At 43.7% G+C, this 144,179-nt stretch overlaps 2 protein-coding genes across 6 annotated transcripts in view; one reads left to right on the top strand and one right to left on the bottom strand.

Annotated features, from left to right (window-relative positions):
• CD37 (CD37 molecule) overlaps positions 1-21,614 on the top strand; it is a 139,590-nt gene extending 117,976 nt beyond the window's left edge. For all 3 annotated transcript variants that reach the window (XM_073656377.1, XM_073656375.1, XM_073656376.1), the window contains one exon: positions 20,368-21,614. In XM_073656377.1, the coding sequence (XP_073512478.1) occupies positions 20,368-20,445 (78 nt within the window). In that variant the 3' untranslated portion in view covers positions 20,446-21,614. The remainder of the gene's footprint in view (positions 1-20,367) is intronic.
• Positions 21,615-32,284: 10,670 nt separating this feature from the next.
• EPS8L1 (EPS8 signaling adaptor L1) lies at positions 32,285-107,710 on the bottom strand. 3 transcript variants are annotated; one of them, XM_073656373.1, is made up of 22 exons: positions 107,538-107,710; positions 82,269-82,315; positions 80,626-80,666; positions 58,776-58,834; positions 53,753-53,914; positions 51,903-52,052; positions 51,732-51,814; positions 50,665-50,881; positions 50,136-50,235; positions 49,996-50,045; positions 46,876-47,002; positions 45,926-46,014; positions 45,764-45,838; positions 45,237-45,385; positions 42,962-43,097; positions 39,783-39,832; positions 38,696-38,792; positions 38,328-38,474; positions 37,168-37,276; positions 35,955-36,135; positions 35,575-35,707; positions 32,285-33,215 (listed from the first exon to the last, which is right to left on the bottom strand). In XM_073656373.1, the coding sequence occupies exons 2-22, from the start codon at positions 82,283-82,285 to the stop codon at positions 33,129-33,131; spliced, it is 2,259 nt and encodes a 752-aa protein (XP_073512474.1). In that variant the 5' UTR covers positions 82,286-82,315; positions 107,538-107,710; the 3' UTR covers positions 32,285-33,128. The 3 variants fall into 3 exon arrangements, with proteins under 3 accessions (XP_073512474.1, XP_073512473.1, XP_073512475.1); XM_073656372.1 differs by having other exon boundaries at positions 37,168-37,279; positions 107,538-107,709; XM_073656374.1 differs by lacking the exons at positions 80,626-80,666; positions 82,269-82,315; positions 107,538-107,710 and adding an exon at positions 64,482-64,617 and having other exon boundaries at positions 37,168-37,279.
• Positions 107,711-144,179: the final 36,469 nt, after the last annotated feature.

Genomic DNA, 144,179 nt, shown 5'->3' with positions numbered 1-144,179 from the left:
ACCTAATATATGAGGCTGCACTTCTCTTACCTAATACACGAGGCTGCACTTCTCTTACCTAATATACGAGGCTGCACTTCTCTTACCTAATACACGAGGCTGCACTTCTCTTACCTAATATATGAGGCTGCACTTCTCATACCTAATACACGAGGCTGCACTTCTCTTACCTAATACACGAGGCTGCACTTCTCTTACCTAATATACGAGGCTGCACTTCTCTTACCTAATATACGAGGCTGCACTTCTCTTACCTAATACAAGAGGCTGCACTTCTCTTACCTAATACACGAGGCTGCACTTCTCTTACCTAATACAAGAGGCTGCACTTCTCTTACCTAATACACGAGGCTGCACTTCTCTTACCTAATACACGAGGCTGCACTTCTCTTACCTAATATACGAGGCTGCACTTCTCTTACCTAAGACACGAGGCTGCACTTCTCTTACCTAATATACGAGGCTGCACTTCTCTTACCTAAGACACGAGGCTGCACTTCTCTTACCTAATACACGAGGCTGCACTTCTCTTACCTAATATACGAGGCTGCACTTCTCTTACCTAATATACGAGGCTGCACTTCTCTTACCTAATACACGAGGCTGCACTTCTCTTACCTAATATACGAGGCCTCACTTCTCTTACCTAATATACGAGGCTGCACTTCTCTTACCTAATATACGAGGCCTCACTTCTCTTACCTAATATACGAGGCCTCACTTCTCTTACCTAATATATGAGGCTGCACTTCTCTTACCTAATATACGAGGCTGCACTTCTCTTACCTAATACAAGAGGCTGCACTTCTCTTACCTAATACACGAGGCTGCACTTCTCTTACCTAATATACGAGGGTGCACTTCTCTTACCTAATACACGAGGCTGCACTTCTCTTACCTAATATACGAGGCTGCACTTCTCTTACCTAATACACGAGGCTACACTTCTCTTACCTAATATACGAGGCTGCACTTCTCTTACCTAATATATGAGGCTGCACTTCTCTTACCTAATACACGAGGCTGCACTTCTCTTACCTAATACAAGAGGCTGCACTTCTCTTACCTAATATACGAGGCTGCACTTCTCTTACCTAATACACGAGGCTGCACTTCTCTTACCTAATATATGAGGCTGCACTTCTCTTACCTAATACACGAGGCTGCACTTCTCTTACCTAATACAAGAGGCTGCACTTCTCTTACCTAATATACGAGGCTGCACTTCTCTTACCTAATATACGAGGCTGCACTTCTCTTACCTAATATATGAGGCTGCACTTCTCTTACCTAATACACGAGGCTGCACTTCTCTTACCTAATACAAGAGGCTGCACTTCTCTTACCTAATACACGAGGCAGCACTTCTCTTACCTAATACACGAGGCTGCACTTCTCTTACCTAATATACGAGGCTGCACTTCTCTTACCTAATATACGAGGCTGCACTTCTCTTACCTAATACACGAGGCTGCACTTCTCTTACCTAATATACGAGGCTGCACTTCTCTTACCTAATACACGAGGCTGCACTTATCTTACCTAATACACGAGGCTGCACTTCTCTTACCTAATATACGAGGCTGCACTTCTCTTACCTAATACACGAGGCTGCACTTCTCTTACCTAATATACGAGGCTGCACTTCTCTTACCTAGTACACGAGGCTGCACTTATCTTACCTAATACACGAGGCTGCACTTCTCTTACCTAATATACGAGGCTGCACTTCTCTTACCTAATACACGAGGCTGCACTTCTCTTACCTAATATACGAGGCTCCACTTCTCTTACCTAATATACGAGGCTGCACTTCTCTTACCTAATATACGAGGCTGCACTTCTCTTACCTAATACACGAGGCTGCACTTCTCTTACCTAATATACGAGGCTGCACTTCTCTTACCTAATACACGAGGCTGCACTTATCTTACCTAATACACGAGGCTGCACTTCTCTTACCTAATATACGAGGCTGCACTTCTCTTACCTAATATACGAGGCTGCACTTCTCTTACCTAATATACGAGGCTGCACTTCTCTTACCTAATACACGAGGCTCCACTTCTCTTACCTAATATACGAGGCTGCACTTCTCTTACCTAATACACGAGGCTGCACTTCTCTTACCTAATATACGAGGCTGCACTTCTCTTACCTAATACACGAGGCTGCACTTCTCTTACCTAATACACGAGGCTGCACTTCTCTTACCTAATATACGAGGCTGCACTTCTCTTACCTAATACACGAGGCTGCACTTCTCTTACCTAATATATGAGGCTGCACTTCTCTTACCTAATACATGAGGCTGCACTTCTCTTACCTAATACACGAGGCTGCACTTCTCTTACCTAATATACGAGGCTGCACTTCTCTTACCTAATACACGAGGCTGCACTTCTCTTACCTAATATACGAGGCTGCACTTCTCTTACCTAATATACGAGGCTGCACTTCTCTTACCTAATATACGAGGCTGCACTTCTCTTACCTAATATACGAGGCTGCACTTCTCTTACCTAATACACAAGGCTGCACTTATCTTACCTAATACACGAGGCTGCACTTCTCTTACCTAATATACGAGGCTGCACTTCTCTTACCTAATACACGAGGCTGCACTTCTCTTACCTAATACACGAGGCTGCACTTCTCTTACCTAATACACGAGGCTGCACTTCTCTTACCTAATATACGAGGCCTCACTTCTCTTACCTAATATACGAGGCCTCACTTCTCTTACCTAATATATGAGGCTGCACTTCTCTTACCTAATATACGAGGCTGCACTTCTCTTACCTAATACAAGAGGCTGCACTTCTCTTACCTAATACACGAGGCTGCACTTCTCTTACCTAATATACGAGGGTGCACTTCTCTTACCTAATACACGAGGCTGCACTTCTCTTACCTAATATACGAGGCTGCACTTCTCTTACCTAATACACGAGGCTACACTTCTCTTACCTAATATACGAGGCTGCACTTCTCTTACCTAATACACGAGGCTGCACTTCTCTTACCTAATATACGAGGCTGCACTTCTCTTACCTAATATACGAGGCTGCACTTCTCTTACCTAATACACGAGGCTGCACTTCTCTTACCTAATATACGAGGCTGCACTTCTCTTACCTAATACACGAGGCTGCACTTATCTTACCTAATACACGAGGCTGCACTTCTCTTACCTAATATACGAGGCTGCACTTCTCTTACCTAATACACGAGGCTGCACTTCTCTTACCTAATATACGAGGCTGCACTTCTCTTACCTAATACACGAGGCTGCACTTATCTTACCTAATACACGAGGCTGCACTTCTCTTACCTAATATACGAGGCTGCACTTCTCTTACCTAATACACGAGGCTGCACTTCTCTTACCTAATATACGAGGCTCCACTTCTCTTACCTAATATACGAGGCTGCACTTCTCTTACCTAATATACGAGGCTGCACTTCTCTTACCTAATACACGAGGCTGCACTTCTCTTACCTAATATACGAGGCTGCACTTCTCTTACCTAATACACGAGGCTGCACTTATCTTACCTAATACACGAGGCTGCACTTCTCTTACCTAATATACGAGGCTGCACTTCTCTTACCTAATATACGAGGCTGCACTTCTCTTACCTAATATACGAGGCTGCACTTCTCTTACCTAATACACGAGGCTCCACTTCTCTTACCTAATATACGAGGCTGCACTTCTCTTACCTAATACACGAGGCTGCACTTCTCTTACCTAATATACGAGGCTGCACTTCTCTTACCTAATACACGAGGCTGCACTTCTCTTACCTAATACACGAGGCTGCACTTCTCTTACCTAATACACGAGGCTGCACTTCTCTTACCTAATATATGAGGCTGCACTTCTCTTACCTAATACATGAGGCTGCACTTCTCTTACCTAATACACGAGGCTGCACTTCTCTTACCTAATATACGAGGCTGCACTTCTCTTACCTAATACACGAGGCTGCACTTCTCTTACCTAATATACGAGGCTGCACTTCTCTTACCTAATATACGAGGCTGCACTTCTCTTACCTAATATACGAGGCTGCACTTCTCTTACCTAATATACGAGGCTGCACTTCTCTTACCTAATACACAAGGCTGCACTTATCTTACCTAATACACGAGGCTGCACTTCTCTTACCTAATATACGAGGCTGCACTTCTCTTACCTAATATACGAGGCTGCACTTCTCTTACCTAATACACGAGGCTGCACTTCTCTTGCCTAATACACGAGGCTGCACTTCTCTTACCTAATACACGAGGCTGCACTTCTCTTACCTAATACACGAGGCTGCACTTTTCTTACCTAATACACGAGGCTGCACTTCTCTTACCTAATATACGAGACTGCCCTTCTCTTACCTAATACACGAGGCTGCACTTCTCTTACCTAATACACGAGGCTGCACTTCTCTTACCTAATACACGAGGCTGCACTTTTCTTACCTAATATACGAGGCTGCACTTCTCTTACCTAATATACGAGGCTGCACTTCTCTTACCTAATATACGAGGCTGCACTTCTCTTACCTAATATACGAGGCTGCACTTCTCTTACCTAATATACGAGGCTGCACTTCTCTTACCTAATACACAAGGCTGCACTTATCTTACCTAATACACGAGGCTGCACTTCTCTTACCTAATATACGAGGCTGCACTTCTCTTACCTAATATACGAGGCTGCACTTCTCTTACCTAATACACGAGGCTGCACTTCTCTTACCTAATACACGAGGCTGCACTTCTCTTACCTAATACACGAGGCTGCACTTCTCTTACCTAATACACGAGGCTGCACTTTTCTTACCTAATACACGAGGCTGCACTTCTCTTACCTAATATACGAGACTGCCCTTCTCTTACCTAATACACGAGGCTGCACTTCTCTTACCTAATACACGAGGCTGCACTTCTCTTACCTAATACACGAGGCTGCACTTTTCTTACCTAATATACGAGGCTGCACTTCTCTTACCTAATATACGAGGCTGCACTTTTCTTACCTAATATACGAGGCTGCACTTCTCTTACCTAATATACGAGGCTGCACTTCTCTTACCTAATACACGAGGCTGCACTTCTCTTACCTAATATACGAGGCTGCACTTCTCTTACCTAATACACGAGGCTGCACTTCTCTTACCTAATACACGAGGCTGCACTTCTCTTACCTAATACACGAGGCTGCACTTCTCTTACCTAATACACGAGGCTGCACTTCTCTTACCTAATACACGAGACTGCACTTCTCTTACCTAATATACGAGGCTGCACTTCTCTTACCTAAGACACGAGGCTGCACTTCTCTTACCTAATATACGAGGCTGCACTTCTCTTACCTAATATACGAGGCTGCACTTCTCTTACCTAATACACGAGGCTGCACTTCTCTTACCTAATATACGAGGCCTCACTTCTCTTACCTAATATACGAGGCCTCACTTCTCTTACCTAATATACGAGGCCTCACTTCTCTTACCTAATATGCGAGGCTGCACTTCTCTTACCTAATATATGAGGCCTCACCTCTCTTACCTAATATATGAGGCTGCACTTCTCTTACCTAATATACGAGGCTGCACTTCTCTTACCTAATACAAGAGGCTGCACTTCTCTTACCTAATACACGAGGCTACACTTCTCTTACCTAATACACGAGGCTGCACTTCTCTTACCTAATATACGAGGCTGCACTTCTCTTACCTAATACACGAGGCTACACTTCTCTTACCTAATATACGAGGCTGCACTTCTCTTACCTAATACACGAGGCTGCACTTCTCTTACCTAATATACGAGGCTGCACTTCTCTTACCTAATATACGAGGCTGCACTTCTCTTACCTAATACACGAGGCTACACTTCTCTTACCTAATATACGAGGCTGCACTTCTCTTACCTAATACACGAGGCTGCACTTCTCTTACCTAATATACGAGGCTGCACTTCTCTTACCTAATACACGAGGCTGCACTTCTCTTACCTAATATACGAGGCTGCACTTCTCTTACCTAATACACGAGGCTACACTTCTCTTACCTAATACATGAGGCTGCACTTCTCTTACCTAATATACGAGGCTGCACTTCTCTTACCTTATACACGAGGCTGCACTTCTCTTACCTAATATACGAGGCTGCACTTCTCTTACCTAATATACGAGGCTGCACTTCTCTTACCTAATATACGAGGCTGCACTTCTCTTACCTAATATACGAGGCTGCACTTCTCTTACCTAATATACGAGGCTGCACTTCTCTTACTTAATACACGAGGCTGCACTTCTCTTACCTAATACACGAGGCTGCACTTCTCTTACCTAATACACGAGGCTGCACTTCTCTTACCTAATACACGAGGCTGCACTTCTCTTACCTAATATACGAGGCTGCACTTCTCTTACCTAATACACGAGGCTGCACTTCTCTTACCTAATATACGAGGCTGCACTTCTCTTACCTAATATACGAGGCTGCACTTCTCTTACCTAATATACGTGGCTGCACTTCTCTTACCTAATATACGAGGCTCCACTTCTCTTACCTAATATACGAGGCTGCACTTCTCTTACCTAATATACGAGGCTGCACTTCTCTTACCTAATATACGAGGCTGCACTTCTCTTACCTAATACACGAGGCTGCACTTCTCTTACCTAATATACGAGGCTGCACTTCTCTTACCTATTATATGAGGCTGCACTTCTCTTACCTAATATACGAGGCTGCACTTCTCTTACCTAATATACGAGGCTGCACTTCTCTTACCTAATATATGAGGCTGCACTTCTCTTACCTAATACACGAGGCTGCACTTCTCTTACCTAATACACGAGGCTGCACTTCTCTTACCTAATACACGAGGCTGCACTTCTCTTACCTAATACACGAGGCTGCACTTCTCTTACCTAATATACGAGGCTGCACTTCTCTTACCTAATATATGAGGCTGCACTTCTCATACCTAATACACGAGGCTGCACTTCTCTTACCTAATATATGAGGCTGCACTTCTCTTACCTAATACACGAGGCTGCACTTCTCTTACCTAATATACGAGGCTGCACTTCTCTTACCTAATACACGAGGCTGCACTTCTCTTACCTAATACACGAGGCTGCACTTCTCTTACCTAATACACGAGGCTGCACTTCTCTTACCTAATATACGAGGCTGCACTTCTCTTACCTAATACACGAGGCTGCACTTCTCTTACCTAATATACGAGGCTGCACTTCTCTTACCTAATACACGAGGCTGCACTTCTCTTACCTAATATACGAGGCTGCACTTCTCTTACCTAATACACGAGGCTCCACTTCTCTTACCTAATATACGAGGCTGCACTTCTCTTACCTAATATATGAGGCTGCACTTCTCTTACCTAATACACGAGGCTGCACTTCTCTTACCTAATATACGAGGCTGCACTTCTCTTACCTAATACACGAGGCTGCACTTCTCTTACCTAATATATGAGGCTGCACTTCTCATACCTAATACACGAGGCTGCACTTCTCTTACCTAATACACGAGGCTGCACTTCTCTTACCTAATATACGAGGCTGCACTTCTCTTACCTAATACACGAGGCTGCACTTCTCTTACCTAATATACGAGGCTGCACTTCTCTTACCTAATATACGAGGCTGCACTTCTCTTACCTAATATACGAGGCTGCACTTCTCTTACCTAATACACGAGGCTGCACTTCTCTTACCTAATATACGAGGCTGCACTTCTCTTACCTAATATACGAGGCTGCACTTCTCTTACCTAATACACGAGGCTGCACTTCTCTTACCTAATATACGAGGCTGCACTTCTCTTACCTAATACACGAGGCTGCACTTATCTTACCTAATACACGAGGCTGCACTTCTCTTACCTAATATACGAGGCTGCACTTCTCTTACCTAATACACGAGGCTGCACTTCTCTTACCTAATATACGAGGCTCCACTTCTCTTACCTAATATACGAGGCTGCACTTCTCTTACCTAATATACGAGGCTGCACTTCTCTTACCTAATACACGAGGCTGCACTTCTCTTACCTAATATACGAGGCTGCACTTCTCTTACCTAATACACGAGGCTGCACTTATCTTACCTAATACACGAGGCTGCACTTCTCTTACCTAATATACGAGGCTGCACTTCTCTTACCTAATATACGAGGCTGCACTTCTCTTACCTAATATACGAGGCTGCACTTCTCTTACCTAATACACGAGGCTCCACTTCTCTTACCTAATATACGAGGCTGCACTTCTCTTACCTAATACACGAGGCTGCACTTCTCTTACCTAATATACGAGGCTGCACTTCTCTTACCTAATACACGAGGCTGCACTTCTCTTACCTAATACACGAGGCTGCACTTCTCTTACCTAATATACGAGGCTGCACTTCTCTTACCTAATACACGAGGCTGCACTTCTCTTACCTAATATATGAGGCTGCACTTCTCTTACCTAATACATGAGGCTGCACTTCTCTTACCTAATACACGAGGCTGCACTTCTCTTACCTAATATACGAGGCTGCACTTCTCTTACCTAATACACGAGGCTGCACTTCTCTTACCTAATATACGAGGCTGCACTTCTCTTACCTAATATACGAGGCTGCACTTATCTTACCTAATATACGAGGCTGCACTTCTCTTACCTAATATACGAGGCTGCACTTCTCTTACCTAATACACGAGGCTGCACTTCTCTTACCTAATACACGAGGCTGCACTTTTCTTACCTAATACACGAGGCTGCACTTCTCTTACCTAATATACGAGACTGCCCTTCTCTTACCTAATACACGAGGCTGCACTTATCTTACCTAATACACGAGGCTGCACTTCTCTTACCTAATACACGAGGCTGCACTTATCTTACCTAATATACGAGGCCTCACTTCTCTTACCTAATATACGAGGCCTCACTTCTCTTACCTAATATATGAGGCTGCACTTCTCTTACCTAATATACGAGGCTGCACTTCTCTTACCTAATACAAGAGGCTGCACTTCTCTTACCTAATACACGAGGCTGCACTTCTCTTACCTAATATACGAGGGTGCACTTCTCTTACCTAATACACGAGGCTGCACTTCTCTTACCTAATATACGAGGCTGCACTTCTCTTACCTAATACACGAGGCTACACTTCTCTTACCTAATATACGAGGCTGCACTTCTCTTACCTAATACACGAGGCTGCACTTCTCTTACCTAATATACGAGGCTGCACTTCTCTTACCTAATATACGAGGCTGCACTTCTCTTACCTAATACACGAGGCTGCACTTCTCTTACCTAATATACGAGGCTGCACTTCTCTTACCTAATACACGAGGCTGCACTTCTCTTACCTAATATACGAGGCTGCACTTCTCTTACCTAATACACGAGGCTGCACTTATCTTACCTAATACACGAGGCTGCACTTCTCTTACCTAATATACGAGGCTGCACTTCTCTTACCTAATATACGAGGCTGCACTTCTCTTACCTAATATACGAGGCTGCACTTCTCTTACCTAATATACGAGGCTGCACTTCTCTTACCTAATACACGAGGCTCCACTTCTCTTACCTAATATACGAGGCTGCACTTCTCTTACCTAATACACGAGGCTGCACTTCTCTTACCTAATATACGAGGCTGCACTTCTCTTACCTAATACACGAGGCTGCACTTCTCTTACCTAATACACGAGGCTGCACTTCTCTTACCTAATATATGAGGCTGCACTTCTCTTACCTAATACATGAGGCTGCACTTCTCTTACCTAATACACGAGGCTGCACTTCTCTTACCTAATAGACGAGGCTGCACTTCTCTTACCTAATACACGAGGCTGCACTTCTCTTACCTAATATACGAGGCTGCACTTCTCTTACCTAATATACGAGGCTGCACTTCTCTTACCTAATACACAAGGCTGCACTTCTCTTACCTAATACACGAGGCTGCACTTCTCTTACCTAATATACGAGGCTGCACTTCTCTTACCTAATACACGAGGCTGCACTTCTCTTACCTAATACACGAGGCTGCACTTCTCTTACCTAATACACGAGGCTGCACTTTTCTTACCTAATACACGAGGCTGCACTTCTCTTACCTAATATACGAGACTGCCCTTCTCTTACCTAATACACGAGGCTGCACTTCTCTTACCTAATACACGAGGCTGCACTTCTCTTACCTAATACACGAGGCTGCACTTTTCTTACCTAATATACGAGGCTGCACTTCTCTTACCTAATATACGAGGCTGCACTTCTCTTACCTAATATACGAGGCTGCACTTCTCTTACCTAATACAAGAGGCTGCACTTCTCTTACCTAATATACGAGGCTGCACTTCTCTTACTTAATACACGAGGCTGCACTTCTCTTACCTAATACACGAGGCTGCACTTCTCTTACCTAATACACGAGGCTGCACTTTTCTTACCTAATACACGAGGCTGCACTTCTCTTACCTAATATACGAGACTGCCCTTCTCTTACCTAATACACGAGGCTGCACTTCTCTTACCTAATACACGAGGCTGCACTTCTCTTACCTAATACACGAGGCTGCACTTTTCTTACCTAATATACGAGGCTGCACTTCTCTTACCTAATATACGAGGCTGCACTTTTCTTACCTAATATACGAGGCTGCACTTCTCTTACCTAATATACGAGGCTGCACTTCTCTTACCTAATACACGAGGCTGCACTTCTCTTACCTAATACACGAGGCTGCACTTCTCTTACCTAATACACGAGGCTGCACTTCTCTTACCTAATACACGAGGCTGCACTTTTCTTACCTAATATACGAGGCTGCACTTCTCTTACCTAATACACGAGGCTGCACTTCTCTTACCTAATATACGAGGCTGCACTTCTCTTACCTAATATACGAGGCTGCACTTCTCTTACCTAATATACGAGGCCTCACTTCTCTTACCTAATATACGAGGCCTCACTTCTCTTATCTAATATGCGAGGCCCCACTTACTTTCAAATCATTACTACGGAAAACACAAAAATTTTTTTACTAATGGATGAATTTAGAGTAAAAAAAAAATCATAAATATGAGCGTACATTCCCTTTAACGTCAACTTTCCCTGCTGGTAAATGTGGTAAGAACAAAGCTACACACTAACACTGCAACTTTGTTCTTGTGGTCGTCACTAACCACACAATCAGACTGACTTAAGGATAATAAGACATAGTATAATCCTAACCACATGTGTGGTTGGGCTGGTCTCTCCCCCAGATGGTCAGCACTTGGGGCAAGCATGGTAACCCTAGGCTATATCCCCTCTGACATTCTGTACATTACATTGTGGTTTCCAAGTTGAGCGCGGTCTCTTTTCGTAATTCAGACACTGCAGGAGTTTATGTTGTTTTTCTTCCTTTTCTATCCTTCCTCTTGTGTAAGCACACCTGCTCATAATGATTCTCTTCTCTTTCATGGTTGCATAGTCTGCTTTCTGTTCCTCTTTTGTTTCCTTGTGTTGCTGACCCCCTTATCTACTCACTGCATGTTGTGAACCTCATCAGCACATGATGGCAGGTGGGCTGGCTGAAACTTTCCACCTTCCTCTTCTCTGTTCTGTGACCTGATGCCATCATTTTTGGGTAAAACCTGCAAAACAAATGGAAAATATTCAGAGTAACTAGCCCTAGAGTGATAAAGTAAAACATCACACCATAACAAATATATTCTGCACTTTCCAGTATTGGATTAAAGTTAAACTTGGGTGACAGCCACATTAAAGGAACAGTTAACCTAGAAATTAATGATTCTATGAAATATGAAATAGAATTGTCCTCATTGTAAGTTATTCAGCAGCATTTTCTGCACTATCCTGAAACCATCAGTCTTGCAGAAATCCTGCAGTAAACACAGTGGTTAATCTTTACTGATATGTTCTATCCTTGGCTGGTGACTGGCTAAAGCCCTGCCTCCTTAGTCAAGTGGGTGTGGCTTACTAATCTTTTGTGCAAGGAAGCTTCTACTGCAGTCAGTTGTTCTTTATATAATTTTCACTGTTACTTGTAATAGGAGATAACATAGGGTGAAAGAAAAGCCAGAAGTTACAGGAGGAAGTGACATTGTTTTCACATTTTAAATGTTTAGAGTTCCTTAAATTGATGAATTGTTTAATGAGGAATTCCTTAACATACTATTTGAATACTTTCAGCATTGATATTAACACATTTGGAATACAAGGAAGGACATTTGTCTATACTGTCCTTCCCTATCTAGGAAAGGATTGTGTTGCACATGCTGGGCAGCAGATAATGCCAGAGAGACACAGTGAGCAAAAGAATAGCAGAGCCAATGGCAAGTAATTACAGCACTAAAGCCTGCCATACACATTATATGGCTGTGAGCTGAACGATGGTTTGAACAGTAGGCATTTCAGCTTTCTCTCCCATACACAGGAGCACTTGTTTGGCATGTGGTCTCTATGAGAGAGTTGTCACTAGACATGTTGGGTAGTGGCTTATCTCCAGGAGACAATGCGATCATCAGTCTGAAATCAGACATGCCAGATAGAGATTTTCTCTGACAATAAATTGTCTGGGGCTCTCCTATACACTAGACTGTCATTATTGGTGGGTTCATCTGTCATTGATCTAATGACATGGGGGGGGGGCTTTAGCTCAGTGTTGATCATCATTCAGAAAGATGTATAGTACCTGTAATTTACCCGTTGATTTTCTGATGTAACATCTGAACTCCTATGGGAACTGTACTTACAGCAGCATAGGCTTACAGCTGTCCGTTTAGTTCAATAGACCCATGGAGGGTCAGCGTTTACATATGGGCAGGTAAAGAAGGCACATGTACTCCTGTCTGAATAAGGCTTTCTGCTTCTGGTCTTGTGAGATTCAGATCATTTTGCTGTTCAGGATTTCTGAAGTATTGGATGTTGGATTAACCCCATAGTATCATGGACTGGAAACCTGTAGTCAGCTCCCAATGCCATACAAAAAAGCATTTGTCCCCATGGGGGGCTTCTGATATTGTAGGATATGGCAGATTTCTTCCAGGAAACTGTGCCGCGTTCTTCATGGGTTGGGCTTGGTATTGTAGGCGATCCCTCTGAAGCAACCAAGGCTGAGCCATAATACAGACACAGTCTATGGACAAGAGTTGTGCTGTTTCTTCTTCTACTTCTGTGTGTTTGCAGTGATGGTTTTGGTTTGTTTTCCACTATTTTTACATTTGCTTGACAATAAACCTGTACATCACTGAGCTAATATCTGCAGCTTTTTGTGCCCTTGCTCTACAGAGACTTTTATTCGGAGTACTGGCAAGGTAACTAACATGGACAAAAATGACTGATGTGGCTTTTTAACCTTCCTGCATGTAGACTACATTACTTCTCTTAGACCTCACATTGGCTATGTATTTAACCTCTGCATTAACAATGGAAAAAAAACAATGTTTCCATCAGTGACCTCACATTACCCCGAGATTCTGATATTGGTGCTCTGCCACTAAATGATGGGGACTTTTCAGCATATTTGCCAAGTCTCCTGGAAAAAGAAGGGATCTCCCATATTCCCAGAAGATTGGGCAGGTCTCCCTGGCACCACATATAACGCCCGCAATGCAGCATTTTCAGGTAGAAAAGAGGGACATAAATATATGGTGCACTGTGTAGGGTATAATATATCAGATACCAACAATATCTTGCCTATCAAAGCGACACCATTACAATACTACTCTCAGTTTCTTCTGCATCTACAGTACAGACCAAAAGTTTGGACACACCTTCTCATTTAAAGATTTTTTTGTATTTTCATGACTTTGAAAATTGTACATTCACACTGAAGACATCAAAACTATGAATTAACACATGTGGAATTATATACTTAACAAAAAAGTGTGAAACAACTGAAAATATATCTTATATTCTATTATATTCTTCAAAGTAGCCACCTTTTGCTTTGATGACTGCTTTGCACACTCTTGGCATTCTCTTGATGAGCTTCAAGAGGTAGTCACCGGAAATGGTTTTCACTTCACAGGTGTGCCCTGTCAGGTTTAATAAGTGGGATTTCTTGCCTTATAAATGGGGTTGGGACCATCAGTTGTGTTGTGCAGAAGTCAGGTGGATACACAGCTGATAGTCCTACGGAATATACTGTTAGAATTTGTATTATGGCAAGAAAAAAGCAGCTAAGTAAAGAAAAATGAGTGGCCATCATTACTTTAAGAAATGAAGGTCAGTCAGTCCGAAAAATTGGGCAAACTTTGAAAGTGTCCCCAAATGCAGTTGCAAAAACCATCAAGCGCTACAAAGAAACTGGCTCACATGAGGAGCGCCCCAGGAAAGGAAGACCAAGAGTCACCTCTGCTTCTGAGGATAAGTTTATCCAAGTCACCAGCCTCAGAAATCACAGGTTAACAGCAGCTCAGATTAGAGACCAGGTCAATGCCACACAGAGTTCTAGCCGCAGACACATCTCTTCAACAACTGTTAAGAGGAGACTTCGTGCAGCAGGCCTTCATGGTAAAATAGCTGCTAGGAAACCACTGCTAAGGACAGGCAACAAGCAGAAGAGACTTGTTTGGGCTAAAGAACACAAGGAATGGACATTAGACCAGTGGAAATCTGTGCTTTGGTCTGATGAGTCCAAATTTTAGATCTTTGGTTCCAACCACCGTGTCTTTGTGCGACGCAGAAAAGGTGAACGGATGGACTCTACATGCCTGGTTCCCACCGTGAAGCATGGAGGAGGAGGTGCAATGGTGTGGGGGTGCTTTGCTGGTGACACTGTTGGGGATTTATTCAAAATTGAAGGCATGCTGAACCAGCATGGCTACCACAGCATCTTGCAGCGGCATGCTATTCATTTGCGTTTAGTTGGACCATCATTTATTTTTCAACAGGAAAATGATCCCAAACACACCTCAAGGCTGTGTAAGGGCTATTTGACCAAGAAGGAGAGTGATGGGGTGCTACGCCAGATGACCTGGCCTCCACAGTCACCAGACCTGAACCCAATCGAGATGGTTTGGGGTGAGCTGGACCGCAGAGTGAAGGCAAAAGGGCCAACAAGTGCTAAGCATCTCTGGGAACTCCTTCAAGATTGTTGGAAGACCATTTCCGGTGACTACATCTTGAAGCTCATCAAGAGAATGCCAAGAGTGTGCAAAGCAGTCATCAAAGCAAAAGGTGGCTACTTTGAAGAAACTAGAATATAAGACATATTTTCAGTTGTTTCACACTTTTTTGTTAAGTATATAATTCCACATGTGTTAATTCATAGTTTTGATGCATTCAGTGTTAATGTACAATTTTCATAGTCATGAAAATACAGAAAAATATTTAAATGAGAAGGTGTGTCCAAACTTTTGGTCTGTACTGTACATTTGTTTGGCAGCTGATATAATTTAATCACTCCATCTATAATATAACGCTGCAAGCGTCCCTCTGTCTGAAGCCTCGATAGACTGTGCATGCGCAACGCGCAGTCTGGCTCTGGACAGAATCACGCATCCAGCCGTTACAGGTAAGAAGAGTGTATGGCGTTGGAGATCGATCACGGTATGCGTAGACACTGAACGCATACCGCAATCTCCAGCGCCATACTTACATACTTACCTGACCGGGAGGAGCGTTGCTGCGGCGCCTCTCTTCGCCGGAGACCGGGGCAGGAGTGAGGCGTCGGATCGGCGCATGTGCATAGCGCTATCTGGCGCCATTTTACTGAAGACACATTTGCAGTGTGTCTTTAGCAAAATGGCGCCGGAGAGCGTGGTGCTCCGGCGCCGCACTCCTCCCCCGGCCATCGGCAGAACCGGACGCAGCAGCGCTGGAGCACAGGGAAGAAAGGTGAGTATAAGTGTTTATTTTTTTGTATGTGTGTACAGTGTGAAAGGGATGAGGGGGCCACCTATACCAGGATTGGCGGGTGAGGGGTCCACACATACCAGGATTGGGGGGTGAGGGGACCATGCATACCAGGATTGTGGGGTGAGGGGATCATGCATACCAGGATGAGGGGTACCACACATACCAGGATTGGGGGGTGAGGTGACCATGCATACCAGGATTGGGGGGAGAGGGGACCATGCATACCAGGATTGGGGGGTGAGGGGTACCACACATACCAGGATTGCGAGGTGAGGGGACCATGCATACCAGGATTGGGGGGAGAGGGGACCATGCATACCAGGATTGGGGGGTGAGGGGTACCACACATACCAGGATTGCGAGGTGAGGGGACCATGCATACCAGGATTGGGGGGTGACGGGTACTACGCATACCAGGATTAGGGGGTGAGGGGACCATGCATACCAGGATGAGGGGTGCCACACATACCATTATTGGGGGATGAGGGGACCATGCATACCAGGATTGGGGGGTGAGGGGACCATGCATACCAGGATTGAGGGGTGAAGGGTGCCATGCATACCAGAATAGGGATGTGAGGGGTGCCATACATACCAGGATAGGAATGCGGGGTGCCATGCATAGCAGGATAGGAATGCGGGTACCATACATACCAGGATAGGAATGCGGGGTACCATGCATACCAGGATGAGGGGTACCATACATACCAGGATAGGGATGAGGGGTACCATGTATGCCAGGATTGGGGATGAGGGGTACCATATATACCAGGATTGGGGATGAGGGGCCTATGCATACCAGGATAAGGATGAGAAGTGCCATGCATACCAGGATGGGGATGAGGGGTACCATGCATACCAGGATGTGGGTGAGGGGCCCATGCATACCAGGATGAGGGCTACCATACCTACCAGGATAGGGATGAGGGATGGGGTACCACACATACCAGGATTGGGGATGAGGGGTGCCATGCATACCAGGATTGGGGGTGAGGGGTGTCATGCATACCAGGATTGGGGGTGAGGGGTGCCATGCATACCAGGATAGGATGGTGGGGACAGGATGGGGCAGCACAAATACCAGGAGGGGGGCAGGACATACCAGCATGGGAGACCATATACCAATAAAAATGCTCGCCACCCGGGCATAGAACGGGTTCAATAGCTAGTAACATATAAGCTGGAATCATATCAGCAGTTCTTTTAAGCCAAACACAAATGTAGATAGAAAAGAGAGAAATATGTGTGCATTGCGCAGATATGAGAGTAACGGAAAGAACGCTACTTGCCACAGGTGGTGGTCATTCCCATTAAGTCGTGCCACCGACAACAGTGGAAAATATAAATATGTGGGGTGACAATAGGCTGGCATTGTGATGTGGTGCACCCCAAGAGGGGAAATCAATAGAGAACAGGAGAGCAGCAGTAGTTGTTTTTAATTGTATTTAATTATCAAAATGAATTACAGTACAAAAAAGAGAACAACAATATTCAGTCACCCAAATCCAATTACAACCTCCCATTGGAGAGATGGAGAGAGAAAGAAGAAGAAAGAAATGAAAGGGAGGGAGAAAGGAATGAAAGAAAGAAGGAAATGGAAGGAAGAAATGGAAGGAAGGAAAAAAGAAAGGAGGAAGTAAAGAAAGGGAAGGCAAAAAAGGAGGGAAAGAAAGAAAAGAAAAAGGAAAAGAAGGAAGAAAAGTGAATGAAGGAAAGAAGGAAGGAAAGAAAAGGAAGGCAAAAAAGGAAGAAAAGAAAGAGAGAAACAAAAGGAGGGAAGGAAAAAAAGAAAGGAATGAAAGAAGAAAGGAAAGAAAGGGGAGGCAAAAAAGAAAGGAAAGAAAGAAGGAAGGAAAAAGTAAGAAAGAGGAAGAAAAAGAAAGATGGATTGTATGAAGGAAGAAAGAAAGAAAAGATGGATTGTAGGAAGAATAGAAAACATTAGTTGAATTCAAACTCATGTTTACTGGTTGGTTGGTTGGAAGGAAGGAGAGGGAGAAGGAAAGAACGAGGAAAAAAGGAAAGGAATGATTGTAGGAAGAAAGGATGAAGAGCTTTAGCTTCCTGGTTGTAGGGCACAGAGTTTAGTGGTTATTTCTCTGTTGCAGAGGGGCCCAGGCATAGGTGTTACGCAGCTGCAGGGTGATTGGATGGTGGCGTACGGGGCAGTTCCCTTCCAGCGCTGGGTTTTGGGCTCAGTATGAACCTCTCTGGTGTTCGGCTCTACACCCTGTTCCTCCACTCTAATGGCAGTGAGCTCCCCACCCAGCCTGCTCCAGCAGAGTCTTCATCTGAGCCGAGGAGCACTCTGACCTCTGCGGTCTCTGCTTCATCCACATCACTATAGGGCCGTTCCCCTGTAGCCGTTCCCCTGCGGTCATTTCCCTGTGGCCGTTCCCCTTTAGCAATATTCCCACCATGAGGGTTTGCAGCCAATAAGACGACATCACATTCAGACTTTGCTTCAGATCCTAAAAGCTTTCAGCATCTCGGACCCCACCAGGTCAGGACGCTCTCTGGGCTCTCGCCTGGGCTGCGGCCTCCAACTAACTAGAAACTTCTGTATTGTGAGCAGATAAAGTCAGGGAAATTCCCTGTTCTGGTTAACCCTGTCAGTACCACATGTGTATATTGCAATGTCATGAATTAAAGTGAACCATACCCAATAATCACTTACATACTGTATGATCAAAGCCGCCATCCAGAACCGTGCATGCATTACAGCAGAGCACAGTGGTCCATTATCCCCATACTGGGGTCTTCCATTCATGTTACGTCTTCCCCGTGCAGCTTATACCATGATGACGTGATCTAATTGGCAGCTTCTTTCTGTCTGCACAACACCTGAATATACGAGTCCATTGCCCCCAGCAATGTATATAACATGTATCATTTGTTCAATGCATTTTTTCAATATAAATACTAGTATAAGTTAATGTGATACATGGCCCTTTGCCACCATTTGTCCTCATGGGGGCACCTACTCCATCCCTTAAACTTTTGACCCTCTCCCTGTAGCAGAACAGCTGTGATGTGGGGCCCCGGCATTGAACTAGACCCAATGTGCTGCACCAGTTGTAATAGCTGAGATAATTTAATAGACAGACATATTTTTTAGTAATGCTGTACAAAATGTAACAAAAAAAACACCAAATGTCTGAAATGCACCTGTTTTTTCTTTGCAAGAGTTTAAAGGGGTTACCCCTAAGGATAGGCCATCAATATTAAAGTCTCGGACAACCCCTTTAAAATACACAAAAAAAATCTGCTCTCCTCCTTGCATGGTAGCAGCGTGGGAGAAGTAATTTGCATGAACTTCTCTCTGCTAAAATCAGCAGCTGATATCCGATGTACTCGATGTAACCGTCTAAAATATTTGCCGTTTGGATGTTCAAGCAATTATTTTTTTTCGTCATACATGGGGCTTAATTTTTATATAATTTTTATATTCCTGATGTTGGCGTAAAAAGTAAAGAAAAATTGGAAAATATGTGTCTACTTTTCACCGCTAAAAAACGTTTAAAATTGAGTTCCCTTTTCCGTCAAAATTATTTCTATACTATAAACAGTTATTCAGACTGGCAATGACTTTATTTTTAGTTTTGTTTTTTGTTTTTTCTTGCTCTTTTTATTTCACACAGTGGTGTGAAATAAATAAAAAAAAAAAATAAAGTATAATAAAATATATAATATATACGTTAATAAATAAAGTATATCATAATAAATAATAATAAATAATGTATATATAAATAATTACATTAATAATATGTCCTCCATAAGATCTTAAAATATATTTAGGGGTCATTTTAACATTGATTTTATTATTGATTTCCCCTGTAACTTTGGTTGGTATATTAGACCCAGTTGCAGGGGAAATTCAGCCTCCTGACTGCATAGCAAATGCTTCTATGACCCACCAGCTTGTGTTCTCTTCAACCAGCAAACACATGAACATCTGGCTCAGGATGGAGAAGGTAAACAGAGTAATAAATCATGCTTATCTTCTCTGTGAGAAGTCCACCTTCCTGCCCCTGCAGCTGCATGATCTGCATGATCTCCTACAAGCTGCTTACTCTGCACTGACATTTTATAATGTCACTGTAGAGTAAAGTGTGGCCTGCCTAGATGTTTAAAGTCTATTGACAATCCAAATGTAGTTATTTGCTGTGGTTTTTTTTTCAGTTCTTTTCTTACCATTTTACCCCAGTTGTATATTTTTTCTAGTCTTACAGTATGTTATATGGTAAAGAATATGGTGTCATTCAAAATTATAACCTGTCTTGCAGAATAAAACAAGCCCTCATGCGGCTCATATAAAGGAAATAAAAATACATGGCTCTCGGAAAAAGTGCAATAAAGGCAAAAAAATCGATCTGAATTCTAATAAAATGACTGATGCACGGTGACATCTCTAACATGTATATCCTTTCTTATGTATTCCGCAGCTCTTTGTCATGACGTTGTCGATGTGTCTGTGTAGGAATCTGGACCAAAACTACAACAAGCTTGCCCGCTATTCCTAAAAGACTGTTCTGCTTCTTGGCACAGCTCAAGAAAGAGGAGAATGGAAACTGCGCATCCAACCAAAACAAGAAAAAACTGCATGCTCCCAATCATCTTGTTGATGGCACAAGTCCTTTACCTTTTAGTGTCCCTTCCTCCCATTGATTTGCACCATTCATGGCCAATTTGCAAAAAAGATTGGAGCTTCAGGACTTCATTCAAGATGCTACATCATCTCTATGTGGACAGCAGGCTCTGCTCACCGTTCAGTCCCCACCATCCCCATATTTTGGAATATTTAAAACCTTACCAATTGCAGTATTTAGCCCCAGGGGATGAACTGCCAGGCAATCAATCCTCTGTAAGCATTTTTTATGCTGCTACTATTGTCACGTCTTAAAGACAATAGTGACATCTAGAGGTCATTGTGTGTATAACAAAGACTTTTTTTTTTCTCTTCCAATGTTACAAGGATCAAAAATATAGATTCAACCAACATAAAAAAAAAAAAAGTTATTCTAAGGAATAGGTTACTATTGTAAATAGATATACATGTGGTTCACATTGTCATACATGTGTTGTTCTGTTGTGACTTGCGCAGAGGTCGTGATTGTTCTTTATGCCTGTTTTATACAAATATAATTCATCATCCAAATTTTGAATCAGAATTTTTAGAATTTTATAAGCAATTCTCAAATTCCAAATGAGATATAATATACGTCACTTTGTGCTTTACATTCCTATATCAGCCACTTCATTATTTGTCAAGTCAACCCAACAAGTGTGACAGGTGTAAGATATAAAAGTGTACATAAATATTGGGGTGCATTTACTTTTGCTGTTTTTCTTGCACTTGTTTTTGTTTTATTCTTTTCCACAATTTTTGCAAAAGTGGCAGCAAACTGGCACATGTAAATGCACCATAGAGATCTGTATAAGAAGCAATTTCTTAATCTATCGGTAACAAGTCCACGTGCTTTAGACCCAATTCAGAAAATTGTGAAACGTGGTCCAAGTCCAGGCCATGATTTCTTAAATTGTTCCTCTTGCAGTTCTCTAAAAATACTTAGTGAAAATAAATAGTATAACACATAGTAGTAATGGTAGTTTTGGTTAATGTGAACAAATCTAAAATATTCATGATCAACTCTTGTGTACTGCATGTGAATAAAATGAAATGAATCATTTAGCATGTGTTATTTATAGGTAATTTAATGAGCCCCCGTCGTCGTCGTCGTCGTCATCACACTTTTTTAGTCTTTTAAGGCTACATTCCCATGAGTTTTTGGTGAGTTTTTTGCGCTGCGTATTTTCGAAAAAATGTAAGAGATGAGCGAATCTGAACATACAAAGGCATCAAAAATGTCATTGTAATTGTTTTTCAAGATTTTACAGGAAGAAATAAATCTGACTTTTCTTTTTCCTCTAGAATACAGGGACATAGAAATGCACTGGTATATACAGATGTAGCTCTATGTATCAGTACAATCTGTCTGTGATTTAGGAACATATACTGCATATTCAAGTAGGGACTACGGCTTATTTCTTTTACTATTACCTACAATGATGCAGGTTGTGGGTTTATATCCCAGGGAAATCAAATCTAAAGAAAAGAAAAGAATAGTTTATTTAATTCAATTCAAGTATGTGCAGAGCAGAGCGATGCCGGCCATGCCACCCCAAGAAAGAGAAGGAGCTATAAAGCAATGAAAATGGCAAGGGAGAAGATATTACATGGAGTGAGAGGATACAGCCCTGATGTCATGGGACTGTCCCAAACCGGGACAGTCCCGCTGAATCCGGGACAGTCCCGCTGAATCCGGGACGGTTGGGAGTTATGCGTTCCATTCTCAGACCTCAAAACCCAGATGTTAGTAATATATGGTCTGTGCTTGGATTGCAATACCTGGTCCAACTGGCAAGGTTCCTAACATCCTAATTTATTCCTGTAAGGCTAGAGTCACACCAGCATATATTCTCTCATCCGAGAGGCTGATTATGCTACCCAGACTCTGATCAGATTGTGATCTTTGAGTGATGAAATTCTCTCAGATGAGGAGAAGATGAAAAAAAAATGTCTCCATCTTCTCCATTCTAGCAGTCCGTGAAAATCGGACTGCACTCAGATGTCATCAGAGTGCAGTCTGACGGTTTCCATGGACTCATTGACTTGCATGGCCGAGTGTGATCCGAATACCTGATCAAACTCAGACATGCAGAAATTTTTTCCTTAGACCGGCTCGGTCTGTGGAAAAAAAAACAACACACATGTGCATGGTCTCATAAGATAACATTGGTCTGAGTGTAATTTGAGGTTTTGTTGGATCGCACTTGAGCCAAAAATCCAGTCGTGTGCACCTGTGAAAGACAAGTAGTCCAGTATAAAGATTTGTATTCACAGGGTATTGCAAAGGAAGAAACAGATGCGAACAATAGATGAAATTATATAGGAAAATACGTTCTTTTACAGGACATACAAGAAAGGTTAAAAACATGTAAAAAAATGCATAAAATGCATCAAGGGTGAAGTCAAAATAGACAATTAAATACCCAGACGTCCAGCTGAAAAAGAATATATGGATAATTACCATGACCCCAATAATCAATAGGTATTGCACAAAGTTAGAGCCAGAAATATCAGAAATTATACACCCCCCCCCCCACCCCAGGGGTAAATATGTTGGATGAGGTGCTTCTCCAAATGTTTGGTATACTACCCTGGAGGGGTGGGGGTGTAATTTTTGATATTTCTGACCATCTTTGCACAATACCTATTCATTAGCGCAGCTAGAAGTTTGGGTATTTTATTGTCTATTTTAACCTAATTTCTTGTTAGTAAAAGCACCTTTTTTTTCTATGGAATTTCACCTTTTATGCTGTTTTTTTAAGAGTTAAAGATGACAAGATCCTTTAAAATATTACACATAAGTATTCAACAGTATATGACATATACCAGGAAAAAGTCATGTTCTATTCGTTCCCCAATCGTGCACTGAAAGTAACCAGAGTGGTATTTTAGCTTTAGGTTTGCAGTGTAAGATCACCCATCAGATCACTCTATAATGGAACTGCATATACAGGTGCATCTCACTAAATTAGAATATCATCAAAAAGTTAATTTATTTCAGTTCTTCAATACAAAAAGTGAAACTCATATATTATATAGAGTCATTACACACAGAGTAATCTATTTCAAGTGTTTATTTCTGTTAGTGTTGATGATTATGGCTTACAGCCAATGAAAACACAAAAGTCATTATCTCAGTAAATTAGAATACTTTGTGGCGCCCCTGAGGGTTCGGTCGCCACAGGAGTACTGCATCTCTTTAATGAGGTGTGGTACAGTATCTCCCCTTCGAGGTAAGGATGGTGCAGTTGTCAGGACCCCACCTTTGCATCCAACACTACACCTCTCCCACCTGAGGGGGGCTTATATGCACCAGGGTGCTGCCCCAGCCGGGATAAGAGGAGATGGGGGGGAACCAAAACTAAGGGGGAACCTAGTAGTGGGTGAGGGTGGAGGACGCACATTTAGGTTACACCACAAAATTCATATTTAATAAACAGCCATCTTGGGCTTATGGTCTTTGATTGTGATCTTCATCGCTGAACGTGGCTTTCTGTGTGAACCTGCAGCTGATGGGGACACGGTCCTCGTACTCTGGCCTTGAGTCGAGGAGCGGGCAAGAGTTAACAGCTGTCTCTACCCGGTCAAGGTCCTTACCCAAGAAGGCCTGGAGGGGAGCAGGGGAGGCAAGCTCCACAGGCAAAAGGATCCCAGGGGGATGCAGACGTAGCGGTATACGCCACCTGTCCTCACTATTCTGGCCTAGCCAGAGGGAGTCCTGCTGCAAAAGGGGACCGGCCCCCGATACCTGACTCTGTCACTTCAAGTCTTAGTCGGAGAAGCCCGGAGGCTCAGTGGATCCCACCGGGTAACGGACAGAGCAGAGTCGCCACCCGTACCCTTGTTCTGTGCATAGTCCAGAGGGAGACCCGGCCTTAGTACACGTACCACATACGGACAGGAGAGGACCTAGTGGGAAAGTCTAGGAACACTCTGGTGCGGGGTCCTGACCAAAGCACCTGAACTACCCGGAGGTTGTCGGACCCCCGGCCCTGGTGGCCGTAGCGCGCCGTGAGGAGCAGGGAGAAGCCTTGCAGCTGTGCATTCTACCGTGAGTAAAGCTTGGAAGACTACCCCTATGGCCTCCGGTTTCTTATTGCAACGCGGCACCGCACCACATCTCCCACTACAACTCCCATCCTCCTGTTCTCTCTGCCCTGAGGCCCTGCTCCGCCTGTGGGGAGTAGTACCATCTTCTGTTGCCACTACATCCCGCCTCAGAGGACTGAACGCAGCGCTGGTGGAGGATCACCAGAAACCACAGGTGGCGTAGTCAATACAACCACTCGATTAACACCAAACTCCGAAAGCCCATTAAACCTTTTAAATGTGGCGGCCCTGGGCACGGAACGGGTCCAGGCCATGACTGCAACCACCCCCAACATCTGACCCGGCTCCCAGTACCCCCCATCTCCCAGGGTGGGCTGTGAGCGTCACACAACGGCTTGAAAAATGTTTTTAAAATCCGAAATGTTGGCCTCCTGAAATTTATGTTCAGTAAATGCCCTCAATACTTGGTCGGGGTTCCTTCTGCATCAATTACTGCATCAATGTGACGTGGCATGGAGGCGATCAGCCTGTGGCACTGCTGAGGTGTTATGGAAGCCCAGGTGGCTTTGATAGAAAAATGCAAAAAGCAATGGTACTCACCAGCCAAGGTTTTAGAAAATAGCAAAAGGCAATGGTACTCACCAGTCAAGGTTGGCTGGTGAGTACCATTGCCTTTTGCTATTTTCTAAAAAAAATCTGTTTATTGTTCTGGCTATGCTGTCTGTTTTTAATGTTAGAGTAAGGACTCTCAAAACCGTGAGGACCCTTGACGATGGGTTGCGAGCTTACGTATTTTGGCCAAAATATTAACTAATACCTCATATGATATTTTTTGCACTTTTTTTTATCTGCTAGGGCACGGCCAGGCCCAGTAATGGTGACCTTGTGAGTTGGGGCTTCGCAACTCTGCGATGCACGGATAGGGTGCCGGGCATCCCGCCTAGTCGAATAGTAGGGGCGTGTAATAGGATGCTGGCTAGGCACGGTGCCGCGAGTGTGTGAATTGCACCCTACTGCAAGTTTCATCTGTGTGCAGTTTTAGTGCTGGGCAGTCGCCCCTCCAGTGAGAGTGGGTGAGGGCGATTGTTCAGTAGCATTCTGCACCTGTGTTACCTCCTTCTAACAAAAGGGGGCCGGCAGTGTCCTGGTGTGCATTTTTCTTGAAACCTTGGCTGGTGAGTACCATTGCCTTTTGCTATTTTCTAAAAAATTCTGTTTATTGTTCTGGCTATGCTGTCTTTTTTCAGGTTGCTTTGATAGCAGCCTTCAGCTCGTCTGCATTGCTGGGTCTGGGGTCCCTCATCTTCCTCTTGACAATACCCCATAGATTCTCTATAATAGATTCTCTATGGGGTTAAGGTCAGGCGAGTTTGCTGGTCAATCAAACACAGTGATACTGTTGTTTTTACACCAGGTATTGGTACTTTTGGCCGTGTGGACAGGGGCCAAGTCCTGCTGGAGAATGAAATTTCCATCTCCAAAAAGCTTGTCGGCAGAGGGAAGCATGAAGTGCTCTAAAATTTCCTGGTAGATGGCTGCGCTGACTTTGGTCTTTATAAAACGCAGTGGACCTACACCAGCAGATGACATGGCTCCCAAACCATCACTGATTGTGGAAACTTCACACTAGACCTCAAGCAGCTTGGATTGTGGCCTCTCCACTCTTCCTCCAGACTCTGGGACCTTGTGGAGTGTGTCAATGACTGCCTTCTGGACATCTGTCAAGTCAGCAGTCTTCCCTGTGATTGTGGAGCCTACTAAAACAGACTAAGGGACCTTGTTAAATGCTTAGGAAGCCTTTGCAGGTGTTTTTTGTTAATTATTTTAATTTACTGAGATAATGGCTTTTGTGTTTCCATTGGCTGTAAGCCATAATCATCAACATTAACAGAAATAAACACTTGAAACACTCTGTTTGTAATGACTCTATATAATATGAGTTTCACTTTTTGTATTGAAGAACTGACATAAATTAACTTTTTGATGATATTCTAATTTAGTGAGATGCACCTGTAGCTTATTATGTATTTCATGTTTGTTTTTTTTATCACAAGATTTATTAATAAATCATTTTTCAGTTAAATTGCATTGTGAAATTATTACTGTAACTGATTTATATTGAGGGCTTTCATCATTAAGGGGGTTGGCTCACTGTAACAGCTCATTACCGCATGTGTAGGATAGGCTAAACATTCCCATTGCGGGCGATCAGATGATTGGGACCCCCCAATGGTCCTGACAACTGTGCTCTGGAGTTTCCAGCAACTTATGTCCTGTGGATAGGTAATTTGTTAATCTGGTGAGCCAACCCCATGCCCAGAAATTATTTTACTAATAGAGTTGAAAAGTTTATAAACAGTATTGACATTTAAACAATCAGTCACCATCGCTCTGCTAACCCCATAACTGCAGTGTGCAGACCTCCTCTGGTATAACATCAGCACAAACACTGCGCCCCCGCCGGGAGCTTCATGGCCGAGCAGCAGCATGCAGCCTTACATCACCAAGCACAATTCCGAGCGTCGGATGCAGTGGTGTAAAGCCACCACCACTCGACTCTGGAGGAAACATGTTCTGCGCAGTGATGGATCACAGTACTCTCTCTGCGTCTGATTGAGGAGTCTGGGTTTGGTGATTCCAGGAGAACATTACCAGCCTGACTGCATTGTGCTTGCTGTACAATTTGATGGAGGAGGGATGACTATGGACTTGTTTTTCAGGGGTCGGCCTAGTTTCAGTGAAGGTAAATCATAGAGGGGTTTCCACCACTTTGAGATTAATGATCGTGTGCAGCACGCCAATACAGTTAATCCCCACAGTAGAGCAGGGAGACACGATCTAACCGCACTACTGCTCTCTGTTCTGTACAGACTGGTCGCTTTAAGCCTGCGATCTATAGAATGGCTGAGGCGCCGACGCACACGCGGGACCTCTGACATGCTGTGCGTGCGTGGGCACTATGACACTGTGTTGGTCCGTCTGGATCCAGGATTAGGTGAGTATATTAGGTTTTTTATTTTGATTAAAACTTGTGGGGGCATCAAACAATGGGGGACCCTGAAATAGTGAGGGGGCTAATAAATTATAGGGACTACTGTGGGGGCCCTACAGAAGTGAGGGGGGTTATTAAATAGTTTGGGGGCTAATGTAGGGTCCATTATATAGTGTAGGAGCTAATGCAGGGGCCATTATACCCTTTGGGGCAATCACAGTGTAGGGACTACTGAGGGGGACCCTGATACAGTGTGGGGGGCTGTCATACATTGTAGGGACATCTGTGGGGGTTCTCAAAATGTGGGAGCCATTATACAGCATGGAAGCCCATGTGGGGGCCATTATACAGTTTGGGGCTTACTGTGGGGGTCATTATACTGTGCTTCGAGGGAGCAGTGGTGACATTATACTATGTATAGAGGAGCTGTGGGGTATCACATTGTGTATAGGGGAGATGTGGGGACATCATACTCTGTATAAAGGAGCTCTGGGCCCACCATACTGTGTATAGAGGATCTGTGGGGACATCATACTCTGTATAAAGAAGCTCTGGGCCCACCATACTGTGTATAGGGGAACTGAGGGAACATTACAGTCTGTATAAATGAGCTGTGGGTCCACAATACTGTATATAGAAGAGTTGTATATTGGGGGACTCAGTGGACATTATTAAATGATAAGTGGGCACTTAAGAAGCATTATTGTTATAGGGGCCCTCAGTATTGTGGCCGTCAAAGGGGCAAAATGTGGACACTGTTTTCTAGGGCATGAATATTTGCTAGGGGCCAATTTTACCATCTAGAGGGCACAGAGGAGGTATTATTACTATGCAAGGGGCACAGAGGAGGTATTATTACTATGTAAGGGGCACAGAGGAGGCATTATTACTATGTAAGGGGCACAGAGGAGGCATTATTACTATGTAAGGGGCACAGTGGAGGCATTATTATGTGAGGCACTAAGAGGAGCTGTTATTATGCCAATTAGCAGGTACAGTAATAGGGACACATATGGCAGCAGGGACTCAGTATTGGGATATCAGCAGGATAAGGCATTTGTGCAGGTTGGGAATAAATGGGGCCAATGGAGGAAATGTGAGAAGTCAGATGTGTCTTTCTTGTAATCTCTGCAGACTAGTTGTGACTAGAAGAAGTTGTCATGTCGGTCTGGAATGACTCCATCAGAAAGAACATCATCTGTAAGTTATTATATATAACTGTAGTGTAATCACTTGCATGTTCTGCACGACTGATATCTAACACTCTATGATAACCATATGACGGTAATATCAGTGTGCACCATAGGTGTAATCAGGGTTACCGCCGGTTATGGGCCCACTCATATGTTTCGTTCCCCTGAGCTGACCCCCTAGCTACGTCTCTGGATCTACCTCTAGGGCCACAAACTTTCCCTCTTGTTGACATTGCTTGGATATTCTTTATTGGGTATAAACTGTACATTTGTTAATATATTTACATACAGTGGCATGTAAACGTTTGGGCACCCCTGGTCAAAATTATTGTTATTGTGAACAGTTAAGCAAGTAAAAGATGAAATGATCTCTATAAGGCTTAAAGTTAAAGATGACATTTCCTTAGTATTTTAGGCAAAAAAATAGTTATTTTTTCATTTTAAAAATTACAAACAGAAAATGGGCAGATGCAAAAGTTTGGGCATCCTTGGAGATTTGTGTGCTCAGATAGCTTTGACAAAGGTTTCAGACCTTAATTAGCCTGTTAGGGTTATGGCTTGTTCACTATCATCATTAGGAAAGGTCAGGTGATGCAAATGTCCCAGCTTTATAAAACCCAGCCTTCTCTAACCCTGTGCCAAAAAACAGCAGCCGTGGGTTCTTCTAAGTTGCTGCCTAGCACTCTAAAAATGAAAATAGTGGAGGCCAATAAAGCAGTGGAAGGGTATAAGAAGATCGCAAAACATTTCAAGTTGCCCTTTCCTCAGTGGAAAATGTAATTTAAGAAATGGCAGTTACCAGGATCAGTGGAGGTCAAGATAACGTCTTGAAGACCAAGTAAAATTTCAGTGAGAGTTGCTCGTAGGATTGCTATAGAGGCAAATCCGAACCCCCGCTTGACTGCAAAAGACCTTCAGAAAGATTTAGCAGACTCTGGAGTTGTGGTACATTGTTCTACTGTTCAGAGACACCTGCACAAATATGGCCTTCATGGAAGAGTCATCAGAAGGAAACCTCTCCTGCATCCTCACCATAAAATGCAGCGTCAGAAGAATGTAAAAGAAATAAGCCTTATGCATTTTAGAAACAAGTCCTGTGGACCGATGAGGTTAAAATATAAGTCTTTGTCCCCAATGATCGAAAGCATGTATGGAGAAAAAAGGGCACAGAATTTCAGGAAAAGAACATCTCACCAACCATTAAGCATGGGGGTGGATCAATCATGCTTTGTGGTTGTGTTGCAGCCAATGGCACGGGGAACATTTCATGGTAGAGGGAAGAATGGATTGAATGAAATTTCAACAAATTCTTGATGCAAACATAACACCATCTATAAAAAAAACTGAAGTTGAAAAGATGGTTTCTACAAATGGATAATGATCCTAAACAAGTCAAAATCCACAATAGACTACTTCAAAAGGCGCGAGCTGGAGGTTTCACAGTGGCCCTCACAGTCCCCTGATCTGAACATCATTGAAAATCTGTGGCTAGTCCACAATATAGCAGTGAATATGAGACAACCCATGAATCTCACAGAACTGATAGAATTGTCCAAGGTAGAATGGATGAAAACCCCTCAAACAAGAATTGAAAGACTCTTGTCTGGCTACACAAGCTGTGATACTTGCAAAAGGGTGTGCTACAAGGCATTAACCATGCAGGGTGCCCAAAACTTTTGCATCGGCCCATTTAGCAGTACAAAGGGGAAGCTATAGTCCAGCAGGCTCGGAGGCCACTTTAAAGGGGTTGTCCGGTCAAAACTTTGTGACTGCAGATTTATGAATCCCCCCAGCCCACGCACTGTGCGCTGCGGGAGTCGCCGGTTTCAGACCTGGGACCAGAGGGTATGTGTGCGTTTTACATACCCCCGGCCAGTGGGCGCGGCCTCGCTCTCCATACATTTGTATTGAGAGAGGCCACACCCTCTAGTCAGACACGCCCACTGGACAAGTGTATGGAGAGCGAGACCGTGCCCACTGGCCGGGGGTATGTATAACACATACATACCCTCTGGTCCCGGGTCTGAAACCAGAAAATCCCCACAGCACACAGTGCCTGTGCTGGGGGAATTCATAAGTCCGCAGTCACACAGAGTGACTGCAGACTTATCGATTTTGACCGGACAACCCCTTTAAAATTCATCCTGATACAGCAGCTTTCAGGCCGCTGTGCTGGTACTACTACTATTTAGCTGCAAAACTGCAGTATCTGCTCCTGGTCACATAGGACTCTCAAGTCACTAATGTTTTTCACCGGATTCCCCTAGAATTAATCATTACGGATTACACGCGGCAGAGCTGTTGTGTTGTCAGTCAGGTGGCAACTTAAATCAATGGAACTTTTTGGTTTCGAGCACAGTTTGCCTACAGGTAACCAAACATCACACAAAAATGACAGCTAGGAAAAGAGGCAGTGGAAAAATGAAAGATCTCAATGGTGAGTAAAACCGAATTTAATCTCATAACGATACATTTTTTACTTGTAGTTTGCGGTTTTTCTCTTTTTTTAGCACTTTTAATGCAGTAGATTGTTAAATGAATAAGATGTTGCCTTTATCTGTACATATTGATTCAAGTATATACTGTAAGTACTGCTCATATAAGAGGGTGGTGGCCCACCGGAGGATTTCCCTGTTCTCCCGTGGACCAGTCCAAATACTAGTGTTAGAGCAAGGAGGGGGTTAATGTCTTCAGGCCTGCCAAATCTTGTAGGCTGTGGCAGATCTCACCAACTTTTGAGAACGAAGAATTCACGAGAAGTGTGACTAAGTTGGGACACAGGGAGTGTTTTTTACTTATTGTGCAGGTACGAATTTTTCTATTTGCTATTATGTATGAACCGCCTAAAATTTATGTACAGAACATCTATATTCATGAAGAGTATAAAATAAACGAACACTCCGACAAATATTGGAGATTGGTTGAAATCACAAATTGTACACTTCTTATTCTCACCTGAATCTTAAAAACTTCTAAATTGGCGTAAGGGTTGCTCTATCACATTCTTTAAAAAAAAAGGTCTTGTTTTATGTGGCTAAAAAACTAAAGCAGTAAATAAAGAAACAAATATATTATTTTGTACTCCACTTTACGGCCAATATTCATCTTAAAGGGGTATTCCAGACTTGGAGTACAAGTCTGCAGTCATTTTATGTGACTGCAGACTTGTAAATCCTCATAGCGCACAGTTTGCGCATTGTCAAGATTCTCCAGTGTTGGCACTGGGAGTGGGCAGCTGCGTAATTGTAAGTATGCGATTTGCATACTTTCAGTCACATTCCAACTAGACTTGACAAGTGACTTGGGTGAGGCCAGATATGTCTAGTCGGAATGTGGCAGGAAGTGACCGCCTACTCCCGGTGAATCCTGACACGTGCACTGTGCACGCTGTGAGGATTCACAAGTCTGCAGTGACGTAGCGTGACTGCTTACTTGTAGCCCAAGTCTGGACAACCCCTTTAAAGTACTGAGCAGACATTATGATCACGGTGAAAGTATTTTTACAGAAATATATAGCCCTTTAATTTATTCTTATGTATTTAAATAGGTAGACAGACATAATTACATACAAAGGAAAAAAATAAAAAGATTCCAGCAGAATAATAGATAAGATTTCTGACCCATCACTTAAAATACAGTGTACAGTATATATTGGGCGAGTCAAAAGTCCAGAACCACCTGTATATTAGCCCTGCCGGTACAGTCAGAATTGATACGTTGCTTGTAATCAGTCTCAGAGTCCATTTGTACGGTGCAGCTCACATGCTTTCCTCTTATGATACCCGTACAGAAGATTTCTTTGCCACCCATATCTAAAATATAGAATTTCAAAACTTGGCAAAAAAAAAAAAAAATTTAAATAGAGGAATTTTTTTTTTGTTTCCCGGTTCCACAAAACAAGAGGCTAAAAAGATGAGTAACATTAATAAACTGGTAACATTACAAGCTAATGATCCGATCATAAACCCTGGAGGAACGCGACATTCCGGACCAAGACAATAGAAGAGGAATAGAGGGCAGAAGTGGTCACCAACATCTTTCGCTTTATAAAAATTCTTCATTCGCAGAATGTGGAAATAAGGCATAGTGCATTTGCAGAACTTCCCATCCTGTCGTTTATAAGGCATTGACCGCGATATCCCGATACAGTCCAAGATACACTGAGTAATGGCCTTTTTCTTCAGTAGCTCCAAAGAGATTACTTCTCCAGCAGATATGACTGGAGGCGTCTTTGGTACATCCATATATTCCAGTTCATATATTATATATATATATTTATATACTCTTTGGAAGACATTAAATAGCATCTGTTTTAAAGTCCAAGTAGCCCAATAAATCTGCTCAGAGGCTGCCTTTCTCAAGTTCACTGTCCACCTTTTTCTTTTGTCTCTCCATCACGGCCTCCAGCTCCGAAATCTTTTTAGAGTCCTAAGAAATCACAAAATAATCAAACTAGAGTTACTGGAGGTAAAATAAATAAAAAGGAAGACACTTAAAGGGGCAGTCCGGCCCAAGGCTACAATTTTGCATGCAGTCACTATGTGACTGTAGACTTGTGTATCCTCACTGTGTGCTTGTCGTGTGCTGCGAGGATTCCCTGGCGCCAGGAGCAGGCGGTCATGTGATTTGCATACTTCCGGCCACATTCCTACTAGATTTGTTCGACCTCGCTCGATACACTTGCATTGAGAGAGGCCGTTCACATCTAGTTGGCATGTGACTGCAAGTATGTGATTTGCCTAGTTCCAGCCACATTCTGACTAGACTTGTCCAACCTTGCTCAATACACTTGCATTGAGAGAGGCCGTGCACGTCTAGTCGGCATGTGACTGCATGTACGCAAATCACATCCTTGTGACTGCAAGTATGTGATTTGCCTACTTCCGGCCACATTCCGACTAGACTTGTCCAACCTTGCTCAATACACTTGCATTGAGAGAGGCTGTGCACGCCTAGTCGCCATGTGACGGCATGTATGCAAATCACATCCTTGCTTTCACATACCTGCAGCTCCCGCCGACGGCACAAGAGAATCCTCACAGCATGCAGTGTGTGAGATGTGAGGATTCACAAGTCTGCTGTCACAGAGTGACTGCAGACTTGTAGCCTAAGGCCGGACCACCCCTTTTACTTGCAAATAGTACAATACTTTAAAATGAAAACTGAGTTGTTATAAGGCTCCAAAGCTTCCTATGTGTATAGAGCTCCAATGCACTGGGACCCTAGGTTCAGATCCCACCAAGGACAACATCTGCAAGGGGTTTGTATGGGTTTCCTCCCACACTTCAAAGATATAATGGTAGGGAATAAAGATTGTGAGCCTCAATGGGGACAGTGATGATATTTGTAAAGCACTATGAAATATGATGGCGCTATATAAGCACGAAAAATAAATATTTGTCTTAAAGGGCTTGTTGAATGATAAATGGGGGTCCCAAAATCCCGTGTAGTGTCTTGTGCATGCATGACCACGACTTGACTCACTTTTATGGGTCTATATAAGAGCGACAGAGGGCAGGTGTGGCAACCACCCTATTACGTGCTTTAGTAGTACAAATCCATGATCGCCGTTCCAATATGAAGTGATCATAAATGCATACTACCACTTTATTAACATGGGGGTACTGGACCCCAATCTTGTCACTGGTAGGGGTCCTAGCTATTGGATCCCTAGGACCCATACATTTATCAGCTATTAATAGTTTTAAGGTACAAAAATCAGATCTCATCCTTTGCACTGATTAGGGGCAAAACCCTGAAACACCGTGTCTGCAAACTGAGATTCTGGTTTGACTTTTATCCTAAGTCATATGGCAAGTCTTGTTAAAGGGTCAATATTGACTTTTAGGATCGCTGCTTCCAATAGGTGACAAGCGTTCAAGCCCTCTTCCTTTTCCAGAGGAGCATTACATGGCCTTTAAGTCTCCTTACACTGGCATGTCAGGCTAGGTATGTCATTCTCCATAAGGGAGAAACGTTACCCCATGGATCCCAAACAAAAAGAAAATTCATAATCTAGTTACACCTTTCTCCTTTTGATCTCCTCGCTCTCTTTTTCATGATCAAACTACAAACTCGTATAAAGGAGAAATTCCCATAGTAGGAGAATATACAGTATTCTGATATACCAGTGTAGGGTCAGCAGTGTTTGGAAGCTCCCAGTTTGGAGACCACGAGTTTAAATATGTAGAACAATGTATTCATCACAATACAAACTGCATACACTATTACATAGATCTCTTGGACCTGATGAGACTGGTGTCCTTACTTTGAAAATAAATATTAGAATGGGTTGCATAATTCCTGATATTATAATGAACATTTCCCGAGTCCCTCTACAGCTGAACTCAAAAATGACATGTATTTACTTTAAGTACACCAGCCTCATCAGGAGGCAGATTTATTTATCAATGTATGCATTTTGTATAGTTTGAAACACTTTATAAACTTAAGCTATGAATAAATAGGGTACACCCACACTACTGTATATTCTCTCATGCGAGAGAATCTGCTTGATTATGCTAATGACACTCGGATCAAACTCTGACAGAGTTTGATCCAAGTGTTATCTGAGTGTGATCAGATTCTCTTGCATGAGAGAATCATAGCACAAGTGTGAAGATGGAGAACTTAATTTCTCCATCTTCTCCATTGTCTGTGTCCAGTAATCAGACTGCACTCGGATGACATCAGAATCCGATGATTTTCATGCACCCACAGACTTGTATGGGTACGAATGAGCTGAATATCGGAGCTACTTGAAGCATAAAAGTATGTTATTCCATACCTCAAGAAGAGCCTTCTGCACCATGACCTGGCTGTAGACTCTGGCTCCTTCGTCGGGGCTCACAGCTCTAAACTCATCTTTTCTTAGAGAAAACAACTGAGCTCCATTTAACACCCCAAGGGATTTTACAGTCCTGAAAAAAACATTAGAAATGATCATTATTAGCAGAAACATCTTACACTTATTATACTACTGTATTACTTGGACTTGATTTCGAAGGGCGCCACGGACAGGAATCAGATTTTGTCCCTACCTTAAAACTCAAAATTCCCTAAAATGCAGTGAAACGTCTTAGGATCTGCTCAGACTAATAATGGAAAAATAACATGGCGCTGAGAAACAAAAAGGGAGAATTTGGGGTATTATGGGTGTAGACTCACAATGTGTTGAAGCCTTTGGCCTGGAGCCAAGAGGAGACCTCCACGGGGCTGGACTCATCGGTGAGTGGTATGGAGGTATCTGACATCTTGTGGATATTTAGACTCTTCTGTGGGGCTGTTCGGCCATTTGCCAGCCTGAGCAACAATTCTTCATTCATACTGTTTATTCTGTCAAATTTCTCTAAAGAAACAAGAAAATAAATAAATAAAACATAAATAAAATAAAACAAAATAATAAATGAAATAAATAAATATGACAGCGTATGGTAAATTTACAATATTCAAACACAAGTCAATTCACTTATAAAACGTTTACTTGGAGGAGATGATAGTCTATAAGATTAATTAACCATTTTTGAGGACTTTGTCCATAAATGCTCATCCCATAATGGGTAAGTTTTCTCCTTGTGGAGAGTGACATGCAAGGTATGGCATGCCATCATGAGGAGGCTTAAACGCCTTGCATGCTCCTCTGGGAAATTAAATATGCAAATTGTCTCTTCGGAGAGGAAAAGGACTTTAACTCTATAGCGCCACCTATTGGAAGCAGTAATCCTACAAGTCAATATCGACCCTTTAACGAGCCTTGCAATATGACTAAAAGCCAAATCAGAATCTCAATTCACAGACACGGTGTTTCAGGGTATTGCAAGGCTCGTTAAAGGGTCGATATTGACTTGTAGGATTCCTACTTCCTATATGTAGCACTGGAGTTCAAGTCCTCTTCTTCTCTGAAATTTGCATATTTAATTTCCCAGAGGAGCATGCAAGGCGTTTAAGTCTCCTCATACTGGCGTGCCAGACCTGGCATGTCACTCTCCACAAGAAGAATACTTACCCCTTAGAGCCCAGTCTTAGACTCTCACCTAGCCAAGTCAGTTCTCATACTTTGCACTGACGAGAGGCAATATCCCGAAACACAGTGCCTGCAAATTGAGATTCTGATTTGGCTTTTATCCCAAGTCATGTGACAAGGCTCGTTAAAGGGTCGATATTGACTTTTAGGATTGCTACTTTCAATAGGTGACACTAGCGTTCAAGTCCTCGTCCTATCTGAAGAGGCAATTTGCATCCCTTAATGATAATGTATAATTAGAGGCATCAGCACATCTCCCAATAAATGTCCAAACTGTAGAAGTCTGGAAACTCTGGAGAACGTCTTTTGTCTTCTGCTCATATAAAATCTTGCTGAGTGTAAAGATCCAATTTTCACCTTGTGTGGTGATATTCTGTTCTGGATATTGACTGTCTACTGTGTCCCACTGTCCTGGGCTGATGAGACTTGACTTGGATGGCTTTTTGGGAGGTGTTGGTGGTTGAGTCTTCTGGAAGAGGGATTAAAAGGGTTAATTAATAGAACGAGTCTAGAATTTAATGGCATTAAAGGCTGTAGTATCACAATGAGACAGTAACTTAATGGGAACCGGTCATTTTGGAAAACGCTATTTATACAGTAAATGGCGCCACAATCCTGCTCATTAAAGATGCGCTGCAGAGCTGGTTATCAATCAAAGTTCTGTGGCTCCAGGGAAAGCCAGCGACTACAGGGAGGAAAAGTTAATTTTCTCCCAGTTGCCACATTTTCAATAAAGCGGCTAGGCAAATCAACCCTATAACTGCAGGTAAATGGTGTTTTCCAAGGTGACAATTTCCCTTTAAAGGCTATGTACACCTGCTCTCAGAAATTATTTAATTGTGTTTTCTAAATAGTCTTCACTACAATTGTTCTGCAGTTTTGCTGCTGCAGTGGTCTGAAAAAAAATATCCAAATTTGTTATCCTGACTATTCCCTACGCTCTCATCCTCCCCTTCTCTCAGTGTTAGAAATCACAGGATAAAGGGGGTTGTACAAAGATCTGCAGTGGAGAAAGCATCTAAAGGTTTATGGAGAGCAGAAAGAAAACAGTCTATAGACAAGAAGGAAAGCACATGGAGATGAAATAAGTTCTGATCTGGAGCTGTGCTTAGCACCTTGAATACACACAAACCTCACATCCAGCCTACATTACTGGGAGGGAAACTCAAAGCTTACCTCCAGCATGTATTACAAGGAGAGAAACTCCCAAAAGAATAAAATCTGAAACTTGCAAACTGCATATTAGGAAGTCTTAAAATAATGGGGGAATGAAAAATGCAGCCAGAAACTTAGTACTAACTAAAGGTAACCATGAATGTCAAAGATTAAAGGTGTTCATAGCCTTTAAAGGGATATTTAGTTGGTACATAGTTATCTGCAAACAACCATTCCAGTTGTACAGGAAGATATGATAATGACTTCATTCATTCAGTGAACCTCCACCAAGTACATACATATTGCAGTATAAGCAAGTCTTTCTTGGAAATTATGTCTTTAGTTCTCCTAAGTGAGCGTACCTTCACTGGGCTTCCAGGTGGGATTCCATTTTGTTTTGGTTTGTTAAGTTCTGCGGCTGTGACCGGGGAAAGTATATTGTAAGGTACGTAACCAATCTGCCCAAAGCGATTCTGCACCTTCCACCACTTCTTGGAATCATCCAAAACCTAAACGGAATAAATGCATATTAAAGGGACGCCTTTATTAAGCCTCTCCGAGCCCTCACAGTTTCCTTAGTCCCTACTAGCAGGCTTGGACTGGCCCACTGGAGAACAGGAGAATCTTCCGGTGGGCCACCACCCTCTTATATGAGCAGTACTAGGCACAATATACTTGAATCACTATGTACAGACTGGTGGGCATGAGCGGGCATGGACATCGCACATACCTCCAGAACTTCTCCCTGTAACACTGACAACTCGGTGCTGTTTCTGGCAACAAAATCGTACGTGCAGTTCACAGATCTGCTGTCTGTCTCCTTGTGGCTGCAAAAGAAAAATAATTCAATGTATTTTTTTTTCAAAAATGCACCTTTGCCCTTGTGCACCGCACCAATCCTTGGTTCTCTGGGCCTTTATATAAAGTTTAAACGAGCACGTGATATTCTCATCCTTTGTAGTAGACTTGATAAATGGGGCAAATTTACTAATTTTGGACAATGTAATCTTAGACAATCTGAAGATGCACAAAGTATATCACTGCTGCTCAGGTTCTCCTTTTAAGACATGCCCTTTGCTACTAAAACAAAAAAAAGTGCATAAAACCACATGGCTTACTGATTTTCTATTGGGTCTCGATAAGAAATCTTTCATCAGAAAATGACCTATTATTTAAATAAGGCTTTTTTTTATCGTTTGTTTATTTTTTATTTAAAAAAAAAGAAGAGCTTGAATTTTGCAGTTTTCAAATGGCCAATTTTAGCATTTTAATCTTGCAATATTCACACTGGCCACTGGGGCTTTTTTGACTCTTACTTCCTGTCCTTCAGGAAGAGTTTTCAGCAGGTGCCTAATCAGCAGAGGCAGGATCAGAATAACAGGTAACACCTCTATATACAGCTGATAACACAGGATCCACCAATCATAATAGGGGATAACACAGCTCACCTGCTCCCCCTCCCTTCACAATGGCCATTGCCCAAATTAGAGGAGCTCAGAAGGCTTCTATACAAAAGACCAGGTCTGAGCTAGTCTGTTGCTGTCAATGTACATGTACCCAATGGGAGTAGAAGTCTTAAATTACGTCTAGAGGTCGATGTGGAAATAGCTACTTTTTTTTAATACAGATAGTGATAAATTATATATATTATATATATATATATATATATATATATATATATATATATATATATATATATATATTGTTTTTAAATAGTTTTTTTTTATACTAAATGTAAGTCATTTTCTGATGGGAAATTAAATCTATACTAGGAAAGGCTAATAATCCAATGCGAGGAATCATAGGAGATGACGTACCCATTCAAGACTGGAGGTTGTGGTGACTGATGAACTTGAGGAGATGATTGCTAAAGAAAGATAAAAAGGAAATATAAATGAAAACAAAGTGTATGAAAAAGAAGCAACAAAGAAAAATATTTACAAAGAGGTGAAAAATTACATCTTAAATTCAAATGTTTTTTTTTAAAGGGGTTGGCCACAAATTTTATATGGATGTAAAAACTAATCGCAGCCCAGCTCAGTACAGAGCGTAGTCCCTGCTGCCGGGCACTGCAGATCCGATCCGGTTCTCTTCCATTGCCTGTGGTCATGGTCTGTTTGTTTCTCCTCCGGTAGTTGTATTTGCATTGCACAAAAAAGTCACATTGCCTTGTGGCACATCTAGTGCTTCCATTTCCATTGCAAATCTTTAAATGTACGAGTCAAGGCCAAAAATAATGTTACTTAGGACAGACAAAAATCAATGGGGGACATTTACTAAGATTAATCAAAAGAGCGCTGGAGAAAAATGCACCAAATGTATTAAGAGGGGCTGAACTGGGCTGCATGGAGTGTAGACTGCCAAAGGATCATGCATGTTCATATTCCACTTGTGCTACACACATTAGTGGCTCCGTCGGGTCTTTCGTCTGAACTGACAAAAAACAGAATTCAGGCGAAACCCCAGGTGGGACAATTCACTTTAATTATGCTGATGGAGTCACTTTGTGCGCTGTCTCGCTTCCGTTTCGGCAATTTGGTTGTCCTTGGGTTTGCGTTTTGTAATCTGGTCTTAAAACGTTTGGTGCATTTTTGTGACTCACGCTCGCCTTCTGTAAGCCCTACCCTGGGAGATGGGGGACTCGGAGCCGGGTCCTGTGATGTAGATGGGGTGCAGCCGTGGCCCGGACCTGCTCCGTGCCCAGCGCCGTCACACTAAAAAAAGAGATGGTACGGGCTTATCCGGGTTGAGTGGCTGATCTCGACTATGCCACCTGTGGCACCTGGTGAAGGCCACCAGCGCAGCTGCAGTCCGCCGAGGCATGGTGTTATGGCAGCCGTCGTTGTTACTACTCCCCACAGGCGGAGCAGGGCCTCAGGGCAGAGGGACAGGATGGAGGGGGTAGTAGTCTAGGAGGTTTAGTGCTGCGTAGTGCGGTGTAATGCAGAATAAGAGTCCGGAGGCCATAGGGGTTAACTTCCAGGGTTTTTACTCACGATGGAGATGGCAGTAGGAAGGCGTCTCCCTGCTCCTTGCGGACTTCTGCGGTCACCAAAGACGGGGGGGGGGTCCGACAACCTCTGAGTAAGTCCAGTGTTCAATCAGGACCCCGCACCAGAGTGTTCCTAGACTTCAGACCGGGTCCTTTCCTGTCTGTGTGTGTGTAGATAGGCCGGGTCTCCCTCTGAACTTCACTCAGAAAAAGGGTACGGGTGGCAGCTCTGCTCTTTCCGTTACCCGGTGGGATCCTCAGGGCCTACCGGGCTTCCCTGACCAGGACGTGGAGTAGCAAGGTCAGGTGTCGGGGGCCGGTACCCCTCTTGCAGCCGGAATCCCTCTGAATATATAAGGTTGGCGAGGACAGGTGGTGTACACCGCTCCGTCTGCATCCTCCCTGGGATCCATTTGCGGTGGAGCTACACTCCTGAGCTCCGGGCCTTCTTGGTCATGGTCTTTGACTGGGCTGAGACATACATCATCTGCAACCTGCCCCTCGACCCAAGGCCAGGGTACGAGGGCCGTGTCTCCCTCCGCTGCAGGCCCACACAGGATCCACTTTCAGCGTGGGAGATCACAATACAAGAGACCAAGAACCAAAATGGCTTTTTATTAAATATGAAATTTAAAGTGTCACTAAAATGTGAGTCCTCCACCCTCACCCACTAGTTGGTTCCCCTATCTCTTGGTTCCCCTCTCTCCCAACTCCACTAGAGGCAGCAGCTGGTGCATAATAGCCCCCTTGGTGGGAGAAGTGTGGTGTTGGATGTGGAGGTTGGGTCCTGACCATCGCACTGTTCTTACCTCAGAGGAGGAACACTACACTCCATTAGAGAAGTGCAGCATCCCTGTGGTGGTCGAACCCTCAGGGGCGCCACACATTTTTCTCCAGCGCTTTTAATTAAGAGGTGCTGAGTTGGGCTGCATGGAGTGTAGACTGCTGAAGGATCATGCAAAACCATATAGCATTTGTGCCACACACACGTGGGGTTTTCCATCTGAACTCCTGAAAAACAGGATTCGGGCGAAACCCCAGACCAGGCCACTTTAATGAGGCTGAGAGAGTCACTTTTTGCTGTATGCAATGTAGACTGCCAAAGGATCATGCAAGTCCGTATTCACTTGTGCTACACACATTAGTGGCTCTGTTGGGTCTCTCGTCTGAACTCCTGAAAAACAGAATTCAGGCGAAACCCCAGGCAGAGTCATTCACTTTAATGAGGCTGAGAGAGTCACTTTATGTTGTATGCAGTGTAGACTGCCGAAAGATCATGCAAGTCCGTATTCCACTTGTGCTACACACATTAGTGGCTCCATTGGGTCTTTCGTCTGAACTCCTGAAAAACAGAATTCAGGCGAAACCATTCACTTTAATGAGGCTGACCGAGTCCCTTTGTGCATTTTGCTTGTGGTTTACCACGGAGTCAATAAAGTGAATAACCACTATGGAACTTCCGCCCAAATCCTGTTTTTCAGAGCAAGACCTGATTGAGCCACTGACTTGTGACCCAAACGCAAAATGAATATACCCTCAAAGATTCTTAATAAAATCTCATCTAAAAACCTATTCTCCTTGGCATTGGTACCATTTGCCTTCTCCTATTCAGGCAACCATTTTTCCTTGCAGGGACACCCAGGGAAGTAGCTGCTTGGGTTCGTGCGTTACAGATCGGTGTTTAATCAGAAACAGGACTTTCTGGTTTGAGGTTTTGCACCATAGAAACCCTGCCTTGACTTTCTTTGTGTTTTGTACACAGGTCATAAATATAATGCATTGCAAAAAAATGAAAAATAGAACAAGGGTCACGCTGCTTGCACTGACCCAAAGCGCCATTAATTCCCATATGTTGGTGAATGAGGCTGGGCTCCTATACCAGACACAGCCCGCAGACAAGAACAGCGCCTTTTATAGGAAACCAGCCCGTTATCTTATTTTATACAACCCCCTTTAAAAAATGTAAATGGCCAAATGTGTCACAAACACGCACAGGATACTGACCTGCGACCTTAATTCTTCATGGCGATGCTGAAGCTCAACAGGATCCTCCCAGGGCTTTCCATCACTATTATTGGGGACCCATCCACTCTTAAACGTGGGAGTGTATGGCTCGCAAAAGTCCCGTGGGAATTCCAGTCTATATGAGAAAAGATAGAATTATTAGTAACTGTGTAACAATATTTTGTTTATTTGGGGAGGGGGGGGGGATCGTCTGTAAGACAATTGCTTCTCAACACTGGACTATTGTAATAGTATGTGATGATACATTTACAACTTGTATTATGATGCTATATTGTAAACATCGGCAAAAAAAAAAATATTCCCTTAAAGGGAATCTGTCAGCAGGTTTTGCTATGTAATCTGACAGTAGGGACAGAGACCCTGATTCCAGCAATGTATCACTTAGTTTACTGGGTGCAGCAGTTGTGATAGAATCATAGTTTTCTCTGCTACAGAGCTCAGAATGCTGAGCTGTGTATAACCCCGCCCACACCTCTGATTGGCTGCTTTCTGTGTACACTCTGCATTGAAAGGAAGCTGCTAATCAGTGCTGGGGGCGTGGTTGGACTAGGAAGCACCAGACACCTAGTCCTGTAGTGATAATCTCTTGCTTATAAAACACGGATTATGTTGAAACAGCAAAACACAGCCCAGTAAGTGACACATCACTGGAATCAGGGTCTCAGCTCCTATGTGATGCTACTCTCAGATTACATAGCAAAAACCTGAAATACTCAACCTCCCCCCTGACCCTTACAAGTCCGATTCCAGGTCTGCTCTGTGCTTCCTGATCCCGTACTTGACACATTGAATGAAGATTCAGGCATTTCTGGTGTGTTGAGGACGAATCCAGAATGCATAGACCAAGGGGGATTGAGGTAAGGACTGAAGCAGGTTCTATGGGGACCAGGCAGGGCGAGTATCATTACTTTAGGTTTTTTTGGTATGAGGACGTAAAGAGAACCTGCACCAGGTCACAAGTGTCTAGTTTTTGTTATTTTATTCCCCCTGCTCCTAAGTTTGTTTTTTATAATACTCCATATGTTTCCAAAGTTATAAGCCCATTTAGAGCTAATTTTTATGGACTTCTGGCTCCTCTGGGGTGTGTGTTTAGCCTCTCGGCATAATTACCCTGTGAGCCATGCTCTTTTGTAAAACCCATAAAGATTAACCCTAAATGAAAAGGCCCCATATCTCTAACTGTATGGTGTATTACAAAACAAAACACAGAATACTCAGGGGAGCAAAAACTGGAGACTTGACCTGGTGACATGTTCTCTTTAAAAGGTGTCATTTTTATTCCCTGTAACACCCCTTTAAAGCAATTTTAGCTCATTTTGTTCTGTGTATATGTATAATGAGGACGTCCTGTCACTTTCTAAACAAAAATTGTAAAAATAAAAAAAAAGTCGATTGAACAACTGAAGACTGAGCTTGTGAGACCTCCTCTTGTGCGGCTACATCACCTTCTTAGAAATTTAGAGTCTAAACGGGTAACTTTTCTCCTTGTGGAGAGTGACATGCCAAGCCTGGCATATCAGAGTGAGGAGACATATAAGCCATGCATGCTCCTCTGGGAAATTAAATATGCAAATTGTCTCTTCAGAGAGGAAGACGACTAGAACTCTAGAGCCACATATTGCAAGCAGCGATCTAAAAGTCAATATCGACTCTTTAACGAGCCTGGTTTGACTTTTATCCTAAGTCATATGACAAGGCTCGTTAGAGAGTCGATATTGACTTTTAGGATAGCTACTTCCAATAGGTGGCACTAAAGTTCTAGTCCCGTTCCTCTCTGAAGAGGCAAGTTGCATATTTAATTTCCCAGAGGCCTCCTCATGCTGGCATGCCAGACCCGGCATATCACTCCACAAGGAGAAAACTTACCCATTATGGGATGAGGATTTATGGACAAAGTCCTCAGAAATGGCAGTTTTAAAGGTAGCAGTAGCATGTCATGCATGATCAAGGTATACAAAGCTCCCTCTCACACATTTGGGGGACCAGTTCTATAAAGAACAAATCATACTTTGGATTCTAGTAAAAACTTGACTATGTACCGAACACCTTTGCTGATTAAGACCTGAGTGAATACTCTGTTCGAAGTGTAATGGTGCCATATTGGTAGTTATCACACCTATTTACCAGGACCACATTTATTTTTTATTTTATGGTAAAATGTTATTTAATGATCACTAAACATGATCACTTCTCCAATATCCCTTACAAGATAGACCCATGGTCTCTTACTGCAGAACCTGGGATCCCTTCGTACCTTGGTCTGGTCCAGTTTGGTCCTAATGATTTCCATAATTCTAGTTCTTTCTCATCTAAGCACTCCTTCAGCAGACTGACAGCTTCTTTGGTGAGCATTGGACTTTGGATAGAAGCAGCCATTTCTGGACCTCCGGAACTGTCCACCAGCTGATTACAAGAAATGGTACATTTATTTACATCTCATACAACAAGAAGCCCCTTATCAAGTCTGAGCCCTTCTAAAAATAATATTTATCTCCTGAAAAAAAACCCTTTCAACCAATTAGGGTTTGACTCGGGGCTCGACTCGGGGCTCGACTCGGGGCTCGACTCGGGGCTCGACTCGGGGCTCGACTCGGGGCTCGACTCGGGGCTCGACTCGGGGCTCGACTCGGGGCTCGACTCGGGGCTCGACTCGGGGCTCGACTCGGGGCTCGACTCGGGGCAGGTCACCATGGTGGCTGAACCTTAAAGTTCCAAAAACCATCCTTCAGTATAAACAACTTCCTCTATTGGAAGAAAAACGTATAAAAAAAAAAAACTCACGGTCTTCAGTGGTCCAAATAAGAAGTGAACAAGCTCAACCGAACTGGGATTCATAATGTTACTTCTTAGTCTTGCCTATGTAGAGAAGACAGAGGGGGACAAATTATGGACACCATTGTTTGTAGCACTTCTTGATGACTTTTTTTGCTTTTTTTTACGTACCAGTAGACAAAAGCTGTATTTGAATTTCCGTGCAGCTTCTTCATAATCCTCCATTCTTGGGGGTTTGGCTCGGAGAGTCAGCAATCCCTCTGTGCACAAAATATTAGAGAACATGTTGCAAGAGTTTTCTTTTCCAGATACATAAATGTTATATATAAGAATTATAAACCAGTTACACCATTGTATTGTAAAATCCTACACAACTAAGTTCTGTTCTTCGCTTTAAAGGGCTGGCTCCCTTAGGATAATATTATTCCCCAAATTTAAATCTTTTTATCCCTCCTCCCACAGCTCTGATTCCCAGCTGTAAACTATGGTGGAATTTATTGGCAAGAGTTCAATTTCACAACAGCGCCACCACAGGGATAATTAAGCATTACACAGTGCCTGTTGATATATTTAGGCTGCCTGTTTAATACACAAAACTTTCAGATCTTCCAGAGAGAGATGATTTTCATGGTTAAAGGGGTTTTTTGGATTTGGAAAGCCCTGTCCCTCGGTTGCAGTTTTGTTTAAAATAAACCAAATGTGCTTTCCTCACCCTTCCTGGGTCGGGCACTGAGTCGCTGTCGCTGCTCCTAGTATCTGTTATTGTCTGCAATGTTGATGTCTTGTTGATAGTGCTGCAGCCAATCAGTGATTGCAGCAGCTCTGAGCCTCTCATGCGGTCTACTCCTGCAGAGCTCAGTTATTGACTGCAGTGCTCCCCATGTGAGACCAGTGCCCTGGGAGCAGCGGTGGAAACTCAGTGCTGGACCCAGGGAGGGTTAGTAAAGCACTTTTTTTTTTTTTTTTTTAAACAAAACTGCAACCGAGGGACAGGGCTTTCCGAATTCAGAAAACCCTTTTAACCATGAGCTGGAGACCCCCTTTAATACTGCAGAAGAGCTCATGGTATTCTAGCAGCCACATGCGACGTTGCATCTTTTTTCACTAGTGCTAAGTTTTACCTCCAGCTTCTTGTTTCTTGCTCCTTCTAGACTTCTTCCTTTGATTTAGGACTTTAAATGCTTCCGCTGACTTCTGGAGGTTCCCCATAAAGATCTCAATGTCATCAAAGCAGTGATTCAGCAGATCCTGCGCAGCAGACAAAGTTCAGGAATATAGTAGAAAGTTATAATAAAGAAGTGATAATCTATAAACGAGAGTGTAACAACCAAAAACTACAAAATGCAAATGTTACGTATTGTGTGTGCGACTCTGCAAATGATTGAATTTGAATATCTTCTAGCTGCTCCGGACTTCTGCTTTTGTCACATTGTTTGGTCCCAGTCCTTCGCTTAAAGGGAGTGTGTCAAATATATTATTTTTGAATAATTAAAGCCAGGTAGTGAATCCTGTTCTATTTTTCTAATCTGTTATTTTTCAATTTTAGAAGTTGACATTCTATTTTCTGTACATCATTACATTGCCTCAGCTGCTGTTATCAGTTTTCAAAAGATATGTTTTACAGCAGCCCTGATAGTCCATAGATGTCCGCTGACTTCTATGGGAGCATTTTCTAGGCATGCTCTGTGCTTTATACAGGGAGAGGAAGGTGGTGAGCTGTGACCATGACATATGCAAAATGACCCGAGGAAGACACCGCTTCATTGCCTTATGTATTAATATATTTAATATTGCAAATAAGACTCAGCTTGCTCTAAAATCACCTAAATGGGCTACTAACACAGATAATTAATTTTGTCTGTGATTTTAATGAGATGACTGCTTGGAAGTGGTCCACATAGATCGGACCGCAATGCTCGGGCTGGCCGTCGGCTGTACCCACCCAAGCGTGACAGCCTCATTGAAATACATAGAGCTGTCACACTCTGTTTTCGGACTGGCCGTTAGCTCTACCCACCCAAGCGTGACAGCCTCATAGAAATACATAGAGCTGTCACACTCTGTTTTCGGACTGGCCGTTAGCTCTACCCACCCAAGCGTGACAGCCTCATAGAAATACATGAAGCGGTCGTGCTCGGGTCGGGAGAACCGCCGGCCAGTCCGAGCACTCCGGTCCAATTTATACGGCTGACTATGCTGTAAAGAATAGGAAGCACCTGCCTAATATTAAGTTTAGTGACCAAAGTGAAAATTTCAAGATTTCAATTTTTTAAATCAAAGTGATATGAAAAATAAATAATTGTTAAAAATATGTTTAAACATCAAAACTTAATTGAAGCAAGACATTTTTGGATGACGCATTTCCTTTAAGTCAACAGGGTTTCCTAAGCTGAATATTAATGAAATGTGAATCAGACATGAACGGAGGGTCCAACTCTTACACTATTTGAGTGGCAGCTTGTATATGTGCAGATCTTCACCATTGGAAAGTGGGAATTTTGGAAAACTCTCAGTGGGAGCAGTGAAAGGAACAGGCGTAGCGTGGGTTGCTAGTGCTCGGGGCAAGACAAGTATTTTGCAAACCCTAAACCTAGCCCTACGTCTAGCCCTAAACCTAGCCCCAAGTCTAGCCCTAAACCTAGCCCCAAGTCTAGCCCTATGCCTTACCCTAATTGGTTGAAACGTTGCAACTGTATAGACTTCGGTGACTGCCTCTCTGGCTATGCCACTGATTAAAGGGATTGTTGGGTGAAATTATATTGATGGGTCTGATGATGAACAATCCTTAGAATAGATCATCAGTATCAGATTGGTGGGCATCTGACACAGGAAACCCCACCAATCAGCTGTTACAGGCTCTAACAACTAGTTTCAATCTATTGCGGCCACTGACGCGTTTTTTCAGATCAGCTCCTATTCTAGAAAATAACAGCTGATCTGCAGTACTCGGCAGCAGCATCTACACCCCGAATGTGAGCAGTGCAGCTCTGTTCTGTTTACAACGGGATTCCTTTGGAGCTGATAAAAACTGATTGGTGGGGGTGCCGGCCGGGGGTTGAATCCCCTTGATAGGTCACTGTATTATTTGCCTGGATATTCCCTTTAAAAGTTTTACAGTTCTCTTTCTACAAAAGAAAAACTATTTGTGTGCATTTTTCTCCCCATGGAAAATGGGGACCAGGACCCGGTTATATTCAAGATGATTTTCCACCTGCATAAAGGATCAAATTTTAGAAACCACTCCTACAGAACCAGCCTGAATAAAGAGGGGATTGTTGTTACAGTGTATGTAGGGCAGCTCCTAACTATGCTGGGAGCAGAAAAGTGAGATAGCAGGTGATAGAGTAACCAGCAGCACTTTTATTTCATAAATCAATAGCACACATTAAAATAAGCAACTTCGTAATATATCTTATCAGAGATATTAGCTACTTTCTTCTCCTGGACTGATCAACCACTCTGAATTTATGGGTAAAATGTATCTTCAGTGAATAAAGATTTTCCCATTACTGAGATAGGAGATGACAGTTGGTGCTTATAATATTTTATGGAGGGGGAATGAGAACATTCTCCATAGAACTTACCGAGCACCAACTGTCATCTTCTTTCTCAGTAATGGGAAAATCACTGAAGACACATTTTACCTAGGAATTGAGAACTTTGAGAGAGAAAGAAACAGATTTCTCTAATAAGATATATTAAAAAAATTCTTATCACGTGTACTATTGATTTATGAAAAAAAAATAAAAAAAATATTTCTGGGAGAAATGACCCTGTAAGTGCTTCTAATCAATAAACCAACACAATGGAAATATATGTAACATGAGAAAATGGGTTTATGCCTCTTAAAAGGATTAAAGTCTTCATCAATATAACAATGGAAAGTCTAGTATTCTCCGCTGGTGTATATAACCCGGCCACAGACAAGGAGGGCGATCTAGTTCAGGACAGAACACTCCAGATCGGGCCTGGTGGTGACTTGTATCTCAGTCTCTTGGCGTCTTTCATGTTATGTTTGGAGTGGAGACAATATCAAGGACGTCTTGTACTAAACCTGGGTCTGTTAATAGTATAAATACCAGAATACAACAGACAGAAGTCATTCTAAGAGAAAGAAGACTACATATCTGCAAATCAATGAGAGAAAAATCAAGAATTCTCCAGCTCTTGAAACAAACTTGACCACATTATAGATTTATAGTTGCAAAATTGCTTTTCTATTTTGGACTTTTGGTACTCACCACTTCCCGTCCAGCTCTGATAGCCATTGGGTCTTGGGTGTCCCCATCAACTGCAAGAAGATTTGTTATATTAGTTTAATACACAGACCCAATACCAGTATAATTACACTTGATATATGTGTTTAGTGTCCGCTCCTTACCAAATGACTGTCCGCCTGAACTACTCTTCTGTTGCATTTGTGGATTCTGTGGGATTTGCAAGCCCTTTTCTTGTCGTACCACTTGGCTGTAAAGATCATCCTATATAAATATTATTAAAAATAAAATAAACAATAATTAAATATTAAAATAATTTAAAAATAATTAAAAATATATAAAAATAGAATAAAAAAAATAAATATAGCTTAAAATAGGTTGCCCAGGATTTATTTTAAACTTTCCTAATAGCAAGGAATAGCATAAAATAAAAATAAAATGAAACATTAACCACCACTGAATTCCTCTGCAGCACCAGCACTCTGGTGGTCCCTGCTAGTCTTTGTTGACTTTGCTGCAGCGATCACCTGCTGTGCATACTGTACATGTGATTGCTGCAGCAAAGGTAGGGATCACGGAGAGGCAGTGCTGAAACAGAGGGAGGTTCAGTATTGCTTTATTTAATACCCTTACTTGCTTTTGTAAGAAAAAAATTAAATACTTGACAATCTCTTAATTGACAAATCTGGATACCTTGGTGAGACTGCTTGATTGCTGCATCTGTGGGACTGGATTGATAGTGATTTGATGGCTCGGTGAGGAGTTTGGGGATTTTCCGATTCTGCGCTGTGATTCCCGCTGTAGGATCTCTGCTGGGGTGATGTAATGTGTCTGGGGCTGCCATTGTCTCTGAGGCAAGTAGGAGTTGGAGCCAATTAAGCTTTGCTGACTTATCTTCTCTTGGGTGTTCCTTAAAACATGTAAGATGATATACAAGTTATCCAGCTAGCCAGAGACATAGCCACAGGCTTTCATTCACCAAAACTGAAGGTTCTTTTTGATGCCCTAACTTTCTATATACCAGCCAAGGTTAAGCAGCTAGCATCAAAGGCAAATCAATGGAGAAAATGGCTACTCCAGCTTCACGAACAAAGCGTCTTTATTTGTGGGCAAATACAAAGTCCAAGATAGTGGTTAAAAAGTCAGATGAATACATTGTACATAGAAGAGTGAGGATATCATGCGTTTCAAGTGCATTGCACCCTAATCATGGCAATTTTCTATATCCAGGCAAAGACGTCTCCTGTGCACCGAACTACTAGAACATTGACAAGGGTGAGCCGAATTACTGTCCTCCTGTTTCATCAAGGGCAAATGCCTCACTAGATCCCACCCTAGCTGCCCTCTCAATCTAGCCAGTGACCCTCTTATACAGATACACCCCAAGAGGCATGATGTGTGCATCCTTGTAAGATGGTAAGTGGTGATTTACTACTTTAAAATATATTATTGGTGCTCAGGGGAGGTACAGTAATACCCGGCTCCTCCCTTCCTGCCTCTGTTCTCAGATTTTTCAGAAGGAAGATGATGGACACATTTGTGGGAAAGAGGGTGAAGGTTGCAGATTGCTCTCAGGAGTGGTGGAGTTTTTGGAGACCACAACAGTTTGTCCCTGCACGGAAGAGATTTACAGGCCCAAATTATGACCAGTAATGGATGAATACATTATGCACCTCATTATATGACTCAAACAGCTAAGGAAAAGGAGACAGAAACACCCTAAGGTTACATAGATTCAGTACAACCCATTGCTGTAATACCGAAGAGCTGCAGGTCTCTTGGCGTTATCTCCGGTTTTGGAATCAGACACGGCACTATTAATATCTTCACAAATCAACTCCACCTAGAAAAGTAAAAATACATTATCAAGAAATTGACTAACTACACTGTAACCGGTTTATTTCTCACTGTTCTTAATCCAAGCGTCTTACCCCGATGTCATCACACTGAAAGAAGTGAACATCAGCTTTGGGTTGGTATCTCTCCTGGCAAACTAACACCAACAGAGATCGATGCCGGTTTTCCAGGAGAAAAGTATCGCAACGTTGGATGGCTGGGATCATAAAAACTTCCAGCTCCTCCTGTAGACACAAACAAAACATCAACAGAAGTCTCACATTACATATATGTATATTATATAAGAACATATACATTAAATATACACACACACATACAGTACTGTATAAAAGCTTCAGGCAAAAGTCGAAATGTTTTAAAAAAAAATTGAAGTGTCAATAGTTTATTTTTGTCAAGTAGCAAAAGGCAAAGTGAGTGAACAAAAGAGAAATCTAAATAACATCAATATTTAATATAACCCTTTGCCTTCAAACCAGCATCATTTCTTCTAGGTACAATTACTTGCACAAAGTCAGGGATTTTGTAGGATTATAGTCAAGTGTATGACCAATCAATTATACCAGACAGGTGAAAATGATCATAAGTTTTGTTTGTAGGTTGAAACATAATAATTAACAGAAACAGCTGTGTAGACAGGTTAAAACTGGGTGAGGAACAGCCAAACTCTGCAACAATGGTGAGGTTGTGGAAAACGGTTTCATGTCACAAGTCATAGGATTTAGCAAAACTGGAGTTCAGCAACAAGAAACAATGTAGTTGTACTGCATCAGCAAGGTCTCTCCTACGCAAAGATTTCAAAGCAGACTGGGGTGTCAAAATGTTGTTCCTTTGAAGAAGCACCAAGAAATGGGCAATGTTGAGGACTGGAGATGCAGTGCTTGGTCAAGGAAACAATGCAGCAGATGAAAGACACATCATGCTTACTTCCATCAAAATCAGGAGATGTCAAGCAGTGCCCTCAGTTCAGAACTGGCAGCAACCAGTAGAACCCAGCTATACCCATCTACTGTTCAGAGAAATCTGGCCAGAGGTGGTCTTCATGGAAGATTTGTAGTAAAAAAAATAAACTTTCAACATGAAAACAAAGCCAATCAACTGAACTATGCACAAAAACATAGGGGTGCAAAAACTGGCAGCAGGTGCTCTGAACTGTATTGTTGGCTATAACAGAAGTCAGCTTGTTGTCTGAAGAGAGGCCCAATAATGGTGGCTGCAGGCAGCAGTGAAGCATGGTGGAAGGTCCTGCAAGTTTCGGGCTGTATTTCAGCAAATGGAATTGGGTATTTGGTCAGGATTAATGGTGTCCTAAATGCTGAGAAATCCAGGCAGATACTTATTCATCATGTAATACCATCAGGGAGGCATCTAATTGGCTCCAAATTAATTCTGCAGCAGGATAATGACCCCAATCATATAGCCAATGACATTAAGAACTATCTACAGCGTAAAGAAGAACAAGTAATCCTGGAAGTGATGATCTGGCCCCACAGAACCCCGTTCTCACATCATCGGGTCTATCTGGGATCACATGAAGAGACAGAAGGATTTGTGCAAGCGACATCCACAGGAGATCTGTGGTTAGTTCTCCAAGATGTTTGAAATAATCTCCCTTCTGAGATCCTTCAAAAACTTTGTGCAAGTAAATAGAAAAATTGATGCTGTTTTGAAGGTAAAAGGGTGGTCACCAAATATTGATCTGATTTAGATTTCTCCTTTGTTTGTTCATTTTCCATCTTGTTAATTGATAGAAATAAACCACTGAAGACTTCCATTATTTAAGGCATTCTTAATTGTGCAGCATTTGTTCCACACCTGCCTGAGGAGGGGATTTACATGGAGCAGAATGGAGAATATCAGAGGGAAGGGGTGAAGGGTTTGAAGGATCACAAAGTAAAGATCATCTATCACAACCAACAAAATGTACCTTGGACTCCACATCTAGAAGTTTAACACTGGAACTGTTGACTTGCAGCACCATCTCTTGGATCCAGATTCTGCCTTTGGCATCCATCATGTTAAGTTTGCGAATTGCATCTTCCACTGTGTGGACGTCATCTTCTTCATCGATTGTAAAAGTCACCAAATGCTGCAAAACCCCCGAAAAAACAGAAATAGGGAAGGGAATGTAAAAATAACCACTTCATACACTTTTTCAATGGGGAGAGAAGAGTAGCCTACTGCCGGGCACCTTCCATGGAAACAAAAGGATCGAGTGCTGAAATTCAACATGCCTGATCCAAGCCACGTCAGAAAATAAATCAGATGTTTTGGCAATCCATCAAAGTAAGCGAGTTCGGCTAATTTTATTCTAAAGTGTATCAAGGCGAAAAAAGTGCCAGATTGGTAGAAAAGCAATAAAGAAAACTTTTAAAGGCTCCCATACGGAACCTGCTGATATCTGCAGAATCGGCCAACTATCTAATGTGTATGTGGGCCTATCTACTCTCCCCCCAACAGGGGATGTCGGGGGGACAGAGGGATCTGGTTGTTTGGATTTCCAAACACAGATCCTTTTGGTTAGAGAGAAGATAAGAGTCTGCCTTAGATAAGACGTGAGCACTTAGCCGAGCCGAGCGTTCCCGTCTATGGGGGAGTCGGGAGATGTTTTTTTACTTCTTGTATACTACAGTTATATGAAAAAGTTTGGGCACCCCTATTAATCTTAAGCTTATTGTTTTATAAAAATTGGTGTTTTTGCAACAGCTATTTCAGTTTGATATATGTAATAACTGCCTTGAAATGAGGTTTATTGTACTAACAGAAAATGTGCAATCTGCATTCAAACAAATTTGACAGGTGCATAAGTATGGGCACCTCACCAGAAAAGTGACATTAATATTTAGTAGATCCTCCTTTTGCAAAAATAACAGCCTCTAGTCGCTTCCTGTAGCTTTTAATGAGTTCCTGGATCCTGGATGAAGGTATTTTTGACCATTCCTCTTTACAAAACAATTCCAGTTCAGTTAAGTTTGATGGTCGCCGAGCATGGACAGCCCTCTTCAAATAATCCCACAGATATTCAATGATATTCAGGTCTGGGGACTGGGATGGCCATTCCAGAACATTGTAATTGTTCCTCTGCATGAATGCCTGAGTAGATTTGGAGCGGTGTTTTGGATCATTGTCTTGCTGAAAGATCCATCCCCTGCGTAACTTCAACTTTATCACTGATTCTTGAACATTATTGTCAAGAATCTGCTGATGCTGAGTGGAATCAATGCGTCCCTCAACTTTAACAAGATTCCCGGTGCCGGCATTGGCCACACAGCCCCAAAGCATGATGTAACCTCCACCAAATTTTACTGTGGGTAGCAAGTGTTTTTCTTGGAATGCTGTGTTTTTTTGCCGCCATGCATAACGCCTTTTTGTATGACCAAACAACTCAATCTTGGTTTCATCAGTCCACAGGACCTTCTTCCAAAAAGAAATTGTCTTCTCCAAATGTGCTTTTGCATACCTCAGCCGACTCTGTTTGTGGCGTGCTTGCAGAAACGGCTTCTTTCGCATCACTCTCCCATACAGCTTCTCCTTGTGCAAAGTGCGTTGTATAGTTGACCGATGCACAGTGACACCATCTGCAGCAAGTTGATACAGCAGCTCTCTGGAGGTGGTCTGAGGATTGTCCTTGACTGATCTCACCATTCTTCTTCTCTGCCTTTCTGATGTTTTTCTTGGCCTGCCACTTCTGGCCTTAACAAGAACTGTCCATATGTTCTTCCATTTCCTTACTATGTTCCTCACAGTGGAAACTGACAGGTTAAATCTCTGAGACAGCATTTTGTATCCTTCCCCTGAACAACTATGTTGAATAATCTTTGTTTTCAGATCATTTGACAGTTGTTTTGAGAAGCCCATGATGCCACTCTTCAGAGGAGATTCAAACAGGAGAACAACTTGCAAGTGGCCACTTTAAGTAGCTTTTCTCATGATTGCATACACCTGGCTATGAAGTTCAAAGCTCAATGAGGTTACAAAACCAAAAAAGGTGCTTTAGTAAGTCAGTAAAAAGTAGGTAGGAGTATTTAAAACAAGAAAATGATAAGGGTGCCCATACTTATGCACCTGTCAAATTTTGTTTTAATGCAGATTGCACATTTTCTGTTAGTACAATAAACCTCATTTCAAGGCAGAAACATTACTGTGTCAAACAGTTTTTACATATATCAAACTGAAATAGCTGTTGCAAAAACACCAATTTTTATAAAACATTAAGCTTAAGATTAATAGGGGTGCCCAAACTTTTTCATATAACTGTATCTACCAGTGTGATGTGACTTTACACTGCCTTTTTGGCTTTAATTCTCTGCATCATCTACTTTCTATACTGTGTAATATCTTGATAAGCCTGAAACGCGTTGATACACTTTCAATAGAGCTTTGAAAGTGAGAACTAGTGTTGATCGCAAGTGCTCGTTACTTGAGTTTGCGGAGGGTGCTCAGGTATGGCTGGTGCTCGAGTGACATATTCGCTTCCCGCGCCCGTATGTTTCGTGGCTGTTTAGCAGCCACAAAGCATATGTATGTCAGGCAATCTCTGCATGTTGTGGCTGTCTAACCGCCATGAAACATGCGAGTGTGGGGGCTTGAACATGTCACTTGAGAACCGGCGATACTTGGTGCATACTCGACCACCCTTGGCAAACTCGAGTAAGGAGGACTTGCGCTCATCACTAGTGGGAACAATTCTCTCCTGCATCTACAGCAGCACGGCATAATCGAACCTTCACTTTTATCCCCCTACTGATCAATATATATGAGCCAACGGGACTCCGGCAGAAGGTTTTTACAGACAAGACTTACATAGGTTTTGTGTTCTGTAGACCACACCATCAGATGAGCAGGGATTCACTGAACTGCAATACGTGAGAATTTTTGCCTCTACCCCCAGTTCTCATTTTTTTCTGCCTGATCCAAATATGTGGAACTTTTCCGAGTTTAGACAATCTCAACTAAACTCAACATTGACATTGGATGTCAGATGCTTCTATGGCAGCTTTGTATGGACCAGTAAGACGGTAAAATTACAAATCTGGACTAATCACAAATTAAACTTTTGGTTTCATGTCAAGATTTTATTTATAGGCGCAGCAAGGTTCATCCCGACTATTAGATCTAGCCAGATTAGCATAATACGTGTACAATGCACGGCCAGGGATTAGTAGTCAAGCCCTGATGAAGCCATTAGCGGGTGTGCCAGGCATTGCCCACTGACAGACACTCTCGTATCGCTCACTATTGCTGCTGTTTCTATTCTCCATCCAATTACTCATTTTCTTTTCTTCACATCGGAAATGCAAATATATCACTTGGGTGGGGCAAAAGCAAAAAACCTTGGTTAGTTAAAGCCCGGCCTTAAGGCTATTGTTGTCCTTGACGTCAGGCTCCCGTCTCACATATAAATAACTCCCACATCTGACACATGGAGACATCTTCCAAGTGTTTATGTAATGGTGAAAGTTCAGAGCAAACTTATGTAAGCGGAAAATATTATCTAGGCTAAAACAATGGGGGGTGGGCAATGTACGGGATGGGCCGCGGGTGCAGTGTTTTCATGTGGCTGCAGTAAAATCATGCAAGTTATAGTAAAAAGTTTAGAAAGTTTATTTAAAGTTCACTTCTCTTTAGGAGTCCAATTTTGAAAATGTAAGATCTTTAGTGTATGTACAAAGGAAAGCCCCCAAAAAAACGAGTTGTAGTATATTGCTGACCGAATGCAAAAAAAAAAAATTGGGAAACAATTAACGGCTTCCGTAAAGGGGTTGTCTGGTTCCAACTCAGACAGAGCTGATCATTGGAGGTCCAAGCAGTGAGACTCTCTGTGATTAGCTTTTCTTACAAAACAAAACAAAAAATCTAAATCCTCTTTAAGAAAAAAGAAGAAATGGTCACTATGTTAGGGCAGTGCTATAGTGGGTGTAAAGGTAGCAGTCACACCCAGGCACAGTGGCACAGAGTAGGTTGCCAACACTCAGGGCATGGTAAGTATATGGTGCCTCAACCTGTGAACCATTAGCGCTCCCGGAGTTCCTTCATTTCATTAGTCTAATGTTAAACCCCTTATCCCCCAAAGCTCACGAATTGTATCGAGAAAAATATTTGTCTTTTTCTGCTTCTTTTCTAAAACTTTTACAATTAAACACCTTTTAATGTAATAATTTGAGTACCCTAGCCTTATCCTTAACCCCCAACCCTAGCTCTGGCCCCAAGTCTAACCCTAACCCAACTAACTTTAGTCTGAAATTAACCCAAACCTTAAACCAACCTTTAACCCTAGGGTTAGAAAAAAATATTAAAAACAGCTCTTCATAATGAAAGAAGACATTATTAATCCATGTGAACAGCACTTGATTCAATGCAGGCTTTTTTCATTTCATGCTAATCTTCTATCTTCCTGTTACGGCTTATGCAGAGAACAGCCATAGAAATTAGTTTATCATCGGCTGCTGCGCTCTGCAACTGAGATGACAAAGCTCTCTGTCATTTTGGTTGCTGCCTAGGCAGAGCGCAGCAGCCAAAACCAAACTCATCTCACCTGCTGCACTCTTCATAAGCTGCTCCACGGCAAAATTTTGCACCCAATAGGGATAATACCCCCCACCCGCACGCTACGTCATGAGAAGACACCAGTATGAAAAAGGCACATGGGAGGTGGGGCATATAACAATTGAGGAACATGACCAATACAGGGGAATTTATTTTACTTTTAATAAACCTGAATATTAGGCTCATTGCTAATAACTGGTTTCATGTCAGATATTTGTCAGAAGCGACATTCAGCCGACAGACTCTTTAATAACAGAGGAGTCTATGGGTCATTTTACTGTGACATCTCATGCCGAGCGTGGCGAAACAATGAGGCGTATGACTCCGATGACACCACAATAGCGCAGCATAAGGGGGATTGTCATTGTGCACATAGTTCCTCGGTGATTCACTCGCACACTTACATTCACTTGGTATTGTGACACATCTGCCATGATGACATTGGAGTATTTCTTCCTTTGTTCTGTAGACAAAAAGAAAAAAATTAATGAAAAATAATTCTATAAATGTATGATTAAAAAGTGGTTTCACGCACAGCATTCTTTGGAAAAACACTGCTACAATTTTTATGCCAAAAGCAAGAAGTGGATTTAAAAGGAATGGGAAATATGTCTGTTGTGTCTAGTTACTCAGTCTTATGGTTGCAGGGGATGGATTAAACCATAATTACCTATAAATATGCAGCGTTTAGGCTATTTGCAGACAGAGGGTTTTTTGAGTTTCTAGTGGAAACCGCTTTAGAAAACTCTCCTTTTTTGGAGAGTTTTTGGAAGTTTTTTTTCTTTTCCTGATAAGTTTCCCAACTTGGTTTTATAGAGTTTTTGGAAGAGTTTTTCTTTTCATTATATAATTCCTGACTTAGTTTTAAAGAGTCTTTGAAAGTTTTTTTTTCCAGATTAGTTTTTCATTGGCAAGTGCCTAACTTAGAGCGGATTTCATCAGGAGCCACTTTCAACAAATAACATGCACTTTTTTTTTATAGTAGGTTTTTTCAACACCTGAAGTAGGAAAAAAAATTGAACATGTAAACAGCAAAGTGGTTTTACAATAGAACTGACGAGGAAACATCTTTCAAGTGTTTTTGAGTGATTTTTCAGCCTCTTTTTGAGCAGATCCGCTATAAAAAAAACTGCTTAAAAAATTGTGCATATGCCTTTAAAAAAGTTCTGCGCCCCAGATATAACATCATCGTCCTATTTGGGCTCTAAGGAGCTGCAACCATCTTATCCCCAATGATTTGAACAAGTTCCAGCAGCAGTTACATAACTTTTGGCCTGGAGCTCTGGGTAGATCAGATGCTGACCTGGCAAAAAATAATCTAGGATGGGGTTGTATCAAAGAACAACCCTTTAAATAAACACAGATCAGATTTGACACTGCCAAATGAAGTCATACTCTCTTAAAGGGAAGCGGTCATCTTGGAAATGTTGTGTAATCTATGGGCAGATGTTATAGAGCAGGGGAGACTGAACAGATTGATATATAGTTTTCTGGGTAAATATTTGTTAAAACTTTTCCTGCGTTTAGCAGTCAAGGGGGCGGTGATAATCAGCGATTGATTAGGACCGCCCCCTTGACTGTTTAACTCAGAATAAATAAGGATATGTACCTACAGAAGTTTTTAGAAAGTTTTTTGGAGCAGAAACTGAGCGAAACCTCCCTAAGTCCACTTCCATATCTCAAAACTAGGTTTAGGCAAGTTCACACGGAGTCTTTTTCAGTTGAAAGTGGCGCAAAAGTGGTTAAAAAAAATGCAAAACAACATTGTTGTGCACATGATCCATCTTATGTCACTTCTTTCAATCGCTTCAGGGTTTGGAAACAGTTAAAAGAAGTAGAATAAGTGATATACTCATTCTTCAGGTGTCTTCTGTCGGGAAGCTGCCTGCGCGCTGAACTTCACAGTATGAGTGAAAGACACCAATGCAAGAACGATGGCGAAACCGCCTCGGGAAAACAACTGCCGCCGGTTTCCTGAAGCATCTTTGCCTGGGAAAACCTTGGTGGCTGCACCGGCATAGGAGTGACACAAAGTTTTTAGAAAACTGAAGTGGTTAAAAGAGGCTCAAAAGCCTAAACATGTGCACAGCAAGTCATTTTTACATAGAAATAAAATGTTTATTTTGAGTGTTTCCCGGTAGGTTTTTCAGGCGGTTACCACCTGAAGAAGAAGTTGTGTGCACATAACCTTATACTAAATCTTTCCCCACACCTATATATCATTCTGCTCTATAACATTCGGTAGGCGGGTCAGACTGCATGTTCAATGTGACAGGTTCCCTTTAAAGCTTGTTCGGAACAGGTCAGTTTGCATTTCTTGAACGATAGGAGTGAATTCAGCAACGGCGAAACAATAGAAAGATTTGCTTACAAACAAGAGTCTGGAAAAAGTTACAGAAAAGCAAACACTGCATGAAACAGTCAAAGGCATTGTGGCCGGAGAAAGGTCCATGACTATTTTCGTCTTCCTCATCACTTCTTGCAGACAGGAGAACCATTCAACAAGCATTAGATATTTCCAGTAAGCCCACTATCAGTATTTGGTCAGTATTTTTTCTCAGGAGTGGGAGACCAAACCAGGTGAGGAACAATCAGAGAAAAGGTAGAATAGAAACAAGTCACCAATTCTGCATTTATCACCCACTCCTGAGAAAAAATACTGACCGAATACTGACCAAATACTGATAGTGGGGCCATTGCATTATAGTCATTGTTTTCATTCTCTTTCTTTCGTACATCATAATCAGGGCAGTCATCTTTCCGGAGCTTATGTATAAAGCTATTCACAAATATAATTTTCAGCAGCCACATGATAACAATAGTTTGGATATATTCAATGACTTCTATGAGACAGTGTTACGGGCATGCTCAGAGATCTGTGCAGAGGTCATTGTGCAGGGAGGGAGAGGAGGTGAGCTGTCACCATTACTCATTGTGAATAGTGGATCATTTGTTATCTATATTTAGACATGACATTTCATTGTAGTCCTGTCTATGATAATACTGTATACTTACTAACTGTCCCGGATTTCCTTGGATTTCTGGGCTTAAAGCAATAAAGTTTATTAAAACCTTATTGAAAAGTGGATTTTCCAGGGTGGGCTGAGAGTGTTCCCTGGAGGAATGGATGTGGAGTTAAGGCAGGACATAAAACGTCCCCAGAAATTATTGCAACTGTGATGAGTCTGCAGAACGGGAAGTGTCAGTCTATTGTGACGCGCCGAAAAAACTGCAAGATTTTTTTTTCTTAATACAGTAATATTGGAAAAATAAAAAAAAAAGTTGCCAAAAATTCTTAAACAATATGTTTAACATTAAAACTTGACTAAAACCTCTGGCAGGTGATTGACAGCCAAATCACCTCTAGCAGTGCTGGGAAGAGCCATCCTAAGGTGGTACCGGACTATACTTTCACCAGCGCTTAGAGGTGATGAGCTTTAAATATCCAGCTGGAAACATTAAGGAGGGACCTGACTAGTCTGGCGCCAACCCAGGCCACCTTCTCGTAGTGCTACTGCAGGTGATTGACAGGTTAATCATCTCCATAGCAGCACAGGGAAGAGCCGGCCTAAGGTGGTACTGGACTAGTTTTCTCCCAGCGCTTAGAAGTGATATGCTTTAAATATCCAGCTGTGAATATTAGGATCTGACTAGTCCAGTGCCACCCCCAGCTGCAGGTGATTGACAGGTTAATTATCTATATAGTAGCACAGGGAAGCACTGGCCTAAGGTGGTACTGGACTAGTTGTCTCCCAGCGTTTAGAGGTGAGGAGCTTTAAATATCCAGCTGGGAACATTAGAAAGGGACCTGACTAGTCCGGCACCGCCCCTGGCTGCAGGTGATTGACAGGTTAATAATCTCTATAGCAGCACAGGGAAGAGCCAGCCTGAGGCAGTACCGGACTAGTCTCTTCACAGTGCTGCTAGAGATGATTGACAGGTCTCTCCTTATGTATACCTGTCAATCACCTTTAATAGAAAACATTATCCCATATGTCCATGGGCAGGCGTGGTAGTTGGACTTCGCCCTCCCTATTCTGCATCCTACACCACATGCTTCTTGCCTCCCAGGATTTCCCTCCCACCAGCCTAGAAGTCAATACTGGAACAATAGGAGAGTTTTCTAACAATGTAATTAGGGAAAGGAATGTAAGATGGAAGCTCTGACAGCGTTCTGTAAACAGGAGCTCATTGCTGAGGAACACACCTAAATGCACAGAGGGCGAGACAGGTCAGGTCTCAGAAGACGACAGCAAGAACTCATCCTCATGTAGGACCACCAGTCTTACTCATTTTGTCATAGTGGCTGATTTTTCTTAAAACATCCATTACAAAAGTCCAAAATCACTTACAAGGGAAGCCAAAGTGAGCCCAAAATGTCATGAATTCCAATGGTCTCGAATGCAGTTTTGCCACAAACGGTTGAAAACTATGCGAAAAATTAGATTTAGCAAAAAATTGCACCTCCAACGAGACAGTATTCCTATGTAGCTTGGGTTCAGCAATTAGCAGTTTCCATTTTAACGTGAAAAACATTTTTCACATTTTTTTTTATATGGCTTTGCTTTGTGACCCTAACATGTCTAGTAGCCTTTGCTGTACAGTTTATACAGGATCCGTTCTGTGCAAAACAACTGGAAAGGCAGCAGCCCTGCGACAACGCCTTTCAGGGAGAAGGTGTGCTGCATGTCCACAGGTCACCCGCAGGATTGTTTGAGTTTCTATTTCATATGCTGCCAACACCTACAATACTTCACTTTCAAGTGTGCTAGTGACATAGTCTGTTCAACCTCTGAGTGCAGCAGGGATAGGACACTAAGTGATATGGTGGTTTCTATTGTTATGTATATACACATGCTAGGCATACATATTAAAGAGTACTTAAAGGGGTTGTCCACCTCCCAAAAAATTATGTTTAGATCTGTTCATATTCTGATTTTAAAGAACTCCCTTGAGTTCTTGATCTTCAGGAATCAGCCTCGGTCTTGTGTCCACTTCCATCCCCAAGCTGGACACGGGAAAGTGTTTTCTTAGTTGGCATCTGAAGGGGTGCAAATTCATCTCAATATCTAAACCGACTCCATGTCTATGAGAGAAGGGGGCTTAGTTTTTGAAATGTGTACTTAGCCAGCTCCCTTCACACACAGCACCGATGACATTACATTAGATACATCAGATACATTAAATGCTTTCGGAGCTGGAAATGGAGGTGATGAACCTGGACTGGAAGCTGAAAGCCGAAGAATGGGGCACCTTTCAAATTAAAAGTATAGAACCAGTGATATTTGGTCACCTGTAAAATCATGGTACGCTCAAGGTTTCAGTTTTGGGATAAAGTTATGAGAGTGTAGCGGTGATTCTGACAAATGGTCGAAATTCTACAATCATCACAAAATTTTGGAGGCTTGAGGAACAAATTGAGATCCCAGATAAAAGGAGACCCCAAATAAGTGCAACTCAGGGAGATTTGCCATATAGTATATTGCTGGTAGGAGAGTGATGAATACATATACTCTAACGTAGCAGATTGGGGAGACCTGGTGTTTGCATGGTCCACCCAAGTGCACCTGGAGATACCCAGATCTGCTTTTGGCACCAGTGTGAATACCAATCAGAACATATATTGCACTGAACAGGGTCCTGGTTTTGTGGCAGCAATTATTGGACAGTTCTTCCAGGGTTCTGTCCTCAAGTAGCTGCATAGAAACCCCACTTCTCCATCACCTTTCTATTTCCTATCAACAGTGGCGTAACCTGAAGCTCATGAGCCCCAATGCAAAATCTCCAACTATCACAGGTCTTTAATAGTACAGGTCCTCTCATATTGGTCCCCCCAGGCTACTCCTGCACCCACTATAGCTTTGCCTCTGCCTACCTGTATAGGACGTTACCCACTCCTGCAGCTCAGCACGTCTCCAGGTAAGTGGAAGATAACATCCTATGTTATATGCACAGGGTGAGGACTGCAAGTACAAACTGAGATAGAATCCAGCTTTATACCTTTATACAACGTATACTCAGCAGCACGCCCTTGACCAACAGTTATTGCTAAATATACGATTAAATCTATATATAATGCACTAAAAAAAATTATTCATTGGGGCATTTACCTGGGGCAGGTTGAGTATATGGCTGAATCCCACACAAGACTGACTTCTCTTTCCTCCTTGTCTCGGAGCCTTGTCAGGCGGCTGTACAAGAACGACCTGGATGTTGTCTGGCAGAACCAGTTTGTCTTGTGACAGAAGAGGCCCGGGATTTGGCACCCTCCTGATGCATGATTACTCAAGCCCGGAGTAAGTGCACTTCTTGTAGGATGTTTGCAAAAATGTGTTTAGCAGTCTCGAAAGGAAATGTAAACCCCCAACTTATTACACTGCAATGTGGGGGACTAGAGGGCCAGACCCCCACCGCCCCCACTTCATTACATGTCTGGAAAGACAATGAAGGAACTATACCCCAAACAACAGCAATAGATACAACATGGTCTACTGATCGTAACTGCATTCAAGGATGTCACCATAAGGGGGGCAATGATGGTAGTCACACTTTTTGTGGTGCAGGGGTGTCCCTAAGTTACTATGGACCCCAAGGCAAATATTTTACTCATCCACCAGCTTGTTGTTTGGATGCTGGGTCCCTAGCGATACATAAATATCTTTTGACTCCAGTCCCGTTCTTGCTTGTAGAAGAGCTGGCCACGGACTTTTTCCAGCATGCAGCACCATTAGGTCAATATTATTGTTGTGTTTATTAGAGATTTGCTTGTTCGTCAGTTTAAGGTGCACAATTCTCTCCTGGAAAGTGTTCAGCCTCACGAATCAATGTTTCCATTCAGTGACCGCATGCAGAGGAGGATGGACGGGCTGGATTTCACCTATACATAAAGCCTACATTTGCATTCCTGTCCTGCATCTGGTGGGGACATGCATGTCTTTGTTTGTCTCTGAAAGGGGCATCCCTAATACACAACCCTGCAGACAGGCTGGAGACTGGGCTTCTGGAACATTCTTCATTCTTTGAGCTAAAAGCACATGTTTAAGGGGGAGGGTGTGGACACTTCTGCCCACCCAGGGGGCTAATCCCAGGAGAGAAAGAACAATAAGCCACATGTTTATTGAGGAGTTGGTGTAGTGATGTCGAGGGGGGAGAGAATCTTTTGTGGAGGTCCTAGTGCCCAGGTAGCATGGCCTATGGAGATTTAGAGAGGGGTTGCTGGCTGGAGCTTAATACACGTACTACGGTCGTGATATCTATCGTCTGGATGTGAGGCACTATTTTAAAGGACTGCTGTTGCCGGCTGGAGCTTGACAGACGTACTACGGTCGTGATATCTATCGTCTGGATGTGAGGCACTATCTTAAGGCTGGAGCTTGATACATGTTCTATGGTTGTGATAGCTCCTCACATCCAGATGATGGCTATCTTAAGGACTGTTGTTGCCAGCTGTAGTGGGAGACAAGTGCTACGGTCGTGGTATGGAGTATGGACTGTGACTACAGACTATATTGGTGGGAGATACAAGAACTGTGGGCCAACCAAAAGTTGGGAGACTGAGCATCACCTGGTACGGGGGTCCAGGATGGGATCTTGTGGACATGGGACATTGCATTGTGATCATGTACCTGGAATTGCTCTAAGACCATGGATGTAAGGAATAAAAAATAGTTGCATTGTTAACCTGCCTAGGTGATTATTACAACCTCAGATCCTCACAGCTGTCTTAGAAAACATGGAGCCAAATTAAATTGCAAACCATCCTCCACGTATAGTATTTGCTTCAAAATAAAATGGAAAACTTTCCCTAAGCTAGCACAGCCATGGTATACCAGAATCATCGGCATGGTTGGCATCGTACCTGGTTTACACCCGAATTGTGGTCCGCAAGTAAACAACACTCCACCCTGCGTCATGAAGCAACGCCAGCAAGCATCATAAATGAGAATACCCTGCACTATAATTATGGGGATCAGCACAGAATATGTGTGAAGATGCATGGATTTGATGGAGAAGTGTCCTTTTAGGTCTTACATATACTAAAGTCTTTTTACCACTAGGTAAAGATAGAATATAGATATTGTGCCCAGAAATAAATCAGGATGATCTCTGACATGAACTTTATTCAGGAACATGAGCAGCCCTGAAGGAAAAGGGCTGCAGGGATATCATCAGTATGCTGCAATTCCTGGCTTTTTCTGCACGAGAAAGAACAGGAGCCACCATCACTATTAGATATATGAGAGTTACTCTTAGTTTCCTATTATCAGGGGCAATCTCCAGTATCGTATGGATAGATCTATTGATATACCTTCCTTACAAATGACACGGTTAGAATAAAAAAAAAATTCAGATAAATCTAATATTACTGGTGCAATGTATGCATTTTATTTTACTTCTGTATTGCCCGCAAAATGTTTTTTTCTCCAGAATTTCAGGACAGGAGCATCGTAAATTTGCCCATTGTGATTAAAGAGTTTTTACAGGACCAGAAAAAAATATAAAAAGAAAATGTCATTATAAATAAATTCCTAAATACTGTTAAATCAGTAAATCGTACTTGTGTTGTCCAGGTAGGTGATCACTATAGTACATTAAAGTGGCTGCAGTCTTGTTGCACTGACAGAAATCTATCCTCGAATGTTACTAACATAGGAGCCAGTGAGCCCAAGTGGATATTTTGATCTAATACTAGAGATACCAGGAGTGCTGAGGCAAGAAGAGGCTGCTCACACTGCTGTCCATCCTATCTAATCTAATACTGGAGATACCAAGGTTGCTGAGGTAAGAAGAGGCTGCTCACACTGCTGTCCATCCTATCTAATCTAATACTGGAGATACCAAGGGTGCTGAGGTAAGAAGAGGCTGCTCACACTGCTGTCCATCCTATCTATCTAATACTCGAGATACCAGGGGTGCTGAGGCAAGAAGAGGCTGCTCACACTGCTGTCCATCCTATCTAATCTAATACTCGAGATACCAGGGGTGCTGAGGCAAGAAGAGTCTGCTCACACTGCCTTCCATCCTATCTAATCTAATATTGGAGATACCAGGAGTGCTGGGGGTGAGAAGATGCTGCTCACACTGCTGTCCATCCTATCTATCTAATACTCGAGATATCACAGGTGCTGAGGTAAGAAGAGGCTGCTCACACTGCTGTGCACCCTGTCTATCTGAACTAATGCTGGAAATACTAGGAGTGCTGAGCTAAGGTAAGAGGAGACTGCTTACACTGCTGTCCACCCTGCCTATCTGATCTAATACTAGAGATACCAGGAGTGCTGAGGTAAGAAGAGGCGGCACACACTGCTGTCCACCATGTCTGATCTAATACTGGAGACATTTTAATCTGGAAATGATACAAAACTAGATTCAAGGTCATGAAAAAACGTAAATTTGCCCAATTTCTTCTAGCTTTGCATATTTGTCAGTCAGGCAAGACATTTCTGGGAAGATTTATCACGGCGTTTTTTTTATTTGGAAAGTATATGGTATTACTTGAGTTTCCAAAGTTTGTATTCTCAGGTCTCATTTTTTCTGTGCTTTTTGCAGAGCTTGTGTTCATGCACATGGCCATATTATGGCTCAGTGTTAGACCTAGCATGGTGGCCTCTGTGCTGCCATAGAGCTTACATTGCAAACATGCATGTGTGAATGCAACTCTGCCCAATTCACATTGCTGCAAAGGTTTCCTACTTGTTTACTTTATAGGTTTACCCTTCAACAGTGCTGGCAATAACCAGGGCTGGGTGTGTCTAGTGTAATTCAAGCCAATTATCAATTTCATGTGGTTAATTAGTTGATTATAGCTGGAGTGCCTGTAGTGCTCTCTTTACATGTCAGAGGCATATAATAAAAGCTGCATTTGCATTGAAAGATAATTGTAATGGAGTGTTCTCAAAAATGCTCGTTTCAGGATTATTGTGCAGACTGCCGATCACCTGATGAAAGCGCAAAATGCTCGATTATCGGATGAAATTATCTTTTCCTCTGCGCAAAAAAATAATCGTTCTCGGCAGCACGTTGTCCATGGCAGCCTATGTGTACTGACCGAATTATTAGGCTGTGCTCCCACGATGAGTTTTTGGTGAGTTTTTTACTCTGCGTATATTCGTGAAAATTGCAAGTGACATCCATTGCCGCCAGTTGAGCCAATCCATGTAAATGGACCCTTGTGCGCACCAAATATATGAGGCTCAATTCACAACAGCTTTGAAATTTCCAGTTACAACCGTGCCATTAAAGTTGGGATCTAACCTACTTCTACACCCTATAGAATTACACCCCTAAATATCAGCCAAAGCGGCATTATCCTTTTTTTGCCATATATTAAAAATGTCATGCTCTGTGGGGACTGAAAAAGTTGGTGGTTGAGAAAAGTTTCCAACAGTCCAGAAATGGTCAGGACCTTCCAAAATTTTCGGAAAGAATACCGTCATATTTGGTCTGCAAAGTTTTGGGGTCTACAAACATGCTGCTCAAAAATTAGGCACTCCTCTTTTATTTCTGGTGTTCATGAGATAATTCTATGTGCAACCAACCAAGATGTTAGAAACCATGGTGGACACACCAAGGTGGTAGCGGCCCCTTGGATATTGCTCCTTTTCCTCATTCTAGAATCTGAACATGGAAACTATTAGAAAGAAGTTTTAACTACTTGAGGACAAATCAAGGACTCCTATTCACAGGAGATTTTTCTAATTTAATGGTAAGTGCTAAGTAATGATTTACATAAAGGCACATAATCTGCTGCACTTTCCACAACATGTCTGTAAATATTAGAGCTCTTCTAAAGATTAATCCTCGGCCGTTAATGTGTATAACAGCAGTGACCCCGCACGAATGATGAGCTTGACTATTTTCAGCACTTTGCACAGTATTAGGTCCAGCGTCTTCCCGTTACTATGTACAGCCACATTTGTAGGGTTTGGTGCAGCCATATTTATTGGAGACTTGGCAGGACACCATTATTTAGAGAACGTCTTATTTTGTTAGTGTAACACGTTCCAAGTGGAAGAAAACTGAAGACACAAGATATTTATTCGCCAATGTTTGCACAAAGACAAAGCACATTCCGCATCCTACCCGCAGAGGAAGTAACCGTCCTTGTATAGTCACTTAATACATCCTTATAGCGTCAAACCACAGCCATTCCACATGGTCACATATCTGTGGCTGATACGATGAGAGCTGCCATATTTATGTTTTACCAAATAAAGGTGACTTGGTGGCGGTATTTTAAATTTAAATATGCGATTTTTAGGGTTTTGCTAAAGATAATGCACCACAATTCTGCAGCAAATAGTGAAGTATCATATTTATTAAATGGAGGAAAGGAGCGGAAAATGACTGTTCAAACCAAGCACAGGCGCTCGATGCACCCTTAGTGTGGTTGAGCAGTTCAGAGTTCCTTCCAACCAATTTGTTTACAGTATATCTCCTCACCGCTGGCTCTTTGCAAATCTCTGCCCCCCAGATAATGATCAGTAAGTCGGGTGTACACACTGGTGCACTCGCGTAGGGAAAGCCGTGGCCAGTCCGAACATTGCGTTCCGATCTCGGTCCGATTTATATGGCCCTTAGAATGCAGCATCACCTTCAACCACTCCCCCATTCATTCACTAAGTGGCTGCCGACATTTTATGGCATCCCCATAGAGGATGAATGGAGCGGTCAGACATCTGATCTGCCATTCCATTATGTAAAGGGGATAAAAGTTCCCTGTTCTTTTGATCGATGCGGGTCCCAACAGTCGGACCCAAGCCCATAAATAAGCTAGGATAGGTGATAACTGGTACTAACAGAAGAACCCCTTTAACATAATCCACCATCACTGTACATCACAGCTATGGTGGGCACGCAGTAAATGTGCAGGCGCCACCTGTATTTTACAGTCGACGCTCTGCCCTATTGAGGATAATGCCCAACTAATATTTGCATATAGCTGTAGTTTTGGACCCTAGAGTTAATTCTACCTAGATAGACACTAGACAGTTTATACTAAGATATACTTCTGTAGTAAATTCCAAGTTGTGAAGCAGGAGCCCTGAATGCGGCACATGCGACTTACATGGGGCTGCCGGCAGGTAACCTGTTAACTCTGTAGGAATTATGTGACTATTTGAAGAATGAGTCTTGTATTGCGGATGAGGTCATTGTGTGGCCCAGAGCGGCTACTGATGACAGCCTTCCTTTAGCTAATATTTGAGAAACACATGACAATCTAATATGTATTATTTGGAGTAATACAGTGATTGTCGGATAGTAGGTTCCTGGCAACCAGGACTGGTCGGATTATGCAAGTCTTCAACTCCAAGGACTGGATTTAGGGTATTTTCATGTGCCTTTCATAGAGCACCATACCATGACAAATGGAGCACCTATGGTACTTTAAAACAGACCCGCAGGGAATCCAAACATCACGAGCACATTTATCCTCTGACACTACATACTTTATAACTTATGCAGATTTTTGGGGGCATCAGCCATGGGGTTTGTATATTCTCCCAATGTTTGCATGGGTTTCATCCCTGTTTTCTGTTTTCCTACCAGTACAAAGACTTACTGATAGGGATTTTGAGGCCCAATGGGGACAGTGATAAGGTCTGTAAAGTGCTGCTTAAAATGATAGCATAATATAAGTAAGCACAATAAATGTTACAGCACTGTAATAGGTCCGATTTGAATGGGAACGGACCTCTCACCTCAGGTCATCCATTAAAAATAAAAATGAATATTAAATTCTGTCTATCTACAGCCACCACTAGTGGGAGCTCTCTGTCTATGGAATCATGGAGCTTCAGTTGAACTCCAGCTTCACATAGCAGAAACGGTGCTCCTATTCTTTCAAAAACTTGATAAAATTACATTTCCCAGCAGCACTCGCTACTCCTCAGTGATGCAGTCTCCTCTCTATATTGTATGCTCAGGACTAGCCCATTCTCTCTAAGATATCATCAAGCTAAACTAAATGTAGAATTCAACTTATATTTCTATGCGTGCTCTGCTCCTTTGGAGTACCCTGCCTGACCAATTTTTATCTTCTGACTAGTGTTGAGCCACCCCCGTAGTGTTCGGGTTCAGTTCGGTTCGTCGAACACCAGCATGTTCGCCGAACGGTTTGTCGAACACCATTAAAACCAATGGCAGGCAAACAAAAACACATAGAAACACATAGAAAACACCTTCAAAAGGTGTCCAAAAGCTGACAAACTGCTCAGAAGACACAACTAACACATGGAAAAGTTACAAGTACATATAGTCATGCGAAAAGAAAAGAGGTGGAGGAGTAAAAGGAGGGGGAGACACAGATATAGGCATGTCATGCCCTTCTAAAACCAAGAAAGGCTGGAGTAAAAATCTAAAATCAGCCTACCAACACCCAGACGTCGTGACAAGAAAATGAAAAAAAGAAATATCTTTAGGTAGAATGGCGGTTCCATTCAGAACACTTTCCTTATAAGACGTAGTGGTATCCCCGTTGGGAGTCGTGCCAAAAACGGAACCCAATACATTCGGACTAATCCACCATTTGTCATATCCAAGGGGCAGGTCAGTAAACGACAATATCGACGCGGAACCAAGTAAAGTAGTATATACTGTACCTCCTTTGACAAGGCAATCAGGCGGGTCAAGAAGTTGGGAAGGGTCACCCTAATGGCCAAAACAGACATTGAGGGGGCGTTCCGGTTACTTACTACCTGTGCCTCCGAATAGTGTCCACCTATTAGGCTGCTTCTGGGAAGGAGCATACTATATAGATCGCTGTTTGCCCATGGGGTGCTCCAGATCCTGCTCACTATTTGAGGCGTTTAGTTGCTTCTTCGAATGGGTCGTCATGGACGTTTTTAAGGGGGCACATATTATCCATTACCTCGACCACTTCTTATGCTTGGGCCCAAAAGATTCACCACAGTGTGAATACACGCGGTAGTCCACCTGTGAGAAGGAGAGAGCTAGAGGGAGAGCGGACACCACAGAGCCGAGGGGTTAGATGGAGAACGTGTAGTGAGCTTGCAGGCTCTGGCTGTTCTGTGATAATTGAGATAGAGCCTGTGACAGAAATGATAACGCAGGATGGTGTTGCCACCTTGTGGCCAGAGGTTGCACCTGCGCAGGATGTGATGACAGAGAAAAAGACTGAGTCTCCTGTGTCCCTCCCTGGAGAGTCACGTGAGCAAAGTGAAAAAGAAAAAAGCGCGCAGAGAGTCTGAGGTGGTCTGTAAAAAGAACCAGGACGGTGTGCAGGTCCTCGTGTGTGCCGTAGAGGATACTCTCAACGTGGTTTCTGTTATCTGACACCTTATCCTCAGAGTTTTCCCCAGCTTCCGCACTGCTGAAGGATTCAGCTGTTACACTCCCCACTACTGGAGTGTGAACCACATAAGGGAATCCACAAGAGCTACTACCCGGATCAGAGAGACTGTAAGCGGGACCTCTGGCGAGAGGCCGAAGTATTCCTTCCTTTCAGCGAAGTCTGCTGCTCCTGTTTTCTTCGGCTGGGACGCCTTCCTGCAAAGACAGATAGGCCTGCGACGGGGGACACATCCTTCTGGAGTAAAGGACTGGTAACGTGTGAGTAGGGACAGTGAGGGTCAGCTTATAACTACACGTTATTGCTGTGAACATTTACGGTTGTCATTTACTGTGTTCTGCTGTGTTAAAAATGTATACAAGTAAAGATACGGTTATCAAGGTAGAGTCTGTGTGTGGGGATCTTGGTGGGCCAGATCATGGATATCAACGCGCGGCCTTGCCCGCGGTCACTTCAAACGGAAGAAGGAAAGAGGGCGAGGTAGGTAAGGGAGTATGGTGGAAGGTTGACCTGAGCTCCCCCACGTTCCTGCTGGGCGGGGAACAGCCCTGGGAAGAAAAGCCGCTTGCGCATCCATTTGAGGTCACGGGCGCGAGCAGGCAGATGGACTACGCTGGAGTGCGAAGCCGGCACAGCCAGGCCGTTCCTGCCCCTGCGATCTCCGTGTCGCCGGGTTTTTGCCAGAGCCACAGTGGACCCTGACGGCCAGCCCCCCTCTCCCAATACTGGTGCCTGTCCGCTGGTGGGTCGAGACTCCCCGTGGTGGAGGCAGGTCTAAGCTCTGTAATTTAAATTGGCTCTGTAATTTGAATGAGTACACTTTAAATCCTTTTACAAGGATCTATTGGACGGCAAGTCTGGTGCCAGCAGCCGCGGTAATTCCAGCTCCAGTAGCATCCACTAGAGCTGATGCAGTTAAAAAGCTTTTAAAAGGATTGAGCTTGGCGGTCCGCCGCAAGGCGTGCTACCACCAGTCCAACACTTTGCCTTGGGGCGCCTTCCCGATTCTCTTGACTGAGTGTCCCGGGGTCCCGAAGCGTTTCCTTTGAAAAAATTAAGTGCCCAAAGCACAGATGGTGTAGCTTGCTTAACAGCTGGGCTACTCCGCTGACTAGCAGACACTGCTACTAGGCCCAAAGTATTGCCTGGGCTAGATGCAGTTAAAAATTGTTATTAGATACACAGGTGGTGTAGCTTGCTTCAGATGGGCTACTCCGCTGACTACGAGACACTGCTACTAGCCCAAAAGGATTTCCTGGGTTAGATGCAGTAAAAAATTGTTATTAGATACACAGGTGGTGTAGCTTACTTCAGATGGGCTACTCCACTGACTACGAGACACTGCTACTAGCCCAAAATGATTGTCTGGGTTAGATGCAGTAAAAAATTGTTATTAGATACACAGGTGGGCTAGTCCGCTGACTAGCAGACACTGAAGCTTTGGAGCAGACCTCTGATTCCCAGGCTATAGTATGAGTAAACAGCTCTGCAGACTCAACCATCTGTGTTACCCCATACTCAGACGGGCAGCTGGAGACTTGAGAGCTGTGAGGAAGCAAGTGCGATTGGGGTGACACCTCTGAGGACTGGAGTATTTGTGATGTTGAAGTTGAGGTGGAGGAGAGTCCACTTGAAGGAGCACTTGATATCCGTTGAAGCACCTGCTGTTTTTGTGCCTCATCTGGAATTTGTAGCGATATGTGTGTCCGTAAGAAAGGGATCATATCACATTGTCCACGAAAAGAAGTAGACATCTTAGTTTGGCTGGAAGATGGTCTTTTTTCTGCAGATGTTACTGTTGCTTTACCACCTACCCCACGGACACAACCTTTTTTTCCCTTTCCAACACGCCTATTCCCCTTTCCACCAGCAGCAGGCCTTTTGCCACTCATTTTGGTGGTTAACTAATTGGCAACTTTGTAGTTGTTTGCACAAAAAACGATGGATGGAAACCGAGCAGAGCAGAGTGGCCAAACTGTGGTACTAGCCCAAAAGGATTGGCTGGGTTAGATGCATTAAAACAATTTTATTAGATACACAGGCGGTGTAGCTTCCTTCACAGGTGGGCTACTCCGCTGACTACCAGACACTGCTACTAGGCCCTAAAAGATTTCCTGGGTTAGATGCAGTAAAAAATTAGAATTAGATACATAGGCGGTGTAGCTTCCTTCACAGGTGGGCTACTCCGCTAACTACGAGACACTGCTACTATGCCCAAAAGGATTGGCTGGGTTAGATGCAGTAAAAAATTGTTATTAGATACACAGGTGGTGTAGCTTGCTTCAGATGGGCTACTCCACTGACTACCAGACACTGCTACAGGCCCAAAAGGATTGGCTGGCTTAGATGCAGTAAAAAATTGGTATTAGATACACAGGTGGTGTAGCTTGCATCCAAGATAGGCTACTCCAATGACTAACACACACTGCTAGAGGCCCAAAAGGATTGGCTGAGCTACATTTCGCCAAATGCTGTGAAAAACACTTGCACAGCACTGGCACAGACCTGCCTGGCAAAAAGTGCTAGGAACTGCTGTAATCTAGCCCTCAAAAGGGCTGCAATTACAACTAGTCCCTACTCCCTAAACCTATCTCTCTATGTAACTGGAAATTCGCTCGCAATTCACACAGTTATACTGTATAGCGCCCACAGCAGCAGCGGTGCCGTCTAACACTCAGCTGCAGCAGTGAGAAAATGGTGGCGATGGGGAAAATGGCTGGGTCTTATAGGGCAAGGACATGTGACATACACAGCCAATGACACATGCCCTTGCTTGTGTGAAAAAAAAGCACTTCGCTGCGTGTGTGCGCTGCTGATAGGCTGACAGATTGCACCGCCCCATTGTAAATGCGGGAAAGAAAAAAAAAAATGGAGATCGGCATTATTTCTGCAGAGATCCATCCCCTGCCCTCCCCCCGCCCACTCTACACTGAAACTGCATATTAACATTGATTATCAGCATTACTGTGAAAAAATCCAGTTACGCTTTTGGTGCACGAACAGTTATCGAACATAACCTCGAACAGCCGAATTTTTTGCAAATCGTTCGTGTTCGCCGAACGGCTCGAACACCGCCCAAAACAGCTCGAATTTGAGATTGGCGAACAGTTCGAGTCGAACACCGCTCATCTCTACTTCTGACATCTACATCACTATATCTGCAGTGTGCTTTTACATCATTAGCTGGTTCTAGCAGAGCTTAACTCTCCTGCACTCCACAACTGAGCTAGTAATAACTAGGTAGAGCAGAGCTGATCTGTTTGTTGCCTGCTGCTGAAAGATCACTGATGTTAGCCTGTAAATGCTGCATTATTGATGCATATAGCAGGGGATTATCATCTACCATATGCATTACCAGAGAAGCACTTGTAGTTTCACATCACTGAACGGTCAGATGTGGGCAACAAACACAGCTCTGCACTGCCTGATCATTATAGTCTCAATTGTGGAGGAGTACAGGAAAATTGAGCTTTGAGATAAACCAGCTATAAATGATTAAAAACTAAAGTCAGCTATGATGATGTAAGTGGCAGAAGATACAATTGGACAGGCAGGGTACTGAACAGGAAAATTGAGAGCACCAAGGCATAATGTGTATTGTAAAGATAGATTACACTGTCAGTGGAGGAGGCAGAGCAGAGCTGTGCTGGCAGGAAGCAGCTTAGAGAGACACTGCAGTGTGCATGATCAATCAGGAGCACTGGAACTTCAGCAGGACGGCTCCAATAGCAACTGGAGGGTAATACGTGCAAAATGGGGCAGACTTAAAAAGGAGTTATATTGGCACATATGAATAAATATATGTGTACTTTACATTGGGATTTTTGGAAATAACCGTTTAAAAGCCTATTTGTTTTATATTAGCACTTCATCAAAACAGAGCTATCTACATGTATGATCTTTCTTGAGGATGATCCTGGAGAACATTTCACCAACTGAAGTGATGTATTCTAAAGATAAGAATAAATTTCTTGCAAAAAAATGAAGAAATATGAAAGGAATGGAGCAAAACAGGGCGAGGCACACACTTTACAAAAGTATATCCTCTCCTACTTAGGGATAGGCAAACGAAAAATATTTTACATAATAATGCACAGGTTGTATGTAGGAAAATAACAGCACGTTATTAAGGTCAGTATTCCATGGTCTTAGTTATCTAGTTAGTGCATGTCCTCCCGCGACTATGATTTTGTGTTTTTCTGTAGCCTCTTAAAGGGAATCTGTCAGCAGGTTTTTACTATGTAAGCTGAAGACAGCATGCTGAAGGGGTTAAAATACAGATTTTAGTGATGTCTCTCTTATCAAGCTCCATACTGTTGTTTACTTAATGATTGTTTTAGCACTATGAGTTTATCATTGCTGGAGTAGAGCAGCTCATGCCTGGTAGTCTGACTCCTCCCCCTTCTGTGATGAGCAGCTCATTGTATATACAGAGCCTGGTGTGGGTGGGGTTAGCTTTCTCAGCTCTGCTTTATTCTAAATCTTAAAGCTCCGATTGTGTCAGAACGTCTGCACCCAGTAAACCAAGTGATACATTGTTGGATTCCTCTGTCTACATCATGCTTCCCTCTGATGAGGTAGAAAAAAAACCTGCTGACAGATTCCCTTTAATACACCTTTAGGAGTCAGGTCTCGTTTATCTAATACAGAGCTTCAGATTTGGTGTGCAGCCATAGATTGATATTATAAAGTTCGGACCTAAGGGCTAAGTAACATTTGTAGAGGAATTTTTGCAGCAAACCTGGGCAGTTACTAGGTTTGAATCCTTAAAGCTTCAGAGACAGGACTCTTCCCATGAACTTCTAATCATGATTTATAGAGCATATAACGGTGCTACAGTGTATGCAGGCTGTCAATCATGTCCAAGGAGGTGTGATTAAAAGGTTGGATTAGTCCAGGGGAGGAGACACATTCGCGAAACTAGTCCTGCTTCATTTGCATATGCAATTTTGAAGATTAAAAATGGATTATAGTTGCTCAAGACATGATCTGATTCGTGAAATCTTCACACATAGTAGCTGTTGGAAACAGTCCGGGGACCTAACAGCTCCGACATGAAGTTATGCTTGTTTGTAAAGACAACCCATGGTCTTTTGTTCGAGGTGACTTTTCATAGAATAAGGAGCTGTTCTCTCTAGATGTTGTGAGATTGCAGCACCGGTTTACCTGCCTGGTCCTGTTCTTCTTCTGACACGCATTGACCCCAATTCATCAAGAAGTTTTTGCCCGTTTTCTAGCGTAAAAGTTGAAACATTTATTTTGCACCTTTTGGTGTTTTTACGTCATTCCTGGCCAGCCTTGCCTACTTTTTGAGTCTTAGCTAAGATGGAGGCGATTCCTAAAGGGGTTTCGTTGGCGTGAAATATTGTTGAGCTTTCTTTAGGATTCCCGATGCACTCACCAATCTTCTGAATGAAGGAGTCATGAAGGAATCTGAAATGGAACAGCTCCAGACATTGGCCTCGATTCAAGACCTGCGTTTTTCTTGCAGGGAGCTTGTTAGAGTCAACAAGACCTTGGTGAGGGGTGTGTTGGAGCCTCGATTCCTAAAGGGGCTTTTCTTGGAGTGAAATATTGTTGAGCTCTCTTTAGGATTCCTGATCATCTGAATGAAGGACAGCTCAGTACATTTGCCTGACTCCAACATGCCCCCTCATCAAGGCCAGTGAGAAAAACACAGGTCTTGATGACTCCAACACAATCCCCCCATTAAAAGCTGGCGAGAAAACGCAGGTCTTGATAATTCAAAGCCTATTTACGGAGCTGTTCCATTTCAGATGGCTCCGTGACTCCTTCATTCAGATGATTGGCGAGTGTGTCGGCAATCCTAAAGAGAGCTCAACAATATTTCACTCCACAAAAAAAACCTGTAGTATTCAAAGCTCCTGACTCATTAAGAAGCACATGATTAATGAATCAGGAGTGTTTGAAGATCGGCATGCGCCTTGCCATAAATCTTACTCCAGTCACCGACTGGAGTAAGATGTCTGGTGTAAGAAACACCAAATCTTGGCATGAGTTAGATGAGCTGTGGCATCAGACCCCATCCCACCCAACTATATACAGATAACACAGGATCCATCGTTCACAATAGGTGATAGATACAGTTAACCTCCTCCTCCCTCCCTACGTAAAGATGTCTGCACAGGTCACAGAGCATGCTCACAACACTTTCCTATAGATTTCAATGAATATCTCTAGACTATAGCTTCCTTATATCCATTTGGCTGATGTAAAGTGAATCTCAAAATACTGTTCATTGGATATTCTGAGGATTGCAGTTCAGCAGCGCACCGATCCCCTAGCTCCCAGATTCCTGCTTTCCAGCGGTCAGTGCACTTCTAATGATTGACAGATTGACTGAGCCACTAGCCCAAACAGGGCACTTTGCCTCTGCTGCATTGGAGCTGTGCAACGACACTGAAGCTGGCAGGATCTGATCCAGTGATGCAGGTGCACATTTAAGCTCTATAGCAAAGAGCTCACAAGTGTGTGCTGATTGCCTAGGAAACCCGCCACCTATGCAGCAGTGGCCGGTAACCTAGGCAATGAGAGATATAAAATAGACAAATATCCCTCTGTTCTTGAAAACCAGTGTGGTCTTCTTCTCTCCTCTAGTAATACAGGTATACAGTCATGCACGTAGACCTATTGATACAGTAATTATAGACCTGACGGGTGTGACAAGCTCGTTCTCCCAGTTCTAATTATTTCCCAGACCATCATGATAGACCTTGTGTTCGTAATTACATTTGAAGAGACTTGGTAGTCTTGATTTTCTAGTAACTGATCCTTTAGATCAGAAAGGATTTTGTTTTGCCTATGGATATGGTCAAAACCAAATTCCTCCATCAACAATGAAAGGCTAAAGTTAATGCATACATGTCTATCTGGTATTAGGGTTTGTGTCCTTCACACCAGAGCAGAGAACCTGACACGTAGCAGTCCCTGTGCAGGGGAAATATATAGTCTGAGCTTCCCAATGAGTTACGTGCTGACCACCTGGTTGGCTTCAATATAAAGAAGGGTGAAGGCAATGCCTTTAAATGTTACCTTTCTTGCTGGTAGTAAATTTATACATTTATATATATTGTATGTTCTTTCCTAGTAGAATCAGTAGAAAAATAACGGGTTACCGGTAGAGTTGGGCAGAGTGATTCGCGGGACTCTGGACCATCGTCTAGGTCAGTGCTCTGTGACCCCTGGACCAGAGCTCGGCTTTTGGTTAGGTAGGCTGGCGTATCATACAGCAATAATGCCATCATACCAGCCCAGCTAATCAAAAGTTGCGTCAGGGCGTCCCGGAAGGTAAGAGATTTGCGAGCCTCCCGTGGTCAGATACGACTGACCTGGCCGATGGACTTTACTCCCGAGAATCGATTCGTTCATCTCTAGATACCAGCACGTGGTCCATCCATGTGAATTAAATTGTAGTCAACTGGCCCAAAATGTATTAAGAGCTGCCCTATTAAAGAGGTATTCCGCCTAGAAGCCTTGTTTCTAAGTAAGAGAAAGTTATTGCATGGTTTCGGCGATATGGAAGAAAACCAAAAGACTTGTGTAGAACAGATCTCTTCAAATTTTGTCCAGAAAAAAGCTAGATGGATTGCTGCATCAGGCGAGCTGCAGTGTCCCTGCCTCTGCTTGCAACAAGGGAGAGTGCACCGGGCCAGTCGCTCAGCTGTGCTTCAGGTCAGAGCTGTCAATCATCAGGAGCGCACCGTTCCTCAACTAACAGGAAGCCAGGAGGCAGAGGAGCGCTGCGCTCCTGAACTGAATTCTACAACCAGACATCCACGGTCGTGGAAAAATAAATCATATTGTATTCCACTCTGTCCTGCCTGCTCGGTTATCTGATTATTCCATATGGTAAAGGAGGACGGTAGAGAACATTGCAGATACGGGCCTTTGAACAGGATCAGAAGGGATAATATTGGACTTACCGTAAATGGATTTGGCGTTGGGCTTTGACACCCCATTTAGTCTAAAACAGAACACAAAGCAAATGTTAGAATATAATGCTTGGACTTACAACGTACAGAAGTTCTATGGTCCCATGCTGATCAATTCCATTCAGTCGCTTATTCGTCATATCCATTTGTTGGATAATTAGCCAACAACCCGTACAGGTCTTACATGGGTTGTCAGTGATACAGAAGCTGAGAATATATCACTGCACGAGGGTTTTTCACACACGGACTCTTAGTGGCAAAACACTGTCACGTGACTCAATTGCGACAATTTTTTTACAGCCAAATCACAGCTCTATCATAGCGCTGGCTCTAGGCTTAAAAAGTTAATAAACTTTTTTTTTTCTTTTATCCAGTATGAAAAGTTATGAAACTTTGCAAATCACTTATTTTAGGGGGATTTATGTTCATTCGTCTTAGAAATTTAGACATCACTTACATACAACTTTTTTTTTTTTTTTTTTTGCTATTCCCCAGTTCTTTCACCTGCATTGATATCAGAACGTACTCCTTTGGAGTACAGATATTGTCAGTGATTGATCTGATGAGTACATCACAGGAGCTGACCAATCTCCTGCAGCAGCTTACCCCAGAGTTAGCGATACAGGTGCTGACCCCTCACTGCCATGAGCTGTACTCCAAAGGAGTACGTTCTGATATCAATGCAGCTGAAGGCGAGGGAATAGACTGGGGAAGTTTTTTTTTTTTTTTTTTTTTTTCTTTTTAGAGATATGAAGACAAATCCCTTAATAAAATGAATTACAAAGTTTCATAACTTTTCCTGCTGAACAAAATTATTTTCAAACAATCAAAACCATTTACCTTAAAGAGTAACTTAACTAAACTTTTTTTTTTTTTTTTAAATAAAAAAAGTTTAGTTCCTCTTTAAGGTAAATGGTTTTGATTGAAACGCTCAGTGTTGGAGGACGTGCACCAGGCAAATGCCTGGAATGGAGTATTTATAGCATTTTTTTGCCATAAAATTTCATCCTGTATGAATGTGAAAGAGAAGACACAAAGCTAGACCGGAAGTGTTGTTATGGGTGAACCCAAAAGAATCTGGCTGGAGTGGTTTGTACTGAGTGCAGTTCCCGCTCGCTCCCCACCCTCTATTCACAGTTCTCCATGTTCCTCATTACACCTGTCATGTAGCTCCAGACCAGATTAGGCTGAAGATAAGAGTTGGGCAGATTGTTAACACAGCTGCCAAATTTTCTACCATTGTATCACATTAACTTGATGAAACAACAGAGAAAAGGCACAATAAAAAGTAAAAGCTGGTAGTCAAAACAAACAGTAAATCCCTAAGCAAGAATATATCAGATCATGTGGTTAGAGGTTACTGCACAGGCAGGAGCAAGGTGTGAGGAGGAAACGGAAATGGAAGATCAACCTGGAAAGTCATCAATCTAAGCAGAAAAAAATCTAAGAATTAGGATAGCAGAATATTTCATGCTCCCATAGAAGGAGCGAACCGACGAGGTGCCATATTGAGAAGTATTGTATGGGTGCACCATATGGCGGCACACAGAAAAACTTTAAAACTTCTTCAAATTTTCTAAAAGAAGTTCAAAACTAAATGTAACTTTATTCCTAGTGTCATTCTTAGTACATACCGAGGTGAGGAACTCATTTTGATGCTTTGGTTAAAGAGATCTTCTTCCTAATTGTAGAGAAAAAAAATAATATATTATTTTTCTTATATTTTTATTTCTAAAACATGCTCAATATCTGAAAAAAAAAACAAGGAAAATGTAACGTTTTAAGAAAACATGGGCACAAATATATTCTTCATACAATATATAAAATAAATATTCATTATTTTTCTTCATACGCTTAGAAGAAAATGTAAACAAAATAGGGATATAATGTTAAAGGGGTTGTCCGGGCTTATGGTATAGGTCATCAACAAGGCTGGACAATCCCTGTAAATTGAAAGGATTACAAGTCATGCACCTTCAGACAATTTGATCTCATTTAATAGATATTGTGGTGAATGGATAATCTACAAATTAGCACATTTAAAAACTAAGTTAATTGTTCTACCCTCAAAAAATGACTAGAAAGGGCGAACTCTTAGGTGTCAACAGCAGAGTCTTCAAAGGTGGATTGCAGAAAGTGAGGGCAGAGGTTTATCTATCTATTCCTGCTCTACCATTTGTCAAATGCATAAATAGGAGGGATATCAATTTTAGTACATATATGGAGCAATGTAGGATGGGAAGTGAGGTGAAGGAAGTTCTGGCACCAATAGTGCTGGCAGAATGATGATGAAGACGAACCAGTTACTGAAAAGTAATTGATTCTATGTGGCAGTGCATGAGAATCAGGACAGTTCATGGACATATTAAACTGGTATGTCCACCAACGCCTGCTTTATATGATTTTTTTTCCAGATTTTCTTTAGAAAGACACGTACATTTTAAATACATGTCCATGCAGTGCTAACCAGTGTTAGTGCAGAGGGCAGAAGTAATGTTTTTTTCTTTAAATAGCACAAATCGCCTCTCATGCCCCTCCCCACCCACGACGCAATCGTGGGGGTCCGATGGGTTACCCCACAGCCTGCTGAAGGAGCACAGTTTCCAACTTTGTCCTCCTGTGAAGAACGTCATTATCTACATACTGCACTACAGGTTATAGAACAAATAATTAGAGGTTCACGTCCTTGAGGACTGGAGTTGGGGAACCCTGCCCTACAGTATGTAAAAATAAACAAAAATAAATAAATTTTAAAAATATGAAATAAAAAAAAAATAACTAAAGGAACCTTTGTCCCCTTTAATGACAAAAAAAATAAAAAAATAATAATTTAGTCTCACCACATCTGTAAAATTTCAATCCATCAAAATATAAAACAAAAATTAGCCATACCATAAAAACTATAAAGAGAAAAAAAAAAATCGAAATGTCAGGATTGTGGTTTTCAAGTTGCCACGCTTCCCTGAATATATGCAAGAAAACGGCGATTAAAATTTCTATGTAACTCAAGTTGTTATCAACAAAAAAAGGGGGACAGCTTCCATGCAAGTCCTCACATAGCTACATTGACAAAACAGTTAAAAAAAAAAAAAAAAAAAAGATCATATTTTTTTTTCGCAATTTTACGGCACCTAGAATTTTTTCTTACAGCTTATTCCAGAAAAAACAAGGCCTCATACGGCTATTTCGATTTAGGTTTTAAAAAAAAGTTATGTTTCTCAGAATGGACATTTTTAGGACTTTTCTAAGGGTACAGACAAGGTACTAATGTAGAGCAGTCTGTAGACACGCCCCTGAGGAGTCCTGTGAGCCACGCCCCCGAGGAGCACTGAGCCACGCCCACTTAGTAAAGACCATAACAATTAACACCAAATAAAAGGCCCATATCTCTGGAACCCTATGACGAATTTTTAAAAGGAAAAAAGTGGGATACTCAAGAGAGCAGTGGGAATAAAATAAGAGCTAAAATGCTTGGTTTTGATTTTGACCACCTGCTGACAGGTCCTCCTTGAAGACACATATAAAGCATTGGAAATCATTCTGTATTATGATTATTAGAGTTTTATCATTGTTTTGCTCACTGTTTACACCAGTAGATAAGCTGTAGACAGGATGGACAAATTATATAATTTGTGCGTTTCAAGACCACGAAATGGGTCTAGATGGGCCGGGTAGATGACAATTTGGGCTCTGTATTAATGATGAACCGGCTGACTAGATAATCAAAATTCTAAATAACTGGAGATGAAGAATTTAATTTCTAGGGGAAGGAGTCAATTTGATAACTGCAATTTTTATGAACCTTTTTACCCTTTCATATTTTAGATGGAACTGCTTGCTTCGTTTGATTCACACCTTGGAATCCATATAATTAATACATCATTTAGTGATGAGTGTAACATTAGCAGAAGGTGGTGCCAGGGTGTAGTTCTGAATGATCAATCAACTGAACTGTGCCAGCATGTTGTTAACTATACTTCATCCAGAGCACTATTAAAACAATGATGCAAGACTAATAAAAAGATAGTCATCCAGTTCATCTGATTGCGTTCCTCCCATGTGACAGTGATGAAAGGTGTTGGCTATCTGCTTATGTCGATAGCTAAGCCAGCCCCTTTTTATGTATAGGGAGAGGGAGCTGGCTTAGCTATTGAAATAACCGGAAATGGTTAACACTTTCCTGGGTTAAGCGTGAGGCTGGGACCTGGGATGGATTGGCTACAGAAGATTTAATAAGTTACTATTTATATCTGATTTAAAGAGGACTTATCACCAGGTCAAAAGTGGACAGTTTTTACTCTTATTCTATTCCCGCTGCTCCCCTGAGTATTCAGTTTTTCTTCTTTTTTAAATGTGCCATACTGTTCTAAAGATATGGTACTTTTTATTTATTGCTATTTTTTCTTGTCTTTAGAAGGGGGCGTGACTAACAGGGTAATAATGTGGAGTAGCCTAAACACAACGCCCCCGAGGATCCTCTGAGCAACGCCTTTTTGCTATAGACCATAAAAAGGTGCACTAGAAAAGGCCCATCTCTCTCAAACAGTGTCTCCCGCGCCCCAACAGATTAGGTTTTTAGGATTTTTTTAGTATTGCACAGGGCAGAGAACCTGTGGCAAAGTTCTGACACCTTGATAATAATTCCATCACCGATGCAAAACTAAGGAAGTCCTTAAAATATGATCTGCTGGGGGCCGTAAGGACTGGAGTTTGGGAAGCACTGCTGTAGAACCATACGGAGGAATTAAAAAGAGGAAAAAAAACAATGGCCTACAAGAGCAAAACCTTGCCTTTAATTCTCTTATTTATAAAAACCCTTTATATGATTGTTGTAGGAATTAAAAAAAGGAATTATAGAACAATTGCACTATAGTTTTTTCTTCTCCAGCCAGGAGAGACTGTCATGACACCTTTGCACTTGTGCATAAAAACATCTGCAATACCGGAAACAATAAGTAACAGCACATACCAAAAATTGTGTCTGGGTCTACCTGGTTATTAAAGGGTTATTGTGCCATCAATTAAAAATGCAGGTATAAATCATGAGACAAACAAGCGTGCAGAAACACTTTGATTAAAGGTAGGTGCGTGATGCTCTTTGAAGATTTATGTCTCATGAATGCGGAGCCTTAAATTCCAGCCCAATGTTGAGGCTGCTTTGGCATTCGGAGATAGCAAATAATTTGAGCTGAGCTCTGACGCAGGGGAGGAGGGACTGACAGATACACAGATCTTTTAATAGGTTACATTCCTCAACATGGAAACATTTCTATCAGAGCGACTGTAAATACTCAAGAGGGACAATGGCCGACTCGGTAAAAACTATAGGGTAAGACGGCTGGATGTGTCACTGACCCTTAGAAAAATTAGAACACAATTACTTACAGATACATTCATCATCTTCAAGTCTAAGACCCTACAAAGTAAGGAAAAATGGCTCCATGATGATAGTTCTGGAGGTCTTCCCACTGTGACATGTTGTAAGACCCTACAAAGTAAGGAAAAATGGCTCCATGATGATAGTTCTGGAGGTCTTCTAACTGTGACATGTTGTAAGACCCTACAAAGTAAGGAAAAATGGCTCCTTGATGCTAGTTCTGGAGGTCTTCCCACTATGACATGTTCTCCCAGGCTTGCCATCCTTTAGCGCCAGGAGCCTTTGTTGGTAACTCACAGTCAACTGCCAACAGTTTAAGGTTTCTGGAGACAGAAAGACCTTCATGGGTCCACATAACTTATAAAGAAGGTGGTGGGGATAAATATGGCAGCTCCTAGATGCCATTAGAGAAAAGAAATGGAGCCTTCAAGGTGCTACTAAAGTAGAGCTGATACCAGGGTAATGTAGATTTATGATATGCGCTGCTGATTTATGATCCAAGGGATATCATGAAAAAGTGCTTTAATACCATCTGACTCCTTCCTCAGGACAACCACAAATGACCTAATGACTAAAGTTGAACTAGTAGTGTAGTGAACATCAATTGTGGCTAGAATAAAATTATTTTGGCACCATATTGGTGTCCTTCAATAACTTTAAAAACACTTGCATGAAAATTATGAAACATCTTGACAGTAAGTTCGGAATTTTAGGCATAGAATTTACATACACCAAAAGGTTAAAAGGAGTACGAGTTAGGGGGACTAGAACCCCAACAAAAGACCTGAATGGGGAAAAAAATGTTCCCAGATATCCTTCACTTTGACCAAAAGATTTTTAGGGTTCCAAATGATTGCAATAAAGTCAAGATCGTGTTGGAGTTTTAGAGACCGGTTTGTGCCCTAAAACAAAGTTCCTCATTGATGTAGCCTTCAAACATTTCAAATCACAGTCTAGATATTCCTAGAATTGTTACTTGTTTAAAGATTGTTAGGAAGCATAAATTACATTAGCTTGTAAAAACTTGTCATTGCGAGGAGTTTAGCCAACAGATAGGGGAGCGGGAAGAGATTGGATAAGGGCATTTTAGTTTATAAGAAGCCCTTCTGTGTGTTGTGTTTGGCATAAAAGCCTGGGCAGAGAGGAGTGTAGTACCGAGTGGAAACTGCATCATAGGTTGTAGAGTGGAAGCAAGAGCAGGAGGAACTCAGGGTCATTCTCCTAACCCATCCCCAATGTGTCCAAAGGTGTCACAGACTGAGCAATGGCGGCAGCACTCCAAGTCAGCCGGGTTCCTGCTGGGTCTACCAAGCACTGATCAAATACAGAGTCGAAAAATTGGCAGTGCCATTGGATAAAGTAAGAAGAAGACTCCAATATTCAGTGGGCACCTGGTGTACCAACCACCTGATTAAAGACTGCTAAGTTGTATTGTTCCATTTACCGAGGACAGTTTAGAAACTGCTGGCAAACAATGTTCACTCCAAACTGTGCGCTCTGGAAAGGTAACAGTTAAAACTACATACTAATGAGGATGGTCAACCCCCACAAAAAATACTCTAGCAATCTGCAGGGTTTTAAATTTTTAACTCTATAGTTTGCAGGACACAGATTAGAAGGAACGAGATCAACAACTCGACTATGGACGGCGCAGAGACTGCAGTTATCGGATGCTTGTTGCAGTCAACTAAAGACAGTCAGTTGACATTGCTCCTCATATCGACAACCTGTTTGAATCAATAAGAAGAGTAGTAAAGCAAGAGTTAAAAGATGCGAACATCTTTAACTTAAATGCATTAATTTTGCAGACTGATTTTGTTCATTTTTCCACCACTCAACAGAAGAGTTTGTAACTCTATTATGAGCTCCACTCAGCTGATTTATGACCACATCAAAGTTCAGCTCAACTTTGATGTGGTCCGTGATCATAAATCAGCTTCAAGCAGCTAAAATAAAAGACAAATAATAGAGCTTACAAACTCTTAGAAACATATTCTTAGCTAACTCGTTCAGCAACCCAGCAGCCTGTAAAAACGAAAAATTTAAATTTTTTTAATAAAGCCCAGTTACAAAAATTGTGGGTTTTTTGGCTAAAATACATGCATTTAAGTAAAAAGAAACCCAAAGGTGTCCATTAAAACGTGTTCACATCACGCATGGTGCAAGCTCTGCATGCCAGGTAGGTAGATAACTATTCTTTTAGCTTGTGTGTCATTCAGTATGACTTCCACTGGGGTCATTGTGCCAGTCACCGAATAAAAATAGTGTGCCTGTAAAGGACATGGTATTCAGTCTTCTCTGAGAGCAGTCTATGGTGTCACCCTGGACTGCAAGGTATGGAGTCACATAAGCTTCTAACATTCTCTGGGAATCTCAGCTAGGTGTTATCCGGTATGAGGGCATTAATAACATGCAGTAATATTCCATTTCAGCCCATAGATTCTGTTTCAGCAGTACCGGTTTTAGGTGGCGAGTGACTTAATATGTTCCCCTTTGGCCATGCGGTAGGGAAAAAAAGTGAGAAGTTTCTTTTTGTGCATTTTTCAGGAACCATCATTAATTACTTTATGGGAACGTAACCACCGATCATAAAGAAAAAAAAAAAAAGGAAATAGTCTGAACACAACAGTGACCTGCATATACTATAATTACACGAGTGGCACAGTAACCTTCTACACTCCATGCATTAGGTCTAGTAAACAGACTTTATGGCCACCATTATCATCCTAAATAAGCATGTGCCCCATAATCTGTTTTATAGGGCATATATATATAAATTAGGAATTCTATTAATTCTGTAACCTAACAATTGGGTGATGAGTAAAGCTACAGGTGTTTATTGGTTTGCAGTTCCATACTTTGCATTGACTCACAACTCCAAAGACCCAAAATTCAGCAGACATTTTCTTTGGTACATTCAGGTATGGATTCGCCACCCAGAAGAACGTAAAGACCACCTTAAGCATTCTAAATTGCCGATTTTCCCTGAGAACGGCCGGTCATCTGAAGTATATAGAGGCCGCCGACGTCGGAAGAGAACAGCTCGGCCGCCGACGTCGGGAGAGAACAGCTCGGCCGCCGACGTCGGGAGAGAACTGCTCGGACGCCGTTAGGGTTCAGGATAGGCAAATCAGAAACCGCTGCCAGACCAATTTGGGTCCTGAAATTTAACTTCAATATTCATTTCTACTAAAATTAAATATAGCCATCACCAATATAAAATAATTACTAAAAAGTCATTCATCACAACTAAAAAAATTCAAATACTTCCATAAGTTTAACTTTATACAATAGTTTCAAATTCTATGGAAATAATTCCATGATAGAAAAGTAAAATACTCTAAAGATGTGTTCAGACAATGGAGTTATTTTTCTGCAATTTAAAAAAAAATGCATTAAAAATTTAAAATCCATTCTTTCGGGGGAAAAAATGCATTACAATCACATCGTGTGAACACAACCTATGGCCAAGTTCAAAAGAGCGTATTTTTGGTCCATATGTTGTCTGTATGAACAACGGACCGGACGAAGACCAATATTAACCTATGTGCATGTAAATCGCAGACAGGTGTCTGCTGTGTGGATGAGCACATGGAGACAGTTACAACCGTGACTGGTTCACAAAGTTCTGGATCTTAGCCCAAGGGTGATTTACTAAAACTTTCGAACTTTTTAAAATGCACCAAACTTAATAAAATGGCTCATAAATGTGGTTCACCTTCAGACAGCCTAGTTTACACAATCTAGTTTAGTCCAAAACTTTATGCTCCAAACTTTGGTACAATTATGGTGCACGGTGTCATACTTTTACATTCGTCCCTCCCATCTGACTGGCATCAGTCCCTTGTCAAGTGTGTTGGAAAGAAGATCTAAATACACATAAATGTGATGCCAGACATGTTGCCTTGAATTCTGGTGCATTTAGAATAGCATATATTATTCTTCTTACTTATATATCATCATCATATTCCGCGGCGCTTTACAGGCATCAACATCACTGTCCCCATCAGGGCTCACAATCTAAACTCTCTACCAGTATGATTTTGGAGAGGAAACTTGAGAACCAGGAGGAAACCTACGCAAGCATGGGAAGAACATACAAACTCCTTGCAGATGTTGTCCTGGGTGGGATTGAACCCAGAGCTGCAAAGCAACAGTGCTAACCACTGAGCCACCCTGCTGCCCATAGTAAATCAGCACAAGTTTTTTTTGGAAACATCAATGTTTCATGCATCGGTTTTTGATGCTTTTTCAGTCATTGCCAAGAAAGGAATCAAAAGGAAAGAGAATTATAAAAGGAAGAACATATCCATGAAAAAGTGCAATAGTGTTTTCCCCAAAACTCCCAGTGCCCAGTAATCCATTGTTCCCTTTGCGCGGAGATCCTCCTATAGATAGGATGATTAATGCTCATATCCACACTGCACATGTCATGTATGAAGGCACAGATGAACAAAATGTTGCTACAATTGTAGAAATTTAAAAAAAAAAAAAAAAAAAAAAAGATGTAAGAAAATCAATGATATTGTGAAAAAAGCAGAATTGTATGAAAACATCCCAAGGCCTCAGTAACACATAATATACTGTATATTGTGATGCTCTTTTTACTATTAAATTATATGAAAGTTTGCAAGTTCTTTGCATAATCCTCATGAATGTGGTCACAGTATCAAATGAATTCTAGGAAACAAACAAACAACTACTGAAGAATGGCATCTACACCAAGTACATGCCGTTCCTCTTCAGGCACAAATACATTTTTCGATACATTTTTCATGTTTTCTTTTTTTTTTTTTAATCTTTCTTCGCCATGTTTCTTTATTTGTAGCATAAACGCCATCCAGTAATATTACATCAGTTGGATACTATTCCTGGAAAGGAATATATTGCACCGTGACAAAGTGGTGTATTCCTTCAAAAATGTCACGCAAGGTGAGGGAAGGAACAAGTGTACAATGACGCAAAGAGGGGGAAGGGAGCCCAACAACTAGGGAAAGGGGGAGTGGAGACCCCTAGGCAGATCCAATATCACTCTGCCTACCATACCGTCCCTATATAGGTTCCGCACCCATCGCGAGCAGGAAACCTAATCCCTGAATGTGCCTAGATCTAGGCCCTAGGTAGGGAGGGGAAGGGGTGAGAACAAGTCAGGCCCCACTACAGACTAAAGACAACAAGGTAAACAAACAAAGGGGAAACACTTAGCTTGACAAGACACCAGATCGATAACACCAACTGTCCCCCAAGGGAAGTCCAAGAAGAAACTAGCAGGCTACTAGTACTAAAGGCATGGACCGAGTTTTTAACTACCAAACAAGGGTGTGTCAATTAGCAGCAGGAGGTGGAGGTCACTGCTAGGTCCTGAAGGAAGCTGGATATCACTACACTACAGAGATGAGAGGATCAAGAAGGCGTCTAATGCCAAGCACAGTGACCTTCTACAGCTGGATTCAGAACGACTGTCTGTCACACTTGCTACACCCGTGACAAAAGCTCTTGAGAGTGTTCAATCACGTGCTAGATGTGTACAGATAATCCCTCCTACAAAATAAATGGTAACACCCAGTTGTCAATTTAATTTTACATAACCTGGAGCATTAACAGAAGAACGACAAAATACAAAAAAGATGCTACAATAAATGTTATTTCATGGGGAAACAAGACGATAGATATGTCCTCTGTAATTGCTTGGAAGCCGTCTTACAATATAAATCTGTTGAAATTGTGTTTATTTTGCGGTGACTTTCTACATTTATACAGTTTCGATCTGCTTCATATAAAAAAGTCTTACTCATCTTATGAAAAGTAAATATTAGATGTTCTTTGATAAATAATGGGATCATCTATATACTGACACAAGACCCAGCCTGTAGATAAAGAACTAGAAGACATTACAAAGGATATTCCAAAATGTCTGAAGTGGCAGAAACAGGGAAAAAAAATTCACTTCTGACCCCTAAATATAATAGGACTGTCCTGGATTCCCAGTATCCCAGGTATCCCGAGTTAATGGGGCAGAAGAGGTGCGTGTAAACACCAAAAAAGGGCCAGGAGAGTTCCTCGGAGGAGTGGCAGTATTCCCGGGAAGGGCTCCGTTAGGCTCAGGATATAAATGTCAATATACAATGTTCTTGGTAAAATTATACTGGACACAAGTTCCTGGGTAATATAGTAATTATTAACTTCTATTGGATTTACCCATCAGTGGAACAGAAGATGCCACGGTGGATACAGACTCACATATGGACATATAAAGAGAGGTCATATTGGGTACAGGCTCAGTTTTAAAAGGGTCAATGAATTCAGATTCAAGCTGATAGTAGTTGGCTCAAGTGACCTGGAGGGGTTGTCCAGGAGGTAAAAATGTCCTACGAAAGGCTCAGAACGGGTTAAAAAAAAAAAAAGTAAAAAAAAAGAAACCGTATGCACCAACACTAATCTCCCCGCCGCCCCTACTGACGCTACCGGGTTCCTCTTCAGTTTCTACTTCAGCAATATCGCTCTACTTAGGGTCATATACCAGCTACTGCCAATCAGTGTGGTCATACCCTATGGATTCATGCAGACATGGCGGTTCATGCCACCCGATTCTTTAGCGTAAAGTGTATATTGTTTAACTGTAATAGGGCCCCCTGCCTACAGTAATACTAGTGTCGTTTTATGTGGCCTTTGTAGGTAAGACTATAAGGCCCCAGCCCCACTATCAGTATTTGGTCAGTATTTTTTCTCAGGAGTGGGAGCCAAAACCAGGTGAGGAACAATCAGAGAAAAGGTATAATAGAAACAAGTCACCAATTCTGCATTTATCACCCACTCCTGGTTTTGGCTCCCACTCCTGAGAAAAAATAGTGACCGAATATGGTTAGTGGGGCCGTGGCCTAACTCTGTTCCCATAGAGCCACACACCCCTGCTGAAACCCAATATTCTAGATCCTTCATTCACCAAGAAGTAATTGTGGACTGGCCCCATACACTTCAGATCATTGGCAAAATTGGCAGTTTACTTAAAGGGATTTCACTGGATTTTTTTCATTTAAACTCAGTACCTCTTCCAATTGTCAACGATTTGCTGAATTTAGAACAGTTTTTCTTTTTCTTCTGTGCCTCTCCTTTCCAAAGTTATGCCCCCTGGAAGTAAAGATGCAAATTTCCCCTCCAGCAAACCACACAACTTTGCTTTTCCTCCCTTGACACTGGCCAATCAAAACAGGACGATGCCCACAAAGGTTCCATGATACACGCCCATTTAGTGAAGAGAAAATTTGCTTCTCTAATGCCAAGGTGCATAACTTTGGAACTAAAAGGCACAGAAGAAAAAGAAAACCTGTTCCGGAATCAGTGGAACAGCGGCAATTGGTGGAGGTGCTCAGTTCAAATTAAAAAATCTCACTGAAAAATCCTTTAAGGCTACCATTCAAATTAGCTAAAAGACATCTGAAACAATCAATTTGGATGAATTCGCACAGCTATGTATTGTGTAGGGGGGGGGGGGGATTCTCTCAATGAGAACACAGAAGCGCTCAACCATGACAAGTGTTTAAGTATGGGAGAAATGCCAGCGGAATTCATGTTTTTTTTTACAGATAGCTGTACATCCGATGTGTATGGGCACTTTATGACATGTGTACGGTCAGTTTTTGGCCATGGCACATAAAGAGGCCAATGGAAGATGAGGAAGACACAGATAACCCATCATATACAGTGGAATTTACAGAGCGTCATTCTACATAAACTTCACTGAAATAATAAACCCAAGATGATTTTTTTTTTTTATGGATTGTAAAAGTGCTAAGCCCCACAATAACAACATGCCCCTGATTATAGGGGCATAAACCAAGCAGCGCGGTATCTGAGTTTTTCTTAAAGGGCCACTTAATGTGGAATTAAAGGAATTTGGCAGCAAAGTTATGGTTATTAAACCGCAGGCAGGATGATCTAAGGCTCGTAAATACCTTTGTGGATGGGTCACGACTGAAACTGCTGATTTTATTTGGATGGAAACATTTATATAATCCGCCATGCACCAGTCTCAATAGTAATCTGTGTGGTGCTGCGGCTCTTCGCACGTCCACTCTTTGATTGACGTATCGCCTAGCTGTGCCAAGTCAACCATTATGGAGTGCATGTGCTCGGTAAAGCCTTATTCAGACGTTTGGGTTTTGGTTTTTTTACATGTACAAGAAAAATAGACTGAATTAATCCCCATAGAGTATCATAGGTACAGGTTCTATCAGTAAAAATCCCGGATCGCACTCATACATGAAAAACGGGCGTGCGAATGAGCCCTAAAAGTGAGGAGACCGTGTGTAAGTCACCACTGCAGCACCACTCAGATGACCAAGAGATTGGATGTTTTAGAACTTGGTTTATCCATCTTCTTAAAGATTTCTATAGGGGATATCTACAAATATTTTTATGAGACCTACATACTAAAGTCAGGTCTGGGTCCTGCTCTGCCCCCATCTATGTTGAGACCTGCTGGCGTCATGAAATATTAGAGTTAGTGACCACCTTGTCGTGATGGGATGGTTTTTACACTCTTTTGATCAAAATAGTATCAAGTAAGTCCCTTATGTTTTATACATGTATTACTATTTATTTACTTGCATTTTTTTTCTCCTAGGTTCTCAGACCTACATAAGTGCCAACATTTGAATATTGGGACATTTAGTCCCTGCCGTGGAAACACCCTTAAAAAACATGCTCCAAAATGCCCAATTTTTGGGGTGGAGTTTACATAATCGGCATCCTTTTTGCACCAAGTCTGACCCTATAGCATCCAGTCAGTGGTTTAGTAACCATAGTTTTGCTGACCGGTTTACTTTAACCAGATTAGAATAATATTATCCTGGACCTTCTGAGATCAGTCACAAATGCGTAACTTGAGGCTCCTTGCCTGATATAAAACCTGTAGCAGGGCCTCGTCTACCATGCACCATTTATAATACTGGTGGCTTGATACAATTGCTTGCGTGAGACGGATACCTTTACATTCCTTTAAAGGGTTTGCTTGGACTTCTGAAGTTCCTTCAAGATTTTCTAGATATTGGCCCATTCGAGGGTTGGTAGTGGGGTGTGACCTGTCCTAAAAGGGCGAAGATACGCAAATACTTTACCATAAATGATGAAAAAGTATGGCTACACATATCTATATTAGTTCTTAATGGGTTTTAACCAAGTTGTTAGATTATCCCCATCAATAGGATAGAGGAGAACTTACTGAGACCCCAGAGATCCCAAGCCTGACTTTGAGCATGTGCACCTCCCCACCATTCGCTTTCCATAGACCAAAGAACGAAGCAGAGGTGCACATGCCCGACTTCCTATCCATTCAGATGGACCCCATTCTAAGGATCGTCAGGCTGGACCCCCAGTGGTCAGTAAGAGTTTTCCTATTCTATCAATAGGGAATAAGTTAAAAAACTTGGCACAACTTCTTTAAAGGTTATGATACGTCAGATTACGTATTGGGGGGAAGGATTCTGGAATTTTGGTGAGTTATTTTAGTAACAGTTTTTCCGGCCTCCTAACTCACAGATCATGAAATATTGATAATGATATTTGGAACATGGCCGCAGTGCTTGCTCACATTACTACTGTGCTTATGCAGTTACATGTAGCATTCTGCACATGTAAATGGCACAGGAGGGACAGCTAAGATTTGTACAAACAGACACACCTTGTCCATTTATAGGATAAAACCTGGCAGCCCTTCACATACTAATGGGACAGGAATGCATCTGCAGAAATTCATTTGAAGGATTTGAAGACAACTTCTTAATCTTTCATAAGGACCTTGATATGGCCACTTCAAGGTTTCACCTTTTACCATTCAATCTTTAAAAAGTTAGTTAGGGCATGCTCTTGGTATGGCGCCCCACTGCTTTCATTTCTGGGATAAGCGGCTATTGATGGGGACCATCTGGGCATGTGCTGTTAGAAAACTCAGTCAGGTCTACGCCCTGCTCTGCCCCATCTATTTTGAGGCCTGCTGGCACATAGCGAGGAGAGATACTAAAGATAGGACCATCCTGAATAGGGTCACCTTGTCGTGGTTGGATGATTTACACTTTTTTAATCAAAGTAGTGTCAAATTGCCCTATGTTATATACATGTACAGTGTAAGACTGAACATTGGGCCCACCAGAGGACTTGATTCTGAGGGCCCATCTTTCATGTATACAAAACTAATCCATTGGTTTAGCCGTAAGATACACAAGGTTAGGATTCAGCTCTGCTCGCTGATTCGATCAGTTATCACTTTATTGTTCAGATACTGGTGAAATACAGATGGTAGAGCCAGGTTCTCCCCTACTCAAGAGCCCCATAGCAGTTGCATGGTTTGCACTATAAACTCTCCTGAAAGAGGGCCCACCAGAGGATTCTCCGGTTCTCTGGTGGGCCAGTCCAACCCTGTACATGTACTATTACAATTTATTTTCTGAAGAGTATCTATTCATTGTTTTTATCCTAGGTTTGATAGAAAAAAAAAAAATCAGCAATGGGGCAATCTCTCTTGCGGACTAAAGTGGTGTTTTTTATACAATATGCACTATCACCCTCGGACATGACAGTAGTGTTATGGACTGTCATTCAATGAATTGTCCCCTAGTGCACCCTTCCCCAACAATCTCATAAATCTTCCCCTTTAATGGCACCCTAGATGACCTCCTACTTCACCTCCCCTTCAAAATGCCACTGAGAAAACAAAAAAAATTGCATAGGGCTCATTGGGCATCAATTAATTTCTGTGGATGCCTTGAGTGGTGAGCGATAATTGACTCAGGTCTCCAGTCTGCAAGTTCAGCTGGGCTGATGTTTTCCACCTTTTTAATTTAAGTATATGTATTTTGGGCTAAAAATCATTTTTGCAATTGGGTTTCATTAAAAATGTCTCACCTATAGTGCTGTCTATTGTTGGCTGCAGAATGAGCTAACTGAGAATCTGTCAGTCAGACCACACTAGGTCGGTCAGATAGGAGAGTTTGGAACTTTTATCTGTCTATTTATCAGCATCTCTCATCTGCTTTGTGACCACATCAAAGTTGAATGTGAAGGAAAAACAAAGCCTGTAAAAGCCAAACAGTGCAAAATTTTTAATCAAACCTAATTGTAAAAGTATTTTTTGCCCCAAATGCATGCATTTAAGTAAGAAAAAAAAAAAAGTTCCCAAGAGTGGACAACCCCTTTAAGTACTAAAATCTGCATAAAGTGCATTGTAAACACTTAGATAAGCTCGGTAAGTATTTCATAAACAGCTTTAGAACATGTAGATGAGAGTCAGCAGAAGTTACCTATTAACCTGTACAAATATATCTGTAACCACAAGACTCAGACATCTGCCTGCATTAATCTACTAAGATGCACACAGGGCTGGATAGTCGTTCAAGGGTATCCATTACTTTTTCATTGTGTGGTCTCCTCCATTACGTGTATTACTGTTTCTCCTTGTAAAAGGGCATCAGCTTATATAGGGATTATCCCAGGCCAAGTAATGCTCCCTGAGAAAAAAAGATTAATGCATTACTAGTGGCTGCAAGAGGTCTTCCATACGAGTGCATGGTAAAGAGCTTGCAGTACCACTAATGGCCACTACATGATGTATGGCGCTGTGCCACTTCTGGTGCACCACTGCCCCTTTGATCAACTGATCGTGGAGGGCGCTGAGCAGAGTGCTCGTGTGTGGGGGAGTCGGAAAGAAAGTGGTCTGCTGAATTAACGTTCAGACGAGAGCTCTCTCAGGTGTATGGCCGGCTTTAGTCAGTGAGCATGTACGATTTTCATTAGTGTCCATCACATTGCACATTTGGGTGGGGGGGGGGGGAAGCGGTAATAAACACTAACCAAGCGGTGTACATGAGCATTGCTTTGTCATACGAGCTCAGGGAATATTGAAAAGGATCTCAACTTTGGACAACCCCCTTTAAGTAGCTGAACAAGTAGCTGATTAAAGGGAAGCTGTCATCAGAAAATGACATATTTGACACAAGAAACAAGATTTTTTTTTGCTATAATTTATCACAATCGGTATGAAAAATAAAATGTAGAACTCTTGCAGTTCTCACACCGGCCACTGGGAATTTTTTTAGATTCTAACTTCCTGTTTCAGGAAACAACACATGTACATAGCCACAATGGTTAGAGTCTGACCCTATATTTTGTAATGAATGTGTACAAAGGTCATTGTGAAATAGAGCAGGGTCAGCTGTGACATCAACTATTATGATTGGTGGAACCTGCATTATCAGCTGTTACTCGTCATTGTAATGACGTCTCTGCTGATAAGGAGACTGCTGAAAACTCTTCATGAAAGGACAAGAAGTACGAGTCTAAAAAAGCCCCAGTGGCCAGTGTGAATATTGCAAGTTGCTCTCTGCATTGGTTAATAAAGGAGGGTCATGTATGGGATTGTCCTTCATTTAATCAAGATTCCTTGTAGGGTGTTAGGAAATTTATTTTCTAATCCAGACAGCCCTGTAATGATATTTTGCTATATTTAACCATGTGTCAATTTTATTTTTTTGCAATTTATTAGGACTATTAATAACTTGAAATGTTCTTGCAGTAACACAGCCCTGAGCGACATTACAAGGAGAAGCGGGGGACGCCCCTTCACACTCATTAGGGTAATTAAATGTGCTTCATCAATCGTCTATCAGCACAATGTGTCACTGCCAAAAATAAGCCTTAAGTGTGAAGAGGTACTCAGCGCTGTGCCTTTCCCAGGATAGACAGTAAGGCTTGAGATTGTATGAGATAACAGGAACCAAATCACCTTGGTATGTAGGAAACAGGACAGCATTGCATAATTCTCAATAATGTAATGGACTGTAGCTGCTTAAAGGGTATGTAGGAAACAGGACAGCATTGCATAATTCTCAATAATGTAATGGACTGTAGCTGCTTAAAGGGTTATTCCCATTTTTATAAATAGTTTTTTTTCTGAGAAAAAAATTCCTAATTTTCTATTCTTTAAAATTCTTCTCCGTTTATAGTTTACAGCTCATTGCTTAGGGGACTGGCCACTGCTATTGTCTAGCAGTGGTGGATGAACATGTGCAGTGCTTACAAGCTCGTTCCAGTCGAGCTTGTAAGCGCTGCTCTGAAGCTTGCCAGGATCGATAGAACATACAGTTAGCTCCTAGTCCAACTTCAGCGCCTCCTTTGATTCTTATGCTGTAGAGGAAAAGCTGCCCGATAATTCAGCATTGGAAACTGACAGTTCGGAGCAATGTTGCACCCTCCTACAGTAATTAGTAAATCTGCTGACTGGGGAGTGCTGTGATCTTGAACAACAGTTAGGACGCATTCAGACTGCCGTATAAATCGGACTATGATCGGAACTTAGTGCACGGACTGGCCGGCGGCTCTACCGACCCAAGCGTGACAGCTGCATGAAGCTGTTCTATTAGGGTGGGTAGTGCCGCCGGCCAGTCCAGGCACTAAGTTCCGATCACAGTCCGATTTATACAGTAGTCTGACTATGCCCTTAAAGGTGAATTCATGTAAAAGCCTGGTTATCATATTGGGCTTGCATGTGCTCCTTGGATTCTTTAATACGCTAAGGTTTCTTCTCCAGGATTGTAGAGGCTCTTACTTCAATACAAATACCAGTATCAGACTTCACCCCTTTATGGTATTTACATATTGCATCAGTTGGTATGTGCACATAGTTATCTGATAACTAAGCTCCTTCAAGGGTAGGAAAGATTTAGAAAAATTATGTATGTATTAATTGTAATGTTCTGTTCCTTAAATCAGCTTTGTTCAGAACGTTCCTTTAAATTGCAGAATTAAAGGGGATTTGTCATCGTGAAAATGCAGTCTTATCCCTGGGCTCCATGTTATAGAGCAGGGGGAGCGGAGTAGATTGATATATAGTTTTGTAAGAAAAGATTCCCACCCAACAACTGATCAGCAAGGGTTCAGTGAGTAAGACCTCCACTGACCTGATACCCTTAAAACAGGCCATCAATACTTACACCTGGAATATCCCTTTAAACACTGCACTACGCATACCAGTATATATGTATTGCTTCCGGAGGTTCTTTCTGGGTTACTCTGGAGCCCAGAATAATACAGAAAATATAAAAAAAAAAATTTTTATTAGTTTGAATATAAAAATACTCATTCTAAGAAGAGTATTTCAATAATGTGTGCAAAAATATTTTTTAAGCTGTGTATCAAGGCGTTATCTAGGATTAGAAAAAAAGGGTATTTTTTCCCAAAAATGGTGCAGACTCGCATCAACAGGCGTTAATCGGAATATACAATTTTTCCATTCAAGTAAGTAGGACAGAGCTGCCATACTAGATGTAGTCCATGCGGCTATTTTTCTTGTAAAAAAAAGCAGAGCACTTTTTTTTTTTTTAACCCTTAATAGCCCCTTTTAAAGAATATGACTGGTTCATTTAAGACATTAACAAATGCAATAACATCGTAAGTCACTTGGATTTTCCCCAGGTATGTACATGTCAATATAAAATGTGTACATATCCATTAAGAACATTTAGAAACTCAGGAACGTGCTATACATTCGTGGGAAAACTGCAGCTCCTGACATCTGTATGACGCCCAACAGTGGAAAAATGTTTCTTCTCCATTACTAATAATATGGAACTTAAAAGTGAGAGCGCAGAAAATATTCATTCACCCTTTTCTCCTAACTAACCTCATGAGAGGTGGGATTCGAAGCCCATGGATCCCAGTGCAGAAAATATAACAAGTCCCGACTAGAAAGGAGAGAATCGATTCATTGGACCCTGGTCTGGCGACCAGATCAGTTAGTAGTCCATGCCACTGAACGGGAGCCTTGAGAGCCACCACTTACCCGTTGGCATCTCTGACTCCTCTTGATTGGCCATTCTGTTGGCGTTATGCATATACAATGTTGGGTCAGGCTGGCCAATCTAAAGAGGATGCCGGCGGTTAGGAGGTGGTTCTCATGGCTCACGGTCAGCGGCACTGGAATACTGATTTGGCCGCTTAACCAGGGTCTTTCAAAATGTTCTTATTTCCCGTCCCCAACCATTACATGTCATTTATATGAACGGTCTTCTAGTATACATAGAGGAACCTTTGGGCTCCAACAATCTATAGGACCATGGGACAGCTACGATCTCTGCACTACATTTAGTTGCACCCCTGAACTTCACAATCGATGTCGTCTCCTCCAGGTCCTTTCTCACTTTGTTGTCTTTTTTTAGATGCCTTTTCTAAAAGAAAAACTCCAAAAAAGAAAATAAAAGACAACATTGCATGAACTTTCTTATTTCCCAGAAAGATCCTTGAGTAAAGGCCTATTTTAGTCTGTTTTGATGACTACCCATCAATTATATTCAAGACGACCGAGGCTTGTTTACCGGCCTTTTTACATGGACCTTCAAAAACTGTTGGGAACACAACAATCGTTAATAAAATTATTCACGTTGGCGCCAGCACATCAAACACAATCATGATAAATGATCCAATTACCGGCATATTTACACTGTTTGGTAATAGGGGACGAGAGTTCTTACCAACACTCATTTGATGATTATCGGCACATGTCAATGGGCCTCTATAGTAATGAACTTCAGAGAAAAATTCTAAAAGGTTCCCGAAAGAAAGAAGCCGAATACCGATAGTTTTAGGAGGAGTTCCGAGTTCCAAAGAAATCAGTTGAGGTCATCTGTACACACTGACAGTACATTCTGTAAAAGCAGTCCGAATAGCGCCTTCAGTGTGTGCTCTATTTGACAATTGCTAAACCAGTTGACCCCCTCAGGGTAGGAAAGGGATTAACATAATGAGCTTGATGACTGACCAAGGTCTAAAATCAGGTAAATACTAAAGCTTGTCCTACATTTCAGTGTAATGACTATGGATAGATATCGTAACTTCTAAGGATAGCCTTGGAGGGTCATCTTACGTAAAGTCTATGATATGTACATTTGCTCTGCTGTTGAACGTCATCTGCTGTCTGTAAACAACCATGTCAGGTCGAGGAGAGGTTGACTTGAGGCTGTCCTTTATACAGCAATTAGAAGACCTGATATTGGAAATATTTTTAATATTGTTAGATGGCAGCCAAATTATGTCTGGAAAAATTCTATTGAGACCCTTAAGGCCACCAAGCACATTAGTCTAACGTCCACCAAGGGTTTTGGCCAACAGTCTAATATATATGGGGACCTCCAACTCTCTCCCGACAGATGAGGATCCAGCATATTTGATTTCACACTGACAATCCTTTTATTCCCCCAGCTTCCTCACAGAAAACACCGAAGCACTCGGCCAAACAAATTCTCCGATGTATTGGAGAGCCTGGAGAGAGCGCCGCTTTTGAAACAATCAACTAAACCATCATTCATCTGTCAGCTACCTAAGGTGTATGGGGGACTTAAGAGGTTTCTGAAGAGGAGTGTAAGAGATTGCCTATTAATATTCATTTATATGGGCAGCATTGTGGCTCACTGGTTAGCACGGTGCCCCAATGGCTAGCACAGTGGCTCAGTAGATAGCATGGTGGCCTTGTAGAGCGGGTGTCAAATCCCACCAAGGACAACATCTGCAAGGAGTTTGTATGTTCTCCCCATGTTTGCGTGGGTGTCCTCTGGGTTCTCTGGTTTCCTACCACAATACAAAGATATACTGATAGGGAATGTAGATTGTGAGTCCCACTGGGGACAGTGCCGATAATGTCTGTAAAGCGCTGTGGAATTAATGGTGCTATATAAGCGAGAAAAATATATACAGAAATACAATCTGTCGGCAGTGTCTGTAAAGCTGGCCATACTCATGAGATAACTGTCGAATGAATGTTCGCCACTTCAGATTCCCCCATCCTCATGAGCTTGATGTGTTTTCAATGGGAAAAAAAGGAAAAACTGCAGCCAGACTCCTATGGCTGAGGCTTATCTTCCCTGAAAACATCGAATTTCCAACTGCCCGACCCTTCTTCCACCCAACTTCATCTGTCGGGGTAGAGTTAGAAGTCACCCATGTACATCAGATGGACGGCCAGTCCTGATGACACTGGAAAGTTTGATTGGCTTTCATCCATCGTTTATGGGGGCCTTCACCCTAAACTCTTCTCCTGAACTGGACTCACTTCTACCTAAAGGGACACAGCACCTGTCAATCACTGTTGAATCTGACAAATGTTTCCAAATGGTCGACCACTCGAATAGTCAACCTATTTTTTGTCTTCTATTGGCCACTGAAATAATAACAGAGAGTTGCCGAGCCCTATTTTATGTCTATATTTTGCCTTTACAGCAGGAGGGTGACAGTATGTATTCAGCGCACAATAACATCACGGGACAGGATAACAGCTGTAATATACAGAAGCTTTATGAACGTCATAAAACTCGGAAGTGACTTCTGACATGTTTGTGCTTGCAATGACGGCACCAATAATGTTAGCGAATACCCTCCAAGTGTCTAACTACAAGAAGTAGCGCAAATCCTCTATGATTCAGCTGAGATTTGCCCCATAATAAATAAAGCTGCTCCCATGTGATGACATGAAGATGACAAGGATCGCCCGTCCCGTGACGGACCATAGTGCATGGCTGACTCAGAACTGATCTTTCACTTCCAATCATTGCTACAGTCAATAAAAGGCCATTGTGTAATAATAAACATGACTGTGTGAAAGGCTGAAAATAGATGAGCCAACGCAATTCGAGCCGATCCTTCACCAACAGCAAAAATCTCAGCTTTTCTAAATGCGCAAAATTTGTTGTTATTTCAGGGCCAGTCGGATGCATTGAAATTTACTTGCGCACGGTCGTTGGCAAAAGGATCTATAAATGTAATATGATCGATACATTTTTATTAGAAATGCAAAAACAAAATACATGTCATGGTCTAAATCACACATGTCAAAGTCTGACCCGCAGGGTGATTATATTTGGACCGCCCTCCATTATACTGTATGGAGGACTATGCGGGGCTCATCCTACTGTATGGAGGACTATGTGGGGTCCATTATTCTGTATGGAGGACTATGTGGGGCCCATTATTCTGTATGGAGGACTATGCGGGGCCCATCCTACTATATGGAGGACTATGCGGGGCCCATCCTACTGTATGGAGGACTATGCGGGGCCCATTATTCTGTATGGAGGACTATGCGGGGCCCATTATTCTGTATGGAGGACTATGTGGGGCCCATTATTCTGTATGGAGGACTATGTGGGACCCATTATACTGTATGGAGGACTATGTGGGGCCCATTATACTGTATGGAGGACTATGTGGGGCCCATTATTCTGTATGGAGGACTATGTGGGGCCCATTATTCTGTATGGAGGACTATGTGGGGCCCATTATTCTGTATTGAGGGCTGGTAATAGATATCAAGTTTGGCCTGCGACTTTGTCCAAGTTTTTTATTTTGGCTCTCTCTGTATTTGAGTTTGACATCACTGGTCTGAATATTTTGATTAGTCCTGATCTTGTGGACCTTGGCAGGAAACTATTCTTTTTTTTTTAAGCATGAACCCATAAAAGCTTATGGAACAGTTTCACATCCATGGATGAGAAAATGTAAAAAAAAAACATAACCCTTCGTTCCACTCCTGGGTCCTCAATCTCTGCTCAAGGGTTGAATTTTAACCATTTTGGGCACGGGTATTTGTTATGCATTGGAAAAAAAATAATCATTTAAATGACATATTCCTTATAATGTCTCACCGCTCATGGGAATTGAGTCTTAGGGCTCGTTCAGATGGACCGTGTGCTGTCTGCATGCAAAATTGATAACGCAAGGAGAGCATATAGACCAATGCAAGTCAATGGGGTAGTTCACATGGACCGATAGTCTGCGAGTTAAAAAATCGCAGCCTGCATTACTGTGATCCAAACTCTGGATCAGACTCCCCCATATAAGTCAATGTGTGCGCAAAAAATGGATCACCTACAGGTCACTAACGGTATGTCAAGCTTTTTTCACGGATCCATTACACTTATTAACATAGAAAGCTTTGCTTATCCTTTTATATATGTATTAAATTATTCGTGTGAAAAAGGGATGCACGACACAGACATACGGCAAAAAATCGGCAGTTTTCTCTGGCTGAAAAATGTTTTTGCATATGGTCATCTGAACCCTGCCTTAAGGTAGGTCCACAAGGACTAATCTGCTGCTGAATTTCACAGTGAAATATCCACAGTGGAACCCCTCAGCAACAAAAAACTTCATTGAGGCGATGCCACAGATATGCAGCAGATTTCAGACGTTGCATACTTGGCGTGGATTTTACACACAGATTTTATGCATGCAAAATCCGCAGCATTTTACAGTAGAGTTTTTACTTAAAGGGAATCTGTCAGGAGGATTTCACCCCCCTAAACTATTTATATGCACATGTAGATCTTTCAAAGACAAGTCTGGCAATATCTTTACATGACCAGTCCGTTCCTCCGTTACTGAGGTCTAAGGAGTAACGTCTCTCCTTGTGGAGTGCCTAGCTTGTGCAAGGAGACTTGTAGGCCATGCGATGATCCACTGGGAAATTAAATATGCAAATAGGCTTTTCAAAGAGAAAAAAAGACTAGGGGGCATTAGAGTTCAAGTCCTTTTGATCTCTGAAGAGAATCTGCATAAGTTACTAAGAAATCAGCTTTTAAATTGATATACAAATGAGGCTGAAGAGCTATGGTAGATCTGAAGCCTCTGTCACTCCAGCTCTATTCCCCATGCATTCTCCTGCTTGACTGGCAGCCTCCATGCTGTGTGACCTCAGGCATATCAATTTAAACACTGATTTCTGAGTAATGGAGGAACAGATTGACCATGTGACTGACCAGGTATTGTTGGACTTGTCTTTGAAAGAGCTGCATGCACATATAAATAGTTTGGGGGTGAAATCCTGTTGACAGATTCCTTTTAATCTCAACCACATGCTTTTAGTTTTTTGGTTTGAAATCTGCCTGGAAATTGGCTTTTATAGCAGCATTTCAATTTCTGTTGCGGAAATTCAGATTTTACCCATTTATTTCAATCGAGACCCCAAATTTGCAGGTTAAACCATTAACCTATATATTTTTTTTTTGTTACATTTCTGCAAGAAAAAAAACCCAGAAAATTGCATAAATAAGAGTAAAATCTGTGTGGCTTTTAGAGGCAGAAATGCTATGGATTTCAGCTTAGAAATCTGTGCATAATATCCTCACTAAATATACGTGTGAAAATGGCCTTTCCATTACAAAGGGCAAATCTGCTGAGAAAATGCTGCAAAAATTGACATGTCGCAGATTGCAAACCGACACATGGCAATAATAGATTTGGCACAAACCCCAACACCACTAAGCCAAGCCAACATTGGAGATGAAAAACAAAAGCGTTGAGCATAGCGAACATATTAAAGAAAAATAAACTCTGCTTAGTATGCCGAAAACTTGCTCAACAACCTTAGTAAATGAGGAACAATTTGTGCTGCCTGCAATGAAGTAAGACCCTATTCTAAAATGTCACAAATCGTCCGAAAAGGTCTCGGGTGATTGATAAAGAATAAGATGGAACATGAATAAAGTGAGATAAAAAAATAGTATGCCAAAGATTAGTGCACAAATGTATACCAAAGATACATTTTTCTATACATCCAGTCCCACTGATAGTCATTCTGGTGTGCGTACCTATGAAAATGTATCTATTCTGTCTACAGAAGGTTAACATGGATCAATAGATAGTTACAGAGTTAGGGCTCATTCACATGTCAGGTTCTTTGAAAAAAACTGAACGAATGTCATCAGTGATTTTGTTCAGAGTTTCAAAGTTTTATTAGAGTTTGATCAGAGTTTCAAGAGTTTTATCAGAGTTTGGTCCAAGTTTCAAGAGTTTTTCTCGCATGTGAAAAAGAAAAAGTTTCTCCAACTATTAGTCCATGAAAATTGGACTGCACTTGGATGGACGAACCCATAGACTTGCATTGCCAATTTTCATTCGACACTTGGATCAAAATCGGACGTGTCTCTGCAATTTTGCCAAAAATCACAGACCTGTGAACGACCCCATTTACTATTGTAGGTAAGAGTGCCATCCATGAAAAAAATTGGACTGCACTTGCATGCAAAAAACGGACCTAAATATGGCTGCAAAAAGACAAAATGTCCATTCAGTTCAACGGAGGGATCGCAATGGATAAGAGGAAGGGGCACAACCATAATATATGATGTGGTTCGCCCCAAAAGAGCTAAACTTTCCCTCCTGATCCCAAGTGTGGATCCACTGGACCAAACATTCCAAAAAGAACTTTACATAAATATTTACTATTTTCTTAAATGGTTTTGTAAATAGATACTTGTATTACAAAGCAGATTATCCGGAGGTGGACGTAGAATAGAGGTGGACATAGAATATTCTAAGCTCGTAGAACAATAGAGCAAATATCGAAATAAAATAAACGACCGAAAATAAAGAAGGAAAATAATAAAAACCTCCTCTCCAAATCGGGAAGCGTCATTTGCACAGTGCTTATTGCTGACCCCGCTGACGGTAATATGAACGCCATAGACAGAGCTGAAGGTGAACGGCTCACCTTAGAACAGGAGCAGTCAGGCAAATCCAAGCTGGTTAATCCACAATCCCAGAGCGATAAATACACATTCCTTCTATAAAGGGCCCAAGGACAGCTCCCGGTGTGTGCACCCTCTCCAGGTCCCCAGCTACTAGTGTGACAGGTGCAGGTCCCTCGCCCGTATTTCTCACATGGGGCACACCCACATTCCAGAACACTTGGAAACTAGGTGTAGTTTGGCAACCTGCTCAAACACAGCACATAGACATATGTTACAGAACAAGGCTAAGGTGGCCCTTTTTAAGAAGCCCAAGGGTGCGCTGGAGGATGTTAAAGGACACTGATTGGAAGAAAGAGCTGCAATCATAAAGCAGCCATATAGTTTTTCATATGAGGCTAAATGACTTTAGAGGATTCCTCTGCCAAATATCCATGCATTTTTACTTTTTGTATCAGGTCCACATGAGCCCAGCTTTGTAAGGGTGGCTCAGTGGTTAGCACTGCAGCCTTGCAGCGCTGGGGTCCTGGGTTCAAATCTCACCAAGGACAACATCTGCAAGGAGTTTGTATGTTCTCCCTGTGTTTGTGTGGGTTTCCTCCCACACTCCTAACACGTACTGATAGGGAATCTAGGTTGTGAGCCCCAATGGGGACATTGCTGTAGAATATGATGGCACTGTGTAAGTAAGTGTAGCACCCCGAGGACTCGGCTGCTACAGGGGTATTGCACCTCGACCCAGAGGTGTGGTATTCCACTCCCGGGTAAGGATGGAGTGTGGGACAGAGCTCAGACAGCTGCATGCACTACACTCACCCCATTTCCGGGGGACAGAACAACGGTACTCCCACTAGGTAGATGTGCAGGTACGACAGAGTCTGTCCCCGGCTGGAGTGGGGAGTGGGGAGGGGGGAGGAATATCCCTGTAGTGTAGGAGCAGATAGGGGAGGTACTCTGGGTATAGCTAGGAGCCCATTGGGTGCTAGTCACCTGGGCTCACACATAGAGGGAGTATATAAGGTGGGCACCATCTTAGGACGAGGTCGGGTCTGTTCAGAGAGGAGCTCAGCCAGAGAGGGCTGAGGGGGGGAGCTGTGGCTCCGTCTGGGCCCAGCTCCAGGGCCAGGCCTGAAGCGGAGAGAGAGAGACAGAAAGTCCCAGAGACGCAAGGGGAGAGAGGAACCCTGAGATCCCACAGGAGAACAAAGAGGGTGAAGGGTTGGCAGAGAAGGGTACCGGATCCCAAACTGGTAGAGGCTAATTATCCTCAGCCAGGAACCGGAGGTCGTGGTCAAGCTTTGGCACGACCCTCACCACATCCACCAGGAAGGCATACCACGCGTAGGGCCAGGGAAGCCAGGAAAGGTTTTACCACCAAGAAGCCCGAGGGAGCCGGACATAGGTGGGTCCCTGGTGAGAACGGCCAGTAGGAAGGAAGAGAGGGGAGCTCTGGACCACGCTCTGTAACTGCCTGGGAGTTGGCCGAGTCCCTGCCCTGGTGGACACGGCATGACTCGGGTGGTCCCTACTGTGCACAAGCGACCGGATAAAGAACAGTGAGTAAAGCTTTTGAAACTGCACTTCAAGCCTCCGTGTTTCGTTGTCACACCTGCACCCTCAGTACTGGGACACCCGCACCATCACTCCCCTCATCCAAACTCTCAATAGCTGCCCTGAGGCCATACCCCTCCCGTTGGGGGTTATACCATCCACGCTGCACCATCCTTCCACCGGCCTCAGCGGTCTGCCCTGCAGTGGCAGCTCCATAGCTGCATTCAACGGGTGGCGTAGTCGAACCATACAGCATCATCTGCCAAACACTGCCTCCTAGTTTGACACCCTGGGCACGGACCGGGTCACCGCCACAAGGACTACTACCCCTATCCAGATCCGGCTCCGGGTATCCCCTGAACATGGCTCAGGGGGCGCGTCATAAGCAAAATATTAAATTTTTTTGAGCTCTCCACTTTTTGTCAAATAATGGAGATCATCCTGTTTACATCCCAAAAACCTGTTATATCTACCTGACATAGGTGCAGGGATTGTTACAGGGGGTCTGTTCAGCATCTACACTGTAGGGCCTCATTCAGACATCCGCTTTTTACGTACATATTCTATGTGTGACAAATCAGAGCACATACAACATTATAGTCTATGGAGCTGTTCACACGTCCCTGATTTTGCACAAAAAAAAGTCATGTTAATTTTTGAGTCAAAATTGCCCATTCAAATCAATGGATCCATGAAAAAAAAACAGCACTTTGATTTTATCTCTGCATCATCAAGTGCTGTCCATTTTTTACTGTTTAATGACAATCTTGGAATTTTCTTTCTTTACATATGAGAAAAATGGATGTTAGAGTGATGGTGAATGGTGACATATGGACCAAAAATGGGTGAAAAACGGCTCCAGTATATTAATGAAAAATAGTCTGTTTTATCTTGTATGCAAAAAAAAAAAAATGTAATGTCTGAATGAGGACTATGCCAAAGAAAGGGGGTCATAAACATTACTCCTTATGTACTATGGAGCTTTTCACATGTCCATATACACTGCTCAAAAAAATAAAGGGAACACTGAAATAACACATCCTAGATCTGAATGAATGAAATATTCTCATTGAATACTTTGTTCTGTACAAAGTTGAATGTGCTGACAACAAAATCACACAAAAATCATCAATGGAAATCAAATTTATTGACCAATGGAGGCCTGGATTTGGAGTCCCCCCCCCCCCCCAAAATTAAAGTGGAAAAACACACTACAGGCTGATCCAACTTTGATGTAATGTCCTTAAAACAAGTCAAAATGAGTCTCAGTATTGTGTGTGGCCTCCACGTGCCTGTATGACCTTCCTACAACACCTGGGCATGCTCCTGATGAGGTTGTGGATGGTCTCCTGTGGGATCTCCTCCCAGACCTGGACTAAAGCATCCGCCAACTCCTGGACAGTCTGTGGTGTGACGTTGGTGGATGGAGCGAGACATGATGTCCCAGATGTGCTCAATCGGATTCAGGTCTGGGGAACGGAAGAGCCAGTCCATAGCTTCAATGCCTTCATCTAGCAGGAACTGCTGACACACTCCAGGTCTGGCATTGTCCTGCATTAGGAGGAACCCAGGGCCAACCGCACCAGCATATGGTCTCACAAGGGGTCTGAGGATCTCATCTCGGTACCTAATGGCAGTCAGGCTACCTCTGGCAAGCACATGGAGGGCTGTGCGGCCCTCCAAAGAAATGCCACCCACACCATTACTGACCCACTGCCAAACCGACCGGTCATGCCGAAGGATGTTGCAGGCAGCAGATCGCTCTCCACGGCGTCTCCTGACTCTGTCACGTCTGTCACATGTGCTCAGTGTGAACCTGCTTTCATCTGTGAAGAGCACAGGGTGCCAGTGGCGACTTTGCCAATCCTGGTGTTCTGTGGCAAATGCCAAGCGTCCTGCACGGTGTTGGGCTGTAAGCACAACCCCCATCTGTGGACGTCGGGCCCTCATACCACCCTCATACCACCCTCATGGAGTTGGTTTCTAACCGTTTGTGCAGACACATGCACATTTGTGGCCTGCTGGAGGTCATTTTGCAGGGCTCTGGCAGTGCTCCTCCTGTTCCTCCTTGCACAAAGGCGGAGGTAGCGGTCCTGCTGCTGGGTTGTTGCCCTCCTACGGCCCCCTCCACGTCTCCTGGTGTACTGGCCTGTCTCCTGGTAGCGCCTCCAGCCTCTGGACACTACGCTGACAGACACAGCAAACTTTCTTGCCATAGCTCGCATTGATGTGCCATCCTTGATGAGCTGCATTACCTGAGCAACTTCTGTGGGTTATAGAGTCCGTCTCATGCTACCACGAGTGTGAAAGCACAACCAACATTCAAAAGTGACCAAAACATCAGCCAGAAAGCATTGGTACTGAGATGTGGTCTGTGGTCCCCACCTGCAGAACCACTCCTTTATTGAGTGTGTCTTGATAATTGCCAATAATTTCCATCTATTGTCTATTCCATTTGCACAACAGCATGTGAAATTGATTGTCAATCAGTGTTGCTTCCTAAGTGGACAGTTTGATTTCACAGAAGTTTGATTCACTTGGAGTTATATTCTGTTGTTAAATGTTCCCTTTATTTTTTTGAGCAGTGTATTTTGCGGTCCTCCCCCAAAAAACGGAGGCATGTTGAATTATTAAGCATATGAGGAAATTGCAGACCTTGCGAATGTGAATATTTTGCCCACGTTGTCGCAGATCATCACGGTGGTCACGGCTGTCAGCACGGTTGTGTAATCAGTGCATTGTTCTGTTATTGTGAAGCAGCTGGAGGTGTAACATTATCACATGACGCAGTACATAGTTCTCATCGCTGGACTTACTCAGCCTGCAGCCATGCTTGTAATGACATACACTGCTATATAGTTATGGTGATTTATCTGATGAAGTCATGCTGGAAACAATGAATCCTGGGATGTAACATAATTCAGCTCATCACATCATCCACTATGACACTGAAACACAATTATTTACAAAGTATTTATACCATCACAGAAATGGGACTTTGACAGTTTTCATTCCTTCTTCAATCCATGAGTTCAGGCCCCAACAACCAACCTCAGCACTGACGATCTGGCCAAAGAAAAAATTGATCATATCAGGAAATTTTCTCCCAATCCCCTAATATCATGCATTCTCTTACCTCATGCACCCCATCTTGCTCACGTTATATCTTTGAACCGGTCACGGAAGAAGAGATTGCCCGGCTCCTCGCATTTTCTCACCCTACCACTTGCACCAGTGACCCTATTCCTTCACATCTCCTTCAGTCCCTTTTCCCGGCTGTTACCACTCACCTAACTAAAGTATTTAACGTCTCTCATCCAGTATCTTTCCCTTCTCCTTCAAACACACCCGCATACATCCATGACTTAAAAAACAATCCCTTGACCTGAACTGCGCTGCTAACTACAGACCTGTATCTAATCTCCACTTCATGTCTAATCTCCTGGAACGCTTGGTCCACTCCCATCTGATCCACTATCTCTCAGATAACTCTCTTCTTGACCCTTTACAATCTGATTTTCCGTTGATGTCTATGGAAAACGGATCCATTAATTAGCCATTAGTGATGGGCGAGCACTAAAATGCTCCGGTGCTCGTTGCTCGAGTCGAGCACATTGGAATACTCGGGTGCTCGACCTGAGCAACGAGCCCAATGTAAGTCTATGGGAAACTCTAGCATTTTTCAGGCGGCTCCCCCCAGCGGTCTGGAGAGGGCCTAAAAATTGCCCAAATCGATGGGAACAGTGCTGAAATGACATGGGGTCAGCATGGGGAAGACCCCTGGAAGCATTTCTGACTCCCAGGTCACTTCTGTCAACAACGTTGTCAGAGGTATTACGCCACTTTTACAGACTCCCAATAAAACATACAAAAAAGGAACCAAAATGGATTTTCCTGTGAAACACGTTAAGGAACATCCTTTCCAGGGTAATGACTTGTATATAAAGCAAAATAAATATACAAAAACAAAAATGCTCCTCCACACCTTGGGCTATGTTCACATGTAGCGTTTTTGATGCGTTTTTTCACTTTTGCAGTGCTTTCAACCGTGACAAATGCATTCACCAGGAAATGTCATTTTAATGTTTTACAACCTTATCTGGCAATGTGGTGTGTGAGATATCATCAGACACATCGTGTTTCATTTATGAAGGAGGGACTCTGAAAGTCACAAAGCCTATTTTTATTGGGTCATCAGGCGGCCTTTACTGTTTTTAAAGGGCCAGCAGTCGGCTATGTTTTATTGTTCCCATTACTAAAGAGTGGGTCTCCTATACTGTTATTCCATATGCAGTGAGTGGCAGGGCTGCCCAAAATTTGGACGCACCCCAATACCACTTTGAAAATTTGGACGGACCCCAATACCCCTTTGAAGAGACTTAAAGGGAGGGCCACCTGAAAACAATGTTCCCATTATTAGGAAGTGGGTCTCCCATTGTGTGTGCCTATGCAGTGAATGCAAGGGTTGGCAAAAATTTGGAGACACTCCAATGCCCCTTGGAAGAGACGTGGAGGTCAGAGGGCCTCATGAAAACAATGTTCCCATTATTAGGAAGTGGGTCTCCCATTATGTTTGCCTATGCAGTGAATGTAAGGGCTGCCAAAAATTGGGAGGCACTCCAATGCCCCTTGGAAGAGACGTGGAGGAGGGCCTCATAAAAAAATGTTCCCATTAGAAAGGAGTGGGTCTCCTATACTTGTAATGCCCATGCATTAAGTGTATGGGCTGACAAACATTTACCCCTGGGGGGTATACATGAACATACTGTATAAAAAAAAATTTTTACGGGCATCATAAACACCCTTTAAAAAAATTATCTGGGTGTTGCATCACGGACGACGGTCACCCTGGTGATATGGTGGTGGAGGATGAGGATGAGGAGAAGGAGGAGGACAAGAGCAAATAGCCAAAATCAGGAAGCGTATACCCATGTGTGGGTATGAAGAGGTGCATGGGAATACACCTCCCAAAAAAAGACACTGGATTTGAGTTTATGTTACGCTGCTATCATTCGGTGGTGTTGAGAAGTATGGCCCAATCCAGCCCTTGTTCATTTTTATAAGAGTGAGCCTGTCAGCATTTTCAGTTGACAGGCGGATGCGCTTATCAGTTATAATTCCACCAGCGGCACTAAAAACCCGCTCTGATAAAACGCTGGCGGCAGGGCAGACCAGGACCTCCAAGGCATAGAGAGCCAGTTCATTCTACGTGTCCAGCTTGGATACCCAATAATTATAAGGCATAGAGGAATCATGAAGGATGTTGGTACGGTCGGCAAGGTACTCCTTCAGCATCTACCCAAACTTTGCACTCCTTGTGAGAGTACCCCGCGCCTCAGGGCTTGTGCGATGGGAGGAGCTAAGAAAATTCTCCCAGTACTTTGACAGTGTTCCCCTGTACTCCTTGGTTGTCCAACGAAGTGTGACCTCTGCCTCCAGTGTTTTCAGATGTGAATTTTTTTAATAGTTCCGCAACAAGGGCCTTCTGGTACAGCCCCATTTTTGTAGACCTGTCTGCCTCAGAGATAAAAAATTCTCCTTGTAGCGTGGGTCTAGAAGTGTCACCAACCAGTAATGACTGTCACCCAATATTTTGAGAACGCGAGGGTCATGGGAAAGGCAGCGTAACATAAACTCAGCCATGCGTGCCAGACTGCTAACAGGCAAGACTTCCGTGTCCACACCAAGGGGATGACTGACTATGCTCTCCTCCTCCTCACTGTACTCGGGCAATCCACGCTGAACAGACGGTATGACAGCTGTGCAGGTAGTACCGTCTATAGGGCATGAAACTAGTTCCTGTTCTTCCTCCTTCTCTTCCTCATTGTCACCCAATCCAAGTTGGGATGAGTTGAGGCTGGGCTGTGTGTAATCCCCCTGTATGGTTCCTTGCTCCATCTCATCGTGCTCCGCCTGCAATGCATCTTCTTTGATTGTGAGCAAAGAGTGACGCGCCCCCAGGGCCATGGGGTACTCGGCAGCCGGGCCTCTGGATGCCGGTTGTGGGATATCACGGTGGCTGGCCTGGTCCGTGACCCAGGGAGGTCAGTGCAAAAGGGGATATTTTTTATGGGGTTTTTGGGGTTGTTCGTGACGTCACCTGTGGGATGCGGCAAAAGGGTGCCGCCGCTGCGGAGCAGTCCTCTGGAGCTGGTGTTACGGTGTAGCGCCCCGAGGGTTCGGCCGCTACAGGGGTATTGCACCTCTGCTAGAGGTGTGATATTCCACTCCCGGGTAAGGATGGAGTATGGACCAGGGCTCAGTTAGCTGCATACAGCACACACACCCCATTTCCGAGGGACAGCTCAACGGTGCTCCCACTAGACAGAAGTGCAGGCACGACCAACTATGTCCCTGTCTGGAGTGGGGAGGGGGGTGGTAGGGGCAGATAGGGGTTGGTTCCTGAGCGTAGGAAGGAGCCCATTGGTTGCTGGTCACCTGTGCTCATGCTCAGAGGGAGGTATAAAAGGTGGGCACCATCTTAGATCTAGGTTCTGTCCAGAGAGGAGAAGACAGGGAGTAGAGGCTCTGTAGGAGATCTAGTCCAGGAGGGCCTAGTGAGAGGCCGAGGAGGAGGTGAAGGGGAGCTGTGGTGCCACCTCAGCCCAGCTCCACGAGAAGGGAGGAGAAGAAGGAACAGGAAAGAAGGAGGAGAGACAGAGAAACAGAAGGGCTCAGGAACAAGAAGGTGGAAGGGACCCTAAGAACCCACGAGAATCCAGGGTGCAGGGTCAGGCAGATTAAGGGTGCTGGATCCCAAGTTGGTGGAGGAGAAACTACCCTCAGCCAAAGACCGGACATCGTGATCATTTATTGGTGTGACACCTCATCAAACCTGCTAGGAAGGCACCATATAGGACAGCGGAGGACGGGGCCCACGTTTAACCGCACAAGTCCGCGGTAGCTGGACAAAAGTGGGTCACTGGTGAGGCAGGCCAGAGGAAGGATTGAAGGGGGTCCTGAGCCATGCTACTGAGCTGCCTGGGAGTTGACCGAGCCCCTCACCTGGTGGACGCCGCACGGCTCGTGCAGTCATTGCCAGCTGAAGTGAATTGGATATTAACCGTGAGTAAAGACCCTGGACTGCAGTGCGTTGTCTGTGTGCTTTTTTGCTCCTCCGGCACTACCGGTACTGGGACTCTCATCACCATCACTCCCACCATCCACTACACTGCCCTGGGGCCGCACTCTTCCCGTGGGGAGTCACACCATCCCAGCTGCATACATCATCGGCCCCAGCGGTCTGCCCTGCAGCGGCGGTTCCTGATAGCCGCAATCCACGGGTGGCGTAGTCGGACATTATCTAAAACATCTAAAAGAATGCCACGGGTCTGACCACCCTGAGCCACGGGACCAGGTCGCCACTACTACCCCCATCGTCTCCCTATTGCCCGGTTCCGAGTACCCCACGGCCCAGGGGGCGAGTCAACGGCAGCAGGGATGGTGTGGCTCTCCACAGGTAGAGCTAGCTCCAGGGCAGTTTAGGGGTAAATTGTGGTGCAGGGGAGAGACGGCAGGACAGTCCCGGAGGAAAGACGGACACTCACACGGGGGTAAGCTTCAGTACCTTTACTGATGATGCTGCAGGCACGGTCCAGAGTACTCTGGGTGAAGGGTGCACTTTTGGACTCTCCCCAGTGAGCGGGTATAGGGCCTCCTGATCCGTGGTTTTACTCGTTAAGCTTCTGGCCTGCCTGGAACTAGGCCTAGCATGGTTACTGTCTCTCTCTTGCACCCGCTGACCTGGTGGTAGGGCCTTCTCTTTTGGAGATCACTCTCCCTGGACGCTGGGGTCTCCGTGACTCCTAGCCCTGGTACTGCAATCAGCATTTGGTGAACCTGGGACCTGTAGTCCTCCAGGGGTTCCGGTGGTTCCTACTGGGTATAAAGAGTCCCTGTAGGCGCGGACCCGGTGTCCGGTATATATATCTCGGGGTGAGCCTGGTATGCTCCTCTGCCCCCTTGTTACTTCTTCCTTCTCCTCTCGCCTTCGGCCACACTCAGGCCCTCACTCGGCTTTCACTTGTGCTGTAGGCCTTGGCTCGCCTAAGCACGGCAGCCAGCGTGCTGCCTCTTCGCTGCTCTCTGAGCGTCTCTCAGCTCAACTCTGAGCTGTGTTCCTCTCTGTCTCTGAACACTAAACTGAAACTGAGCTGCCTGGCTCCACCCTCCCTATATATGTCTCTGACGGGCTCCCTCTGCTGGTCTGAGGTGGTAGGGTGGAGGTGTGTGAATGTGTGAGGGCCTCTTGTGGAGAAGTCCATCCATGCACCCTTCTGGGTTCTGTGGCACCAATGCGCAGCTGGGCGCCACAAGAGCATTTCAGAAGACAGAGAAGCAGGATGGTGACGCTAATTATGGCATCATCGCCGCTCACCATCTTAGTGGAGTCCTCAAAGTTTTGGAGGATGGTACATATGTCTGACATCCATGTCCACTCCTGAGGTCTTATCTGTAGAGTCTGAATTGAATACCGATGGCCTTGTTGATGCTGGTACTCAACAACTGCCCTCTTCTGCTCACAAATCCTTCCCAACATCTTCAGTGTAGAGTTCCAACGCGTGGGGACATCACACACCAGTCAGTGAGCTGGAAGCTGCAAACGCTGCTGAAACAAGGCAAGGGAGGTGGAAGCTGTAGCTGACTTTCTAAAATGGGCACACAGGTGGCGTACTTTAACAAGCAAGTCCGGCAGCTCCAGGTAGGATTTTAGAAACCGCTGAACCACGAGGTTAAGCACATGGGCCAGGCATGGTACGTGTGTGAGCTCGCCTCATCTCAGAGCCGCCACCAGGTTCTGGCCATTGTCACACACGACCATGCCTGACTGTAGGTTCAGTGGTGTGAGCCACAGATCTGCCTGCTCTTTTCAGAGCTGTCCACAGCATTGTGCGGTTTGTCACCTAAGCATATTCGCTTCAGGACAGCCTGTTACCGCTTGGCCGAGGAAGTGCTGCAGTGCTTACGGCTTGTGACTGATGTAGTCATTTTGGAGATGGAGGCTGAAGAGGAGGAGGAGGCTGAAGAGGAGGATGTGCAGGAGCTGTAGACTATGGGGGAAACCCTGATTGACCTAGGGCCCACAATCCTTGGCGTTAGGAGGACGTGTTCCGTCCCAAGGTCCGACTGGGTCCCGGCTTCCACTATGTTAACCCAGTGTGCCATCAGCGAGATGTACCGTCCCTGCCCACAAGCACTTGCCCACGTGTCCGTGGTTAGGTGGACTTTTCCAGTAACTGCGTTGTTGAGTGCACGGCTAATGTTTTGGGAAACGTGCTTGTGTAATGCGGGGACGGCACACCGGGAGAAATAGTGGCGGCTGGGGATCGAGTACAGAGGGACGGCTGCCGCCATCAGGTTGCGGAATGCTTCCATCTCCACGAGCATTTCGAGCGCAAGCAGTCGTGAAATGTGGGAATTTAATAGTGTGGCCTGTGGGGCATTGGCTGCGTATTTGCGCTTGCGTTCCAAGGACTGGGGTATGGACAACTGAACGCTGAGCTGGGACAAGGACGTGGACTTGCCTCCTGATGCTGCTACTTAAGAGTGTGCAACGACAGGTGCAGGGCAGGAGGCATCTTCGCATGCACAATGGACAGGGGATGGGCTTGCATACACAACAGCGGAAGAAGCAATGGTGCCACCCGCAGACACTGCTCCTGGACCCTGGGGTTCGACCCACAAAGTCGGGTGCTTTGCTGCCATGTGCCTGATCATGCTGGTGGTGGTCAGGCTGGTCGTTTTGCCACCCCTGCTGATGCTGGCCTGGCAGGTGGTGCAAATGGCCTTCTTGGGGTTATCGGCAGAGTCTTTAAAAAAACAACCAGACTCGGGAAGACCTCACAGTTGTACTGGCAACTTCCTTCGTGTTGGTGTTACGGGGAACGGTTGCCTGCCTTCTGTCTGCGGCCACCACACTGCTTCTTCCTGCCTGTTGGGGTGCTCTGCCTCTCTCCCCTTGTGTGCTGCTGTCCTCGCTCTGCATGTCCTCCTGCCAGGTTGGGTCAGTTACTATATCATCCACCACCTCGTCTTCCACTTCCGCACCCTGGTCCTCCTCCTGACTTTCTGGCAATTGTGTCTCATCAGCGTGCACCTCTTGTGACACTTTCCCACCGTTGCCTTCGTGTGACCGTGGCTGCTCAAATATTTGGGCATCGCAACATGCGATCTCCTCTTGCCCTGCTTCAAGCGGACCGGGCGAGAGGCCCGAATCTATAAATGGAAAAGTGAACAGCTCTTCAGAGTGTCCAAGTGTGGGATCAGTTGTCTCCGGGCACTCGGCATGGTGGGAGGAAGGAGGATCAGGGTGAGGAATATGCGTTCCAGACTCACGGCTACTGAGACTTGACCGTGTGGAAGACAGGGTGGTGGTGGTGGCTGAGTGACTGGAAGCATTATCCGCTATCCAACCAACAAACTTTTGACACTGCTCTGGGTTCAATAGTGGTGTTCTGAGGTCCCCTAGAAATTGGGACAGGAAGGTCGGGCGAGAAGATGTGGGTGTTTGTTGTGGCACAATTTCAGCTTACCCATGGCCTCGGCCTCTGCATGCACCATCACCATCACGTCCAGTTCCCAGTCCCTTGCCATGCGCCTTGCCCATTTTAAATGGAGGACATTATTTTCCACGCTCACTACAAATGGCTGAATTTGGAGCGAAGATATATGTAATCCATGTGATGGAGAAACCACAGTTTTAAATACCGGCCTGCAGGTAACTATTTTGAACATCAAACCGATGCCAAAAACTTTGCTGACACACTGAAAAGAAATTTGAATGGAGGCCAAAAATGGCAGTATTTTCAGCGCAATTATATGTGATCCGTGTGACGGACAAACCACAGTTTAAATAGCTGGATTTTTAGCGCTGTAATATGGAAAGGACCTGGCTGTATTCTGCAGTGCCAACAAGCAAATGGCGCAGAAAAATGGTGTTCTCTGGATTGCTTTTTAAGCAAATAATGAGGATTAAGATCCAAAAAAATTATTCCTGGTCCTTGAGACTTGGGCCTTTGTCTAGAAATATCTAACAGCAGCAGTAGACAGAACTGGAATGGAGCCTCTTGTGCTATATGCACTGCAGTCAGCTATATACACTGCCTGCCTGATATCTCTGCAGATGGATTAGTCCTCAGGAGGACTGTTTGTTGAGATGGATATGTGTCTCTAATATAGTTTGGTACACCTACACTAACTAGAAACAAGCAAATCTCTCCCTGACGCAGCAGCACCTCTCCCTACACTGTCTGATTCCAGAGTGACTGTGACAAGCATGGCGGCGCCAGGTCTGATATAGACCCGATGACGCTGTGCGGCCAGCCAATCACTGTAATGCCACAACCAACATGGCTACAGCATTACAGTGAGTGGCCGGCAATCCCTGCATGTTGATTGGCGCTCTAAAGAGCACCAAACATGCAGGGAGGGGACCTGAGCATCCGCCCAAGCATCTTGCAAGTACTCGGCGAGCTGCGAGCATCTCGAGTACTGAGATGCTCGGGCAAGTAGCAAGTACTTGCGAGTATGCTCGCTCATCACTATTAGACATCTATTTTTCTTTCATTTGTAAAGGATCCTTTTTTTGCTCACTGGATCCATTTCCATAGATTTCAATGTTTAAGAAATGGATTCAGCAGAGATCAGTTTTTTTTTAAAAAGTCTGAAAAGCTGTGTCTGCTCAACTTTTTTTGCCAACTGATTGCTGCTGGATCCATTCTAACGGATCATTACTGGACATGTGACCATAGCCTAAATCTAATGGTCTCTACTCCCTGCTGATTCTCCTGGATCTCTCTGCAGCATTCGACACTGTGGATCACCAGCTCCTCCTCACTATGCTCCGCACTATTGGCCTCAAGGACACTGTTCTCTCCTGGTTCTCCTCCTACCTATCTGACCGCTCCTTCACTGTATCTTTTGCCGGCTCCTCTTCCCCTCCTCATCCCCTTACTATCGGGGTTCCGCAAGGCTCAGTCCTAGGCCCCCTCCTCCTCTCTATACACTGCCCCTATTGGACAAACAATCAGTAGGTTTGGTTTTCAGTACCATCTCTATGCTGATGACACCCAATTATACACATCATCTCCTGACATCACCCCTGCATTACTACAAAAAAACAGTGATTGTCTTTCCGCTGCCTCCAACATTATGTCCTCTCTCTATCTATAACTGAATCTGTCAAACATTGACCTCCTTGTGTATCTTCCTTCCACTAACCTACCTATACCCGACATTGCCATTTCCGTATGTGGTTCCACCATTACTCCCCAGTACTGTGCCTCCTGTTTTGGGGTCATATTTGACTCAGATCTTTCATTCACTCCCTATAGCCAATCACTCCCTCGCTCATGTCATCTCCACCTCAAAAACATCTCCAGAATTCAACCTTTTCTTACCTTTGACTCGGCAAAATCTCTTACTGTTGCTCTGATTCATTTTCGTCTGGACTACTGCAACTCTCTACTAATCGGTCTCCATCTTACCAAACTCTCCCCTCTCCAATCCGTCCTGAATGCAGCAGCCAGGATCATATTCCTTTCCAACCGATACACCAATGCCTCTACCCTGTGCCAGTCGTTACACTGGTTACCCATCTGCTACAGAGTCAAATATAAAGTTATCACTTCTACCCACAAAGCGCTCCACAGTTCTGCACCACCTTACATCTCCTCCATAATCTCAGCCTACCACCCTACCTGTGCCTTCCATTTTGCTATTGAAGAGAAAGGGAGAAAAGCGCGCTATGTGAAGGGCCTGATAGGTAGATGTGACGGAAACAGCCAAAAGGCCACTCACCTATTGGAGTTGTGCACCCCTGCACAACTCCGGTGTAAGTGTCAGGATGGAAGGAGCAGGCACGTCTCACCGCAAGGTACAGGTAGCTTGGCACACCACGTGCCATGTGCTGCAGACCGCAGCTCGTGCTCACCGCTTCCAGGTTCCAAAATTGCAGGCCACGTGTCCACCCACAGATCACATGACTCAGGATCAGATGTGCATCACCACAGGTCCTGAAAGTTAGGAGAGTGCAGCCCCCAACCACAGGTCCTGAGTTGAGCAGCCAAAGGGGAATTTTATAGTGGGGGGATTTAAGAATGATTAACTAGAAGCTGCTCCTGCCGCTAACCCCCAAAAGGGCGACTGAAAGTGGTCCAAATTAAATAAATAAAAAAGTGGTCTATAGGGCGCTAAAAGAATGAACACTAGAGGTGAAAATTTTTTTAGGGCTAAAAAATAAATTTAATGAGCCCTTTCCACAACGCGTTTCGTGTTCATTCTGTTAGCACCCTATAGACCGCTTTTTTATTTATTTAATTTGGACCACTTCCATTTTGCTATTGACCTAAGACTGACATCCTCTATAATCCAAACCTTCCATTCCCGCCTCCAAGACTTCTCTCGTGCTGCGCTACTTCTCTGGAATGCAATTCCAGGACAATTCAATTAATTCCCAATACCCATAGTTTTAAGTGTGGCCTAAAAACACATTTCTTTAGACTGGTCTATCGCCTCACTTATGTAACTATTCCAGTTTTGCCCTTCCCAAATTTTCTTACAAATCTGGTCCCTCATAGCATCTGTTTACACACCCTCCATGCACTTAATAGCACCTTCTGTCTGTATTTATTCAGATTCTGGCTGATGACCGGTTCATGCAGCATTATGTAAATACCCTACTTATTATATTAATGGATTGACCATATAATACAAGCACTTTTTGCCATTGACCTTTCAAGTCACCCCTACTTCCTCATAGATTGTAAGCTTGCAAGCAGGGCCCTCACTCCTTTTGGTATCTGTTGAATTATGTGTTATGTCTTTATTGTCTGTACAAGTCCCCTCTAAAATGTAAAGTGCTATGGAATATGTTGGCGCTATAGAAATAAAAAGTTATGACCAGCGAGGCTGCCGAGCGTGCAGATGCTTATTGAGTTTCCCAGAAGAGGCATAAGTACAGAGGGGCAGATAAGTGCACAGTTAAACGCAAGAGCATAGTTTGACGCAAGAGCATAGTTTGGTGTTTTCCTTACTTGCCTTCTATTTAGTTTTTCTGCTTTTACTTTACTTTACTGTACTACTCACATATCGCAGAGAATAATATGATAAATGATAATCAGCACGGATTCATGAAAAATAGGTTGTGTCTAACCAACATGTTGGGGTTCTATGAGGAGGTAAGTGCAAATCTGGGTGTTTGTAATGCGACGGATGTGATTTATCTGGACTTTGCAAAGGCATTTGATACTGTACCACATAACCGCCTTATACTGAAGCTACAAAAGCAAGGACTTGGGGGAACTATATGCAGAAGGGTAAGGAATTGGCTAAATGATAGGAACCAAAGGGTCGTCATAAATGCTACATTCTCTAAATGGGACATAGTCAGCAGTGGGGTGCCCCAGGGATCGGTGCTAGGACCAATTCTCTTTAACCTCTTTATTAACCCCTTTACAACCGAAGGTGGTTTACACGTTAATGACCAGGCCAATTTTTACAATTCTGACCAATGTCACTTTATGAGGCAATTACTCGGGAGCGCTTCAAAGGATCCCCCTGATTCTGAGATTGTTTTTTCGTGACATATTGTACTTCATGATTGTGGTAAAATTTCTTCGATATCACCTGCGCTTATGTGTGAAAAAAAACTGAAATTTGGCGAAAATTTTGCAATTTTCAAAATTTGAATTTTTATGCCCTTAAATCCGAGAGATATGTCACACAAAAGAGTTAATAAATAACATTTCCCCAACATTTAAAAGTTGACCAGCGATTTCTCATTTTTCCAACAAAATTTACAAAACCATTTTTTTAGGGATCACATCATATTTGAAGTCACTTTGAGGGGTCTTTATGACAGAAAATACCCAAAAGTGACACAATTCTAAAAACTGCACCCCTCAAGGTGCTCAAAACCACATTCAAGAACTTTATTAACCCTTCAGGTGCTTCACAGGAATTTTTGGAATGTGGAAGAAAAAAATTAACATTTAACTATTTTCACAAAAATGTTACTTTAGACCCAATTTTTTTATTTTCGCAGGGGTAACAGGAAAAAATGGACCCCAAAATTAGTTGTGCAATTTCCCCTGGGCACGCAGATACCCCATATGTGGGAAAAAAACACTGTTTGGGCGCACGGCAACATTTTCACATTTTTCCCACAAAAATGTTTTTCAGCCCCCACTTTTGCATTTTCATAAGGGTAACTGGAGAAATTGCACCATGCAGTTTGTTGTGCAATTTTTCCTGAGTTAGCAGATACCCCATATGTGGGGGAAAACCACTGTTTGGGCGCATGGCAGGGTTCGGAAGGGAAGGAGCGCCATTTGACTTTTTGATTGCAAAATTGGCTTGAATAATTAGCGGATGTGCCCCTGATGTACCTAAACAGTGGAAACCCCCTACAAGTGACACCATTTTGGAAACTAGACCCCTCAGGGAACTTATCTAGATGTGTGGCGAGCACCTTGAACCCCAAAGTCCTTTACAGAAGTTTATAACATGGAGCCATGAAAATAAAAAAATCTAACTTTTTCCACAAAAATGACGTTTTAGCCCCAATTTTTTTATTTTCACAAGGGTAAGAGGAGAAAATGGACCCCAAAAACTTTTGTGCAATTTCTCCTGAATACGCCAATACCCCATATGTGGGGAAAATACAGTGTTTGGGCACACGGCAGAGTTCAGAAGGGAAGGAGCACTGTGTGACTTTTTGAACGCAAAATCAGCTGGAATCGAGAGAGGATGCCATGTCGCGTTTGAAGAGCCCCTGATGTGCCTAAATAGTGGAAACCCCCCACAAGTGCTCACTACTTGAGTTTGCATCGGGTACTCAGGTATGCACCATGTATCAAGGGTGCTCAAGTGACATGCTCGAGTCCCTGCCTGCATGTTTCACGATTATTAGACACCCAAAAAAAACATGCGGGGATCGCTCATGCATGGCAGGCGAGATTTTTTTGGCTGCGAGGCATATGGGGCAGAGACTCGAGCATGTCACTTGAGCACCCACGATACTCAGTGTATACCCGAGCACCCGATGCAAACTCAAGTAGCGAGCACTTGCTCTCAACACTAGTCGCCATATCGTCATCTCTTTTTTTTTTTTTTTTTACTTTTGAAAAAAAAAACAACAACAACTCTAACCCCAACCCTAACCCCAACCCCATCCCTAACCCTAACACCAACCCCAACCCCAGCCCTAGCGTTTATTTTTCACGCCGTTCCTCGTGCGGTATAAGTGATTAGATGACTTTATTCTTCAGGTCGGTGCGATTACAGAGATACCAGAATCATATGGGGTTTTTATGACTGACAGCTGTCACACACTAAAAGACACATATTTTGTAAAATCTAGTTTTTGCATCGCCATATTTTGAGAGCTATAATTTTTCCATATTTTGGCCGACAGTCATGTGACGGCTTGTTTTTTGCAGGACAAGTTGATGTTTTTATTGGTACCATTTTCGGGCACGTGACATTTTTTGATCGCTTTCTATTCCGATTTTTGGGAGGTAGAATAAACAAAAACCAACAATTCAGGAATTGTTTTTTTACATTTTTTTATTCTGCTCCGGGTGTGGTAAAATTGATAAGGTAGCTTTATTCTTCGGGTAAGTATGTTTACAGCGGTACCACATTTATATCGTTTTTCTATGTTTTGGCGCTTTTACACAATAAAAGCTATTTTATAGAAAAAATTATTTTTTTGCACCACTTTATTCTGAGAGCTATAACTTTTTTATTTTTCGGCTCATGGAGCTGTATGGCAGCTTGTTTTTTGCGGGACGAGATGACATTTTCAGGGGTACCATTTTTATTTACATCTGTCTTTTTGATCGCGTGTTATTCCATTTTTTGTATGGCGGTATGATGATAAACCATTGTTTTTTTCCTTCGTTTTTTTATTTTTTTACCGTGTTTACTGAAGGGGTTAACTAGTGGGATAGTTTTATAGGTCAGGTCGTTCCGGACACGGCGATACCAAAAATGTGTACTTTTATTGTTTGTTGTTTTTTTTTCATAATAATATTTATTGATGGGTACATTATATTTTTATTTTTGGTGGATTATTTTTTTTATTTATTTAATATTTTTACAATTTTATTTATTTTATTTTTTTTCACTTTCTGACAGTTTTTTTATTTGTATACTTTGTCCCACTATGGGACTTTCACTTTTTTTATTATGATCGCCTGTATAGCATAGGGATGGAGCACCATCCCTGTGCCATGCAGGTGTGGCACCCCAGGGGTCTGGTTTCCACAGTAATGTAATGTTATGTCTGAGAGCAGGTGGGAGGTCCTTTGGTCAGGGATCCTGTGCATGCCACACCTCCTGCCCAGTCTTGGGAGGGGAAGAACTTCCCCTATATAAACCCGGGGCTGAGGCAGGGTGAGGAGTCAAGGAGAGTAGAGACAAGAAACAGTCATAGGAAGAAACAGCAGAAGCTCAGTGGGAGCAATACTACTAAGAGTCAGGGGCTGGCAGCTGCAGAGCTCGCCCTGACTGAGAAGCTTTCTTACCGGACCCGGCGTCCGAGGCTGTGGGGACTAACTCTTACCCAGCAGCAGAAGCCGACCGGCAGGGGATTTCAGGTCCTCAGGCCCAGAAACCCGAAGGCAAGGTCACACGCGTGGGACCAGCACCGCCATCGTGGAGCGGAAGCCATTAGAAGGCCCCGAGTCACCGGCCATACGGGTGAGCACCACACGGCACACTCAGGGACGTGGGCTACTTATATCCGCTTCTAGCAAGGTAGCCAGAAGAGTACAGTCAGTTTGGGAGGCCTACAACTCCGCCTGGCCAGGGGAGATCCCATCTGCTCAAGGACTGACCAGGCCCCGTTCGCTAGCAAGTACTCCGGGAGGGTCTATCGTTGTTACCAGTAAAGACCTTGAATTACACCGCACCGTCTCTGAGTGGTTCCTGCTACCCCCATCTTCCACGTCGGCTGCCCTGAGGCCATACCCCTCCCGTTGGGGGTTATACTATCACGCTGCACAATTCTACACCGGCCTCAGCGGTCTGCCCTGCAGCGGCAGCTCCATAGCTGCAAATCAACGGGTGGCGTAGTCGACACTCAAATAACACCTATCAAGACTGCCACACACTGAGTTTGACTCCCTGGGCACGGACCGGGTCCCCGCCACTCGGAGACTACAACCCTCATCTGATCCGGTTCCGGGTAAGCCCCGTGCGCGAGACGCTGCGCGACACAGCAGGCCCAGGGGCGCGTCAACTTTGCCGTAGTCGGCAGGATTTCGTGCCCGCAACCACCGGGTACTGCGTGCCTGAAAAAGAGACTTTCAAACTCACCTGTGGTGAAGATTCCCGCCATACGGTGCCATTTTCAGCCTTCTTCCCGCCATCTGTGAAGATTCCCGCCATCCGGCGCCATCTTCAGCCTTCTTCCCGCCATCAGTGGAGTTTTCCCGCCATTGGATGCCATCTTGAGGACGCCGCGCGGGAAGAAGAGGGGCGTGGACTCCGAAAGCGCACGAGAACTGAAGCCCCGCCTCACGTCCGGACGTTGCGTAAGGTCCTGGAAGGAGCCCAGCAGACGCCGACGTCACCGGAGCGCGACGGAAGGTCCTCAACCCTGACGATCCACTGCGGAGCCGCGGCCTACGGAAGAGGATCATCGCAAGGTAGGCCACGGTCCACTAGGGGGGAGAAGGATGTCGGATACGGAGGAGAGCTTCACCGCTTCAACCCCCGCCAGCGCCACCGCTGTCGCGGTCATGCCTTTCACCATGCCCTATATCCCGGGGGCAGCCTGGCTACCCCAGTACTCAGGGGAGTCACATACCCTGCAGGACTTTAGAGAAAGGCTGGATAGCCTCTTCCAGGTGTACCCCCTCACAGAAGAGCAAAAAGTGAGCATCCTGGTGGCCCAATTAACCGGAGCAGCCCGAAGGGAGGTAAAGTCCTGGCCACCTGGGGGGAGGACTGTCGCAGGGATACTAACCCGGCTGAGGGACACCTTTGATACCCGCACCTCAGCCGAGATCAAGCTTAGATTCTATGGGTGCAAACAGCGGGCCCATGAGAGTATAAGGGACTATGCCCTGAATCTACAAGAGGCCCTGAGAGCCGTTAAGCAGACCGACCCTGACGGCGTGGGAGACGAGGACAGGCTGTTGACTGAACAATTTATAGAGGGTTTATATTGCAATGCCCACCGAACCCAGTTGCGGGCAATGGCCCTACAGGACCCTCATCTGGGATTTGCACAGTTCAAGGACAGAGCCATCCGGGTGCTCCGAGAACCGGCACCGGATGGCGTTGTGACCCACAGGCGCCCAGCTATCACTTACCACCAGGAGGCGGCGCCCTTGTCGGCAGGGCCTGTAGGGGCTGATGCGCAGGCTTTGAACAATGACCCGGCTCCAGACCTGCACCATCAGGTCCAAGAGCTAGCTAAAAGCGTTGCTGCGTTAACCCGAACTGTGCAGTCTTTACAGGCTTCCACTCCAGGGAAGATCCAGCTGGCATCCGGACCGGAGAACATCCCGTGGCGTCGACCAAGGAGGACCCCACCGGCCAGAGGAAGACCCAGTGACCGGTACAACGAGGACGGACGACCCATCTGCCGCCGCTGCAATCAACCCGGACATATGGCAAGGTACTGTCCTTTAAACTGGCACAACCTGGGGGTAGAGGGCCAACCCCCAGGAAAAAGACCACCAGGCCCATCGAACTGGCGCGACAAATATGTCGGAGGGCGTCCAGTCTTGCCTGTGGTACTGGATGGCATCCCTATGAGTGCCCTACTGGACACCGGGTCACAGGTCACCACCATCCCGTACGTGCTCTTCAAGCAGTACTGGAATGACTCGGATATAACCCGCTACCCTGACGACGACTTGAGTATCATCGCCAGCAATGGTCAGCCCGTGCCACAGATCGGATTTAAAGAGGCGACCATTAAAATTGGTAGAGTCGAACTGGCAGCACAGGGACTGATTATTGTAGACATTGACAAACACGAGAGTCACCCAAAGATAACGCTAGGAACTAATGTAAAATTGTCTTGCAGAGGTGATTTTCCTTTTACAACAGGTTGCCAAGAACGCCAGCTCCGGCGAGCAGCGAGTGCTCCAGAAAGAGATCCGGGCACTGATGCGACGGCAACAGGTGGAACTCTCCGGTGGTGAGATTGGTAGCGTAAGAATGTGTGACCCTTTCCCTATTGCCATGCCCCCAAAAAGTGAAATGATGATTTGGTGCCGGGCAGCTATTGGTCCGAGAGGTAGGGATTACCAGGCAATGGTAGAACCAGTTTACTCAGACAGTAGGCCCACCATTTTGACAGCACGGGGGGTGGTTAATGTACGCCATGGGAGGGTGCCCGTTCGCCTAATAAATATCGGGAAGAGGGAAGTATACCTACCCCGGTATGCCACGCTAGCCAAATTATATACCATCAACCAAAACTCTATACAGTCTGTGGAACCCTTGCCTCCATCTCACCCGGAGGAAGGTAACGGCTCTAAGAAAGTAATGGAGGATTGGTGTCAGCAACTGCACTTGGGAACTGACTCCACTCCCTCCCACCAGAAACAGGGAGTCTACCGGGTGGTTCAAGAGTATGAGAGAGTGTTTAGTAAACACCCGTTAGACTTCGGGCGAGTTAAGGGGGTAGAACACCGCATCCCCACGGGAGATCATCCTCCCATAAAAGAGAGGTATCGACCCGTACCCCCTGCACATTACCAACACGCCAAGGGGATGCTTAGAGACATGAAGGAGGCTGGGGTAATCCGGGATAGCTGTAGCCCCTGGGCAGCCCCACTAGTTTTAGTCAAAAAGAAAGACAACACTATGAGGATGTGTGTAGATTACCGGAAAATCAATCGTATCACACACAAGGATGCGTACCCTTTACCAAGGATAGAGGAGTCTTTGGCTGCTTTAAGATCTGCTAACTTCTTCTCTACCTTGGATCTCACTAGCGGGTACTGGCAGGTTCCTGTAGCAGAGGCGGACCGGGAGAAGACCGCATTCACCACCCCGATGGGACTTAGCGAGTTTACCTGTATGCCGTTTGGACTTTGTAACGCACCCGGAACCTTCCAACGATTAATGGAGTGCTGTCTGGGACACAAAAACTTCGAGACGGTCCTGTTGTACCTGGACGATGTCATCGTATATTCCAAGACTTATGAGGACCACCTGAAACATCTGGCGGAAGTGTTCGAAGCCCTGGCAAGTTACGGCCTGAAGGTGAAACCCTCTAAGTGTCACCTCCTGAAGCCAAAGGTGCAGTACCTGGGACACGTGGTGAGCGCTGACAGAGTGGCTCCCGACCCTGATAAGATCACCGCAATTAAGGAATGGCCAAGTCCCTCCAGTATAAAGGAAGTGCGGCAGTTCCTTGGGTTGGTAGGCTATTACCGCAGATTCATCCCCGGTTTCACCAAAAAGGCAGCTCCTATGCAGGACCTCCTGATAGGCCAGTCCCGGAAGGCCAAGAACCAGAAGCCGCCCTTCAGATGGGAGAAGTTAGAAGAAGAGTCCTTCCGCCAGCTGAAGATGGCCCTCACGGGGGATGAAATCCTGGCGTACACCGATTACAGCCAGCCCTTTATCCTCTACACTGACGCAAGTAACATCGGGCTAGGAGCTGTGCTGTCCCAGATCCAGCAGGGGAAAGAACGAGTAATCGCTTACGCCAGCCGAAAACTGCGACCCACCGAGAGAAACCCGGAGAATTACAGTGGTGTGGGCAGTCACCGAACGCTTTAAGCACTACCTCGCTTCTTCCCGGTTCATCGTGTACACGGATAACAACCCGTTGACACACCTGGACACAGCAAGACTCGGTGCCCTAGAGCAGAGATGGATGGCTCGTCTGTCCAACTACGAGTTCACAATCAAATACCGGGCAGGACGCTCCAATACCAACGCGGACGCCCTGTCCAGGATGCCAAATCTACCGGACGTAGGAGAAGATCCAGAGGAACTGGAAGAAGTCGAACTCCCTGCGTTCCACCGTCATGGGACTATCCAGTGTTCCCACCGGGTAGGGAGTAAGCAAGCCGCTACGTTTAACCCCTTGCCTCACTACAACTGGGCGGAAACGCAAGACAGCGACCCTGCCGTCCGGCTGGTAAAGGAGATGCTGACTCGGCCAGAGGCTCGCCTTGACCCAGACGCTCCGGAGGAAGCCAAGCAACTGTGGGCTGAGAAGAGTAGACTGTTCCTTTACAAGGGGAAGTTGTGCCGCAGAATGGTTAACTCCCGGACGCATGAACTAATCTGGCAAGTAGTGGTGCCACGAAGAGACGCAGCCATGGTGATGGAGGCATACCACGACGGGGCTGGACACTTCGGATGGAAGAAGCTGGAGTTCCTGCTGCGCGAGCGGTTCCACTGGGTAGGCATGAGGGGAAACCATCGAGAGGTGGTGCAGAGACTGTGGCCCGTGCAACCTAAGAAGGAAGGACCGTGCCAGCCAGAAGACTCCCCTGCAGTCCATCGTCACCCGGCAGCCGTTGGAACTGGTAGCCTTGGATCATGTAAAACTGACCCCAAGCAGAAGTGGCTACGTCTACGCACTAACCATCGTGGATCACTACTCCCGGTTCTTGGTTGTCGTCCCCGTCAAGGACTTAACAGCTCGAACAGCAGCTAGAGCCTTCCAGCAGCATTTCTGCCGTCCACACGGGTACCCGGACCAAGTGTTGACAGACCAGGGACCTGCCTTTGAAGCGGAGGTCTTCCAAGAATTCTGCACTCTGTATGGCTGCCGGAAGATAAGGACGACACCCTATCATCCGCAAACTAATGGACTTTGTGAGAAAATGAACCAGGTGGTAATGGATCTTCTGAAAACGTTGCCCCTGGAAGAACGCGGTCTGTGGCCTGAGAAGCTGCCCGATCTGGTGGACCTATACAACCACATCCCGGTAGGTTCCACCAACTGTACCCCGGCTTACCTAATGAGGGCGAGACCTGGTAAGTTACCTGTTGACCTGGAAATGGGAGTCCTGACCCCCGAGGACACTTCACCAGAAGCAGACTGGGACACAGAGAGGCAGCAGCAGTACCGGAGAGTACAGGAGAGCGTGGAGCGAAGTCTCTGTCAGGCTAGGGAAAGACAAGAGAAAACTTACAACCAGTATGCTCCCGCTGTTCCCCTGGTACCCGGAGAGCAGGTCTTGAAGAGAAAAAGACGGCTCCACAAGTTGGACGACCAGTGGGAGAAGGACCCGTACACCGTACTGCCCTCAAGCCACGACAACCCAAAGGTCTGTACCATCAGTAAAGACGGAGGTGAAACCACAACCATTGTATCCCGGGATCACCTGAAGAAGTGTCCCGAACAGCTACGGAACCCTGAAGAGGAACAAGAAGACCCTCGACCCGTAGAGGAAAGGGAAGACATGGTTAGTACTGTGCTCGGAGACTTCCCTCGGTCTTGGACTCAAGTCAATGGCGCAGTTGTGGTACCCGTACTCACCTTCCTCCAACCCGCATCCCAAGCACCTACGGAGCGACAGGTAGAGCTGGAAGAGCAGCCGGTCCAGGAGGCAGAAGACTCCACACAAGCAGAACAGGAGGATCAACCCTCTGCTTATAGTGAGCCTGCCGTACCCCTAGTGAGCCAAAGAGCCGGTAGACAGCTGCCCAGTTTACCCTTGACAGCTCCTACACCCTGTAGTTCAGGGCTAGACAGTCAGCTCCGTAGGTCCACTAGGGCCACTAGAGGCCAGTTACCCGCACGTTGGAGGATTTGAAATGTATAAGTTGTTTTATTTGTGGTTACCTGTTTTTCTTATTGCTTGTGAATAATTATGTGTTTCTAGTTGTTTATAGGAGTCTTTGGTGGATTTACCGGGAATCCTGTGTACATAGTTGGAGCGTAACCCAGGACGGACTAAAGACTGTTAAGGACTCGGGGCAGAACAGACCCCTACCTGGTTACATCTCCCTGTTTTGGTGAAATGGACACCTTGCTTTCTTCAAAGACTGCACCCGGTTACGGATATCCGTGACCACCTTTATGTGTTTCTTCTTATTGTACTATTATTGTTGTTATATCTTGTTATGTTTTTCTAAAATATGTTTAGTCCCGGAGTACTAAATTTCACTAGGGGGAATGTGGCACCCCAGGGGTCTGGTTTCCACAGTAATGTAATGTTATGTCTGAGAGCAGGTGGGAGGTCCTTTGGTCAGGGATCCTGTGCATGCCACACCTCCTGCCCAGTCTTGGGAGGGGAAGAACTTCCCCTATATAAACCCGGGGCTGAGGCAGGGTGAGGAGTCAAGGAGAGTAGAGACGAGAAACAGTCATAGGAAGAAACAGCAGAAGCTCAGTGGGAGCAATACTACTACGAGTCAGGGGCTGGCAGCTGCAGAGCTCGCCCTGACTGAGAAGCTTTCTTACCGGACCCGGCGTCCGAGGCTGTGGGGACTAACTCTTACCCAGCAGCAGAAGCCGACCGGCAGGGGATTTCAGGTCCTCAGGCCCAGAAACCCGAAGGCAAGGTCACACGCGTGGGACCAGCACCGCCATCGTGGAGCGGAAGCCATTAGAAGGCCCCGAGTCACCGGCCATACGGGTGAGCACCACACGGCACACTCAGGGACGTGGGCTACTTATATCCGCTTCTAGCAAGGTAGCCAGAAGAGTACAGTCAGTTTGGGAGGCCTACAACTCCGCCTGGCCAGGGGAGATCCCATCTGCTCAAGGACTGACCAGGCCCCGTTCGCTAGCAAGTACTCCGGGAGGGTCTATCGTTGTTACCAGTAAAGACCCTGAATTACACCGCACCGTCTCTGAGTGGTTCCTGCTACCCCCATCTTCCACGTCGGCTGCCCTGAGGCCATACCCCTCCCGTTGGGGGTTATACTATCACGCTGCACAATTCTACACCGGCCTCAGCGGTCTGCCCTGCAGCGGCAGCTCCATAGCTGCAAATCAACGGGTGGCGTAGTCGACACTCAAATAACACCTATCAAGACTGCCACACACTGAGTTTGACTCCCTGGGCACGGACCGGGTCCCCGCCACTCGGAGACTACAACCCTCATCTGATCCGGTTCCGGGTAAGCCCCGTGCGCGAGACGCTGCGCGACACAGCAGGCCCAGGGGCGCGTCACAGGCAGTCAGCGCTGCACAGTGAGAAGATAGTTTGGTCATGTACTGCGCATGACCAAACGATCTTACTGCTGTCTGGTGACCCGGATGTTGTCATGACGACATCGGGTCATCATGGAAACATCCGGGAAGCCGCGGCAGACAGCGCTGGAGGCCGGAAGAGGATGTGAGTATCCCGATCACCTCCCCTTAGCCACCACAATGCTACGATCGACTTTGATCGCAGCATTGTGGGGGTTAATGTGCCGGGAGAGGTGCGGGACCGCTCCCTGCACATAGTACCCGGTGTCAGCTGTGACAATAAGCTGACACCCGGCTGCGATCGCGCCCGCACAGCCTGTGTGCGCACGCGATCGCCATGACGTACTAATACGGGTCAAGCTCTTAAGTCCCAGGGCACAGACTCGTATTACTATGTCATGGGCTTTAAAGGGATTAATGACCTTGGGGATGGGATTGAAATCAAAGTGTCAGTCTTTGCTGACGACACCAAACTATGTAGGATATTAAAATCTGATCTTGACATTACGATATTGCAGAACAAATATGTTACCTGTCATTGTCTTCCTGTCTCTGATGATAAGGAGCCTGCTAAAAACTCTTCCTGGCATATAGGAGGTATGAATCTAAAAAAAACACTGTTAACAGTGTGAAAATTGCAAGATTACTAACTTTACTTTTAATAGAGATCCTGATATAAAAATAAATATTGCTAAAAAACTTTTTAAAAATACATGAAAAACAAACACCTAATTTAAACAATAGGTCATGCGTCCCTTTAACCCCTTTACCCCCGAAGCCTGTTTGCACCATAATGACCAGACCAATTTTCACAATTCTGACTACTGTCACTTTATAAGGTAATAACTCTGGAACGCTTCAACGGATCCCGCTGATTCTGAGACTGTTTTTTTCATGACATATTGTACTTCATGATAGTGGTAAAATTTCATCGATATGATTTGTGTTTAATTGTGAAAAAAATGGAAATTTGGCAAAAATGTAGAAAATTTCGCAATTTTCAAACTTTGAATTCTTGTGCCTTTAAATCAGAGAGATATGGCAAAAGATTGACCGTCACTGCCAAAACAGAATACAGGTGTGTACAGGTGCTTACTAGGAGCAGCCATCTCCATATACAACTAACCAATAAAGTAGCACTCTGCAACGCTAAGTACGCGAATATGAAATTTGAATAGCATTACTGCTGTAGAAAAGCAGTCTCCGATCAAGAGCAGAGGGGTTTCTGTTCCTCTGCTCGCTCACTAAATGCTGCGATCACAGCATTAAGGGGGTTAAATTGCCGGGAGCAGGGTGGGCAGGGGAGTGCTGGATGTCAGCATTCAGAATCAGCTGACACCCGGCGGCAATCACGCCCGCACAACCTCTGTGCGCACAAAATTGCCTGTACATATCTATACTTACCTGCTCAATAAGTATCGGGTCACAGGGACGTATGGCTACGTCCCATGTCAGAAAGGGGTTAAAGTGACCGAAATTAGCTCCTTTGGTGATAATAACCTGATCACTTTGGTTGCCGGCTGTCATGTTTGCGGGCTCCTATCAGACTCTTTGACAGAAAGTCACAGACAGGTATAAAAATCAAATAGGACTTTTTACTGAAGGATCTTTCAAACTGGAGACTTGGTATTGAAGTAACAAGGAGAATTGATATATTCACTTCTCAGGGTGAATCTTCACTCATGACACCCACACTTCACAGCGGTACTCTTATTTCAGACTCGCTAACTCAGGCCTAGCTGGATGACGCAGATCACTGCTTATTTCTTTCTTCTCTTCTCATTTCCTCTTTAGTAGAGGTGATACTATTCCCACAAGTGGCTGTGAATTTAGTCTGTACATTTCATACTTATTGTCTTGGGACTGGAGATACAGTGGAATCGTGACAGCCTTCACATAAGTTATCTAGAGCCTGGAAAACACTTTTAAAAATGTGATTATTGTAATTGTTTTTTGTTATTATTTAGTAAGTTTCAAGGAAAAAAATGTCTTACTTTTATTTTACCCCTAATATACAGGTATATAGAGATGCACTGGTATATAGAGTTATAGTACAATTCTACATACCAGTACGTTGTGCCTGTAATGAAGAAGAATGCTATTTAGATCTTTAAGCAGAAAAAATCCTCCTCTACTCAGCAGTGCTGCCTGTGGCTCACTGCTAAAGCTGCTGTCTGTTGTGGTAGAGATTCTGGACTTGAATCCTGGGGGGCCGTTGGATGTGGATGAGAGGGTGCCAATCCCCCAGTGTCCTGGGTCCGGGAGCAGAAAACAGAAACATGAGCGTCCTATCTGAGCAACATGCTGGATGACTGGGCCACCCTCTCCCATAGGCTCCTGTGCAGCTGACTGTCCGCCCCTGTTTTTCTTTTACTCAAAGAGATAGACTCTGTTTGTGTCCACTGATATTCCTGCCACAGACACAGGACAAAGTATTGCAGCCCGCTAAATAAAAGGCAGTTATTTTTTTCTCTCAGGGTCCGCCTTACTATCCCGCTGCCCTGGTCTTAGTTGACATGCCTGCAGCCATCTGATCATGACTACAGCCTGTGACCTCTGCAGCCAGTCATTCGGCTCACCAGACTCATGCTGGCTAGATTGGCCTTGACTACCAAGCTCAGTGATTGGCTGCAGCGGTCACACGCTGTAGGTATGATTGTTATAAGGGCTATGTCCTTTACAAGGTATTGTGCTGGATTTGAACAGTCATTTTGTGTGGACTGACTCCCTCTAAAGCAGAGGTCCCCAACCGCCGGTCCGCGGACCAGGACCGGGCCGTTGGGGTTTTTCAGCCAGTCCGCGGCGCCGCTGACAGTTGTAGAGGATCAGCAGGGAGAAAGCCAGCATGTGATCAGTAGCCTATAAGAAAAGAGGAGGAGGGACTGGCAGTGAATAGATAATTAGCCATGCGGCCCTACTCGCAGAATGTGCTCAGGCAGGAGCAGGGACAAGCAGGTCTTGTGTGTCCAGCGCTCCTTCCCCTCCTGCTAGCTGCGAGTTGGAGGGGGAGGGGCTCTGGATGCTAATGGGCAGCTAGATATGACGTCAGGTGTCCCACCCTTATGACTCCTGTAGCTGTGTTCTGGTGTCGTGCGGCCCAGCAGCAGATTTTCTGGTTAAAGTGAAAAAACAAATAACAGTGAAAATTCATAGCAGCAGTGGCTGTGTCCAGCAGCAGCAGTAGTGGTCATCATCATCAGATGGGACCTAGATGGGACCGTCTTGTTGCAGGAAAACAAGCCCAGTGCTCCCACTGATCCAGGGAAACAAGCCTGGTGCTCCCACTCATTCTGAACATATGGTAAGTTGAATCACATTCTCATTATAAATGTCATAATTATATGATAAGTATGCACTAAGCTCCACCCCTCCATAACCCCACCCACATATGACCAAAGCCCCGCCCCCACCCCCACCGGGCCATTGAAAACTGGTCTTGCTTAAAGCCGGTCCCTGGTGCAAAAAAGTTTGCCGACCACTGCTCTAAAGCATTAAAGAAATCATTAAAAAGTCAAATTATAAAACATTTTGGCTTGTCTTTTTTTTTTTTATGCAGCATGCTCTTGGTATCACTTTATTCTTGTGTTTTTTTTATAGGACTCTATAAAAATGTCAGAAACAAGGCATCTGACAAATGTAACATGAAAAAAATATGCTAACAAAAAATAAAATGCTTTCAATTTGTGGTATCTATAAGTGTCTGCTTGAAAAAGGCGTTGTAAATATTTTGGCAGCTTTGCAACAACTGTATTTAGTGACTGAAGAAATATACAGACTTCACCTGTCCGCCTGCAGGTAAGCGCTGATCGGTCCCAGCGATGAACTGCAGGCAGAAAACAAAACATGAAATCTTACGTCACTGTAATACTACTCACAGCTGTGTCACAGAATGATTGTATCTATACACTCACTGTAACCCGGGCTACATCACAGCTAGAGAATATTGTGGAAGTGACGACTTCTACGTTAAAATGTGATTATTTTGTCAATGATACCATTGGAGATAATATTTGATGGGATTTGAACCCAGGACCCCAGGCTACAGTGCTAACCACTGAGCGACCATGCTGCGTTTGTTATGTACGTACACAGGAAACAACCAAGTAATGGTTGGCAGAAGTCGTCATGATGGTCTGCATCAGACGGAGAAGAAAAGAGAACATGAATGGCTTCAATTAGAGAGTAATTAGATTTGAAGGAGTTGTAGAACTATAAATAAAGAAAATTTAATTTGTTCACAACATTATAAAATGTAAAACAAGACATGCTCCCCTTGCCGTCCCTGACCATTTTGATTTCAAACTGGATTGGCAGGGGATTGGTAAAATTATTATAACTTCATTTTGATATATGTTTTCTAACATTTTAAGTGGTTTTAGTGCTGTACAGTCCAATTAACCATATTGTTTTCATTTATATGCTCTGGAGAGATATTGTGTAGAACTGGCATCTAGCACTATACATATAGTTACATAGTTACATAGTTTATAAGGCCGAAAAAAGACAAGCGTCCATCCAGTTCAGCCTATTTCTTGTGCACTGCAGCTATTCCGCAGCGTTGATCCAGGGGAAGGCAACAAAAAACCATGCGGTATAGGCCAATTTACATCATTGAGGAAAAATTCACTTCCCGACTCCAATCTGGCAGTCAGATTAAATCCCTGGATTAATTAACTATCACTAATCATAAGATGTAATTTTATTGTTCTCAAGAAAGGTGTCCAGGCCTCTCTTGAACTCATTAAGTGAGTTGGACATCACCACTTCCTCTCCCAGAGAGTTCCAGAGTCTCACGGCTCTGACCGTAAAGAATCCCCTTCTATGCTGGTGCAGGAACCTCCTTTCCTCCAGACGCATAGTGTGCCCCCTCGTCTTTGTCACCATCCTTGGTATAAACAGGTCATGGGAGAGATCTCTGTACTGCCCCCTGATGTATTTATACATGTTTATGAGGTCTCCCCTAAGCCTTCTCTTTTGCAATGTAAATAGGCCTAATTTTGACAACCTCTCTGGGTATTCTAGTCCCTCCATTCCCTTTATTACCTTAGTCGCCCTCCTTTGTACCCTCTCTAGCTCCAGTATGTCTTTCCTGAGCACCGGAGCCCAGAACTGTGCACAATATTCTAAGTGCGGCCTTACCAGCGCTTTATACAGAGGAAGAACAATGTTCTCATCATATGCCCCTATTCCTCTTCTGATGCATGCCATGACTCTATTTGCCTTCGCAGCTGCTGCCTGACACTGGGCACTCCAATTTAATTTGCTATTAACCAAGACGCCCAGGTCCTTCTCCATGTCAGATTTCCCCAACGGTTTCCCATTTAATATGTATAGGTGACTGCTGTTTTTCTTTCCCATGTGCATGACCTTACATTTATCGGCATTGAACCCCATTTGCCATTTTTTGGCCCAACTCCCCAATTTATCTAAATCCTCCTGTAGCTGTGCCCTACCCTCATCTGTATTAACTACTTTACAAAGTTTAGTATCATCTGCAAATATTGCTATTTTACTATGCAACCCTTCCACTAGATCATTAATAAATATATTAAATAATATAGGGCCCAAGACAGACCCTTGAGGCACCCCGCTAGTAACCCGGACACACCCTGAGCTTACTCCATTGATAACCACCCTTTGCTTTCTATCACTCAGCCAGCTATTTACCCACTTGCACACATTATCCCCCAGACCAAGCATTCTCATTTTATATACCAACCTTTTGTGTGGCACGGTATCAAACGCTTTGGAGAAGTCAAGGTATACAACATCCACTGACTCTCCCCGGTCCAGCTGTGAGCTCACCTCCTCGTAGAAGGCAATCAGGTTTGTTTGGCAGGAGCGATCCCTCATGAATCCATGTTGATATGGAGTTAGACAGTTATTATCATTAAGATATTCTACAATAGCATCTCTAAGAAATCCTTCAAACAATTTACCCACAACAGACGTTAAGCTGACTGGTCTATAGTTCCCAGGGTCACTTTTAGACCCCTTTTTGAATATTGGTACCACACTTGCTTGGCGCCAGTCTAGTGGGACAGTCCCTGTCCATAAAGAGTGCTTGAATATAAGATACAGTGGCCTGTCTATCACATTACTTAATTCTTTTAGTACCCGGGGGTGTATGCCATCTGGGCCTGGTGACTTGTCTATTTTGATATTATTTAGGCGTTTCTGAACTTCCTCCTCGGTTAGGTGGGTGATATTTAGCGGAGGGTTTACTTTATCACTCTGCATTTCCTCCGATAAATTGTTTTCTTTTGTGAAAACAGTGGAGAAGAAGCTATTGAGTAGGTTTGCTTTACCCTCATCGCCCTCTATGATTTTACCCAGGTTATTTTTCAATGGGCCAAAGCCATCAGTTTTAATCCTTTTACTGTTTATATAGTTAAAGAACAGTTTGGGATTCGCTTTACTTTCCTTGGCAATTAGTCTCTCTGTCTCCTCTTTTGCTATTCTTATTTGTTTCTTACAGATTTTGTTTTTTTCCCTATAAGTTATTAGCGCTTCCTCGCTGCATTCTTGTTTAAGTTTACCGAAAGCCCTTTTTTTGTTTTCCATTGCCCTCTTGACTTCCTTATTTAGCCACATTGGCTTCCTCCTATTCCTCGCCCTTTTATTCCCATAAGGTATGTACCTTCTACAGTGACTATGTAGGACTGTTTTGAAAATTTCCCATTTTCTATCCGTGTTCCTATTACTGAAGATACTATCCCAGTCTATAAGGTGAAGGGCATCTCTTAGCTGATCAAACTTTGCCCTCCTGAAGTTCAGTGTTTTTGTGACTCCCTTGCTGGGCACCCTACTGAAGCACATGTGGAATTGTATAATGTTGTGGTCACTATTTCCCAGGTGCCCCCCGACCTGCACCTCAGTTATTCTGTCTGGCCTGTTAGTTAATATTAAGTCTAAAAGGGCCGTCCCTCTAGTTGGTTCCTGCACAAGTTGTGACAAATAATTGTCTTTGATAATTGACAGAAACCTGTTTCCTTTCTGAGATCTACAGCTTTCGGTTTCCCAGTCTATATCGGGGTAGTTGAAGTCGCCCATAATAATCACCTCGTTATTTTTTGCTACTTCGTCTATTTGTCTCATTAATAGACTTTCTGTGGCTTCTGCTATATTTGGTGGTTTATAACAGACTCCTATGATAATTTTATTATTGTTTTTTGCCCCATGTATCTCCACCCATAAGGACTCGACCTCCTCATTTCCCTCCCATACATCCTCCCGTATTGTAGGCTTTAGACACGTCTTTACATATAGACAGACTCCACCCCCTTTCCGACTTCTTCGATCCATTCTAAACAGACTGTAACCCTGTAAGTTAACTGCCCAGTCATAGCTTTCATCTAACCATGTCTCGGTTATTCCCACTATGTCATAGTTACCTGTAGATATTTCTGCTTCCAGTTCATCCATCTTGTTTGTCAGGCTCCTGGCATTTGCTAGCACGCAGTTTACACGATTTTGTTTTGTTCCAATCTTCTCCCTGTGGATTGTATTAGAAATTTTCTTACCTCCCTTCCAAGCATCTTGTCTTGGACCTTCTTTGTCGCACTTCATATCTTTCATTAGTATGTTCTCTGGTTGCATGTTCGTGTCTGGCGTTTTTCTTCCCATCCCCTCTTCTTCTAGTTTAACGCCCTCCTGATGAGTGTTGCGAGTCTCCTGGCAAATGTGTGTTTCCCGGGTTTGTTGAGGTGTAGTCCGTCTCTGGCAAGGAGTCCGTCATAGAGGTAATTCACACCGTGGTCCAGGAATCCAAATCCTTGTTGTCTGCACCATCGTCTCAGCCAGTTGTTCACATCAAGGATCCTGTTCCATCTCCTGACGCCATGCCCGTCTACTGGAAGGATAGAAGAAAAAACTACCTGCGCATCCAGTTCTTTTACTTTCTTCCCCAATGCTTCAAAGTCCTTGCAGATTGTCGGTAGGTCCTTCTTTGCCGTGTCATTGGTGCCAACATGTATCAGAAGAAATGGGTGGACATCCTTGGAACTGATGAGCTTCGGTATCCTATCGGTAACATCCTTGATCTTCGCCCCTGGGAGGCAGCATACTTCTCTTGCGGTTATGTCCGGTCTGCAGATAGCTGCTTCTGTTCCTCTCAGTAGTGAGTCTCCCACCACCGCCACTCTTCTTCCCTTCTTGGCTGTCCTTTTTCTTGTCGCTTCTGGGTGTTTCTGGGTGCTCTTTTCTTTTTTGCTTGCTGGTAGTTCCTCATCCTTAGGTGTGCCATCTTCGTCCTCCACAAGTCCTTGGAATCTGTTTCTCAGTTGTGTGGTTGGTGGTGTCTCCATGGTCTTCTTGCTTCTTTTGGTCACTTGCCTCCACTTGTCTGCCTCTGGAGGTTCTCTGATGCTTCCTTGACTTTCCGTGACCAGTAGTGACGCTTCTGTTCTGTCCAGGAAGTCTTCATTTTCCTTGATGAGTTTTAATGTCGCAATTCTTTCTTCCAGTCCCCGCACCTTTTCTTCTAAAAGAGCCAGTAGTCTACACTTCTGGCAGGTGAAGTTGGTTTCAGCTTCTGGTCGATCTGTGAACATGTAGCACATGTTGCAGCTCACCATGTAGGTTGTCACATCTGCCATGCTGCTCCTTGTCCCTGCTGACTTGATGTCTGTCTTCTTTCTTGTGATACCCTAGGATAAACAATCGCGGTTTGGCGATGCTTTCCAAGCAGATGGTCCCGGCTGTACCCAACGATCTTCTAGCTGAAGGAGACTCTTCGCTTTTCCCAGAAGGCACCTGGAATATGCAAATTGTCCTCTTCAAGCTTCAATCCCTGGTTTGGCGAGGCTTTCCAAGCAGATGGTCCCGGCTGTACCCAACGATCTTCTAGCTGAAGGAGACTCTTCGCTTTTCCCAGAAGGCACCTGGAATATGCAAATTGTCCTCTTCAAGCTTCAATCCCTGGTACTGTAAACCATTTCACAATCTCACGTCCTTATCTAATCAACATTTACCAATAAAGGTTGAATAGGAACAGAAAAGAATTAATGAATCAGTCAATGGGGAGAAGCTGCTGGAAGAAATGATTGTGACATTACTACAGTGCTGGCTAAAAGTATTGGCACCCCTGCAATTCTGTCAGATAATACTCAGTTTCTTCTTGAAAATGATTGCAATCACAAATTCTTTGGTATTATTATCTTCATTTAATTTGTCTTCAATGAAAAAACACAAAAAAATTGTCCTAAAGCCAAATTGGATATAATTCCACACCAAACCTAAAAAAGGGGGTGGACAAAAGTATTGGCACTGTTTGAAAAATCATGTGATGCTTCTCTAATTCGTGTAATTAACAGCACCTGTAACTTACCTGTGGCACCTAACAGGTGTTGGCAATAACTATATCACACTTGCAGCCAGTTAACATGGATTAAAGTTGACTCAACCTCTGTCCTGTGTCCTTGTGTGTACCACATTGAGCATGGAGAAAAGAAAGAAGACCAAAGAACTGTCTGAGGACTTGAGAAACCAAATTGTGAGGAAGCATGAGCAATCTCAAGGCTACAAGTCCATCTCCAAAGACCTGAATGTTCCTGTGTCTTTCGTGCGCAGTGTCATCAAGAAGTTTAAGGCTCATGGCACTATGGCTAACCTCCCTAGATGTGGACGGAAAAGAAAAATTGACGAGAGATTTCAACGCAAGATTGTGCGAATGGTGGATAAAGAACCTCGACTAACATCCAAACAAGTTCAAGCTGCCCTGCAGTCCGAGGGTACAACAGTGTCAACCCGTACTATCCGTCAGCGTCTGAATGAAAAGGGACTGTATGGTAAGATACCCAGGAAGACCCCACTTCTTACCCCGAGACATAAAAAAGCCAGGCTTGAGTTTGCCAAAACTTACCTGAGAAAGCCTAAAACGTTTTGGAAGAATGTTCTCTGGTCAGATGAGACAAAAGTAGAGCTTTTGGGGAAAAAGCATCAACATAGAGTGTACAGGAAAAAAAAAGAGGCATTCAAAGAA

Source organism: Phyllobates terribilis, unplaced genomic scaffold (assembly GCF_046119375.1).
Source record: "Phyllobates terribilis strain yellow unplaced genomic scaffold, ASM4611937v1 Scaffold_12__6_contigs__length_324123572, whole genome shotgun sequence".
NCBI classification, from domain to species: domain Eukaryota; kingdom Metazoa; phylum Chordata; class Amphibia; order Anura; family Dendrobatidae; genus Phyllobates; species Phyllobates terribilis.
The sequence above is the reverse complement of the archived record's forward strand: the minus strand, read 5'-3'. Positions and strand labels throughout refer to the sequence as shown.

Excerpts from the sequence above, each read along its gene's own strand:
- EPS8L1 (XM_073656372.1), bottom strand. Across the intron at positions 46,015-46,875 it reads CAAGAAACAAGAAGCTGGAG|AGGGATTGCTGACTCTCCGA; the intron begins GTAAAACTTAGC and ends TTTTGTGCACAG. Across the intron at positions 36,136-37,167 it reads ACAGAATATCACCACACAAG|AGAAATTTGACAGAATAAAC; the intron begins GTGAAAATTGGA and ends TTGTTTCTTTAG.